Source organism: Lepidochelys kempii, chromosome 1 (assembly GCF_965140285.1).
Source record: "Lepidochelys kempii isolate rLepKem1 chromosome 1, rLepKem1.hap1, whole genome shotgun sequence".
NCBI lineage: Eukaryota > Metazoa > Chordata > Testudines > Cheloniidae > Lepidochelys > Lepidochelys kempii.
The window spans coordinates 178118306-178262484 of NC_136380.1; positions in this window are offsets into that span (position 1 = coordinate 178118306).

Consider the following 144179-nt stretch of genomic DNA (forward strand, 5'->3'; position numbering starts at 1 on the left):
CAGAGTCACACCTGAGTTTCTGGGCTCCATGAAAGCCAGACCCCCTGTGCTGGACAGCTGGCTTCCCAGTCTTGCATAGCTCCCCTAGGGGTTTGGCCTGTCCAGAGAGCTGCCTGCCTGGGGAAGTTGGGCATTCCACAGAGTAAGCCAAAAAATTCTGTTTCCATTCTTTCAAAATGTATTTTTTCAGTCTTTAGCACCTCGGCCATTTAAATTTTTTTGACCTGTTGTCCTTATTAAAAGGCAGGAAGGAAAGACTGTTTCTGACAACTCTAGGTATGAGCTTCGTTCCCTGTTGCAGTTTCTCTAGCACTGCATGTGAGGCAGCCATTTTATCAACTATAGCCTTGCAGGAAAATAATAGACTCTTTGTAACAGTTTATGCAGATTTTCCATCACACTGCAGACAGTGTACATCATCATCTCATTCCATTCTTCTTCTTACAGTTGGAAGTCAGAAGCTCTTTCTTTCTTGTCCCTATGGCTCATTTTATTAATATTCAAACTACGTGAGTCTAATTGTAATCCCTTTCCTTTGAGAGTCAAGGAATAAAACTGATTCTAAATCAGTCATTCTACGAGTTTGTCTTACATTGTTTGGCCACAGGAAAAAAAAAAAAAACACCCGAAAGCTAGGTGCAAGGAGAAACCAATAAATTACTTCCAGTTTCTTAAATTATTCAATGTAATAAAATCTCCAGGCTTAAAAAGGTTAATATAATATTTTATGCAATCTAAAGCCCCTACTAAGGGGCTTTACCAGTTATTTATATGCACCAGAGCAAGAATTTCAGTAATTAGGGTGACTAGAGTTACCTTATGTTTTATCCTTATTTTCTCTTCCATATATAAAGTCCATGTGTGAAGTTCTGGCTCCATTGAAGAAGATGGCAAAGCTCCCGTTGACTTCAGTGGGAACAGGATTTCACTCCATACCTCTAGTACTGCCATAATGAAGGAACGTTGTTTAAGGAGGGGATTTGCAAAAATGCTCAGTGTTGGCCTAACTCTCCTCCTATTGATTTTAGTGGGGAGGAGCAGAGTTAGGCCAACACTGAAGCCTTTTTGAAATATTGTCCTAAGTATATATTATCTGTTCCTGGCCAATGAAAGAATATAGGAATATTTAAATTATACACTCTCTTCTTGCATCTGAATCTAATGAAGGTCATGTTTTCCATTATTTCAGCTGCAGTTCTTAAGTTTGCTCCCTGATCATATTAATTAAAATTTGGGAATCCAATACCTCCCGTTTTTGTGACTATATAGAATAAATACATGTAAAATTTTCCCTTTAATTCACAGTTCTTAACAGATTCATAAGAATCTTTTAGCAGTGTGTTCTTGCTTGTTTGTTTTAAATTATAAAAATCTTAAGCACTGAGGACAGATGAAAAACATAAGGCAGCCAATTCTGATATATAGCTAGAGCATGTTATAGTACCTATAGCACCTCTCCCTAAAAAGGAGAATGAAGACAACCCAGGGAATTGCAGAACAATCAGCTAACTTTAGTACCCAGATTAGATAATGGAGCAAATAATCAATTTGTAAGCACTTAGAAGAAAAGCAGGTAATAAGTAACAGTCAACATGGATTTGTCAAAAACAAATCACGTCAAACCAACCTAATATCCTTCTTTGACAGTATAACAAGCATTGTGGATAGAGGGGAGGCAGTAGAGATAAAGTGATATCTCTAGTTAGTAAGGTTTTTGGTACTGTCTCACATGGCCTTCTCATACGCAAACCTAGAGAAATGTAGCTTAGACAAACCTTCTATAAGATGGATGTACAACTGGCAGGAAAACCATACTCAGAGAATAGTTATCAATGGCCCAGAATTTGAGCTGGAAGAGAATATCAAGTGGGGTGCCACAAGGATCTGTCCTGGGTCTGGTTCTATTCAGTATCTTCATTAAATTATTTGGATAATGGCATAGATAGTACACTTATAAGGTTTGTGGATAATACCAAGCAGGGATGGGTTACAAATGCTTTGGAGGATAGGTTTAAAATTCAAAAATGAACTAGACAAACTGGAGAAATGGTCTTAACTAAATAGAATGAAATTCAGTAAGGACAAATGCAAAGTACGCCACTTAGGGAGGAACAGCCAATTGCACAAATACAAAACAGCAAATGACTGCCTACAAAGGAGTACTGCAGAAAGGATCTGGGGATTACAGTGGATCACAAGCTAAATACGGGTCAACAATGTAGTACTGTTGCAAAAAAAAGCAAACATCGTTTGGGATGTATTAGAACGAGAGTTGTAAGCAAGACACAAGTAGTAATTCTTCCACTCTACTCAGCACTGATAAGGCCTCAACTGGGGTATTGTGTCCAGTTTTGGGCACTACACTTCAGGAAAGTTGTGGACAAACTGGCAAAAGTCCAGAGGAGAGCAAGGTTTAGAAAATGTGACCTATGGAGAAACATGGGAAACATTGGGCTTGATATATAAGCTGATATATTGGTGACAATTTTTGTTCAGTCAAAACCCCATTATTCTCTTGAATAACAGTCTTGATGGAAAATTTTCAACCAGCCCTATGTATATTCCATCATTTACCAAACTAACTTACATGGGCTTTATTTTAGGCTCCAGTTGGGATCGTGAGAGGCAGAGGAGGAGGCAAGGAATTTGGGTGCCTAACTCCCTTTGGTTCCTTTGACAATTCCTGCATCTGGCTTCCTCCTGTATGTTTTGCGTGAGAGAAAGGCAGTTAACCTTGTAAACTGAGTTTGTTGTATCAATTACATATGCACATAAAGAAAAGGAGTACTTGTGGCTCTTTAGAGACTAACAAATTTATTAAGGTGCGACAAGTACTCCTTTTCTTTTTGCGGATACAGACTAACACGGCTGCTACTCTGAAACCTGTCAATATGCACATACGTAACTTATTTTTGTGGGTGCCTTTCAGAAATTATATGAAGTTTTGTGATTCGTAGTTACTTGCCTCTTTAGTGTAAGAAATACCTTTTTTTAATATTTTAATTTGACTGTAAACCTGGCCAAAGCTAGCTTAGCTCCTGATGGGCTGTAACTACCAAAGATAAAGGTTGTATAAAATTTACATACAGTAATATGCCATCCCTATACAGCGAGCACCAACATTAGAATCTTGTTTTAGCACTGCATCTGTAGAAAAGTGGAACTAATAAGACACATATGTTGGTGACTCCAATTATGGATAAAATGTGGATCTTCAGTTTCCCCTTGGTAAGTGCTTCTACCAAGAGGAAGATACATTGGAATCCATTACTATCCTATACTGCACTCTCCTTTTTCCTGTCATAGACCCAACATCTATAGCAGGGGTCGGCAACCTTTGGCACACAGCCCATCAAGGAAATCTGCTGGCAGACCGGGACGGTTTCTTTACTTGCAGCATCCACACGTTCGGCCGATCGCAGCTCCGACTGGCCACAGTTCACCTTCCAGGTCAATGGGGGCCACAGGAAGCGGCATGGGCCAGGGGATGTGCTGGCTGCCATCTCTTGCAGCCCCCATTGGCCTGGAACGGTGAACCGCAGCCAATGGGAGCTGCGACTGGCCGAACCTGCGGATGCTGCAGGTACACAAACTGTCCCGGCCCGCCAGTGAATTTCCCTGACAGGCCGCGTGCCAAAGGTTGCTGATCCCTGATCTATAGTAAAGAGTCCAAAACGAACTAACCATGAGGACTAAAATCATATATTCTGCATGAAAGTGTCACAAATGAAAATATGCTCATATTCTCCAATAGAAAGTTTAATCTACCCATTTGCCCACTATTTCAAGTGGCACAAATTGAGCCCTGTATCACAATCCCAGCAAGGGCAGTCACGGGCAAGAGTCACAGCAGGGGAAAACCTGCGGCTGGGAGTAGCAGAGGAGTTTGTCGTCGGATGCCAAGCCAGGGTTGATATCAAGGGTCAGAATCAGGTTTCAGGGTCCAAGTCAGGAAGTCAAGTTCAGATCAAGCCGAGGTCAGAGCTACCAAGTCAGATAACGGGAATAGTCATGGTAGCTACGGGTTGCTTACTAGGTGCTTGGGTTTATATAGGGCAGGGAGCCAATCAGGAACCGTGATGTTGCAGTGTGTGAAACCCTTGAGGAAGAACTTCCCATGATCTGTGTCCACCGCAGGTCGTGGGAAGTGGAGGATAAGCTGGTGGAAGCCTGGCAACGTCAGCTGCCTGGTAGCTCTGCGGGCTTATGTTCTAGACCTGAGAGGCCTTACATGTTGTATAGCATGATTAATATGTTCAGCATAGTTTTCAGGAGCAAAGAATAAACAATTCTTGCTAGATGCAGTATCACTTTTTTACGATTATAAAATGTTGGACCAGTATTTCTAATGCATTAGAGCAGCTTTGTATTGCTCTGCCAGAAGACATCTGCACTAAAGCTGGCTATCTGGCCAAAATATTATCCTTGGGTAGTGCAAAGAGATTTAGAAAGAAGGTGTCAGATAAAGTGATTTCACAGTAAGTAGTATGGTATAAATAAGTAAGTAGATAATTATATAGACAGAGATAGCAAGCATGGATGGTTGAGGCAGTTGCTTTATCTTAGGCTGGCCTATTAATTCCTTTTCTTGCTGTAACCCCAAGCTTCTGCTCTCTCAAGATATATTTACATTGCAGCTGGAGGTATGTGTTTGTTTAATGAGATTTATACAAGCTACATAAAAAAAAGTCCAACCCAGGTCTGTGCACCCTTGACAAACCCTTAAAAATCCAGTTCAAACATAAGACTCAACAACTGATAAGCTGAGAACATTACCCTGTCACAGTGTGTATAACACTGTTATCTCTTGCTAGGGCTTTTCAGTAAATGCTTGCACCTCTTAAGAACTGGATTATGACTTGATGTCTGGCCAATTCTGTGATCAGAGCAAACATCCATTTTGATAAAAGTGACCCTCAGATTATATGTACAAATAAGAAATCTCGAATCTGGAATTTAGATTACTTTTGTGTCTATTAGTAACCCTTTTAATTTGGGCTTGCCATAGATAAATGTTTAAGGCACAGGCAGATTTAGCATGATCCATACAACTGCAGGACTGAGTTGTCATTAAAGACTTCATTGAAATTGCAGAGCACCGTTGTATACAGCAGACACTGAATGTGCAGGAGAGGCTGCCCATAGCCAAAGTAAACATACATTTGTGTTCTTGCCACAGAATTTATTTACTGTGTCAATCATGGCAAATCTTTCATTCTGTCAAATTAGACCGTCCCTCCGGCAGGTCACAATAGCTTTGGCAGACATTATCAATATTTTTAAAAGGTCATCCATCAGACAGTGCATGTTGTAGGTAATGAGTGAGGAGGGAAAGAAGACTGTTTTGTACGCTGAGAGAAGCAAAAATGCAATAAAGATCTGACGTACCCTAAATACGAGAGTTTGATTTACCACATTCTGCACTCGTCACCATCTGCACAATTCTAATCTTGCAAAATAACACTATCTTTCTGTAATTCAAATCAATGGGAGTTTTGTTACAGACTTCAATGGGACCAGGGTTAGTTTCTTATTCAGGAAGAAGGAAATCCAAAAATTGGAGCATTTTAGAAGAAAATATATTATATATATATATTTAGAAGTGTTTATTCAAATATGTAGCTTTAGTTGAAAGAATACACATTTATTTATCTGGAAGAGATCCAGTTATTTTAGCTTTTGTTTGCTTTAAACTGTTGTGGTGGTGGAAAAACTGTATTGTACATCTGCTAGAAGAGCACATACTTTTATTGTTTATAGAGCAGCAACATGTGCATGGTGCTTTATAGATTAATGACACCAGGTATGGGTCTCAAAGAGCTTACAGTTTAAATTTGAGAATTTGGCTTTACATAATAATCAGCTCTTTTAATTTACCGTATTTTTTAAATGTTATAATTAAACCACTCTTTTGAAGCATACATAATCAAGAATAAAATATAACAAGAATCACTTCTTTATCTTCCATTTAAAGATTATCATTCACTGAATGTAGGAAGTGCATATTCTTATTTTCCTTTCCTGGAAAATGACACACCACTCTGACCTTAACAAAAGGGTTCTCTTCTTTTGGTGTACTGCAGACAAAGACAATTCATAAGTTCTGGGGTATATGAAAAAGTGGAAGCCCTGTTTAGGTCTGACTTTTCTAGCCATTTTAGGAAAGACATGTCTTTTCTATTATGGTGTTGAGCAAACTATATCTGAAATTGGTAACACTGTGAGAAAGGACAAGGTGGGTCCTAGGTTTTGTGAGGATCTAAGGAAAGTATGGAAGACCTTGTCTGGCTAACATCGTATTTACTAACTGAATTCCCACCAAAATTTCCAAGACACTCTCACATATAGGCTCGACAGTCGTGCTCTATTGAAAATGTCTTTAAGATATAATGACCCCTGCTTGTGTTTGGGAGAGTCCATGGTCCCTAGTGACTCTTGATATGAACCAGGAAGCCTGGGGATACAGACAAAGTAAGGTTTTAAGACTGGGGAGGGAAAGGATAATGTGGAAATTCATCAGGGTATGTCTACACTACGAAATTAGGTCGATTTTATAGAAGTCGATTTTTAGTAATCGATTTTATACAGTCAATTGTATATGTCCCCACTAAGTGCATTAAGTCGGCAGAGTGTGTCCTCAATACCATAGCTAGCATCGACTTACGGAGCGGTGCACTGTGGGTAGCTATCCCACAGTTCCCGCAGTCCCCACTGCCCATTGGAATTCTGGGTTAAGCTTGCAATGCCTGACAGGGCAAAAACATTGTCGCGGGTGGTTTTGGGTAGATGTCGTCAGTCGCTCCTCCCTACCTCCCTCTCTCCATGAAAGCAATAGAGACAATCGTTTCACACCTCTTTTCCTGGGTTACCCATGCAGATGTCATACCATGGCAAGCAGGAAGCCCGCTCAGCTCACCACTGCTGTTGTGAGCATTGTAAACACCTCGCACATTATCCTGGGGTATGTGCAGAACCGGGCTAAGAGATGCCAGCACGAGGACGATTGTGATGAGGACATGAACACAGATGTTCCTGAAAGCACGGGCTGTGGAAATTGGGACATTATGGTGGCAGTGGGACTGGTTGATACAGTGGAATGCAGATTCTGGGCCTGGAAAACAAGCACAGATTGGTGGGATCGCATAGTGTTGCAGGGATGATTCACCGTGGCTACGAAACTTCCGCATACATAAGGCCACTTTTCTTGAACTTTGTGAGTTGCTTTCCCCCACCTTGAAGTGCAGGAATACCAAGATGAGAGCTGCCTGACAGTTGAGAAGCGAGTGGCGATAGCCCTATGGAAGCTTGCAACACCTGACTGCTACCGGTCAGTCGGGAATCAATTTACAGTGGGCAACTCTATTGTGGGGACTGCTGTGATCCAAGTAGCTAAAGCAATCACTGACTCTCTGCTATCAAGGGTAGTGACTCTGGGAAATGTTCAGGTCATACTGGATGGCTTTGCTGCAATGGGGTTCCCTAACTGTGGTGGGGAGATAGATGGAACGCATATCCCTATCTTGGCACCAGACCACCTTGCCAACCAGTACGTAAACCACAAGGGGTACTTCTCAATGTTGCTGTGAGCACTGGTGGATCACTAGGGACATTTTACTGACACAAACATGGGATGGCTGGGAAAGGTGCATGACGCTCACATCTTTAGGTTTTCTGGGCTGTTCAAGCAGTTGCAAGAAGGGACTTACTTCCCAGACCAGAAAATTACCATGGGGGATGTTGAAATGCCAATAGTTATCCTTGGGGAATGCAGCCTACCCCTTACTCTCATGGCTCATGAAGCTGTACACAGGCAGCCTGGACAGTAGTAAGGAGCAGTTCAACTATAGGCTGAGCAAGTGTAGAATGTGCCTTTGGTTGTTTAAAAGCTCGCTGGTGCTGTTTGCTGACTAGGTTATACCTCAGTGCAACCAACATTCCCATTGTTATTGCTGCTTGCTGTGTGCTCCATAATATCTGTGAAAGTAAGGGGGAGACATTTATGGCGGGAGGTTGAGGCAAATCACCTGGCGGCTGATTAGAAGAGCACAGCTAGGCATGCTGCACATCAGAGAGGCTTTGAAAACCAGTTTCATGACTGACCAGGCTACCATGTGACAGTTGTATGTGTTTCTCCTTGCTGCAAACCTGCCCCCTTTGTTGATTTTAATTCCCTGTAAGCCAACCACACTCCCCCCTTCAATCACAGCTGGCAAAGGAAATAAAGTATCTATTATTTTGAAACCATGCATTCTTTCTTTATTAATTTTTAAAAAAAGTAAGATAATTGACAAGATAGTCTGGGTGGGGTGGGGTGCGGGAGGAGGCAAGGACAAGGCCACATTGCTTATTGTAGCCACACTACAAATCAAAACTGTTTGAATGACAGCCTTCTGTTGCTTGGGCCATCCTCTGGAATGGAGTGGCTGGGTGACCGGAGCCTCCCCCGCCCCTGCATTCTTGGGCATCTGGGTGATGAGGATGTGGAACTTGGGGAAGAGGGCAGGCAGTTATACAATGGATGCAGCAGGAGGCCTGTGCTCTTGTTGGCTTTCCTGCAGCTCCAACAGACACTTCATCATGTCCTTTTGCTCCTCCATTAGCCTCAGCATTGCCTCCTGCCTCTGCTCTTCGCGATCACTTAATGCTTTCCTGGCCTCTGCCACTGAATGCCTCCATGCATCAAGCTGTGCCCTATCAGTGCATGAGCTTGGAAAACATGTCATTGCGAGTGTGTTTTTTCATCTTCTAGTCTGCGATAACCTCAGTGACGGAGATGATAGGGGAGCATAGAAACATTTACACTTTGGGGGAGATAAAAAGGGAGAGTAAAATTTAAGATGATACATTTCTGAGAACAAAAGGGAGACACTTTCACAGTGAATCAAGCAATTCACAGCAGACAGCACATGTGCCTTAGGTTCAAGGTCACATTTTGCCTTTTATATTGAGCGCCTGCCAGTATGGTGACACATCACAAATGGCTGGGCAACAGAATTTAGTTTTCAGGCAGCCATGGTAAGCCTTTTGGTATGTAGGGTTGGTTTCTTACGCCTTTATAACGTGGGAATGGTTTCAAACTGCAGCGCCATCCTTTCCCGTAGCAAGCAACGGCAGTTGGGTTTCACACTTAAAAGGAGGGGTTGCTGTTTTTGGGTGGGACCTCCCCCACACCACCGCGTGTCTATTCTCTGGGATGATCCCTCCCCCCGCCACTTGGCTATTCTCCAGGATAATCCCTTTTGCCAAACACAAACAACCCATCATGAACGGGGTGCTTTTACTGTTCCCTTACCAAAATTCCCCTATTTCAACCAGGTGACCATGAATGATATCATTCTCCTGAAGCTAACACAGAAAGATATAGACCGAATGTGGCTTGAATGACCAAAACCCAGGACCATTTACTGCCATGCTTTGTGCTGCAATGATTCCAGGCTACTTGCTACTGGCTTGGCATGGTAAAGTGTCCTACCATGGAGGACGAAATAAGGCAACCCTTCCCAGAAACCTTCTGCAAAGGTCTTCAGAGTACCTCCAGGAGAGCTTCATGGAGATGTCCCTGGAGGATTCCCGCTCCATCCCCAGACACGTTAACAGACTTTTCCAGTAGCTGTACTGGCCGCGAATGCATCCCAATTCTTCAGGGCAAATCAAACATTATTGCTTTTAAACCCTGTATTGTAGTTACAAATGTGCACTCACCAGAGCTGCTTTCTCTGGCTTCAGGGTTGGGGATCTGGCCTTGGGAGGGTATTATCTCCAGGGTGATGAAAAGGTCCTGGCTGCTGGGGAGAATGGATTCACTGCTTGCCTGCTGCGCATTCTCCTCCTCCTCCTCTTCCTCATCCACAAAATCCTCCTCTCTGTTGCGTAAGACTCCCCCCTTGCAGGTGTCCACGGACAGTGGTGAGGTAGTGGTAGGGTCCCCCCCTAGAATGCCATGCAGCTGATCATAGAAGCGGCATGTATGGGGCTCTGAACCAGAGCGACCGTTTGCCTCCTTTGTCTTTTGGTAGGCTTGCCTGAGCAACTTAACTTTCACTCTGCACTGCTGTGTGTCCCTGTTGTAGTCCCTCTTCACCATGCCCTGGGCGATTTTGGCATATATATTAGCATTTCTTCTTTTTGATCGGAGTTCAGCCTGCACAGATTCTGATTGCTGTATGGGGAGAAGAATCAGATCCAGTGTCTCCCTTTTGGTCCATGCTGGAGCTCATTTGCGATTCTGGGGGGACTGCATGGTCACCTGTGCTGCTGAGCTCACCACACTAACCAAACAGGAAATGAAATTTAAAATTTCCCAGGGCTTTTCCTGTGTAACTAGCTAGTGTATTGGAGTTCAAATTGCTGTCCAGAGCCATTACATTGGCGCACTCTGGGATAGCTCCCAGAGGCCAATACCGTCAAATTGCATCTGCACTACCCCAAATTCGACCCAGGAAGGTCAATTTTAGTGCTACTCCCCTCGCTGGGGAGAAGTACAGAAGTCGAATTTAAGAGCCCTTTAGATTGACAGAACAGGGTTGGTTGTGTAGACTCATTCATTTTAAAATCGACCTAATGCGGCTAAATTCGACCTGACCCTGTAGTGAAGACCAAGGCTCAATCTCTGCCATGGTCATTGGTGCAAGAGGCAGAATGTATCACTCACAGCAGATCTGGGTATGAACAGACCTTGGAAGAGTGGGCAGACCCATGTGCCAGTGCTAAGGTGGTTACTGACCAAGTATTTTAATGTATAAGTTTGTTTTAAGATACAGTGATGGTTTTCATGAACAAAGAGTAGTCCCCATGGCAGCATGCTGATTGTTCTCATGTAATGGGGATGAAGTGCCTCAGCACAATTTGCTTATGCTTAGATTCTTTACTAACATCCAAAATTCTGTGCTCCCCATTTCCTTTGGTTTTGGCACTGTTTCATACTGGGGGCCTGATCTAAAGCCCCTTGAATATTTCCATTGAACTCAGTAGGCTTTGGGTCAACCTTTGTCAGGGAGGAGAGGATAAACACTGGATCATCATATGCTAACATACAGAAAACCAATTTTAATTCCAAAAAGATGAAATTATTTGAGCAGAAAGTGAAAGTAATTAAATAGCACTAGTTGTTCCCAGGCACTAGAATGCTGAAGAGGAATTTAAAAGACCCATTCAGATTTGGGATTGAAGCAATACCATATTGATCATTCTCATGGATTTACCCTCCATTCTGCCATTAATGGAGAGTGAAATTCAGCTAGCACTGATCAATATATAAGTCTTTGTTCATGAAGAGAGACTATATGGTGTTAGTGTTACATATTAGAGGTAATGCTACCATCACTCTCTCATGAAAATAAGCTAGCATACCAGAAGTCTGGTTAAGGACAGAAAACAAAGAGCAGGAGTAAACTGTCTGTTTTCAACAAGGCAAAACATTGGCTATGGTGTAATATTAGGATTAGTGTTATTCACATTAATGATCAGAAGAAGGGGGTGAACAGTGAGATGCAGATGACACAAAATTATTAAGGCTTGTCAAAAATAGAGAACCCTGTGAGGAACTTCAGTGGGACAGACTAAAGCTAGGTGAATGGGCACCATGATGAAGTGTTTCAGAGTAACAGCCGTGTTAGTCTGTATTCGCAAAAAGAAAAGTAGTACTTGTGGCACCTTAGAGACTAACCAATTTATTTGAGCATAAGCTTTCATGAGCTACAGCTCACTTCATCGGATGTACACTGTGGAAAGTGTAGAAGATCTTTTTATATACACACAAAGCATGAAAAAATACCTCCTCCCACCCCACTCTCCTGCTGGTAATAGCTTATCTAAAGTGATCACTCTCCTTACAGTGTGTATGATAATCAAGTTGGGCCATTTCCAGCACAAATCCAGGTTTTCTCTCTACCCCCCCCCCCCCCCCACACACACACACAAACCCACTCTCCTGCTGGTAATAGCTTATCTAAAGTGACCACATAACAGAACCACACAACAGAACCACTAATCCAGGAACCTATCCTTGCAACAAAGCCCGTTGCCAACTGTGCCCACATATCTATTCAGGGGACGCCATCACAGGGCCTAATAACATCAGCCACACTATCAGAGGCTCGTTCACCTGCACTTCCACCAATGTGATATATGCCATCATGTGCCAGCAATGCCCCTCTGCCATGTACATTGGGCAAACTGGACAGTCTCTACGTAAAAGAATAAATGGACACAAATCATATGTCAAGAATTATAACATTCATAAACTAGTCGGAGAACACTTCAATCTCTCTGGTCACGCGATTACAGACATGAAAGTTGTGATATTACAACAAAAAACTTCAAATCCAGACTCCAGCGAGAAACGGTTGAATTGGAATTCATTTGCAAATTGGGTACAATTAACTTAGGCTTGAATAGAGACTGGGAATGGCTAAGTCATTATGCAAGGTAACCTATTTCCCCTTGTTTTTTCCTACCCCCCTCTCCTCCTCAGACGTTCTTGTTAAACCCTGGATTTGAGCTGGAAATGGCCCACCTTGATTATCATACACATTGTAAGGAGAATGGTCACTTTAGATAAGCTATTACCAGCAGGAGAGTGGGTTTGTGTGTGGGGGGTGGGGGTGGGGGTAGAGAGAAAACCTGGATTTGTGCTGGAAATGGCCCAACTTGATTATCATACACATTGTAAGGAGAGTGATCACTTTAGATAAGCTATTACCAGCAGGAGAGTGGGGTGGGAGGAGGTATTTTTTCATGCTTTGTGTGTATATAAAAAGATCTTCTACACTTTCCACAGTATGCATCCGATGAAGTGAGCTGTAGCTCACGAAAGCTTATGCTCAAATAAAGTGGTTAGTCTCTAAGGTGCCACAAGTACTCCTTATGATGAAGTGTAAAACTCACTGTTGACAAATGTAAGATAATGCGCATTGGAAGGAACAACTTAAATTACATGGTCATGCATTTTACTTGGTTCTAAATTAACTGGTTTCAGAGTAGCAGCTGTGTTAGTCTGTATCCGCAAAAAGAACAGGAGTACTTGTGGCACCTTAGAGACTAACAAATTAATTGATCAGGAAAAATGACCTTGGTGGTGTACTGGAAGAAAGATGCATGTAATAAAGCATTCTAATGGTAAATATCATAACGATCAGATTTTTAATAAAAGTTCACAATCAATTATACATTATAATAAGCATACACAAGAGTAACTTTCTATGCGTTCTGTGTATCAGGTGCAAATATATTTTCTACAGCATTAAAAGGTTTTCCTTCAAGCGATATCATGGTCACTATCTTCAGTCTTGCAGTGTTTAGTAGTGTCATCCAGTCAATCATTCTAGACATGTACTTCATTTCCCCTTTTCAGGGAGTTCTGAAGCAGTGTGGTGTCACTTGTGTTTTACCCCAGAACTTGCTGCATTTCAGTTGACGAATCTGTTTTGCTGAAACCTAATAGGCATGGAGCAGTTCCTGTCTTTGTAACTAAATGTTCCCTAGTGCACTCTCTTTTGAACACTCCTCAAATGACCGCGTGCACCTTTTACTGCAATCACTGTATTCTGCTGCCACAGATGATGATTTCTGAAGAACTTTTGCTTAACGATTAAGTCAACTTTCTCAAATGTAAGCCCTGCCAAAGTCGTTCTGTCACAAATGTGGTTGAAGCTGCAGATGCTAGCTAATTAGAATTGTTCAGGGTACCTTAAATTTAATTTTTTGAAAGGGTCTTGAATTCTGCGTCCAAGGAGGCTTCTTATATTTCCATTATTAATATGGTTTTCAATTATATAGAAGAACCTGAGTCTTGCGTGAATCTTCCAGCTGATCATTTCATAAAATTCCCAGGGTGTTTACTTTTTATTTATGCATATATTTCTATGAGAAGTATATAAGGTATTTATTTATATGGAGATCATTGTATATTAAATTTTGAACAGCTCTCAAAAGCCTTCATATTTAACTCAGGGTGTCATATCTCCTTATTCAACATACTGTTTATGATTTGCTCTTCTATTCAGAGTAGTGTCTTCTTTTAAGACTGTGCTTAAGGCCAAATATTTCTCATGTTAAAGATGGAAGCCTATAATAACTTCCATAATACTGTACTTCCGGATCAAGAAGGTAAGAATTTTATCAAAGGAAACTACTGTACATTTTTGATCTGTGCATACTAGAATTTAATCTGGTTTCAAATGGGAAATTTAAATTAATAAAATGAAAAATACATTTTTGGATGCAGTATCAGCTTTATATATTTGGAACTGCTCAGTTTGGTCATAATGCTATAAATTAACCACAGTGGGTTGTAAAAGGGCTGCAATCAATAAGGCAGCATATTATCTATGATACTTATAATTACCCTGACACTAGTACTAACGCTTTGGTTTAACCAGTGCATATTAACAAAATGTGCTAACAGGACATCTCATTATCATCCTAATTTCTGCTGTGGAATTTTATTGGAAAATCATGCTACTCATCTGAACTGCCACAACAGCAGCATTATCCCTAGGGCGTTTTTTTTTTTCGTATCAAGGTTAATTTAAAGTGATTAGCATAAGCACTACAGATGTTGCTATGGGGATAGGAACCTCACATCTACTATGATGGACATCATATGATTGCTGTTACAGCTCCGGTATGATTGGATTATTTGTTTTAATGCCATGTGAAACAAGTCACGTGGTAAAGATCAGAATCTTCCTAATAGCATTTCATATTCCTGAAATCAATCACCTTTTCTGTTTCTTGGTGATAAAAATGCCTGAACAGTGCACAGGCAGATGTACTTGGTTTTTATTGTTGTTTGTATATGATTATCTCTTGCTTGGTAAACTCTACTGTTATGTGAGTTTGAAAGACATCAAGTTGAAACCAAATTTAAAAAAAAATACTGGACAATTACGATTAAGATTTTAGATAAAATTTGAATTCATCGCAAAATGTTGGAATAAATTAAATGAGACAGGATTTCAGGGAAATAGATTTGAATGAATGTGTACACATGCACTAAGCCCATTAGGTGGGAAATCTGCCACTGAGCTGAATGGGTTTTGGATCAAGTCCTTAAAGCTACTGCCATTGAGTTCCCCATTCTCAGTCTGAACCAAAAGAGTACTTTCTAATCTGGAAGTACTCATAGAGAGAAGGGGAAAAGCTCTTCCTGTAAACACAAGAAGGGCAGTGATTTAAAATATAGAAATACGATGTAGTTTCTCAGCAATGTAAATTTTAATTTACTTCTTAATGACCTCTTACAACCATAACTATTGCCATTAGCAGTGTCACACTGGTGGTGCTTTTAGTGGCTATTTTTTATGGACTTGTGTGTCTGTCTGTCTTCCCCATTCTAATTTTTCAGGTTGAACCACAAACATTTCATTGTGAAAACTACTGTGACTACTCGCTGTATTTTCTGGGAGATCATTTTATTTCATTAATAAAATGACTTAGTTTTGTGCATATCAATATAATTCTACATGTTGTGTGGTTACATTGAGAAAAAATAAATAAAATGACATTATCTGAGCATGTTTGGAATGCCAGAGAATATTTTAAGTTTATAAGGTTGTTTTGTGCTTGAACATTAATTCCCACAACTCCCACTTCTGCTCCTTTCATATAGCTCCTTTCACAGTTAACATATCTCAGAGCACTTAGTAATTAGAATGTGATATTGTTATACTCTAACGATGCATGACTGGCAATTTTGGCAGTTGTTGTGTTCATCCATAGCTTACCAAAGCCGCCTTCCGAGGAAATGGGTTTGTTCAGAATGCCAGTGTTAGCCAATTTGCTGATATTATAACTTTCTCTTTTCATTTGGGTCTTTAACTGCCAGGGCAGGGTAGGAGTTCAGTGTGATGAGTCATTCAAAAGACAGGATTCCCCCCACTGAGCAGTCATATCAGCAATGTGTCCTAGCGCAGATCATTGTACGGATTTTGTCTCTGACTTACCAGCTCACAGGCAAGTGCAGTAATAAATGAGCCAGCCTTCTTTCTTTTTTTAATAGAATATAAGCACACTTTTTAAAAGGCAAAATGCTACCAAATCAGAATTGCCCTCTCCCTCTGGGGTTTTCACTCACTATCTAAGGAGTAAATGACGACACCTAGTGAAAGGGCTGTTGTCATACTCATTAAGGCATGGAGAGCTTCTATTTATCATTTACTTTCTTTTTATTTAAATATTACATAATTCTAACACAACAGCAACCAGAACCTGGTGCTGACTGCAGTTCTCCACGGTCCTGGGACATACCTTCAGAAACATTTACTCTCTGAATCCATATCCTTACATAACAATTGCAGCTGATCCACACACAAGGCAGTGAAGAAACAGATCCATGATCTGTTTTACCTCCTAAGACTCCTAAGAGTTGAAGATCTTGTGTTTCTCACACACATTTGATAAACCTTTAACATAGAGAGTTGCATTCTTTGCATTGCTTTAGGGTTCAGCGTCACCAACAGTAAACACAGAGCACTAACCTCATGTCTTGGTATGGAAGAAAAGAAGGAACCATTTTTCAAAATATTTAATTTTACATTTATTCACTTCTCACTGTTCATGTATAATTTATTATTGATACAGGATCTAAAGCAATTTTTAAGCATTTCAATTAACTTTTAACCATAAACAGGATAATATTCTACCCCTCTTTCAATGAGATGTACTTTGAGCATGATTCATCTTTGTACTAGTCCAGTTTTTACCCCTTTCTCCCCTCCTTCCCCCCCCCCCCCGTGGAATTCCATTTAATGGAGTTATATCAGCAACCTAGTGGTGAATCAGGCCCCTTGTATTGAAACAAAATATGGGTACTAGGGATAGCAGTTTTCATAAGAATACAGTAAACATTTGGGAAGTTTTACATTAAAGGGGCAAAATTCGGAGACCTATTTTTATTAATGAAGTTTTTATTGGTGAACACATTCAGAAATATAAATATGAACCCGATCTTTTCAGCTTTGAAAAGATTTAATTTTGTTTGCACTTTTGAGTCTCTGTGCACTTCTGGTTGTTGCTGGAAGGATAAATACAATAAACTGATTCCACAAGAGAGATTATTTTTTGAATTAGTTCAGACCTAGCCAGATCCAAGATCAAAAGGAGATCTTGTAACAAAATCATTCTTTCTTTCAGTTAAGTTTCCTGTGCCCCGCTTTGCTGCCATATATACATTTTATATTTTAGCACAAACATTTGTAATGAGTAAAAAATGCTTATGTAAATCTTTCTTAGGGCATGTCTACACTTGCCATTTAAAGCTGAAAAGTCCCTTTTTGCATAAAAATCATGGGAGTGTCTATACTTGCCAATGGCTTCTGAGTTTCACCACAAAAAGAAAACCACCTCCACGAGACAGCTCTTACTGGTGAAGCTTTTGCGGTGATGTGCAAGTGAAGACATGTTCTTCCTGTTCACACAGGTTTTAGCCTCCTGAGGATATTCCACAGTGCCTAGATGCGCACTCTCGCCAGCAGGCAGGTAAACAGACATCCACCCCTCCCCCTGTAGAACTTGGAAACTCCCCTTCCTGTTTTCTTGGCAAGTGCTCACTTATCATCTGGCCAGGTGACAATGCCTGCTCCATGCAGCAAAGGATCCCCTGCTTGGAGCAATGCTGAGCTACTGGAGCTGATCAGTGTTTGGGGAGTGTTTGTACAGAGACCCAGGGTGCCCCATGATCACCCCTCCCCCAGGGTGACCAGATGTCCCAATTTTATAGGGACAGTCTCGATATTTGGGGCTTTGTGTTACACAGGCGCCTATTACCCTCCACCCCGTGTCCCAATTTTTCATACTTGCTGTCTGGTCACCCTACCCCCCACCCTCTTCCCATAAGACCCATTGTCAAAATGGAGAGAGCTGCACTGTGGGATAGCTGCCCTAGAGCGCTGCTCTCATCAGCGATGGAAGTGCTGTTAATGTAAATACTCTCTGATGCCTGAGGAATTAAGTGAGTACACAAACCAGCACTTTACTTTCACCGGTTCCCTATCACTAGTGAAATTTACAGCTCAAAAACTTTGCAAGTATAGACATACCCTTAGCTTCCTATATCTTGATTTTTTTGTTTCACTTCTCATTATACTACTTATGAGCCAATATTCTATTGAAATAAGACTTTTGTAACCCCCTTAGGTTTGTAAAAGCAAGGTTTTATGGAATGATTAATAGCTGATTTATGTTTTTAAAAAGCAGCTCTGATCCTATGAAGAACTTAAGGTTGGACAGCTTATTGGTAAACTTCTATTATGATTTATTTAGTCATTTCTTTGTACTGTAGCTGCACTGTGGGGAATTTTAGAAAATATTACGGAACTGGAAAGTCATACCCTGACACATCTTGAAGCAAATTTACAGGATTGTGAACTGCAAATCTAATGTCAGTAGTTTCAGAACTGGCAGGTGGTCTCCATTTAATTTTAGCAGAACTGACAAGACCCAGTTGTCTTCTGTAAAGAGCCCTCTGTTTAACTTTGAATGTATTAAATGCCAAATTCTCAGTGGGTGCCAGCTGAGGATCTGGGCCAAAATATATAGCTTGTTTAATTTCTTCAGCTAAATGGACAAAAGACCAAATTGTGTTCTTCCTACTCCCACAAGGAGACCTGTTGTTTTCAGTTGAACTATTTGCATGAGTGAGGTGAATGCAGTTTGGTCAATGTGGTTTCATGAATATTCAAAAATATTTTCAGGAAACTGGAATTAATCTAAGAACGCGATTTTTAAAAGCATGCAGCATTGTCTCAGTTCTGCTTCCATGAAATCCAATGGAAGTTTGACCTTAACGTCAATGGGAGCAATTAGGCCAGCACTGAGTCCCACTTTAAATACATTATTGCCAGTCAACATGGTTAAAATTTGATTTTATCAAGCATAATGTCTCTCGCTGGAGAGACTGAATTTTTCCTACATTACAGGACTTTTCAACATGTTTTGACATATGTGCATTGCCTTGGGATTTGGGGTTAGCATTAGAATAATCAGATTTTGTGACAACAGCAGATTGATTGCATCTACACTGAGCTTTACAGAGGTATTTACAATAGCAATGGTAAATTGGGCAGGGGCATGTGAGCTTTCAAAGCTGAATTCTGGGAAAAGAGGTATGGATGAGTCACCCTAATAGCACATGCCAAACAGAACTTTTCTATTATTGTGAATAGCCCGAATGAAGACTTTAGAACCTTCTTCAGCTTTTAGGAGTTGACTAGTTTGTCACAGCTCACACTCAACTATGGAAGGAGTGTGATAGGGTGTCCATGCCACACCAGGCAGAGCAAGTTAAATTAGGTTAATGAACCTGATAGGCTGCACCTTGGGGAGAACCAGAGCATGAAAGGCTGACGATGGAGCCCAGCTGAGATGGAACAAGCAGGGCTGGTATAAAGACAGGAGGTTGGCAGCAGAAAGGGGCTGCAGGGGAAGTAGTCTGCATCACTCCCTGGGAGAATGGAGTTTGGGCTGGTAAACTTGGAGAGTGGGGAGCCAGAAGATGTAGGAAGGACTCCAGGGACATAGGAACAGTATCTGGGAGCAAGCAAAGCATAACTGCTAGACATAGGGTTTGTGGACTGGAACATGGAGTAAAGGGAGTGTCCGGATTCCTCTACCAGCCACTGGGCCAGTAGCATAGACTGAGCAGCTAAAGGAAGACTGCCATTTTGGAGAGACTTTTATAATCCCGGAAAGGGAAAACACTTACTCATGCAAACAGTCCTGAAGAAGGACAGCGGGATTAGGGCCACAGTTCTGCTTTTAATATTACAGTCCCAAATGAAGCTGTTAGTGGCTTACCCTATTTCCATTTATGAAGAAGAGAATTTATTAGGATTCTCTCTCCAAATTTCCTATTACTAAATTACACATGAAAGTGTGTGTGTGTATGTGATGATCCCTCCCCCCGCCCCCACTCACACTTTCCTTAGATACCATTTGTTTCCCAAAAGAAATTACATTATCAGCTTGATAAAGGCTCCTGGTAATTTTGTTAAGAAATTTTACGAAAAGAGCAGAGTAGCTTAACAACCTAAGAGAATTGTCTATGAAGTCTACTGCACTCCAGAGAGCAATATTACCCATTAGGAATTCTAACCACTGTAATTAGCAGCAAGTTTCCCTATCTATGTATGTTAAGGGAATTCAGCTTCAGTTTGTTTCCTGCCTGATATATGAAGAAAAGTGTAGGGAAAAAAATCTGCATGACCTTGCATTACTGATTCTGTATGGTTGGAATAAGCAGCATTAGCTGTACTGACAAGAAGCAAAAGCAAAGTGAATAAGTTAAATTCTGCTCTTATTTAGAACCTGTGCTACCTTATTAAATCAATGGAGAGGTTTGAATGGTAATTCAGAGAAGAATTTGGCCCTTAAAATGTGCATATAGACATGTAATATCCTGATGGGTGAATTGTCAGTTTAGGGACAAGGTTGTTTTAAAAACAAATGATACGCAGAGTCCAGGTTCATAGCTACCATGCTAACAAAACTACTATAACTTCAGTGAGTTTTAAGTACCTGCAGTATCAGATCCTGTGTAGCTAAATATTATTATATGCCTGTGATAGATATGGCAATTTCCTGCAATCCTTGAAAACCCTACTGACTTAAGTTTGCATATCTTTGGAGTCCATTTTTGTTAAATGCAGAGGCTATTTACTATTGTGAGCCCTGGGAAGTGTTATGAAATTCAAAGGACCGTATTGAACAATGGGCCAGACAAGAATGGACTTTTGGAAACTCGGGGGGAGGACGGATGAATTCCCATCTACAGTTATGAAAAAGCCCAGCTCTGAAGAGGGGACCATTCCTGTTCCCAGATTCTGAAGATCAAAGGTCCACTCTGTATAAAGGAAAGACTAACTCATTCATCGGTGTGCTTGTTCTGAGCTAAAGCTAGTGTGAACTTGTAACCGTAGAAAAAACCCTTTGTGGGGCTTGAAGCATAGACTTCTACCAGTTCCCTTGCTGGAGTTGGGGGTGATGTCTGGTAAGCGTATTAGCATGTGTATAGATCATTTTATTGTTTTTAATGTTTTCTCAGTAATGTGCTTGCTTAGGAAAAGCTGTCAGGTAATCCATAACTGCTGGCAATTAGATTGTTCATAGCCTCTGAACAGTAAGCAAAGTGCAGATGCTCACCTGCTTAGGCAGGCTGACTTCCACCGGGGAATAATATAGTGTCTAGTGGGAGCTGTGCAGCCTGGAAAAACCCTACGCAGGTAGGAGGTAGAAAGACGCAGGTCTCCACGCAAGAGAAGTGACAGCTCAGAGGCAGAAGGCTAAAGGTGGGTGCCCGTGCTGGACAACGGGTGTGGCGGGAGGGAATACAGATGCAGATTACCTGAACAGTGACAATACCAACAGAAGAGTATTGGGAAATCATGTGAGGGAGATGGTTAGTAATATGCATGTTGATTAAAAATTGACATTATTACATGCCACAATTGTTCCCAATAGCTGTGGGACCAGTTCCTTATTACTGAAAGGAAATCATATAAAGATTGGGCTGAAATAAAATAATATACATGTTCTTAGAATACTAAATCTGAATGCTAACACAATAAATAGTCATAGAGTTTAAGGTCTGAAAAGGACCATTGGTCTGACCTGCACAACACAGCCTATTAAACACCACCAAGTTACCCCGGTATTAAGTCCAATAACCTTGGTTAAACTAAAGCATTACAGCCCTCAGGAGCCTAAGCTATTGTATGCTACAGTTAGAGAATAGGAGGGACTGAAGTGCACCAATGCCTGAGGCTCCTGCAATGCCAGAGAATTGATTTGGGGAGAGATATGCAGATAAATAATTCCTCCTGGTATGTTTACATTTTCTGATTTCTTGTGTCTTTTAAAAAATAAGTTACTAATATTACGAATTCAGTGTCTACATTTTTATGTTGCACCTTCAACATATTTTATTTTACCTTAAATGTTAACTGTACTTCATGTGTTATGTTGTGCTAGTCATTGAAGAATGGAGGGTCACATGTTCACTCTGACTTAAAAGGAAGGTGAAAAGTAAATTTTAAGCTGTTTGTACAGAGATACTTATCTGTTCATTTTTAAAAAAGTATGAGAATATGTCACAATTTCATATGTTTTCTATTACTTTTTTTGTTGAAAAGATGCTATTACGTGTGTGAAATTAATTTATAATAATTAAGCCTATACAAACCACTTTGAATGAAATAAGAATTGATCACAACCTACATGGAAAAATTGGAACTTAACCTTTTCTGAAGTTCCAAAAATATTTAATTAATATTTTCCCCCATATTTTTCATTTTCATGAGCCTTAATGCTTCCAAGTTCAAGACATGCTGTGAAGTAGAAGTGCAGAAATATTGCCAGAGACTGTTCTTATTTTATTTCTAGCCTGAACAGTGGCAGAAAGTACCAGAAATCTCACAAAAAAGTGCATTCTCACAACGTTTTCAACCAGTAGTCAGATGGTTTGTATAATGAAACTTTTGTGTAGTCAGCTGTATAATAATTTATTTGTACTTAAAACATTGGATCCAAAGCCTGTTCAAGTCAATGGAAAGACTTCCTGTCTTTCTGCTGATGATCTCAAAGTACTTTACTGAAGAGGCTTAATTCTATAAAGTAGGAAGCTAGGTGACAAGAACCAGAGTTCTGAACCCTTTAAGTAGAAATGAACCAAAATAAAACTCTGGTTATACATATCTGCACAAATTGAGGAGCAAAAGGCTATTTGTTACTATTTGATTTTTAACCTGAATCTGAATTTTATAACTTTTCCCTATTCTTGTAATGGGCATAACCACAATGCTATATCTTAGCATATTTTATCTTAATTTTGTATTTGAGTGAAATTAAAAACCAGATCCAAATTTGGCAGCTTAGGTTCAGCCTCCACTTTGAGGTTCAGCCACCACTAATTTAACTAACAACTAAGCTAAAGCTACATTTTGAATTATGAAAAAAAATTTACCCTTACCTCCTCCTGCAATCCTTCTTCCTCCTGGGTGGTACCAACAACAGTGGCAGAATGTACAACAGCAATCAACAACTTACCATACAGTCTATCATGCACATATCTTAAACTACCTAATACTTAAAACAGCAAAGCAAAGAGGAATGTTTTAGATTTGGCGTTTCATTTTGCACATTAAAACCAAGCATTTAATTACTTTGGTGTCAAAAGCTTTACTATTACTACAGTAATTTGCATATTTTTTGTTGTGCACCCAAGGTAATTTCAGCCTATATTAAAACACTTCTCTTAAAGGCCTTGGCTCTCCTGAGAAGAAAAATATGATGAAGACCATAATCAGCACTTTTTGATGTGTACACAGAAGAAAAACTAGAGTGTCTGATCTTTGACAAAGTATCCCTTGGATGTTAACGTTCCACCTGACCTTTATTTTCTTCATATTTATGTTGCTTATAAATTTTTAAAGAAGATGGCAGTCATCATGCCATGGGGAAGGCACAAAGATGAAAAATGTAATTCAGAATAACATGCCATAATTAGCAGATAATAAATTACCAATGGCTATGTTGAACCTGCAGCTTCTCTGAAAGAGACTGCAGAATGTAGTGTGCTGAAAAAAGAATATAATGAGCAAAGAAAAAGTATCTTTACCTGATATTCCCCTTCACCCCACTTCTCATGGTGTTATCTCATGGAAACCATCTGTATTAATCCAATCCCATGGTTAAACATATCTCAAATGCTGAAATTCAGGGCATGCTGTAGTGAGCCCCCCTATTTTTTAACGCTCCTGGAAGAAGCTGAGGGCATGGGATTTTGGGTGGAGAGGGACAGAGGTTGCTGCTTTTTCTGTCATCTGTTATTTTGTAGAGGACAGATGGTGTATTTTCATTTATTGTGGAATTTAATTACTTTTAGGGAGCCTAAATTACATGTTTAATATGGGCAATTATTTTTATTATATCAGCTAAAAATGATAGAAGTCGTAAGTAAATAAATGGTTTCTTTTAATTTTCTTTAACCCAGTTTTCCTTATTTCTATTTTTCTTATATATTTTACTAACTAGCACCACTGTGCTACCTTCTGTTTGACTTATGGAACAGATAACTAACTAACATTAATTAGTGCCATTGATTTGAATGTAAGTATTTGCTTTGAAAGAGTAGTGTATATGATAGACTCCTCCACAGGACAGACATGGCCAAACTATTCTATAAGTCTATCCTTTACCTACTGCAGAAAATAGAGTTTATAGGGGCTGCATTGGACTGTACCCAAGCCAGGGCAATCCTCCCAGAGTCAAGATTCCAATCTATTTGATTCATATGATCATGACAGCCCAAAACTGTGTGAGGTGTCAGGGGAATATGGCCTTGTGCACACATGTAGTACAGCACGTTAGGCTGCACCTCAGACTCCTTCAGACATGGCTTGCCTCAGCATATTTGCCAAGCCATCTGCACTTGGACACTGTGCTCATGGTATTTTTGCAGATTTTAATTTCTTGAATTGATGGTTGAATCTTCTCAATGTTTGTGCGGGTATTCCCTTCCTCCTCCCTCAACCATTGATGACTCCGGTTTCGGGTGGGAAGCTCTCGGATGGGAAGCTCACTTGTGGCCCTTCCAAACTCAGGGTCTTTGGTTCTCGACTCAGCTCGCCCTTCATATGAATATCCATGGGTGACTTTTCTTTAGCTACAAAGAGAACTGTAATGAGGCCATTAAAAATGTAGAGTATATTCTTGTTAAATCAAAGGGAAGCAAACTACTCTATATGCAACCCTAATATTTTTTCCTAATATACAAAAATGGAGAGAAATAGGGTGTCTATAACCAAAACCAGAAGTGCTAAATATGGTCTGCAAGAAAACACCTTCTGCATCAACCAATGGAGGAGATTAGCTGTAGAGTGGAGTACTTGTACATTAGTTGTAGAAAGGAGTACAAATTGATTTCAATAGAACTATAATTATTTATCCCAGTCACAGATCTGCCCCTCCCTATCCATTCCACCCTTGGCTTTGGTAGTGTTACTGCCATCATAGATATAATTTGCAATGGTGACTTTTGTGATGTGAATATATGTCTTCTATGAACTAGACCAAGTTCACTAAATGATTTCAGATGGACAACCAAACAGCAATCAGAAATTACTTTTGTTAAGTACTTCCATGGACTGGATTTGAACCAGTGACCTAGAGGGAAAAGGCACCCATTCCAATATGTAAAATCTTGTAAAAAAAAAAAAAAAGACAACAAACATTCTCAACTAAGCAAATATTTTGGCAAAGAAAACTCTTGTTTTGGGCCTATGACTTTATTTTCCATTTGGAATTTGTTCCTAAGTTCTAAGTAGTGTAATATAAATATGTATATCAGTACCAAACATTAAGAAACCCATTTTCAAAAATAAGCATCTAGAGTCTGAAACTCAAATCTCCAGGGCAACAATATACAGATGTGGAAAACATTGATGCTGGCACTTTTAAAAATATTTTAGTAAAGTATATTGGGTTTTCTACAGCAGGTAGCAAATCATGAAAGTACTAAAACCCAACTATCTTAAAACTAATTTATTAAAAGAGTGTTATCTTCAGACGTATCAATGAAAAAATTAAATCAACTACTTTAAAATGTATTAAACTAATTTATTTTACTGCACACAGCAGGAGAAAATCTGTATAAAGCTGCCAGTGATAACAAATAAAAACACACCACAGCAGGGAAGAGAAGAAATAGAGACACAAAAAGATTGAAAGCAGTCCATCATAAAGAGTACTGTGTGGAATGTGACAGCTCCAGTCAAAATAGGTGTTCCCTTAAAATAATATGTGCATGTTTTCATGAAAACTGTTTTCATTTGGATTCAGCAATCATATCACATATTTAAACATGCTAATGCATGAAGATCAGTTTGTTTTTTAACTCCTTGAACATTTTTCAGAGAGTCATTTGTACAGCAGCTTTTATGCAAACAAAAACCACAACAGCATTGGGCAAAACCCTATCCTGAGATACATTCCGTGCAACCCTACTGATTTCTGTGAAGTTACAAGTCAAAGCAAAAAAAAAAAAAAAAAAATCTGGCTTTCTAGGATCAAACTCTGGAGTACTCATTTGAGTGAAATCCCCATTGTTTTCAAAGGGAGTTTTTACCAAGTTAAGACTGCAAGATTTGGCCTGTAAGGCAAACACGTTGGCAGGACTGCTCCCATGCAGCAGGAGGTATTAGAGTGCAGAGTAGCGCATACATTCCTGAAGAATAGTGGTTTTCTACCAGAAAGAACTTTCTCTTAGAGAAAGGGTTTGGCTGCTTAAAAAAGGGGAAGGGAGGGCTTGGGGAAATATGCCTTTCAAATATTTTTCTAAAATGTTGACATGTTTGGTGTGCACATGTGAGTGCGTGCACCCTTTTAGCACAATAAGCAAGCAGTGGAAAAATGAATTAGATCCTTCTGTATTTCAACAGATTCTACTACTTTTTTAACACTAATCATAGAAGTATAGGACTAGAAGGGACCTCAACAGATCATCTGTCCAGTCCTCTGCGCTCAAGGTAGGACTACATAATAACTAGACCATTCCTGACAGGTGTTTTTCTAACCTGTTCTTAAAAACCTCCAATGATAGAGATTCCACAACCTCCCTAGGCAATTTGTTCCAGTGCTTAACCATCTTGATAGGAAGTTTTTCCTAATGTCCAACGTAAACTTCCCTTGCTGCAATTTAAGCCCATTGCTTCTTATCCTAGCCTCAGAGGTTAAGGAGAACAATTTTTCACCTTCCTCCTTATAATCACCATTATGTTCTTGAAAACTGTCTTTCTTCAGTCTTCTCTTCTCCAGACTAAACAAACCTATTTTTTTCAATCTTTCCTCTTAGATCCTGTTTTCTAGACCTTTAATCATTTTTCTTCATTTCCTCTGGACTTTCTCCAATTTGTTCACATCTTTCCTGAAATGTGGCACCCAGAACTGGGCACAATACTCCAGCTGAGGCCTTATCAGCACAGAGTAGATTGGAAGAATTACTTGCTTACAACACTCCTGCTAATACATCCCAGAATGATGTTCGCTTTTTTTTGCAATAGTGTTACACTGTTGACTCATATTTAGCTTGTGATCCACTATAACTCTCAGGTTCCTTTCTGCAATACTCCTTCCTAGGCAGTCATTTACTATTTTGTATTTTTGCAATTGATTATTCCTTCCAAAGTGAAGTACTTTGATTTGTCCTTATTAAATTTCATCCAATTTACTTCAGACCATTTCTCCAGTTTGTCCAGTTCATTTTGAATTTTAATTCTATCCTCCAAAATACTTGCAACCCCTCCCAAGCGTGTCATCCACACATGTTTTAAGCGTAATCTTTATACCATTATCTAAATCATACACAGCCTCCCTGTCCCCTGACAGCCCCCCAGGAACTCCTGCCCCATCCACCACACCCTGCTCCCTGTCCCCTGACCACACCCAGACCCCCCCATCCCTTACTGCCCCTGCCGCCCCAACCAACCCGCCCCCTCGGTCACATTCCTGACTGCCTCCCCTCAACCCCTGCCCCATCCAACCCCCCCCCCCCCTCATTCCTGACTGGCCCCCCGGGAACCCTGCCCCATCCAACTCCCATTCCCTGCCCTCTGACTACCCCAGCCCCTAACTGCTCTCTGGGCATGGTTTTCCAATGAGTTATGCACCTTATAGTAACATCATCTAGCCTGTATTCTGTAGTTTCTTTATGAGGTCATGTGACACATTATTAAAAGCCTTACTAAAAATCATGATATACCACATCTACAGCTTCCTCCCTATCCACAAGGCTTGTTAGCCTGTCAAAGAAATCTCGTAGGTTGGTTTGACACAGTTTGTTCTTGACAAATCCATGGTGACTATTAATTATTATCTTATTATCTTCTAGATGTTCACAATCAGATTGCTTGATTATTTGCTCCATTATCTTTCCAGGTACTGAAGTTAAGCTGGCTGGTCCGTAATTTCCTGGATTGTCCTTATTCCCCTTTTTATAGATTGGCACTATATTTGTCCTCTTACAGACTTCTGGAATCTCTCCTATTTTCCATGAGTTTTTGAAGATAATCGCTAATGGCTCAGATATCACCTTAGTCAGCTCCTTGAGTATTCTAGGAGGTATTTCATCAGTCTCTGCTGACTTGAAGACATCTAACTTGTCTAAGTAATTTTTAACTTGTTCTTTCCCTATTTTAACCTCAGACCCTACCTCATTTTCACTGGCATTCACTATATTAGAGGTCCAATTGTTATTAACTTTTGTGGTGAAAACTGAAACAAAAATGTAATTTACCTCTTCTGTCACTTCCACATTTTGTGTTATTGTCTTCCCCCTTCCCCTTCATTGAGTAATAGGCCTACCCTGTCCTTGGTTTTCCTCTTGCTTCTAATGTATTTTTAGAATGTTTTCTTGTTACCCATTATGTCTCTAGCTAGTTTAATCTCATTTTGTGCCTTGACCTTGCTAATTTTGTCCCTGCATGTGTCTTTTTTTATATTTATCCTTCATAATTTGCTTAGCTTCCACTTTTTGTAGAACTTTTTTTTTTTTTTTGAGTTTCAGATCACTTAAGATGTCCTGGTTAAGCAAGCCGTGCTGCTATTATAGGAAAAATAACAAAGGGAATAAAAAACGCATTGGCAAGAGGAAGCAGAGAGTTACGATTAATGACATAAACTCAAATAAGAAGTCACAAATGGTAATACCACAGGGATTAGTTTTAGGGCCACTAGCGTTTCTTATAAATGACTTAGAAGAGGGGATCAAAAGCAGAATATCAATTTGCTGGTGACATGAAATGAGTTTAAGATCAAACAATCCAAATGACATTGGAAGAATTCAATAGGATTTGTACAGATTAGGGAGCTAGGATATGAGAGAGAGAAATATATGCTACGTATATAACAAATGGGAATACATGACATTGATACATTTTGTCACTTTGGGTCTAAATAATGTAACTTGTAAAATGTCATATTCCCTTCATCTATTTTTCAAATGAACTTTATATTGCTTTATACTGTCTTCATCTCACCTAACTTATATGCATAATAAACTGGTTTGTGTCTGTGAGGTAATTGTTTCATAATGCAACATATTTATTGGTAAATGTACATGGTTGTGAAATTCATGTGACCCTATATGAAATTAATTACCCTGGGGGAAATACAGTTCCCACCCCAAACTATACCTAGGCACCTAACAGCCAAAAGGCTGCTGCCCAGTGAAGATCTGCTGCTGAGGGAGAATGAAATACATGGATTCCACATCTCCTGTTCATATGGGCCTAATCAACCCCAGTGAGCAATGAGTGCTGTGATAGGATGACTAGTGAGTTGCAATTCCATGGACCCCATTTACCCATTATCTCATTTTCCCCTCAACCGCTCCCTGCCATGGATCAGTGTGTGACATTTGTGGGTGCTACTGCAGGCTTTACAAAATATCTGCTGTTACTCTTCTGTAGTCTGGGGAGGACCCTTCCCTTCCCCCCCCCCCCGCCTCCCACCACTTCCTTCAATGCCAAAGCAGAGGGAGAGGGTCAACATTTTGTTCTTTGTTCATTACATGATCATAGGTGTATAATGCTATCAGTTTTTGATCTGTGTAAATGTTATTGTTTAGAATCATTTTATTATTTGCAAGGCAGAAACTATGTAATCATGGTGTTACAACTGTCCATGTAATTGACTGGGATACTTACCAAGTAGTTGCAGAGTAATTATCTGGTGGTTTTATCTTCCAAACCAGAGTGAAACTGGGATCTAATAATTGCAAGCTACATGTGACATGGTGTCCACCAAATCCTTTGATGTCACAGGAAAATAAGGACTTGCAGTTCAGGCCCTGGTCCTGCAAACACACACACACTTAACTTTAAGCATGTGAGTAACCCCAATGAAGTCAGTGGAAGTACTCATATGTTTAGTTAAGCACTTGCATAAGTGTTTACAAGATCAGAATCTTACAAGTTGGGAACCAACCTGATTTGGAAGAATCAATAATGTTCTTTTTGCTGTTGGCTAACAAATTCCATGCTTTTGCTTTTTTTCCATGTTGGCCTGTCTCCTCTCCCAAGCTACCAATTGCAAGACAAGGGCTAATTAATTTTCTATATTTCTTTTAGCAAAGAATAAAAACTTTTTTTCTTTTCTCCTACCCCTCCTTGATCCCTCCTAATTTACTGGTCTGGTGTGAGTGCAGGACTGGAAGAGCTAATGAAGCATAAGCAGAGAATGAGAAGTACATAATGAGAAGTACATTTTATATTTAAAATTCTTGAGTTAGAGGCTTCCCTGAGTTCATGAAAAGCCTTCAAATTAGGATTATTGGAAGATAGTGACCTAGCTACGGGTCTGATGATAAGGAATTAGGGTATGTAATATTTTCTAATGTTTGCAGATACGCATTGAAAAGATAGATTAACCTTGAGTCAGTCACTGTGGAAAATATGATTCCGTGGATAAAAGTTTAAATATCATGGGCTCTAACTTCAGGAGTCATGGGGGGTGGCTGAGAGGAGTTAAATGAGATCTTTTATAAGTGTACAGTCTATTCTGAAATCCTGTGTTTCTTTTAAATGCAGGGCAAGAAATGAGCTGCTATGCAGTTTCAGCAGGGTAGTATTCCCTAGAGCAACAATTCTCAACCAGGGGTCAAAGGCCCCCGCAGGTGTGGGGGCATGAGCAGGTTTCAAGGGTGTGCCAAGCAGGGGCAGCATTAGATTCATTGGGGCCCAGGTCAAAAAGCTAAAGCCCCTCTGCCCTGAGCCCCTCCACCTGGGGCTGAAGCCAAAGCCTAAGAAACTTAGCTTTGCAGGGCCCCAGGCAATTCCCCTGTTTGCTACCCCCTAATGCCAGCCCTGGCTTTTATATGCAGAAAAACAGTTGTTGTGGCACCGGTGGGCTTTGGCATTTTTATAGCATATTGGGAGGGCCTCAGAAAGAAAAGGGTTGAGAACCCCTGCCCTAGATGGCTCCTCATTGTGTAGAATTAGCTAGGGAATATGTCTTCAGGTTGTGTGCCATTTTGTAGAGCTGACTGTGCATCAGGTCCCCAGTCCACACCCTGCTCCCTCTGTGTTTCTTGGCATGGGGTTTTCTGGGAAACTGTTCCTCCTGTATATCACCTGCCAAAGAATCCCTAGAGTCTTCCATACCCCCCCTGACATCTGGAAGGTGGGTTCCCAAGTTCTACTTCTGATTGCTCATCCAACTTTCATGTTTTGGGGAAGTAGGTGGTTGAGACTGCAGCCCACCCAACCTGAATGTCTGTTTTTCCTAGGGAAGGGAGACCTCTAGAACTTTCCTCAAAATCTACTTCCCCTCACACCTAGTATTTGTTTCACTAAGCTACGGGAATCTGACAGTGTGGGGGTTTAATGTGTGTTATTGCTTGTTAGCAAGCTTGAAGGAGGAAAAAGAAAAGACATGGACCTTCTCTGGGTGTTTGGGATTTGGACTGAGGGTAGGAGGTAAATCATGGGGTTGTGATTCAGTCTTGATGAGTGATTCTGAGGCGGTAGTAACTGGAGGAGAGAAACTCGGACTTGCTGTAAAGGAGGTAGGGCTATGGGGATGGAATTTGGACTGGAGTATACAAGAATATGCTGAGAGTCCAAAACAGTGTTTGATGAAGATTGAGGCACTATTTGGACCTGTAGTGTTTGATAACTGAAATGCTGGGTGCCGACTGTGCCAACTGGGAGAGGGCCAGGGTGCATAAGGGAATGGAAAAAACTTGCAGCCAGAGGGAACAGGGGATAGACTGGAGAACAGCACCATCACTAGGAAAAGGCAGGTCTATGTGATTGGGGACTCTTTACTGAGAAGAATAGATAGGCCTGTAACCAGAGCTGATCCAGAAAATAGGAGGGTGTGCTGTCTTCCAGGTGCTAAGATACGGGATGTAGACCTGAGGTTAAAAAGGATTCTAAAGGGAGCGGGAAAGAATCCCCTAATTATCCTTCATGTGGGAACAAATGATACGGCTAGATTCTCGCTGGAAAGTATTAAGGGAGACTATGCTAGGCTGGGGATGACGCTTAAGGAAATTGAGGCTCAGGTGATCTTTAGTGGGATTCTGCCTGTTCCTAGAGAAGGGCAACAAAGGTGTGACAAGATTATGACTATCAATAGATGGCTTAGGCAGTGGTGCTATAAGGAGGGCTTTGGGATGTATGGCCATTGGGAGGCATTCATGGATAGAGGACAGTTCTCTCGGGATGGACTTCATCTGAGTAGGGAAGGAAATAGACTTCTAGGATGGAGGCTGGCACAACTGATTAAGAGAGCTTTAAACTAGGAATTTGGGGGAGATGGTTGGGAGATGTCCAGGTAATCTCCACGCCAGAATTTAGCATAGAGTGGAAAGAAAATGAAGTAAGAGTGGATACAGCTGTAGGTAGGAGGAAGGGCAGTGTAGATACAAGTCTAATAGGTTATACTGGTAGTAAAATAACCGTGCCTAATAGGGTACAGAATGTGAGTGAGGCCAAACAGCAAAAATTAAGATGTTTGTACACTAATGCAAGGAGCCTAGGTAACAAAATGGAGGAACTAGAGTTACTGGTGCAGGAAGTGAAACCAGATATTATAGGTATAACAGAGACCTGGTGGAATAGTAGTCATGACTGGGCTACAGGTATTGAAGGGTATGCGCTGTTTAGGAAAGACTGAAATAAAGGTAAAGGTGGTGGAGTAGCACTGTATATCAATGATGAGATAGAATGTAAAGAAATAAGAAGCGATGAAATGGATATGACTGAGTCTGTCTGGGCAATAATTAAATTGGGGAAGAAAACTATTAGAGCCTCCCCTGGGATAGTGCTTGGGGTGTGCTATAGACCGCCGCGATCTAATTTGGATATGGATAGAGCCCTTTTTAATGTTTTTAATAAAGTAAATACTAATGGAAACTGTGTGATCATGGGAGACTTTAACTTCCCAGATATAGACTGGAGGACGAGTGCTAGTAATAATAATAGGGCTCAGATTTTCCTAGATGCGATAGCTGATGGATTCCTTCAACAAGTAGTTGCTGAACCGACTAGAGGGGATGCCATTTTAGATTTGGTCTTGGCAAGTAATGAGGATCTCATAGAGGAAATGGTTGTAGGGGATAATCTTGGCTCAAGTGATCATGAGCTAATTCAGTTCAAATTGAATGGAAGGATTAACAAAAATAAATCTGCAACTAGGGTTTTTGATTTCAAAAGGGCTGACTTTCAAAAATTAAGGAAATTAGTTAGGGAAGTGGATTGGACTGAAGAATTTATGGGTTTAAAGGTAGAGGAGGCCTGGGATTATTTTAAATTAAAGCTGCAGAAGCTATCGGAAGCCTGCATCCCAAGAAAGGGGAAAAAATTCATAGGCAGGAGTTGTAGACCAAGCTGGATGAGCAAGCATCTTAGAGAGGTAATTAAGAAAAAGCAGAAAGCATATAGGGAGTGGAAGAAGGGAGGGATCAGTAAGGAAAGCTACCTTATTGAGGTCAGAATATGTAGGGCTAAAGTGAGACAGGCTAAAAGTCAAGTAGAGTTGGACCTTGCAAAGGGAATTAAAACCAATAGTAAAAGGTTTTATAGTCATATAAATAGGAAGAAAACAAAGAAAGAAGTGGGACCGCTAAAAACTGAGGATGGAGTGGAGGTCAAGGATAATCTAGGCATGGCCCAATATCTAAACAAATACTTTGCCTCAGTCTTTAATAAGACTAAAGAGGATCTTAGGGATAATGGTAGCATGATAAATGGGAATGAGGATATGGAGGTAGACATCACCATATCTGAGGTAGAAGCGAAACTCAAACAGCTTAATGGGACTAAATCGGGGGGCCCAGATAATCTTCATCCAAGAATATTAAAAGAATTGGCACAAGAAATTGCAAGCCCATTAGCAAGAATTTTTAATGAATCTGTAAACTCAGGGGTTGTACCGTATGATTGGAGAATTGCTAACATAGTTCCTATTTTTAAGAAAGGGAAAAAAAGTGATCCAAGTAATTATAGGCCTGTTAGTTTGACATCTGTAGTATGCAAGGTCTTGGAAAAAATTTTGAAGGAGAAGGTAGTTAAGGACATTGAAGTCAATGGTAAATGGGACAAAATACAACATGGTTTTACAAAAGGTAGATCGTGCCAAACCAACCTGATCTCCTTCTTTGAGAGAGTAACAGATTTTTTAGATAAAGGAAACACAGTGGATCTAATTTACTTAGATTTTAGTAAGGCGTTTGATACTGTGCCACATGGGGAATTATTAGTTAAATTGGATAAGATGGGCATCAATAGGAAAATTGAAAGGTGGATAGGGAATTGGTTAAAGGGGAGACTACAACGGGTCCTACTGAAAGGTGAACTGTCAAGTTGGAGGGAGGTTACCAGTGGAGTTCCTCAAGGATCAGTTTTGGGACCAATCTTATTTAATCTTTTTATTACTGACCTGGGCACAAAAAGTGGGAGTGTGCTAATAAAGTTTGCAGATGATACAAAGCTGGGAGGTATTGCTAATTTAGAGAAGGACAGGGATACCCTACAGGAGGATCTGGATGACCTTGTAAACTGGAGTAATAGTAATAGGATGAAATTTAATAGTGAGAAGTGTAAGGTCATGCATTTAGGGATTAATAACAAGAATTTTAGTTATAAGCTAGGGACGCATCAACTAGAAGTAACGGAGGAGGAAAAGGACCTTGGAGTATTGGTTGATCATAGGATGACTATGAGCTGCCAATGTGATATGGCTGTGAAAAAAGCTAATGTCATCTTGGGATGCATCAGGAGAGGTATTTCCAGTAGGGATAAGGAGGTTTTAGTACCGTTATATAAGGCACTGGTGAGACCTCACCTGGAATACTGTGTGCAGTTCTGGTCTCCCATGTTTAAGAAGGATGAATTCAAACTGGAACAGGTACAGAGAAGGGCTACTAGGATGATCTGAGGAATGGAAAACTTGTCTTATGAAAGGAGACTCAGGGAGCTTGGCTTGTTTAGCCTAACTAAAAGAAGGTTGAGGGGAGATATGATTGCTCTCTATAAATATATCAGAGGGATAAATACCAGAGAGGGAGAGGAATTATTTAAACTCAGTACCAATGTGGACACAAGAACAAATGGATATAAACTGGCCACTAGGAAATTTAGATTAGAAATTAGACGAAGGTTTCTAACCATCAGAGGAGTGAAGTTTTGGAATAGCCTTCCGAGGGAAGTAGTGGGGGCAAAAGATCTATCTTGCTTTAAGATTAAACTCGATAAGTTTATGGAGGAGATGGTATGATGGGATAACATGGTTTTGGTAATTAAATATTCATGGTAAATAGGCCCAATGGCCTGTGATGGGTTTTTAGATGGGGTAAGATCCAAGTTACCCGGGAAAGAATTTTCTGTAGTATCTGGCTGATGAATCTTGCCCATATGCTCAGGGTTTAGCTGATCGCCATATTTGGGGTCGGGAAGGAATTTTCCTCCAGGGCAGATTGGAAGGCCCTGGAGGTTTTTCGCCTTCCTCTGTAGCATGGGGCACGGGTCACTTGCTGGAGGATTCTCTGCTCCTTGAGGTCTTCAAACTACAATTTGAGGACTTCAATAGCACAGATATAGGTGTGAGGTCTTTTTTAGGAGTGGTGGGTGAAATTCTGTGGCCTGCATTGTGCAGGGGGTCGGACTGGATGATCATAATGGTCCCTTCTGACCTAAATATCTATGAATCTATAAGAGTTACAGGGATACCCTGGATCTGGCATGTACATGCTAATCATTAAGAGGGACATATAAGGTCCCTACTGAAAACCTGTGTCACACTGGTCATCATGATCTTTGCTAAATGTGTGTGTAGATAATATGTAAGGAGATGTGTATATGTGGATGCACACACTGGGAATTATGTTCTTAAAGCCTTGCAGTTAAAGGCAGGTCACCCAGAGATGGTATGCCGTAAGACAGGTTCCCCTAGACAGGAATTAGGAGACCATCATCTCACTTGTTGTGTAATGTGTGTCTTACAATATAAGTCCATTTCCATACTGAGTTAAATGCTAATGAAGAGCTTGCAGGGACTTCGGGAGAAGAAATTAACAGGAAGAGATGAACAGAGGGAGCAGGAACCCTTTTACAGGTAATGAACTGATCTAGTATATCTAGGGGTGCAGAAAGATGTCCTGGCATCCTTCATCGGGGGATACAAGCTGCCACAGAGCTTGGTGTTATGAAAAGAGAGTCTCAGCCATCCAGGTTGAAAAACACAGTGAAGAGGATTTGGGGTAAGCAGTACGTTATCAGACAAAAGGGCATCTTGTTAGTTAAATTTAGGTTTTAGAATATGTCCTATGCTTTTATTTTATATGTAATCTTGGGTTTCCAATATTTCTGCTTGTTATTGTTGAATAACAAAATTCCTTGCTAAATAAACTTACACTTGCTTTCTCTATTAACAAATCTATGTGCTGGATCCGATGGTATAACTGATACGCTGTGGTGTACTGTTCCTCTGGGAACAGAGGATCTGGAAATTCGGAGAGTATCTAATGGCCTGGGGGCTGGGCTCTCCAGGGAAATGCTCAGAAGACTCAGGGGGTTGGAGTGTTTCAAATATTTATCTGAAGATGGATAGCAGGGCCTGCATGGGCTGTGAGATGTTTGTGTTGCTTGAGGCTGGTGGAATCAGGGTGCTGACCCCTGGCAAGCACAGACATGGCTTCCTCATGGCAAGATGCATCACAACCGTGATTACCCCCAGGAAGCATCATACCAGAAGGTCTAAAGGGTGGAGTAAAAACAAGACTTGAAGCAAGAAGGTTAACATTTTTGAGGGGGTGAATGTAGATGTGTGTGAGTGGAAGATGCAAGATAATGATCCACCTGGCCCCTGGCGTGAGAGGATCAGGAGCATAACATGATTAGTTATTTGGCATTAGTATGGTACAGGTCTCACATAGCAGTTACAGTGTTACATATATCCTGTTAAATACAGTGTTTCTGGTTCACATCTAGCATACTATAGCTCAGTCTTCCATGTAACGACTGATTTATCAGTGACACAATGTTGTCACCATCATCTATTTGAAGAGACAAGCCTCAAGAATGTGATCACATATATCAGGGGTGGCTGAATGTACTGACCCTCTGAGCTGCATGCAATAATTTTCAGCAGTTCAAGAGCAGGCCTGCATGCTGGGCTTCTGCCCCATGCAGGAGGTGCTTGCTGGGGTCAGGGCTTCTGCCCCATGCAGGAGGCACCTGCCCACTCCTGATGAAGCCCTGAGCCTTGCAGGCCTGCCCTGCTTCTGCTAAAGTCCTGAGCCTTGACAGGTGCTCCCCATGGGACTGAAGCCCTGAGACACCCCCCACCCTGGGCAGAAGCCCCTAGCCCCACCACCCCACTGCAGGGCAAAAGCCCCGAGCTTTCCCCTCCCCTCCCAGTCTGGTAGGTGGAGAATGGGGGGTCAAGGGGAGCTCTGCAAGACACACTTTAACTGTCAAAGAGCTGCATGTGGTTCGTGAGTCGCGGTTTGGCCAAGCCTGACATATAATCTTCAAGTCCAATAAAAGTATTCAGTTTTAATCTAATTTTATTAGCTCTGTAGAACATCCCTGTATATTGCTGAAGCACACACAGTATTAGAATGCATGTATGTTGGCATTATACTGGAACATAGTTTCATGATGCTAGGTAAACTGTAAACAGGAAGAGAGATCAAAGACTGTCAGTTTTACTATGACACTGTATGCAACTCTACTCTGTGAATCTTGTGAAATCCAAAGGCAGATGTTCTGTTGCTGGGTTCTGTCGTAAGTTTTCTGCAGGCTGGAGGAAAAAGGGGAAGATTTATCATTCGTGGAAAGTGAAAGGGTATTTCCCATTTAGGATTGCTTTTCCTCTCAGACAAAAAGGGTACTGAACAAAAGTCATCCCTTGTGTAACTCAGTTGACATTTGGATAATAGAAATGAATTAAGTCTATTCAATCCAAGTGAAGTTATCACACAGATTTCTACAAATAAGATAAACACACACTTTACAAATAAGGAGGAGCAAGGAAACCATTGTTTTTTTTTCCTCTAAGTGTGAGGTAAGCAGTAAAGTGTAAATGTGTAAAGGAAACTTCCACCAAAACCGTGAAGAAGTGCTGGAATTCAGGAATAAACATTACAGTGAATGGTTGTCTGAGAATACATTGCAGAATATAGAAGAAAGTTATAAAATTAAACTGAAAGTAGGGCAAGCAAAAACAAGAACACAGAAACAGCGACTCCAGGAGGAAGTCACAAAGAACAAAGTGCCACAAAGAACAAAGAGGTCAAAGAAAGTGCCAGTGTAACACTGACAAATCCTGGTCGTCATCAGGCAGGATCGAACTGGGGACCTCTGAAGCTTAGTGCATGAGCTTCTGCTGCATGAGCTAAAAACCAGCTGACTGTTAGCTAAGGCTGTAGAGCAGACTTATTTTATCTTTCCCTAAGTGGTCTTAGTGCCACTAGATGGGACAGAACACCACACCCAGGAGGTGTGGGGGTTACACCAGGAAAGACCAATAATATTTCAGAGACAAAATGGCAACAGATGCACAGATTGCTGCAGCACAAATTGACATGAAGACACTGTACAATATCACTAGACAGTGGTCAGGAAAAGGAGTAAACAACATATTATTCCAAAGCACTGAGGGTAATTTAACAACAAAAACATCAGAACAATTAAATATATGGAGGCAATACTTTAGTCAAGTACTGAATGGTGAGCCAATAATCAACCCCTCCAAACCTTATTTATCTAAATGGCAAGTTTTGATAAACACCTGATCCTCAAAGTGAGGCTGACAGAAAAAAAATCACTAAGAGCTTTGGAGGATGACAAAACAGAAACTGATAGGAGAGAAAATTATGGAATGAAAATGGGGATGGCCAGGACACACACAGAGGAAAGAACCAAACAACATAACAAGACCTGTTGTGGACTGAAATCCCCAGGGCAAGAAGTGATGAGGTAGACCAAAAACAATTTGGAAATGCCCAACAGAAGCAAAACTAAAAGCTGTCAAAATGACATGGGAAGAAGCTAAGTCTGCAGCAAGAGACTGCCAAAGAGGCAAGACGATGGTGAAGGCTTTATGTTCTGCATGGACTAAAGAGGCATAAGTCAAACAGTAAAATCCATACTTTATTGTGATTTTAGTGTGAGATTTCATTTGTGCTCAGCTATGAAGAATAGGATGCTACAAATACTGCCTCACCTGCAAAACATCCTTTTTATGGCCAGTTAAAAATCTGGATTTCTTCCACAATGTTGTACCAATCTATGAGGTTGCGAGAGCACTTGGGATATATTCCAGTTTTCTGATGTGTCTCCTTTCTGACCTTTGTGTTTGTTACCCGTGACTTCTATTTTGTCAAAGTAACACTCAGGCCTCTGGTCTCCCATTGTGAGAAGGTCTTAATTTTACAGCTGAGGTTGTTGTAGTAGAGTGGATGCTTTTTAGAAATAGTTATTTTGATTTTTCTATAGGAGTTGTATGAATGATTTATTTATCACTTAGTGTATAAGGAGTCCATTGCCTATAAGATTCGGGACAGGTGGAAAAGTCACTGTGAATGTTTATAACTTGAGGCCCCAATCCTGTCCTGCGTTCCATGCGTGGACAGACCTCTGCACCACCAAGTCAACTGAAGTCAGTGGAGCTCTGCATGGAGTCCATTACAGAAACAGAATTTAACTGAGATAATTCATGAGTGGATAGGTCTTTTATAATCAATGTATTTCAGTGGCCAAATTTCACAACAGGTCATCTGCTTTTTTTCTTGTGCTGGGTCACCCTCCAGAAGAAGGTGTTATATGAATTACATTCATGAGGATTTTAAATACTCTCTTATTACAATTTGTAAAAATCCAGGATGCACAATAACTGGAAAATAGCACTAAGCCTGACTTGTTAGAATTGTTGAGCTTCCACAACTCCATCCAAAACCAATGGCAGTTGTGAGTTCACAACACTACTGAAAATTAGCCCTGAGATTTTCAGTCCTACTCTGAGAATTTTTTTTTTTTTGCTGAGATTAGTAAATGCATTTAAATATTAAAGATTCACCTTTACCATTTCACTTAACCCTGCAAGGTAGTAAAGTTTCAATGGGACTGCTTGCATGTGTCAGACAAGCAGCCTAAGGCATATGTTCTATATTTGGAGAAGCACCACTATTAAATGGCATTACCACAGAGAGTTCTTCCAAGGGGGATCCAGAACTGCTTTACAAACCTCAATGAATTTTCAGCATGCCACTGTGTAGTAAGCTAATATCCCCATTATAAAGATGTGGAAACGGAGGCACAGAAAGATTACGTAACTTGCCCAAGGACACAGGAAGTTTGTAACAGGCTGGAATGGAACCCAGATTTCTAGATATTTTTTCACTGCAGTATCTTAGCCACATGATCATCCATTCTTTCTCTTAGAGAAGATTAGCCTACATGCTGTAGCATGACATTTGAGTAACTTTATATGATTATGTAGCTTGGAAGTATCCTGAAATGATCAAATCATTTTTAGGAATCTACCTGCAGTTAGTTTTGATGACCTTCAAGGTCCCTTCCCAGTTTTCATGAGTATTTACTAATGTTTCAATGTCAGTTCCAAATTATTGCAAAATGTAAGAACTTTAAATTTTCTGTGATGAAATAATATGCCAAAAGCCAGCAGCAACAAACAAACAAACAAACCCCTGTTTCTACTTGATCTTTTATTCAAAACTGTCCATCTCTTTACATTTTCCTGCCATTTTCAGTGTACAACTTTTCAGTGCCACTTATCAGTTAAAATAAGGTAGCATGTTACAACATACAAAGTTGTGCCATAACTTGACATGAGTCCACAAAACCTGCTGCAATGTGTTAGAAAAACAATTTTTTAAAATAGGTTCCTAGGATTTTTAAAGATGATTACATAACAACCCACATGGTTCACCCCTTATTTGTGTCTGCTTTGGGACTGGAGTTCATAAAGGTGCTCAAGGGAATAATTTGCCTGTGAAATCCCTAGTGCTGGCTAGAGTGGAGAAAGGGTGAATAACTTTAGTATAACCTGTTCTGTTACCATAGGGAGCAATCCTGCATTGGGACTAGATGACCCAATAGGTATTTTTCGCTATAATTTCAGTGTAGTTTATATTGATTTTCCAGTCCACTGTTTTCTTACCTTAGTTGCAGGTGGTTTTGCCCCTCAAGTTTGTAAGAGTTGTTCTGTCAAAAAACAAACAGAAATTTACCTTCAGTAAGACAAGTTCAATTTCTATGGACTAAGTGATGTCTACAGTTTGTCTTTGGGGAGTGTTACAGGCTGTTTGGTATGGCAGCTGGATGTACCAAGAAAAAGGAATTTGCGCCACCTGTGTTGATCCTGTTGGAAAAAAGTTTCCTGTCTCCAGAATCCAAATGTATGTCACCTGGGATTTTTTTTTTTTTTTTGTTCAGCAGTTCAGGGTTAGGACCAATATCACCTCAGAAACTAAGTTGCAAAATTCTATCAGATATTTCTAGAAGCCTTTTTTGTTTCCTGTCCCCCCCCCCAACTTCATGGTATCCTTTTGCATTTTATTTTTCCCTGTCGGTGTTTGCACTAAAACATCTGGGTCATGACACAGAGTTGAAAACATGGGCATATGGACATGGGAATATCTGTTTAGTGGAAAAGGAGAAGCACCCTAGCCTTGCTTCTTTCTCCCCAACCCTGGGACATGGGTAAGGGAAGACCCAATGCAAACACTGGTCTCTTGCTAGCCCTGTGGCAGGCTATCATGTCGGCCCCTTTGTTGTCCCTGTTCCTTTCTTAGCCCTATGTTGTGGATGAGGAATGGAGTCCATGTTGTTGATTTGCCAATTCTGGGGAGGGGTTGGGGAGATGGTTCCTACCATTATGTTGCTTCTTGTGCATTCCCTTGGTCTGTTTGCTTAGAGCATAAGAAAACAAGTTGTGAATCTTGTGAAAAAATAAATATGTTTTGCAAAATGTATGTCGGTTGGAGGTGTTTGAAAGTGCTATGGGGAGCAATATTAAAGCAAAATGTTTTTAAAATGTGATATTTTAAATCTGATGCTGAGATTTATTGATCATTATAGTTAGCCTGTGAAATTGCTGTACAAAGATTAACTAAATAACCATCACGATAATAGTGCTGTGAGGTACATTGGTTGGTAAATATTATTCCCATTGTACAAATGAAGGAACCTGAAGCAAAACACTTGTCTTATGCAAGGTTACTGAGGAAGCCAATGGCAGAGCAGAGATTAGAGCTGAGTTCCAGACTACCAGTCCTGTGCTTCACCAATAGTCCATACTGCCTCTGTAAATGAGGTAAGGAAACATATTTGCCTTGCCTCCTCAAACTCCCTGCAGTCTCTCTGCTAGGTTTATATCCCTTTTTTCTAGGGGAATAAGATGCCTGCTGGCTGTTCACCTTGATAAATCAGCCAGAGTTTCCTGCAGGGAGGGAGGAAAACACTGACAAGCTTAAACTCTCAGCAGCTGTGGAGCCTTTGGCTATTGGAGACAGAGTTTTAACTCCTGGCTTGCCTAGTGCCATACAGGATTCGTCTGCTCTGTCACAGGGGACTGGATCAGCTTTTTTTTCTTCTGATTAGAATTCTCTTCTGCACCCTTTTAGCAGATATATATAGGGTCCATCTCCCCTAGGGGTGAGGGAAATAAGAACCTACCCAATGCACCATGCAACACTCACACTGAACCTGAATTTAGCCATTTTTTACTTGAGATAACTTGACCTGAAAATGATGTTTCTTTCTCATGTACTTCTGTGTTCTTCTTCAAGTAGATGTGGATATGTATTACACTTAGGTGTGTACATGCCCAGTGTGCCAGATCCAAAGAGTTTTACCTAGCAATACCCACAAAGGGGTGGCACTCTCTCCTCCTGGCAGTGGTCCCTCCCCGGCTATATGAGGTGCCACCGCCCTGACCGCCCCACCCTCAGTTCCTCATCATTGCCCATGGCTGGAATCAGAGCTCTGTGTGAGTTTAGTCTCACAACCCCACATTTCTGAAAGGGCTTCTCTGTTTGCATTCTCCGGTCCATGAACTGGTTCTCTTTTGGGACTTAAACATGGTTCTAGCTTCTCTAATGGGTCCTACATTCAAGCCCCTGGCGTTCTGTCCACTGCCCCTCCTGTGTCATAAAACTGTATTCCTGATAGCTATCACATCTGCAAAGAGTGACTTGCAGGCCTTCACGGCCCTGTGTGAATTGCAGACTCTTATGGCTGAGCCGCCTTGCACTCAGTTCTCCAAGGACAAGGTGACGCTACAACTACACCCAAAGCTTTTGTCCACCATGGGGGTCTCAGTTTCATGTGAGTCACGCAGAGTATTTACCTGAGCTGCACGCTTCCCCAGAGGAACAGCATCTCCACACCCTTGATGTCAGGTGATGTCTAGCCTTTTATTTAGACAGGACTAAACCATTTTGTGCTTTGCCTTGCCTATTCATGTCATATGAAGATCACGTGAAGAAGCAAGCAGTCTCTGCACAGACCATCTCTAGATAGATAACATCCTGTAGCAAGACTGTGTATGAGATCACTTTAGCTAAGCCTCCTCAGTGGATATGGGTTCACTCCACAAGCGTGCAAGTGACATTGATAGCATTCCTCAACATGACATTTCCATTCTGAACATTGGTAGGGCGGCCATGTGGTCATCCATCCATCCACTTATGGACCATTATGCTATTACAGTTTCAAGAGTGGACACAAGCCTTAGAAGGGCAGTCCTGCAATCCCTATTACAGTAGACTCCAAGCCCCACCTCCGGATTGGAGTACTGCTCATGAGTCACCTAAGTGGAATACCCATCTGTATGTCCTTGAAGAAACAGTTATTTACTTTAACTGTGGTTCTTCGAGATGTGATAGAAATGTGTGTTCCATGACCTGCCGTCCATCCTCTCTGCATCAGAGTCTCCTCTTAAGGGCATTCATTGCGAAAGAAATTAAGGTGATTGGAGCGGCACTGTCTCATGTAGCCAGAAGAGGGGCCATAGCCATGAGTAAAGCTAAGATTTAGTCATGCATATTTTTAGTAAAAGTCATGGACAGGTTACAGGCAATAAACAAAAATTCATGGCCTGTAACCTGTCCATGACTTTTACTATAAATACCCATTACTAAATCTCTGCGCCTGGGCCCTGCTGGTCTTGGGGGACCCTGCTCCAACAGTGGGAGCTGACTGCCCCTGAAGGCCTGCTGCTCCAAGGCCCTGGGGGCCCCTCTCCCAACAGCCTCAGGGGGGCCACCTCTGGGACTGCTGCTGCTTGGATGGTCCCTGGGGCTGCCCTGGCGATCAATGCTGGGACACTCACCGGGGGCCACTGCCCAGGACTGCTGCTGCTTGTGCGGTTCCTGGAACTAGCCACACCAGCTGCTACTTGGGCACGCCCCAGGGACAGCTGGCCGGGACCCATCCAGCAGTGGCTGGAGCAGCTGGCTGCAGGATGCCAGAGCACGAGTGCCGCCCCTCTACAGATCCTGCTAGGCGAAAGTCTCTGGCTCCAATGTGCTGGGCACACCTAAGTGGAATACAGGTATTCATCTCATCTTGAAGAATCACAGTTACAGTAAGTAACCATTTCTTTCTGGGCCTGAGTTACCTCTTGCTTCCTCAGAAATCAATGGACATACAGCATTGCAAAACCAGCGTGAGATCAGAATCAGGCCCTTTGTTTCCATTTGGGAACAGAAATGTCAAAATTTTGAGGAGGGTGGAAATGCCACATGAACAGCCCTGAAAAGGTAATGATCATTATTATTTACTTATGTGTTTATGGTAATTCCCACATTGTGGTAGGTACTTTCCAGATATTAAAGGAAGGATAGTCCCTGCAGCTGCCCTCAGGAGCTTGCAATCTAAGGACAAAAGCTATGGAAGCTCTTTTTTCATGTTTTACAAGCTTACTTGATTTTGAGGATTTGGATAAAGTTTGAATTAGAGATGGACGATAAACACACACCCAATGTCAGGATAATTCTGTACATTTGAGAAAGTTCTGATCAGGATCCTATACAAATCCAAACTTTGTGGCTCGAACCTACCTCTACAACAGGCCAAAGGAGAGCCCTAAATCTGAACAATTTTATGGAAGTTCAGAGCTAGATCAAAGCAGGTGTTTTGGGTTCACCTCCAATACTGATGTTTATCTAAATTTAACTTCAGAACCTTTTGAGATTTGCTCATTACTAGAATCCATGATCTGCACATTCCCATGGAAATCTACATATAGGTCTGTTACTGTTTTGGTATCAGAAACCTGATTGCTTGGATATTTGATCAGGGAAATTCATTTTATTCCCCTCTAACTCAATTATCTTTTCCCCAGGCAGAATGTTTGCTTAATGCATTGACCCATGCAACCCAGGCCATGTCTTCAATACAAACTTAGGTTGACCTAACCTACATAAGCATACAGCCACCACAGTTATTAAATCATTTGTGTGTGAACACACTTGGCTCCTTTTTTCGGCAGTGCGTGTCCTCACCAGGAGCACTTATATCAATTTGTATTGTCAGTGTGGGGCATTGTGGTAAGGCTCATGAAAGCCAGTAACAGTCAACCTAAGCAATGTAGTGTCTACACTGACCCTGCATCAACCTAATTACATTGAGCATGACTCTACACTGCTTAGATACTACATTAGCGCTTACGTCACCGGGAGCCAAATTTAAGTGAAGACAGTTCCACAGCTAGGTTGATGCAAGGCAGCTTGTGTTGAACCAACCCTGTAGCATAGACCATGCCCCAATTTCTGCCTCCCTCCTCCCAGTGCCACCCCTTATCAAAGGTCTCTTAATGGCTGTTGCTTACATAGGTAGCAAATTGCCTTGAACTCCTGTTAAACATTTACTCATGTAAAACAACGGGGGCCACATCCTAAACTAGTTTAACTCAGTGTAGCATCTCTGATGCCAGTGGAGCTGTGCTGATTTACACCAGCTGAAGATTTGGCCCATGCTTTGTAGGAAATTGTGAATATTTGCCACTTTTAAAATGAGGCTGAAGAAAGGAAAATACCATCTTTACTGAACTGGATTTTAATTTAGGACATAATCGAGGAAGTGATTCTCATCAATAATTTAAATTCCAATTTGTTTCCACAAATGAAGCAGAACGTGAATACCAAGTCTTCATCAGGGCTTCATGGTCTCAGTGAGCTAACAGATGAGGAAACCCCCCTCAGTGAAGTGATGTGTGTATGTTTTATCGTAAAGAAAGCTAATCTGTGCTCCTTGTTTACCAAGGCAGCTGCTGACTGAACCTGTGGTTTTGAATCTGCAATTTTTGCACTTGACTTTCTGTTAAAACCAAGCATTTTTATTGTCTGTGCTGACCACCTGCAGTATTTTAAGATGTTTAACATAACACTATTAAGTAATTTTTATAGCTTGAATTTTGTTTTTTTAGTATCTGTATTAAAAGTTTGCAGATATTTCTCTCCCTATCCATTTTGTCCTTTTCTATTTACTAAGCCATTGATTTTAGTTCCCCCTATGTTTCTTAATAAGGGTTTTGCCAGCATTTCTTTCTTTACTTCTTTGTGTACCATTGTGATTGATAGCTGGGAAGAATATTCAAGGTTGTGAAATTTACTATGGAAAAAGCAATCTAATACAAAATAATGAATTCTGGAGTGGAAAAATAATCAGTGATAAAAAATCTAATTCTTTTTAGAATTTGTTTTCCTTCTGAACAGTGTTTGAATTTAGCTATCAGATCAAGGGGTGCCAATTTTCATTTAGCCTGAACTCCCTTTAGCAAAGCTTATCTCCAATATGTGTACATCTGTTTACGTGTAGAGCTCCATCAACGTACATGGCACTTTACAGATAAATACAAAGCTTCCTGATCCTACTTTGAGCCCAGCAGTGTAAGGGAACCACAAGAGCCCTTAGGAGAATTCCCCTGTCATAGGCACAGTTTGCAGTTTTAGGTTACCCTTCCTTGCATCCACTGGCATGACGGCAGTGTGGTTGGGGCAGGAAGGAAGTGGATGAGTTCTAGCAAGGCTCTTAATAGTAATCCATAGGAGCTATGGAGAAGCTACCCAAGAAGCAGCACTGGGGGCCATTCTAACTGCCTGAAAAGGGGATCAGCCATATAACATAATAATTATTTTCCATTTCTAGTATGATTCTGTGCTTTGATTTATTGGATCACAGCCTTGGCAGGCTCTGGCATAATACCAGTAATGGTCATGGTTGTATGTTTCACAATAAGGACTGTAGTCATACAGGTAGAGTTCAATTACTATTCACGTTCAGAAGAGGAATGCTAAGAAAACCAACTGAAAATGATTCCCATTATTTTCTGAAAATGTATGCCTTAACGTAGTCTATAACTTATCAGTCATTGTAATCTGATGGCATTACCCCTGACTACAGAAGTTACTGTCACTTAGTTAATTCCTATGTGAAGTCAGCAGAAGGCACATTAGACAAAGGCTTGTGTTTATGTAGGTATAATATTTTCTATAATAAAGGCCATTATTTTGTGGTTTGAACACTAGTTGGCCATAACAGTGTTACTTGTATCTTTTCGGAGATGCTATACAGAATTTGGGCCTGATTCTCCACTCTTGCACCATGTACAATCACTTACATCTGTGCAAAATCAGTATGAGTAGAGAATTCTGAATCATGGTGTTTTACACCAACTTCCACAGGTATAAATGATGGCACAAAGGGAAAGATCAAGATAAATCAAGTCCATTTGGCTATAAAGCCTTATTCTGGGCACTTCAGTAATAGAGAGATGGAGAGCAGTTGTAAGGAATTCAAGTGCCTGTTGAAATTGACATATGGGGGGAAAATAAAATTACTGCCTAAATGATAACTGCAGGCAAGTTACTGAAGTTTATGAATGCCAAGGAAGGAAAAGAATAGTTTCAAACAAGGGAAAACTAACAAGAGTGTTAGCGAAGTAGTGAAAAATGCATTGCTTGAGACATTTAAAACGGTCTTACACTCAATGTTAAAAATAGACTGGAGGAAAATATTTCTGTAGGGGAGACTACTTAAATCAAAGAGAGATGAAGTAACCTCAGAAATTTCTTCCATCTCTAACAACTAGAGTATGATTATAGGGTTACCTCTTTTTAACTTACTAGAGAGTATATACGCATCCAGTACAGTAGTGTAATGGAGCACAAACTCACCACCGCAGCACCTCCTGCCAGTCGCTCTGGGAATTAGCTCTTTCCTAGCCATGGAGCGCCCTCTATGGGTGGTGTCCCACCCATTGCCTGCTCATTTGTGCCGTCTGGGACCCTCGTTGCTCCCTGGCTTGTGGCGTCCTCTTCTGGACACAGCCCTCCGGCAGTGCGCCTGCTCTATTCCACCTCCTTCCAGGGGTATCAGCTGTCCTCAGTCTGCAACTGCCTTCGTGGCCACCTGTCACCCCAAAGTCTAGTTCCTTGCCTCAGAGACAAGGCACAGTCTATCAGTCACCCTCCTCCATGGTAAGGTGTGGTGTAAGTGGGGAGGGATGGACCCAGGCCCACCCACTACTCTGGGTCCTGATCCAGGGACCCTCTGGCTACAGTCATGTCCTGCCCTCCTTCTCTGCCCTCTACTGCTCATGCCCCTTTGGCCCTTGCACCTTCTCGGCCCTTTCTTTCAGGGGCCTCAGCCTAGCACGTATCAGGCTGGACTTTCCCTCTGCTCCCCTGAGTCTGCCCACTGGTGCTCTATCTAAGGTGCTATCCTTGGGAGCCAGTCCTCCTCCCTCACTTGTCAGGGAGAGACTCCTGTCTCTTCTGCCTTTATATAGGGCCCAGTCTGGCCCTGATTGGCTGGGTTCTGTGCAGCCTCTCCAAGGGCTGCTATTAACCCTTTGTCTGCCAAAGTGGGGCAACTGCCCCACTACAAGTAGTAAATGAGAGAAATACAATTTCTTTCATTCCTGTTGAATGTGTTTTAATTATACTGCATTATTAAGCAGGATATGGAGCTGAAGTCTGCTGACTTTTTCTCCTACAGGTTTCTCCTATTCTTTCCCTCCAATCACTGCTTCCCTTGTAGCCTGAGTTCTTGAAGTAAAACTGGCTGAAAAATGAAAGCAAGTTACAGGAAAAAGTTCAAAATTGTTTTTATTTTGAGTGGCTCAAAGTGGCCCCATTATTCTTTTATTAATATGATTGTTTGAAGTTTTGAGATGAATTGGTCTTGGCCAGAACACATGACATATCATGCTGCTGTTGTTGTATATATGTGTGCCCATTTCAGGGTCAGTAAGCCTTTCTCCAGGTACATGAGGGAATATGACCTGATAATTATAAATTGCTACTCTTACTTGATAATAGTTGGTATCATTTTATCTCTGCAAAGCACTGGTATACAGGCAAATACTATAATCTAGCCAAAAAAAAAAAAAAAAAAGGAGAGAGAGATAATGTTAGAAATTGAATGAAATTACCATGACTAATAGTCACAGCCTTGAATGGGGGCCAGCGCAGAAAGACCATGTACTCAGGGTACTTCAGGGCGGGATTGTGCCTCCCTGAGCTTCCCAGTGAACAGGATGGCTCTGTTAAAGTATTGTGCAGCCAGCTACACCTGGTCCTTTCAAAGTATCGGTGTCAAGGAAGGGAGAGAACTATGGCCCTGACTCTCTTACTGCAATGTGTTTCTCCAGGGACGTGTTAAGGAAACAGTCTTCATGCCTTCCCAAAGGCAATGGTCCCTAGCTCTTGCACAGGATACAAAAAGAGAGGGAAATACTCCTTGTGTGATCCCCCTACCACGCTGGTTTCTGAAACAAAAGCCAGTAAGAATCTAGCCCTATGTAAATTACACAGGAGATTTTGCCACTTAGTCAACATTTTGATGACAAAGCCTTTGTAGCAGTTATGTATTTTCCATTCCCTTAGTAGGTATTATATTAGTTTGGCTTGGTATACACTTAAAATTTACATTGACATAGCTATGGCACTCACCCCTCACCCCACCCACCGAGAGCCATGCTGACCTCACCTACAGTTTAGATGCAGCTGGGTCAATGGCAGAATGCTTTAGTTGGCCTAGCTACAATTATTCAGAGAGAATTTCTGTGCACACTAAAGGGTTATGCTGGCATAGCTATGTCACTATAGTCCCCAGTGGGGATGTGGCCTTTGTGTGCTTAATATTTTATATTCCTAAATTTGAATGGTCCAAACTACCAAAACAGTTCCCTTAACTTTAAATGAGGATAAAACTAAACTGCCAATAGCAATGGCAAATCAAAATGGACCAAATTCAAATTATTTTTAATGGGTAATAGAAACGTAATTCTTTCAGGAAAAAATATTAATAAAATATATTTTAATGCAGGACCAGGATGGTCTCTCAGGTGCAAGTATTTCATGTAAAAAATTTTAAGATGAGTAAAAATATGTAGTCAAGCCTTTTTATGACTCAGCTTTGACTAGTTAAGTCTACATAGTATATGTATTTTAGTTTAGAGATTAAAGGCCAGATCCTCTTTTTGGTTAAATCTGTTTCCCTTTGTTGGCTAATGAATTTACACTGGATGAAGATCTGGCCCTAAACTTAAAATATGTTGTTTAAATTAGTAAATATAATCCCACATTTAGGGCCATAAGCTCATATGCATGAATACAGGTGTAGATTTTATTTTTATAATTTCTGCTTTATACCCAGTAGACCATAAATGCTCAATAGCTCTTATGATAAAGGTTTCAAACTAGGACATCTGATAAGTTGGTACTGCTGACTGGAAAGAAGTGTGAGGACCGCAAAGGGTGCAGGAAGAGGAGAAAGATGGTGGGAAATATGGACAGGGCTTTCTCCATCTCTACCTCCGTTACCAGTTAATAAGAATACCAGACCACAATAGTCTGGAGAGAGGATGGTTTTGCAGTAGAGGCACAGGACTGGAACTTGAGAGATCTCGGTTCAGCTCCCAGCTCTGCCAATATGACCTTGGGTAAATGACCAACAAAAGGGATCATCCACCTCTGAAGTGAGTGTGCTAACTACAAGGCACTAGAGTCATCCTAATTTATTCTCTGTCTCCATTAATACTGAATTATTCAATTATTTAATTGAAGTGGAACAACTTCAGTAGGGGGGAGTGAGGGAAACCCACATCCTATAGCCTAGCATCTAGGACTGTCACATTTAAAGTGGCAGATCAAGCAGGGGGTCTCCCAGTCCCAGGTGAATTGCCTAACCATTAGGTTAAAGGTTTTAAGGAAGCTCCTCTCCCACCCATCCCTGACTGTTTTGGTGGCGTTAGGAAGCCTTTGAGTTTGCGATTTAGGTGTCTGAACACCTGTGTTTACCCTGGTTCATGAATCGCTCGGTGGCTTAGGCTGGAGTTAGGCTCCCAGGTGCTTAGAATGAGGCAGCAGTGTGCATGCTTAGAGGCAGAAACATCAGTGCCTACGTAACTTTTGCCACAAACATTCTGGCTCTAAGTGAGTTTAGGCACCTACAAGGTTAGGCAATGGGAGTTTTGTGGTTTGCAATGTTGGCTAATAGGACTTAGGACCTAAGTACTTCTGTGGATCCCCTTGTTAATCTCCTGTGCTAGGATGACCATACATCCTGGTTTGGCTGAGACGGTCCTTTTTTTAACCCCTATCCCAGCCGTCCCAACGTTTTTTTGCAAAAGTGGGCGTTTGTCCTGTTTGATCGTGCCAACCTGATCAGTTTGTCTGTCTTGTCTATTTAGACTGGAAGTTCTTCAGGGCTGTCTGTCACTGTGTTTGAGAAACTTTTTTTTTCAGCTTGTTGATGTTTGTACACACTGCTGATACCGTATAATGTTTGTTAGAAGTAATCATTTTTTGTCTCTACCCTCCCTTTCTGTAAAAATAAATCATGATCCAGACTGCAAAACAAAACATGAAATGCTTTTCTAAAGCTGTGCAATACTGCATGATTGCAGACAGTTGTCACTGGCTAAGTAGAATAAATGCTATCATTGGTTTCTGAAGGAAGTTAAGTTGGAACCTGTCCAGTCACCAACCTCATGCAAAAGCTCAAACCTTTCAAATCCCTAGTTGATATTACATGCTGACATACTATATAGGTGCAGAATTTGACAGATCTAATAAAGCTATTTAAATGTATAATTATTGAAATTACCCATATTCCCTTGGTTTAATGGTGTTCACTAAATTGGCATGCATAATTTATGCCATTATTGCTGTCAACCATCAATCCAACTGTGAGACAGCAACATATAAACTAAATGACAGAATAAAGCATTTAGGAGTTTATTCAGAAGAAGATCATCATAAACGATGGCATGGAAAATTATCATGTTTTTATCAGTCTCTGCATGATGAACTGTATTATGGTCTATGGAATGCTATTTGTGGCATTATTGTATAAACCTCTTTGATAAACAATTTAGAAGACAATAACTATAGTACTTTGCAAAGAGACACCGGGGCAGGATTTGTAGTACAAGTCAGGGTTTCAGTGTTACTATTCCTTCTCCCCCCACACACACCCTTTTTTTTTGTTATTAGTTAAAATTTCAGTCTCCATTCAAATGTCAGTCATTTTACAGGGAAATTGAATCTTAAAATTTTACATATTCATGTCTTATGTGAATCCAATAAGAAATACACTAAGCAAACAAAATCCCAGCTACTATCCTGTTGATTTAGAATAAAAATTAAGATATTTTATATTATACATATAAGCCAAAAATTGCTTTTTAAAAAAACCCTGTCCTTCACACATCTGAACAGTGATCTGCATCCATTTCCATAGCTTGAAGTTGCTTTAGAATTCACAGTATTAATCAAAATGCCAGAGCACACTATAGAAGGATTAAAATGACCAAATCTCATTACACAGGGCTTGCTACACTGTGATATTTGTTATGTTTACATTTCTAAATTGAGACTCCTCTAAACAAAAACTACCATGTGACGTTGTAAATTTATTTTACAAGGTGATTACAGTGAAATGAGGAAACCTACAAATGGAAACTAAGGAGAAACGTCTGAGTTATTTTTGGTTCATCACAGTGAATCATTGAATCATTTTAAATGTTCTGGGAAGGAAAGGGATCTGCCTTTAGTTTGATATTTCCTATGTAACATTCCAATATTGAAAGCATTTCAGAACAAGGAACTTCTCCAAGGTCTTTTTCCCCCCAGAGCTCCTAGACATATATATATACACAATGTTGAAATACAGTAATTTGTGTACATCTCTTTAGAGGAAAAACTGAAATTAAATATGTATACTAAAGTAAAGAAATATATTTGTACGATCAGTTACAATATACTACCATGGTATTCCCACATCTTTTGTCTTAAGACTAATGTGTTAGAACAGTGATTTCTAGAAGACAATAACTATAAATCTTATTATATATGAGAAACAATGATAACAATAATAAACTAATTGTTGAAATGAAAGTTTTAAATAGGAAGCAAACAACTAATAAAATTAATGTTAATTGGTGAACTCGAAACTAAACTACATCCTTTTCCATTGATATTCTCCTTATTTGTGAAACACACTGGACTGGAAGTGGCCAACACTCCATAAAATCATTTGACCTGGAAGGACAGACAATGTTAACAAGGAGTTGCCTTCATATTATCAGAAAACTCTTACAACTCTTTGAAACGCTATAGGTGGATCTCTTCATGCATAATGATAATTGAACTACAGGGGAAACATAGCCCTGTGACTACTATACAAATCTGTGCACCCACAACAGATGCACAAGACAGTGCCGTAAACCAATTTTACAATGAACATCAAACAAATATTTCACAAACCCCATCTAGAGATCAAGGGGAAAGGAGGAATAGGATTAAAAAGTGAGTGAGGCAATAGATTGATAGTTCAGGGTGAAGCAAGAATTTGTTTATAAAAAACAGCAGTTCAGCAGAGCCAAGTCCATAAAGAAACATGGATTTCTAACAAGGGTACCACAAAATATATGGTCGACTTCATCTTAAGAAGACAATGCTGGAAAACATATGAGACTGCAAGGTCTCTAAACAGTCTAAACAAAAACTCGGGCCATCAGGCAGTGATTGCTACAGTCAGGTCAGAATTAACACTGCAACATTTGCAAAAGAAGACAAGACTTTATAGTGCCAAATCTCAGAGTACAGACACTGCAGTGTCCATTCAGAACACCATCAGTGGCTTCTTTGCCCCATTTTAGATCTAGAGGACACAACAATAGAACAAGTCTGGCAGAGGCAAAAGACATCATTCATGCCATGAACAAGGAGGTTTCAGGGATGCAGTCATATCCAAAAAGGAAAGACTGGGTGACACCAGAGGTTGAAAACCTATTAAGAAGAAAAAAGGAAACATATCAAGAACGTTTGAAAGCTGAAGATTGTATTTGCCCTAGTGGAAAAACAGACGGATCAAAAGGAATAAAAATTCCGCTAAAAAAAGCAAAGAAAAACTGGCTCAAGAGAGAGAAGGTGAACAGCTTGAAAAACATTTTCCAAAAAGTAATGCAAGAGTCCTTTTTCAGAAAGTTACTATCAAAGAAGTTAGCACATGCAACAAATCAGCTATGAGATGTTCAGGGAACCACTGACAATGGGAGCTGGCACCTATGGGTGAGAACAGCACGTAGAGCCTCCTGCCCCCCCCCCACCCCGCCTAGGAGCTGGACCTGTTGCTGCTTCTTGAGTGCAGCGCACTGCCAGAACAGGCAGGGAGCCTGCCATAGCCCCGCTGCACCACTGGCTGGGAACTGCCTGAGGTAAGCCCATGCCCCACGCGGAGCTCCTGCCCCAGCCCCGAGCGCCTGCCCAAACCTGGAGCCTCCTCCTGCACCCCAAACACCTCATCCTAGCCCTGCCCTACCCCAGAGCCCGTACCCCCTCCCGCCCCAAGCCCCTGCCTCAACCTGCAGCCCCCTCTCACATTCTGAATCCTTCAGCCGCACCCCCAGCCTGGAGCCCCCTCCTGCATCACAAACCCCTCTTCCCAAGCAGAGCACTCAGACAGAGCCCTCACCCCCTCCTGCACCCCAAACCCCTGCCCCAGCCCAGTGAAAGTGAGTGAGGGTGGAGGAGAAAAAGCCACTGAGGGAGGGGGAATGTAGTGAGCAGGGGTGAGGCCTCAGAGAAGGGGTGGGGCCTCAGTGAATGGGCGGGGCTAGGGTTTTTGGTTTTGTGCTATTAGAAAGTTGTCAACCCTAGCTAAGTCACCATCTGAGACTGCTATAACATGAAATATATGGCAAAATGTGGCTAAAATAGAGCAGGGGACATATAATTCTCCCCCAAGGAGTTGAGTCACAGATTTAATTAACGCATTTTTTAATAAGCATCATTATCATGGAAGCATGTCCTCTGGAATGGTGGCCAAAGCATGAAGTGGCATACGAATGTTTAGCATATCTGGCACATAAATACCTTGTGATGACAGCTAAAAAAGTGCTATGCAAGTGTCTGTTCTCACTTTCAGGTGACATTGTAAACAAGAAGCAGGCAGCATTATCTCCTGTAAATGTAAACAAACTTGTTTGTCTGAGCAATTGGCTGAACAAGAAATAGGACTGAGTGGACTTGTAGGCTCTGAAGTTTTACATTGTACTCAAAAACAAAACAGTTATGTAACGAAAAAAATCTATATTTGTAAGTTGCACTTTCACGGCAAAGAGATTGCACTACAGTACTTGTTTGAGGTGTATTGAAAAATACTGTTTCTTTTGTTTATCATTTTTACAGTGCAGATAGTTGTAATCAAAAATAATATCCACTCTGATTTCAGTTACAACACAGAATATATATGAAAACGTAGAAAAAAGCATCCAAAATATTTAATAAATTTCAATTAATATTCTATTGTTTAATAGTGCGATTAAAACTGATTAATCACGATTAATTTATTTAATCATGATTAATTTTTGAGTTAATTGCATGAGTTAACTGCTATTAACTGACAGCCCTAATTCTACTCAATTAACAGAGAAGCTCTATGGAAAGTACTCAAGTGGTATGGTTTTAGCTGTAAACTGATTCAAATATTGCTGAGTCTGTACAACATATCTTGGCATGCCGTAAGAATCAATGGTGAGCTGACAGTGGTTTGGTTTGAAGTGAAAACTGATGTCAAACAGGGCTGTTTACTCAGTCTAATACTTTTTCTCTATGCTTAGAAAACATCTCACCCAACTCCCTTGACAACATTGATGGAGGCTGCATGATTACTTTGACTTTGCACATTATATTGTAATAATGCCTACAGAGCAGTACAGCCAAGAAGCAGCAACCAGTTAGTACACAACAGCCAGAGAATGGGGATTAAGAATCAATGAACAAATGACCAGGCTAATGGTAATATAAAAAAAAATCAAGAAACTGGCTAAACTAGTCGTTAATGGTGTAGATGTTGAACAAGTACAGAGCTTCCACTTCTTGGTTCCATCATAATATCTTCTATGAAGATGTCATCGAAAAGCAGATAGCTACTGCCATCATAAAGTTTACATGCCTGACTAAAAACGTTTGGAACTTTAAATCAGTGTCCGTAACAGCTAAAATCAGATTTGGGTACAATACAACACTTATTGTACCCAAATTTCTTTACAGTTTTGAAACATGGGTACTGACAAAGCATCTGGAGCAAAAGCTGCAAACATCTGAAATGAGGTGGCTGCACCATATTTTAGGCATGACATAGAAAGGATAGACTAAGAAACAATGACATCCATACAAGATCGAAAGTGCAGCGTGTGACTACAGTCATCAAAAAGAGCTATATACAATGGTTTGGCCATGTTGCTAGAACAACCTCAGAGTGACTGCCTAAATTGTTCTCTATGGAAAAGTGCATGGTGATAGACACTGTCAGTGTCCGAGGAGAGAGTGGTATAGCAAAATATATAAAACTATTCAGAGTCCCCTACTAGGCTTACATGGCAGCGTAAAACAAATGTAGATGGAATCTGCTCATAACGTCAGCCCTACCCAACCTTGGAAAAAGGAGGACGACTATGATGATGATAAAATTGATTCAGATGAACAGGCATTCATTAAAAATATACTTTGACCTTATCTGTACATTTCTACAGCTGAACAGTTGCTCACATCTAGTCACTACCCATCAAACTGAGCAATGGCAGTACCTTTTCAAGACATTAAAATTGTTCTTTTGGCTACATGTAATAGGAGCAAAATAGCTTTCCTTTTGCAGCTTTTGGCTTTAGTCATAGATAGATTACGTAGATTGGCCAATGACCTGAAGAAGGACACAGACATATTCAAAACATGTCTAAGAACCAAAGGCATCAATCCACATGTGAGAGCAATCATAGAATAAATGCATTTAAGGTGCCAGGATCCTGATTGCACCTTAAATGAGGAGAGGATAATGCTTACATACTAAGTAATCTGAATAGGTAATTGGATATGCAGTTAGTAACCTTGAAATGTATAAACACCTAACCTATGAGTTATAAGTGGCAATAGCTAATGATCAGCACATGAAATTGCTAATGTTTTCCAGAAATTAACTGTTTTTAGTTTCTAAGATTTTGCCAGTCTCAGTGATAAAATGAATGTTTCAAGACTTATTTGAATTTCAAAAAGGCTAAAACAGCATTGTATTTGAATACTGCTTTGAACAGGTAGGGCTTACAGCACCATATTCATCCAGTCCTGAAAAATAAAAGAAATATATTAAAAGTATAAATACTGCAGAGCAATAGATTAGTGCCTTTATGCACAACCCTGAGTAAGAAATGGTGTGAAGGTGCACTTTCTCCAGAGGGAAAGCCAAGAGAGTAGGTAGCGTCTAAAAATAGCATTGTGGCTGCAACAGCATGGGCTAGCTACCAGGGCCGGATTTCCAATTAGGCACAGTAGGCACGTGCCTAGGGGCACCTAAAAGTGGGTTAAATGTTAAAAAAGGTAATACATCTCCCCTGTGGGCAGCCAAGGTCCTGGTGTGGATTGGTGGCCACCCAGCTTGTGGAGCTGGAGCAGTGTGAGCGTCCGAGTCAGCCTGCCTGAGGGCGCTGTGAGCTGGGACTGGGCAGGGCGGCTGCTGAAGGTGCTGGGAGCATCCCAGCCCCTACTCAGTCTCGACCGGTCCACAGCCTCCACCCCATGCTGGAGAGGGTGAAGGAGGGGCATGTCCAGCATACCATTCACTTGCACAGGCAGCGCTGGCACATGGCTGGCGTGCCAGGCTGTGGGAGGGATGGAAGACACCGGGGGACTGCGCGCTACAGGGAGAGGTTCAGTCCCCCATCCTTGCACCTAGCCTAGGGTGGGTGGGCTGCACCCTGGATTGGGCTGGAAGCACCATGTGTGGAGGAGGGTCTTGTGCTTTCCAGGGAGGCTGTGTTTATATTTTTCATCCTTTAGTTTTTTTTACGGAAAACAGGGGGGCGCTGAAGATGCTGTGCCTAGGGACATATAAGGTGTAAATCTGGCCCTGCTAGCCACCTAAGTAGAATTCCACCCTACCTTCTGGATACATATTTGGGTGGTTACCCCAATCCACTGCCCATGCCATCACAACCACACTGTTATTTTTGGGTGCTAGCTTGACCAGAGCTAGTGTGTGTGTCTGCCTCTGCTGGAAATTACACCTCCCAGCTGCTTTGTAGACATACCATAAGACAATGGTTCTCAACCTTTCCAGACTGCTGGACCTCTTTCAGGAGTCTGATTTGTCTTACGTACCCCCAAGTTTCACCTCACTTAAAATGTACTTGCTTACCAAATCAGACATAAAAATACAAGTGTCACAGCACACTATTACTGAAAAATTGCTGACTTTCTCATTTTTACCATATAATTATAAAATAAATTGACTAGAATATAAATATTGTCCTTACATTTCAGTGTATAGACCAGTGTTGTAAAACGAGGCAAATATCTAGGTAAGTTGATGTATCCCCTGGAAGACCTCTGCATACCCCCGGTTGAGAACAACGGGCATAAGAGACACCCTTCTGAGACAAAATTCTTCTAGTCCTCCCTTCTTTCCAGCCTTACATCTTCCTTGCTACTGCTCTTAAATGGGTCCAATATACACCCACCCTGTGCATGTGCCCAGGTCCACTGGCCAGAATAAGGTAGAAATTCTGTTGCTCTTGCATTCTGAGAACGCCTATTGCACTCTAAACTAAACTTCCATTGGTATGTTCAACCTTACATCCAGGGATACTATTTGGGGGAACTGTGGGGGAGAGGACATATGCACCATCCCCATTTTCCCCCCGGCCCCAGGTTTTTGAACTTGCTTCAAGTTACATAGGCCACAGAGCCAGGGGAGGCCAGGGCCTGGCTGCTTTTAAACTGTGGTTCTATACTAAGTCAGTATGGCTGTGGCTGGAGTGGTCCAGAGCATTGCTCCAGCTGCATGGTCACAAGACCACTGATATTTGAATAGACACCCCCCCGTATAGCTGGAGGGGCAGAAAGGTCAAGTTGCAGTGTGTCACTTTGAGACCTGGTGGATAGGGTCTGAACTCCCCTCAAATTTGGCTTGGCTGTTCCATATGTCGAAATGGAATGGCAGCCAGGCCAAATGGTGTGGCATGCAGGGATTCTGTTCCTGTATGAAGGAGCACAAGGGAGTCCATGGAAAACTTGATTCCTGGTGGTACCAGCTCATGCACTGTGTGAGTAAGAGATGAGAGAGACAAGGTCACCGAAGAGAGGTGGGGAGGGAGGGTATGAGTGAACACCAAAAAGGTATCCCAGCGGTGGAAGGCAGGGACCAGAATTTTTAGATACACCCCACACAAGAAATATCTGAATTGACACCACAGCTTATCTCTGCCTCTTGAACATATGTAATCAGTTACTATTTTTAAAATTATATAATGGAACAGATTGGTTCAAACAGATTGGTTACATTGGTGGAAAATGAGATATGCAGGTAGATGTCAGCATATTTTTGTCTACAATCTCTGGCATCTCATTTCTCTCTAAGGGATTTCATGTAGACAGTAAAGAAGTTAGGAGACAGATATTGGTGGCATTCTGCAGGTAGAGGCTTTTGGGAAAGAGGAGCCATTGCCTATTTCTAGTCTCTGTATCCTGTTGAAAAGGCTTAATTAAAATCACTGTAGTGCTGTGTTTCAGAGTAACAGCCGTGTTAGTCTGTATTCGCAAAAAGAAAAGGAGTACTTGTGGCACCTTAGAGACTAACCAATTTATTTGAGCATGAGCTTTCGTGAGCTACAGCTCACTTCATCAGATGTATGCCGTGGAAACTGCAGCAGACTTTATATATACACAGAGAATATGAAAAAATACCTCCTCCCACCCCATTGTCCAGCTGGTAATAGCTTATCTAAAGTGATCATCAGGTGGGCCATTTCCAGCACAAATCCAGGTTTTCTCACCCTCCACCCCCCCACACAAATTCACTCTCCTGCTGGTGATAGCCCATCCAAAGTGACAACTCTTTACACAATGTGCATGATAATAAAGTTGGGCCATTTCCTGCACAAATCCAGGTAGTGCTGTGCTGTCTACTCCAGTTATGTCATGTAAGCAGAATGAGTATTGTGCTATGACCTTTGTCAGTGCCCAAGAGGAAGTTATCCAGGGTTTTTTAATGGGTATGTCTACATTGCAATGTAAGTCCAGGGTTAGTGAGACTTAAGTCTGCAGACCCTGGGTTTGCAAGCCCAAGGGGTGAGTGTTGTCCCTGCATCTTAAACCTATGCTGAGAATTTCTGCATGGGCCCCAGCCTGGGGCTCCATCATCCACATTGCAGTACTCAGACCCACGTCAACACCATATTCCAGGCTTCCTAGCACCCCATCACCCAAAGCTGTGGCTTCTCTAGCCCCAGTTTTTAGTGCAGTTTTGAAAAACTTGACGGTCTACCCTGTATATTACAGAAAGCTGTCACAGCCTGCAAAGTTCCAAATGTCCTGCTGAGCTGTCTTTTGGGTCTGTACATTCTGGCATCCGGAGCTAGCAACATGGAGGAATCACCATTTGAAGAGCTTCTTTTACTTGCACTTCCACTTCTGTTTCTGTAAACAGGCAGAACATCTATGAGATGCTGGTGGACATTCCATTGGTGGCTTCTGACCCATGAAAGGACCTGATGGAAGAGGAGGGAGGACACAGGTGTGGAAGAATCAAATGGATGCTGCTGCTTGTGACTCCTGGTGTAGCTGCTGATGACCCCTATGTAGATTGGCACTTCTGGAGTGTGTTTGTAGGGGTCACATCAACATGCAGACCTAGCATCAGAAAATTTGCAGGAAGAAAGCTACATTTCTAGAGCTTTGTGAGCAGCTTGCCCCATCATGACACACACAAGGGCAACCATAACAATCCAGAAGCGGGTTGCTATAAACCATCTAGATGCTGGCTACCCCAGTTTGCTACAGGTCCATTCTTAAGAAGCTTGGCATCAGAAAGTCAACCATGGGTAAAGTGGTTGCAAAGGTTTCTGAGGCAATCAGGCATGTGATTTACCCAGAGGTGCTGGGCATAAACAATATCCCTGAAGTAATTGCTGGCTTTGAGAGAATAGGGTTTCCAAACTCTGCTAGGGCCATTGATGGGACTTCTCCTCAAGGAGTACAGGAGTGCTTATACCATAAAGCTACTATTCCATTATCATGTAGGCACTTATGTACCACAGAGTCTGATTTATGGAAGTCAGCAAGGGCTGTATTGGAAAAGTTCATGATGCTAGGACAGGCAACACTACTCCAACCAAATGACATTGTTATAAATGGAGTTAGTGTCCCCACTGTTATCTTGGGAGACTCCATGTATACTCCCTTTTGCCTTGGTTTATGAAACCGTACCCTGTTCTCAGAGGGCTTAGCAAAAGAAGATTTAATTACATGCTCAGTAGGTGTAGAATGGTGGCTGAATGTGCATTTGGCAGTCTGAAATACCACTGGCACAGTTTACAGACACGTTTGCATGCCTGTGTCTTCAGTACTGTTTTCATTATTGTGGCTTGCTGTGCTCTTCTCTGTGAAGCCAAAGGTAAGCCATTTGCACCCAAATGGAGCTATAACAATAATGGATTGCTGAACCAGTACCTACAGCCAGAAAAAACATCGAGGAGTCCTTGTGGCATCTTAGAGACTAACAAATTTATTTGGGCTTAAGCTATCATGGGCTAAAACCCACGTAATCAAATGCATGGAGTGAAAAATACAGTAAGCAGACTCCTTTTTTATGTTTTTACGTTTTATGTACTCGCCGGCTTGGTGCTCCGGTGCCAAGATAGGGATATGGGTTCGTCTATGGCTCCATGACAGTTAGGGAATCCCATATGACAGCCCATGAAAAGATAGGAGTTGCCTTACTAAGTGCGGGGGTCAGTGCTAATGAGGCCAATTCAATGAAGGTGGAAGTGGCCTATTCTTAACAGTTGACAAGAAGGGGTGAATATCAACAGAGGGAAAATTACTTTTGTAGTGCTAACAAGGCCAATGCAATCAAAGTGGATGTCGCCCATTTCCAACAGTTGACAAGAAGGTGTGAGTACCAGCAGAAGGAAAATTACTTTTTGTTGTGACCCATCTCCTCCCAGTCTTTATTCAGGCCTAATTTGATGGTGTCCAGTTTGTAAATTAATTCCAGTTCTACAGTTTCTTGTTGAAGTCTGTTTTTGAAGATTTTTTGTTGAAGAATTGTCACTTTTAAGTCTGTTACTGAGTGTCCAGAGAGATTGAAGTGCTCTCCTACTTGTTTTTTGAATGTTGCAATTCTTGAAGCCTGATTTGTGTTCATTTATTCTTTTGCATAGAGACGGTCTGGTTTGGCCAATGTACATGGCAGAGGGGCTTTGCTGGCATATGATGGCATAGATCACGTTGGTAGATATGCAGGTGAATGAGCCCCTGATAGTGTGGCTGATGTGATTAGGTCCTATGATGGTGTCCCCTGAATAAATATGTGGACACAGTTGGCAACGGGCTTTGTTGCAAGGATAGGTTCTTGGGTTAGTGTTTCTGTTGTGTGGTGTGTAGTTGCTGGTAAGTATTTGCTTCAGGTTGGGGGGCTGTCTGTAAGTGAGGACTGGCCTGTCTCCCAGGGTCTGTGAGAGTGAGGGATCATCCTTCGGGATAGGTTGTAGATCCTTGATGATGCACTGGAGAGGTTTTAGTTGGGGGCTGTGGGTGACGGCTAGTGGCATTGTCTTACTTTCTTTGTTGGGCCTGTCCTGTAGTAGGTGACTTCTGGGTACCCTTCTGGCTCTGTCAATCTATTTCTTCACTTCACCAAGTGGGTATTGTAGTTTTAAGAATGCTTGATAGAGAACTTGTAGGTGTTTGTGTCTGTCTGAGGGATTGGAGCAAATGCGGCTGTATCTTAGAGCTTGGTTGTAGACCAAGGATCATGTGCTGTGGTCTGGATGAAAGCTGGAGGCATGTAGGTAAGTATAGCAGTCAGTAGGTTTCTGGTATAGGGTGAGGTTTATGTGACCATCACTTATTTGGGCTTTAGTGTCCAGGGAGTGGATCTTGTCTGGACTGGTCCAGGCTGAGGTTGATCGTGTGGTGGAAACTGTTGAAATCCTGGTGGAATTCCTCAAGGGCCTCCTTACCATGGGTCCAGATGATGAAGATGTCTTCAATGTAGCACAAGTAGAGTATGGGTGCTAGGGGATGAGAGCTGAGGAAGCGTTGTTCGCTTATGCCCAAATAAATCTGTTAGTCTCTAAGGTGCCACAAGAACTCCTCATTGTTTTTGCTGATACAGATTAACACGGCTTCCATTCTGAAACCTACAGCCAGAAAGTGCACCTATCACAATTGGAGCAGCATGTACCCAGTCAACACAAATCAGGGGTGGACTTGCATGGGCCAATGGAAGAGAGAGAATAGTATGTTTATTTACTGTACAAAAATATTTATAAAGTAATGTCACAACAGGCACTGAAATGTGAGGGTGGATTGTGATGCATTATAATTATGAATGACATGACTGCTTACAAAGTGTGGGTGGAGAATTGATGTCCATGCTGTGACAAAGTGGCATAGACAGAAAGGTCTAGAGAGAAGTTTGGAGTGGCAAGATGTTCAGAGGGGATATGACATAGGGCCTTTCCCAAAAAATTGTCAGACTTGGCCAGTAGGTGGCTGAGGCCAGATGACAAAGGAATTGGGGATATCATGGACTCTTCTTGGGGAGACTCTATAGCAATCACTCAAAAGTCGCTAAGGTTTGGGTGCAGAGACACCAACCTGCTACATTAGAAGCTACCATGAAACTCACTGAAAAATATGTGGAGGTGGACATCCCTAATAAGCCAGCTTGTCCATTTAGAGGACCTACTGGTGATAAAGATTCCAGAGAAGGAGAAAAAGCAAGGAGACCCCACCCATGTGTTCATTGATCAGGAGAGACTGGGTAAAGCCCTACTGGATGGTACCAGGGGAGAGTTTAAAACTATTGCATATTCATGGGAAGGAGAAAATCTGCCCAATGGCCAGAGTACCTCTGGAGATTCAGGGAACATTTATATTAAAGCAGGTTGGGGTGATCAGGACCTTGCCCCAACCATTATTATGCACAACAGATTAGAGCCTTTTTCCTTTGGAGAAGGGAAGAATTGTCCAGAGACTGAAATGGCCAGCAGAAGCAGGGCCAGAGCGAGCATATACGGTGTCAAGGAATAGGTCTAGATGCTAAAGCGGTCCTAGGGAAAGAAGAAATGGGACTTGCTGGATGGGACACAAGCCAAGAACCCAAGGACTTGGGAGAAGACCTGAAGATAGAGGAGAATAAAAAGGGGGGAAAATAGAACATGATTTAGTGGAGAAAGAAGGCATAAGGGGATGTAAACAGGATGACAACCAGAAGGGTCCTGAGCAAGAACAATTGGGGTAGAAGTCTGAAGTAACCTGGATGAGATAGGAGAAAGGGAGACCTTACAAGCAGTATAGGAGTCCAATGGGGTAAAGGGTTGCCACTGCCAAGAGGATAGGTGGGCAGAAACAGAAGTTTAGGGGTTACACCCTCCTTCAGAGTACACCTTTTGTGGGTGGAGGATGGAAGTGACCTCCACAGAAGTGCCAGCGAGCCAGCTGAAAGAAATTCTGTCCGTGAGAGGGGATGGTAGCCTCCAGAGAAGTCAATCTCGAGGAGGAGAAGCACCCCAGTAGGAAAACAAAAGGTGGGGAGATATGTGACAGTGTTAATAGTCTAAGGCTGACTCACCACTGAGTGCAATTAGCAAGTGTCCCCAAATGGAGGGAATAATTGTTTAAGGACTGGATAATTAACCAATTAACAAGGTGAGTCATCTTGTCAGGTGAGAACAGTCACCAGAGATAGAAAGAGGAAGGAGGGGAAAAGCAAGAGAAGCCCAAGCTCTCAGGGAAGTGAGATCTCTTCCTCCTCTCACCCTGTGCCTAAGGAGAAGGTAAAAACCTTATGTTGTGGAGGGATAAGAACTTGTATAGCACAAGAGAAAAAAAACACACTCACTGTTGAACTTCTCACTGGTGTGCATGAGGACTTTTGCAGCAAGGACTCCAGCGTGAGGGAGCCCCACCTGTGATACGTGTTGTTGTTATGAATAATAGGACGGATTATGAAATGGGAGTTGGTGATGAGTGGCAAAAACTGTGGATTTACGATAGGACTTAGTGTAGAGAAATGTATTGAGAAATAGTGTTTGCATAGAACTTCCCAGTTGTCCCTTCTGTGTTTACCTTTATTATTTGAAATACACTTTATATGATGTGATGCAATGATAGTAATGCAATTTCTTAATAAAATAAGAACCTTATATATTAGAAAAGCACAATATTAAACCATTTTCAGGCAGGCCAGCCACCGGTAGCATGTCAAAACACCAGTAATAAACCAACACCAAAACATTTAACAAAAACAAAGTGTGTGAGCAATGAAACCACTTCCAAACAGTATGCCCCCTACAGTTGCGCATCCCATGGCCATCCTCCCATCCTCATTCTCCTTTCTGTTCCCTCCATATTTAGCATGCACTGGGCACTCCTGCAAGAGGTCTACAGGGAAGAGTGGGTCAGCATGGGGGTGCAGGTATGCAGGGGGGAGGGGCCTCCAGGAGGGTGGAGGACTGCATGGGGGGTAGACTTGTCCTCTCCAGATGTTAAGTCACAATTACACGAAACACCCAACCATGGAATTGGGAGGGAAATCAGAACATGATGTGGGTGCAACACAAGCCTGTACGCTGGTGGCCATAAGCATAAGCAGCCTCTTAACTAGGTTTTTCTGATAGGTCCTATCTTCCTCTCTCAGCCAATGTTCCTGCTCTAGAAACTGCACTGCAAGCCTGTCCTTGGAGCTGAAAATTGGTCCTCTTGCTCTGCAGCCTGTCTGTGCCTTTCTATTTGCTGTGAATCCTTCTCCCTCTGGTACTGCACTTGCCTTTTGGCTCTATCCAGAATGTCCACCATGTGTTCATCACAGAAATGCTTCCATTTGGATGAGTCCATGATCCCAGGGACCTGCCAGAGTGGGCCTATGCTGCCAAGGTGGAAGGACCAGGAAAGCTTGAAGGACCATCAGAGCACGAAAGGCATAAAAGCAGACATCAAACAGGGCATTATTGTTTCAGTGCTTCATAACTGGTTCAGTGCATCCCTAGGCCTCGTGAAATCTAAGACCAAAAAATGATACTTTGTAAAACTGAGCTTCAATATATTCCAAGAGGGATGCCTGAGCTCCCAGATGCTCCTTGGACAAATCTCAGTTAATTACAATGAAAAGACTACACAGATAATGGTAAGTTACAATTTAATTATTTTCTGGTTTGTTTGCTTAAAAATTGCAGAGCTCTTTGGCCTTTATTTGGCTCCCCCGACCATATTTTATTACATATGTCTTGCCTATACTTTCAGGCAGTCCGCATTCTTGAGAAAATAACAATCCTAGTGGCTCCAGAATGGGAGATATTATTCCAAGCTGCTGCTGGCTAGCTGGCTATGTACACCACAAAGATTTTCAAATTTATTGTGACAGAGCAGCACACCTACAAGTGGAGTGGGCTGGTGACCTACAGATGTGGGCCTGGAAAATACCTCCTTCGAAATTTGACTACCAATGGGGAGTTCCTACTACAGGAAAAGTTTGCAGCTGTCAGTACCCAAGATTGGGTCAAAATTAATTGGTGAATCAACCAGATGCTGCATTAGTATCCACATGAATGACTACCATATGGCTCCTGATGTAGGCTGCTCTGAACACATCTACCCAGGGACTACATGCAAACACACATGATAATACAGGCTTTCAAAGAACTAAACAGCCAGCCCATCCCTCCCCTGGAACCTTTCTGGACTGCATACAACCCCTGGCCATACTCCAGACATGGATTTGATCACCCAGGGACTATATTTAGGCTTCCACCACCACATCACACAGTTTTCTATTTTCAGGTTGTTATGTTGTGGTATACCCAATTTGTACTGCATGGTCTACTAAAAGGGAAGGCAATATAAGTTTCTTACATTAAACAGCCTGACACATCCCTGCAAAAATATGCGAGTTTCTAGTAAAAAGTTAATTGTAAAAGCTTGTTTCACTGTTGTTTACGCTTCCTATTCTCTAGTTTGAATATCATTTTGTGGGGGACAGGTGATGTCTGGATGCTGGCATGCAATCTGCCACTAGCAGATAAATGCTGCTGCTCATGGCTTGTAATAAACTCTGCATTGGATTGTAAACCAGAAATTCCTCCCATCCCTGTATTTATAACAACAAACATGGAACCAGAAACTTACCAGCTCAGGGACTACTTCTACATCTTGTTTTGGATTTTGGCTCAATAGTGGGCAGCTCTTCCAAGTAGGGACCTAGAATGTGCTGTAGCTGCTGTGGTAGAAAAGCCTTCTCAGGAATCAATTTGAGTACAAGTCACTTTGGCAGCCTGATCCTAGCACCTGCTAGTTCCTCTCCAGTCCTATACTGGATTCATGGGAGAGACGGTCACCATCCCAGATGACCAGACTGTTGTGAAGAATTGCTGGCTCTGTGCTCAATACAGTACCCAAACACAAGAAAGGGTTCACTCTGCATGCAGCTCAGTGGTTAGAACAAAATAGAAGGGTTAAACGCAGAACATCTGTACTTGAACCAGGGAGGGGTGCTTCCATTTCCTGGGAGTTGATTGAGCAGTCTTGGGATCAAAAGGACAAATTCCCACGGATTGTGGTATACTGTTGGTGCACTCTCAGAACCCCAGTATTGGGGTCCTGGGCCCAAGCTGTGTCCACACTGCAAAATTATGAGAGTTTGAACCCAAGTCCCTGTGGGGCCTGGGCCCGAGCCTAAATTAGACTGAATTGTGTGTGGACAGAAGGGGACGTGGGCTTGAGTCTGAGCCAGGATTTATGCTGCAGTGTAGACATACCCTTCAGAGCTATCTCCATGACAGGAGCTAATCTGAAGCCTGAGTATATGGCATCGTGACCCAGATGTCATGAGTTACTAGAACATGCTTTGTGATGGGGTGTGTACCCTGTGCAATGCAGAGCATAAATTAGGTTAATTAACCTGATAATCTGCAGCTGGAGGACAGTCACGGAATGAAAGGTTGATTGATGATGGAGCCCAGCTGAGAAGAAACAGGTGGGCCTGGTATAAAGCCAGTTGGATGAAAGGATGTGTGTTTGGTGCTATGGACTTAAGTAGTGTGTAGGTGCTCCCTAGGAGGAGGGAGTTTGGACTGATAAACTGTGATGGGGGAGAGCCAGCAGATGTAGGAAGGAGTCTTGATAAAAGGCAACAAGCTCTAGGTGAAAGCAGACTACGGTTGCTAGACGTAGTGTTCTGGGACCAAAATCCAGAGCAGAGGGCAGGCCCAGGTTCCCCTACCAGCCACTGGGGAAGTGGCACACACTGGGTAGTGGAGCAGAAGACTGCCTGGGACAATTGTATGATAGGACTTTGCTATTCTGGAAGGGGAGGGCTATAGTGACTTGGCCGGAGATCCAAAACTCAGAGATAGAGAGCACCTCGAATCAGAGAGAGACTGAGATGGGGGGCAGGCAGCAGGACATGTGAACAAGCTGGAAGGGGACATTGGAAAGAGTTAATCCCCTGAACAGATAGGAGGAAGCACCCTAGTGGTGAGTGGGCTCTGTGACAGATTGTCACTACTTTCTCAATCATTTTACCTAGGAATAGGATGTTAGGGGAATAGTTGGAGAGGTGTGTGTTTTCTGCAACAAGTGTGTTTGGGGGGGGGGGGGGGGCAGGCAGATCAGGTGCACTTACTGCACTTTTCTGGAAGGTTCTAGGGTTGGCAGGTTTAGCTTCTCTGGAGGAGGTATGGATTATTTCTGTAATCATTCTGCATAGTTCTTCACCAGCCAGAAGAGCATAGATCTGTTTTGCAGATGATGGCTCAAATAGTCAGGCTTTCTTAAGCTTCATTGTGCTGTGGGGCATTGGTGGGAGGTACCAATGACATCTGGTCCAGTATAGCTGCCTTTTGCTTCTGAAAAATAGTGAATATATTAATACTATTGAAAATTGCCTTGGGTCCACAATAGTTAAATATTAGTATGAAGCACCATAACATGTAGAAGAGAGGATTCAGGAATTCCATTATGTGAACTTTGACCTACCCTGAAGTGTCTCCTCAGGGTAGTAGCCTTTAGTGGGCCATGGAGAAAGTAAGTATTGTAGTACATGGGCAATGTCATCTGTGACAGAAAGAAGCTCCAGCCTGTGGGGGTACTGTCTCTCTAAGGTGTGCTTTGGGCCCATTAGCAACCAAACTACCGTGGTCACTGTCTAGATACAGGTGAAGCTGAACTAGTTAGAGCTATATCTCTGTGCTTTTATAGCTCCTTTCCTCTGAGGATCTCAAATCACTTCCTGTAATATTAATTTCCTATGCACTCTGTTAGAAATTTTGTTCATTTTAGCATGCAATGTAGAGTAACTGCTCTTACATCAACACACTCTTCTACCCACTCCAAATGGACCCCTCCCCCCCCAATGGCACTGTGCTAGCTCAGAAGATTATCTGCGGCTTGGAGGGGAAGGGGGAGCATGCTGCATTGGGTCCTCTCTCTTTTGCCTAGTTCAGGGGCTGTTTTGCTCTTTAAAACTTTTTTACTCTGGTCTACTAGTAACCGATAAGGGTCACATAGGGCCCAAAGACACACTATGACAGGAGTGGGCAAACTACGGCCTGTGGGCTGCGTCCGGCCCTTCAGACATTTTAATCTGGCCCTTGAGCTCCTGCCAGGGAACGGGGTCCGGGGCTTGCCCTGATCTGTGCAGCTCTCAGAAGCAGTGGTCTGTCCCCCCTCCAGCTCCTAAGCATAGGAGCAGCCGGGTGGCTTTGATGCACACTGCCTCATCCACAGGCACCATCCCTGCAGCTCCTATTGGCCAGGAACCGTGGCCAATGGGAGCAGCAGAGCGGTATTCGCGGATGGAACAGGGCGCAGAGCCGCCTGGCTGTGCCTCCATGTAGGAGCTGGAGGGAGGACATGCTGTTGCTTCCAAGAGCTGCTTGAAGTAAGTGCTGCCCGGAGCCTGCACCCAACCCCCTGCCAGAGCCCTGATCCCCCTCAGTCCTGGTCCAAACCACTCTCCTGCACCTCCAACCCCTCATCCCAAGCCCCACCCCAGAGCCTGCACCCCCCAGCCAGAGCCCTCATCTCCTCCTGCCCTCCAACCCCCCATTTCATGAGCATTCATGGCCCACCATACAATTTCCATACCCAGATGTGGCCCTATGGCCAAAAAGTTTGCCCACCCCTGCACTATGATCTTGCTTGAATAACCAAGAGAAAACAGTGTCCCCTAAAGTTTGAAGGTGAGATAGAAAAGAACATGTATATCTTAATGTGCATATTCAAAATTATCCTTAAGGGGATTACAATTTTATCATGAGCTCCAATGGAGTCTAATTATCTTCTACCAATGTGGCACAGAAACAATACCAATCAGTTTAAGACCAAACTGAGTAAACTGAGAAAGGATCTGTAACTAAAATATTCAGATAAGCTAGAGCTTCCAGTGACTTAGGCTGGATTGTGAAAGGTATTTGGGGAACTAAAGATGTAGTTAGGCACCAAACTTGCAAAGGGGTTTTATCTATTAGGTGACTAACTCCCATTGAAATTAGTGCCTATCTGTACCTTTAGGCACCTAAATATCTTTGAAAATCTGGCTCCTTGTTACCACTAGTAACTCCAGGGATATGAAAGGGAAGAAGTATCAGTAAGAGACCTAGAGTTTAGGAAGTGTGAAAGGAGTAATAAAATGCTGAGATCCTGAAATGTGAACCACTATATTTTTAATGTATCCATGGTGAACAGTGAAACATATGCATGCATAATGAAACAGGCAAGTCCTCAAGGCTTTACAACAGTTCTATAATGTATCATGGACTGGAAAGCTTTATTTTAGTAATCCAGTTAAAGATGAAATATTAATCTCTCTAACTTTTGGTACCAAATCTTTTTGTTTCCCAACAATGGGATAAAATCTTGAATTTACCCCAGCCTCAAAGAATTTGGGTCCAATTCAGGATTATTGTGGGGGGTTGATTTTGCAAAACAAAATTTGAGCAATTAGATCTGGCAAAACCAGGACCCCACTTGTCATATACATAAATACATCCTGCTTACTTTACTCATGCTACAAGGTATGCAATGGGCTGCTCACTTGAATAAAGCAAGCAGAATGTGATTTCTATACAGGGTCACACCTTCAGCTAATGCTTAGCCATGGTGAGGGCAGCTGAAGAAAGGTGTGTGTGTGTGTGTGTGCACAAAGATGTCCTTTGCACCCACCCACGGCCATCTGGCTACTGGGTGGATCTGAGGCATGAAGGCTTCTCTAATTTACACTAGCTGTCAAAGGTCCCAGCAGCTATTCCAGCATCTGGGGATCCCCAAGAAACAGGGACATATTGCCCATGTCTCCTTCCTCCTGGCCACTGTAGGAGCTATTATGGTGGCTGGATATCACTTGCTCCCCCCGACCCCCCATAGGGGAATTCTGCAGTGGCAGGTTAGGCCAGCTTAGGGCAGATTTGTGCTGCCAGAGTAGCACAAAGACATCTTAACACTGAGAAGGATCTGGCTCTCATTATCTCATTCTCCTCTCATATTGCTGGTGCAAATCCAGAGTAATGCCATTCAAGTCAGTGGGTCTACACCACTGTAAATCCAGCCTAAGTGAGAAAAGAATCAGGCCTGCTGTATAAGAAAAACAAACGGATATCAGCTGAAGAATTTACCAAAGTCAGACTCATCTGTACTGAATTTCTCACACTAGCTCTTAAGATGACTGTGAGTGTAGCAGAGCTGGGATTCTCTCCTCTCTGCGCACCCCACAGTGAAGTTTCCTAGAATGCTGACTCTTAAAGTCACATCCACATAATTTCAATATGTAAATAATTACCCCCATGTTTTCCCTCACTCAGGGAAGCTTTAAAATCCATATTTAAAATGAACGTGCAGCTTGTTAACATCCCAAACATACCTGTGCTGCCCTGCCTCTTTAAATGGCCAGCTGTCAAGTTGGGCCAGTGCCTTAGGAAACAGCATGCCATTGCAGCTGTTATGGACAAGTGGGGAAAATATTACACAGATACTCTTATTTCTTTTGAAAAAGGAAAATACATGGCTTATGAGAGGCTCTGAGGTGAAAAGGGAAGACAATCTCTAGGGAAATTAATGAAGTTAGAGGCTGTTTGGCCATTAGAAAGAAGTGAAAGGCATTTTTGCTCTTTACACGAGTCAGATTTTCTATTGATCAGATTATGTTGCTGACTCTTATTTTGCCCTGTTTCCTCAGAGCTATGGGGCTCCCTATGGTACTATTTCTCCCCTCGCCCCCCCAAACTCAATTGGGAACAAATGGCCATTCTATGGTATCATGTAAAGGAAAATCTATCTTCAGACTAAACCTAAAGATTCCTAAAATTAATTTGGAGCCAAGGAAAATATTAGTGTTTACTTATTTTGCTGTCTGGATTACTACCTGTCGTCATAATGAACTGTGGCACTGAAATATGTTTGTCTTCATGAGCTTTTTTGAAACACAAAAGGGAGTCCAAATTTGATCTGTTTTTAAAATCTGAGGTAGAAAAGTGTTGTCCTTGGGAAGTTTGAGATGTTGCATGTGGAATACCTTCTTAAAAGTAAAGTAAACTCTCTCTTCCTCCTTCCACTTTGCACCCCCTCCCCAAAAAAAAAAGAGATGCACTTACTCCTTTCTTTGCTGTGCTAAGCAACAACTCCTGTCTACATTTCATGGTCATGGAGAGAAACATCTCTGAATTTTCACAGAATTTGAGAAGCCTGCTTAGATGTTTACTCCCTGCAATACAGGGAGACTGATCTGTGTGTGGAGCAATGGAGGGGGGTGAGTGGAGCAGGAGAATTGGCCTACCTTGATCTACTGGTCATTATCCCCAGGGAAGCAGGATTAAAGGAACACTGGGAAGTGGCTCAATAACCCAGATTTTGCTAGGGTTCCCCATCTTCTCTCTCCCTCCCCCCCTCCCCCCCCCGCAGTCTCAGATCCTTAGTGGTGACTGCAGGGTAGCTCTTCTGCTGCTTTGTGATCTGTGGACGAGAAGATTCCTTCCCCGCTAAGCTTCATCAAATGCCATTTGCCATGGGCATTAGTGGGATAACTAACCTCAAATGTTTGCCCTGGCCTCTGCCTGAAAAAGCATGGCTTCAATATGGGCCTGATCCTCAGCTAGTGTAAATTGGTATAGCTCAACTGAAGTCAGAGCTGTGCTGATTTAAATCAACTAAGGGTTTGATCCAAAGTTTTCAAACACCCATTCATCCTCTGTAAGGTCTTATTTAGTGATCTTTGGGGTTAGCACTGGGCAAGTGACTTTGCTCTGTGTAAGGTGATTTTACAATGATTTTGTTATACTCCATATGCAATGATTTTTAGCTGTCTCCCTGCAGCTAATGTTAATGAAAACTGTGTGGCTAAATCAATGGGCTCTGTTTTTAATACCCATCCATAAAGTCTCAGTGAGCTCTGGGATTTTGGCATGGCATTGTATCATTATTAATTACTCACCAATGAAGTGTGGCATAGGATAAGTGCCAAATAATCAAAGGCACTTATGTTTTCAAAGTAGAAACCAATTATTTCATCTAAAGACCAACACAATATCTGGTAATTGGTCTACCAAATCTTCTATAGACCAGATATCTTGGAATCTGAAATAGTGAACGTTACATATTTATCTGTTATTTATCATGTCTCGAAGTATTTCTAATACATAATTTTACATCCCTTATAATATTATAGAGGATTAGATAAATTTTAAGAAAAATGTGGTTTTGGAATTGCTTGTAAAATTACTGAGATTGCGTATGAATTTCTGCAAGCAGCTACTGTGATTAAATGTGCAATTGTGCAAATATTTGTTCTGAAAATGTAAATCACTGTTTTTCAGATAATGTTGAATCAATTTTTTGCTAGTCAGCAAAAAAATTTGGAACTTTTGACAGCTGCTATAGAAACCATAGTTACAAATATGCACTTTCTACTGTTCAAACACTCTTTGAATATGTAGATGATAATAGTGACTCAGTACCCCAGTATTGGTCTATTACTTTGTTTAAAACTAGCACATTTCTAGGTCATCTGCCAATGCAATATTTCCTCCTTTTGTTAAGACTAATAATAAATTAATTTATACCATAACTATATTTAAAGTATGCTTCTACTCTAAAAGTAACTAGGAAAAATGGCATAGTTTTACTCCAGAAATCTGCTCTCTGCATTTATTCAGTATAACTTCAGTTTATATGACATTTTTACAACTTTTACACCTTCAGAGAAAACAGAGATCTGTGAGAAAGAACTGTCTGTTCTGGTTTGGGCATTGTACATCTACCTATTAGTCTATTCTACATTTTTTTTAAAATAGACAATATAATACCACTAACACAGGATTTAGGTGACCCTTATGTAACTTCCGTTGACCTGTGCTGCTTATAGATTTGCAATAGTCTTTATTAGTTATTTCTATTTTATTTTAGTGCCTCCAGTATGCTCAGAATTTTATGAAAAAAGCCCCCAAAACAAAACATTGACCATCTTGAGTAGACAAAGTGTAGGGTCCTGATTCAGGAGAACATTTGTATTCGACAGCACTTAAGCCCACATTGATTTTTTTTTCCTGACTAGGGTTGGATTTTAGCACATGTGCTGAAGTTAAACATATGCCTAAGTGATTTACTGATTTGCGGGGGGGGGGGGGGGAACACGCTTATGTAGGAAATCTGGTGTTATCTCTAAGTCTTGAGCAACTCAGTAGGGATGCTAATGGTCTTCATATCCCATTGACTTCAGTGGAAGCTGAGGATGTTCTGCACATTGCGGAATTGAGCTCTTAGTGATTAGGTATTTAGGAGCCCTTCTCCAGCATTCACTGAAATCAATGGCAATATTCCAAGTGACAAGCCGTGCAGGATCAGAACCTAAGATCTCATTCCATTAATGAACCATAGTTCTCAAGAAAAAAAATTATCCTACCAACAAATGAATACTTAAAATAGGCAAAATTAAGAATTCCAAGTGGAAAAAAAGACTCTTGTATCACAGCTTCTCCAGATTTCATTCATGATTCTTCTTACTATACAGTGTCTGCCTTGCATTAGAACACAGCATAATCTCTGATCTGCTATGTTCTCTTTGCTACTTTATGGTGAGAGGTTTTTTAAAAATATATATAATTATCTTATTGGGTTTTTTTTTAAGTCACAACGTGGTTTGCCCACTTTCTCTGCACAGAAGGTTTGTTAGGAACATTTATTTGTTTCACCAGATAGCATTCTGTGCAACATTTGGATCATTTCAGTAACTAACGTTTTTGTTTTATCAACAATGGTTTAATTTGACATGCTGCATAATGCATGTGCAATAACAGTGCCATGTTTGATGGATAAATGCCTAAGAGAAATTCAAATTGGCTAATAAATAAAATTGAATTTAGGTATCCCATTCAATTTAAGCAAACTTGTCATGGATCATTAACTGTACTAACTAATGCCTTGTTTATATCGATGCATATATAATTTGAAACCTTTTTGAGGGATTATAGTTTGAAATTGCCAAGTATTTGAGCCCATTATTGACAAGGATTATTAATGCTTCTTTGTGGGTGGGCAAGTTGCCAGCACCACTTAAGCAGCAGTTAGAACATGTCTTTGGACACTGGTAACCTTTATGTCCTATCTTGAGACTGAGAATATTTATGTCCTGTCTTCCTTTGCTGGTGAAGGTTATTGAAGAGGAGGGGATGGAGCAGGTCCAGTTACACCTTGTATAATCAGGGTGTTACACACAGAGATGTATACCTGTAAAGACTGTGACTTTGAGATGATGCAAATGATATCATGTCCTTGTCACAGTTCCCTGGATAACTGCACCTTTGAACTCCTCCTGGTCTCTTCGGCCTTACTGAATTCCAGGAGGTAGATGTGTGCAATGCCTCCTACACCTAAAGGCCCCTCCCTGAACCTTAGGAGAAAAGCTACTGGACCAGGGGTTCAGCTGAGTATGGGGGACAACTAAAGAATAACAGAGTCAAGAGTGGGGCACATAGGTTCAAAATTAGGGATCCAGCTGGTCTCTTTGGAGTCCACAACCACTTCAGGTGTCAGGCCTCCAGCCATCAGCTCCATTGTGGTAGAATCATGTGATTCTCCCACTCAGACCAGATTTTAGGCTGTGCAATCCCTTGTTGCTAACCATGACTTACCTCAGCAGGCCTTACTTATGTTCAGCACCTGCAGTTCTGTTTGCTCTAGGTTAATACAGTGAACAGACAGCCTACTTAAAAGCATTTCAGAGCAGAAAGGTCTTAAAACAATAAACGGACAATATAGGGGTCTAGCTCACCAAGTATCTATCCATCTTCCACATCGGGATCCTGGTAGGTCTAAGCCTCCTATAGATTCTCCAGGACTGCCACTAAGTCTTTCAATTGCTTGCTTCTCTTCCCTGTTTAAAAAAACACACATTCTCCCTACCCAAGCTAGATTTTCCTCTTTGAGGTTTTCCCCCGATCTGGCTCCCTCTTATGTTCCCCTCCCCTTATCTCTAATTTCCTACTATGCCCCTGTGATGGGACAGAGTGGCCCCGCACTGGTACTGCAGGGGTTAACCTTTCCTTCCTTCCTGGCAGAGGAGGCCCCGCCACGGAAGCCCTGCTGGGCATGCTCCAACTGGAGACTAGGTATAAAAGCCTGCAAAGGTGCTCCGTCTGGGCTGACCACTGGAGGAAGAGGCGGCACACCGCCAGCTCCTGAGGAGGGCCAGCCAAGCCGGGACGCACCTGGACTCCCAGACGGAGGTCTGGACAGGAGGGGACGGACCGGAGGACTCCCCCACCCCGGAGTGGAGAACACGATGTTGAGGGTAGGAAGTGACCCAGGGGAACTTTAGAGACAAGCAGCCTTAAATCTGCACCGACACTTGGCGTGTTGTGGGCAGATCCCCGCCGAGCTAAGCGCAAGTGGGAACCTCGCCAGTAGGTGAGTCCTGGGTTGGGACCCGGTGGAGAGGGCGGGCCTGGATCCCCCGACCACTCCGACCATGGGATACACTTCCCTGCCTGAGAGGGGGAGGGCTATGGACTCTGGCCAGTGGGCCACACTGCCTGATATGCAGGGTGAGCTATATGGACTCTGGCCATTGAGCCATGCTGCCCTGATACTCAGGATAAGCTATATGGGCTTTGGCCATTGGGCCATGCTGCCCTGATACTTGGGGCACGACACATGGACGTGAATCATTAGGTCCCGCTACCCCGACCAAGGGGTGAGCACGGGGAAACCGGCCATTGGGATGCCCTTAAAGGGACGGGCATGGGAACTTAAGAGTGGCGAGGCCCCGATACCCCATGCACCCCTGCCACAGCCCCCTTCAAATTTTCATCTGATCCTGCTCTTCCCAATACCCTCCCCTGCTACTTCTGGTTCCCTACATCATCCCCTTTAAGTAATCCCCTGTCCCCCCCCCCCCTTTTAAATTTTCCCAATCCCGTTGGCTTGGCTATCTCCTAGACCTCCCTCATCTGTCCTTCCACATCCTCCTTCTGATTTTATCCCTTTCCCCCTCTCCTTTCATTCCCCCATTTAGTTTTCCCCCTCTTCTATATCTAGTGCATGGTCCCCAGTATAGCAACAGTCATAGAGACATGGCTAAAGCAAAGCCCCGTATCACTCTGCTTAGTGCTGCTCTTTATATGCATAGCCACCAACCTGCTATAATCAAGGAGGAGTCAGTGGTGATATTCTTACGGTGGGAGAGGGGGGAGGGCACGTTGTCTTCTCTAGGTCTCTAATCATATAAACCCTTCCTAGGGGCTGTCTACCAGGTATCTGCAGCTGTCCCAGTGAAGAAAATGCGGCAACTGCTTAAGCACTTCAGGGGTCCCCCAGAATTCAGATTCTCCCAGCCATATTGGGTGACTTAACTGCTCTGCGGCACGTAGGAGTGCTGGAAAGAGAGAGCCCTTGATTGTCTAGCTCAGTTGCATAACATGGGCCAGGGTTACAAAAGATGGATAATTCTATCACTGGGTGAAATGTCTACTATCACATCTTGTCTCTCCTTCCCACCCACTCACAAACATACACACCTTTTTTTTTTTGGGGGGGGGGGCGCGGAGGAGGAGGAAAATGAAAGTAAAACATTATCAACCAAAGCCAATATCTGTAGACTGAATTGGACCTTGTGTATAGTCTTGGTTTTTGCTCTTTTTTTTTATATTACAGCTTATAGCTGTGGCAGCAAAACTTATATGGCCCATAACATGTAGTTCCGTATACTGAATGTCTGTGCAGTACAGTATATTTACAGCTTGATTGTTTTTAATAATGCATTTGATTACAGTTGTCAGTTGATATTTTTCATGATGGAACCATAATGTTTGGCTGCTAATGATATTAAATTGTTTGATTTTTTTCTAATTTTAATGTCTTTCTCTGCAAAATGGGTGTTAATATTTGTGATAGTGAAAATGGAAATTAAGGATCTTGTTGTGATGCAATAGTACTATTATGAATATTTCTTAGTCTGTTTGAGAGTTATGAAGGATTTTTATTTATAAGACACTACAAAGATTACAGTAAGATACTTAAGCTACTCTGAAAAGTGGGGGAAAGGAAAAATACTTTACTGACTTGAACTCTCTGGATATTGAGAGTCATACCCCCTGACTTTACTGACAAAAGTAAGTTTTGATTCTTATTCATCCTGCAGAGCTAGCGTACCTATGTAAGAGTGAACTAGATTCAGTATGTTCTTGTGTATAAGAAGTTTTTTACAAAGTTCCAATTACAGTACCTTGCTGACTTGGTATAACCCCAGTGATGGAATTGGGAGTTGCACAGGTGTGGCTAAGGGAAAAAATTGGCTTGCAGAATTTAATTCCTAGGCTCAGTTTGCAGGGCTGGCAGTAAGAAAATATTTATAAGTAAAGATTTTTTTTTCCTATGGAGGTTACTGAGAGACAATAAAAACGGAGCCCTCCACTCCTACAGAGCAGAATTGTACTGGGGAAGGGGAGAAGAACACACACACACCACCACCGAAGTTCAAGCTATAGTGTCCTGATTCTGCTCCCATGGCAGTCACTCAATTAGAACTGGTTGGGAATTTTCTGATAAAATGTTTTGCCATCTGAAAGTGCCAATTTGTCAAAACCAGAACTTTTGACAGAAGCATACTGGTTTTGATGAAGATTTAGTCAGGAAAGTTTCTCAGGTCCAGAATAGAATTTCTGGTCAAAACCAGAGAGAGGGGGCCCCATCTCCAAATTGCTAACAGCCCAATGCTTTAAATCAAGCATAGTGGGGACTTGAATGTGGGGCATGATTCTGTGCAGCTTTGTGAGTGCCAGTTTTATGTTAGTGCCACTCCATTGATTTCAACAGAGGTACATCCATTTTACACCAGTGTAAGACAGTGTAGAATCATGGTCATGATATGGAATAGGAAGGTCATGAGTGAAGTTGGGTAAAAGCAAGAATAAAAACAACCCTTCGCTTTCAGCCAAGGGTCATTTACTTTGAATGTCAGCACTTTTTGGATTAGATAGCATATCTGTTTGTATTTGTATAATGGATTCCTTATCCGGATTGAGGCCTTTGGGTGCTAATGTAATATAAAAAATGAAAATAATGAAGCCAAAATAATGAAGTTGCCTGAAATTTGGCAGGCACTTCATGCATAGGTGCAGTAGAGGCTTTCAGGGGAAAAAAAGCAGTAAGATATCACATCTAATTTGATATGTAATGGAACAAAAAAGGTATAGTCAAAACTCATATTTCAGAGTAAATGCATTCTGAAGTTAAAAAAACTAAAACACAGCTTAATTTTACATGAATAACAAAGGTATAATACTATGGAGATGTCAACACAAGCAGATCGGTGCTTCCACAAATGTTAACTATTGCAGTGCCATATGGATGTTTTCTTTGCCTTCAGAGAAGTCATTTCTTCATGAAAATGCACCATAGTATGTAAACCCTAAGCATGCATCAAGTCTAATGAACCTTTGCCCTCAAAAGAAGTAGCAAGCACTAGTCAGTACAGCAGAATAGTCTTCTTTGTCATTCTGTAACACAGGTGTTTTGTGAACTATAGCTGCTCCCCCGGTGTTGTGTACACAATGGGCAGCAGAATGGATTGGGTAATTCAATCTCTGCCTTCCTCAATTCTAAAGGCTTCTCTTATAGTAAAAAAGGCTCATTTCACAGTGTGAGAACTGTGCCTTATTTTATTCTGAACAAATTAGAATATATTGAAAGTCTTCTCTGAAATTTGTCAAAATTAGGTAGCATTCAGTCACAGCAACAGTAGTTTTTCAAAATTAGCTTGCAGTTTAGAAGCTAGATATTTCATCCACCGATTACGGTGTCTTGTTAGATTTTAGAAAACCAGCTGTGAAGATAATGAAATTCTCTTTAATCTGTCCATCACAGAACATCTTTGTTATGATTAGGCATTTGGTTTTGCTGCTAATGGCAGACCAAGGTCATACACCCCACAATGTTAAAATAAGGCTGAGATAGAGACCCACAGAAGTGAAGAAATTCTAAGCTTCTCCCTCACAGCAACACTTATAGAACTGAACCTGTAGATTAATACTCAGCTAATTTTTTCATAGATGCTTGGATGTGCAAGGTGAAACAGTTTAGTCCATGTCATGATATGACTTCAATTGCAACTAAAACTCTGAAAAGCGAATCTGTAAAATTCACAAGAGTTTATGGCTGTTATGCATCAATAATGCCAGATCAAATTTGCTTCGTTTATAAATATTGTATTTTCTAACTCCCAGGTCTACAAATTCAGTCTGGGATCTTAGTTCAGGTGAGGTTCTTTCTGGTTGGACCATCATCCCCCCGGCTCTGGTTGGAACCTAAGCTGATACTGAAGAAGGAACACAATGCATTTCTCATTCCATGACTTTATTGACTCTTCAAGGTGAACAGCGTTAAAAAGCAGGGCATTTATTTTTTGTCAGTAAAGTTGGTTATGTATCGGGTAATGTTTTTTTAAATGCCACCTTTTACTTAGTCACTTTCTGACCACAATGACACATTTAAATTTGTTAGAATCAGCTGTTCATGACATTTATCGCATGGCACCTTCCCTGCCTACTTCAGAGGATTAAAATGTGGCCTCAAGAAAAAAGCAATTTGGAGGTGGAGTGAGAATATCTAGATTGATAGTGGTGGAGTATGAAAGAGAAGTCATTCTAAATCTAAAGGACAAGGAAGTCCAATAGAAGAAAAATGGACAGCATGGAAAAAGGGGATCTAGAAACTTTCAGGAAAATACAGCAGAAAGAGCCTGGGAGCCATCAGAGAGGAATAGATAAAGCTAAAAATTCCTTCTTCTAAAACTGGTTGGCAAACTATGACAGTTGTGACCTTCCTCTTGATACAGGTGGAGCCTAGCACGGGATATAGTCTCGTTGAAGTTAGGGCTCTGCACAGGTATGGGGTTCTGTCTCCTGAATTCTGCTGCAGGCGCTGACCTTAGTGAAGACTAATTAGCTAATGTTCATAATGAACTTTGAAGATGAAAATTGCAAAGCATTAATGGTACGATTTCCAAAGATACTGAAGTCTGTGTTTGCCTAGGTGGGTACTTATATGGCCATCATCATCACTGTATCTGAATATCTGGAACCTGTGGATGCTCAACACCTCTGAAAATCAGTCCAAAAGTTTGTGAGGGACATTAGTCTTATTGTATTCATGAAGTGTGAGCAAATATACAGCTGCTTGTGTCAGCGATGGAGATTAAATATCTTAATCCAAGCGCTAAAACTGGGACTTGGGTGAGAGAATCCCTTGATTTCTAACGGTGGATCATGGTAATAAAGTCATCCCAGGAATGGTGGGAGTAGAGTTGTGTAAAGAATAGATTCTATTGTTTGTTATCAATTCCAAAAAAATAAAATCAATTTTGGTCAAACTAACAAAAAGAACCAAACACTTGGTGCATTGAACAGCTGACCCCCTTCCCCCTCCCACCCCAATTTTGGGTCAAATTAATCTTTTTGTTTTGACAAAAATCAGAATATTTTGGTTTTCACCATTTTAAAAACAAATCAAAACATTTAATAAAACTAAAGGAAATTTTGAGTTATTTTGAACTGAAACACTATTTTCAGATTTTTTTTACTAAAGTAATTTGATGTAACTGACATGAATTCGTGAAATGTTTGTGTCACTGAATCTGCTTATTTCACAAAAAAGTGCTTCTGCCATGAAAAGTGTGTGTGTGTGTGTGTGTGTGTATGTGTGTGTGTGTGTGTGTGTGTATATATATATATATATATATATATATAATATCCCCCAGCTCTCGGTGGGAATGAAACAGTTAGTTAATTGTGGAAGTATGGAACTTTCCTTCAGAGGAATTGGCTCTAAATGAATCAGAACTAGTATCCAGATGAAAAAACTTATAAATATTAGCTGAGTACAGTCTGATGACAAAACTCCTTTGGATTTAGGGCAAAAGGCTTTAATGAACAGAGATGTTCATTAGGAGTGCTGCTTCCAAGGATGGGAGCATTTTCTTCCTCTTCTGGGACAATGACTATTTGATTTTTTTTTGGGGGGGGGGGGGGGGGTTGGGGGAGATATATGCTGCCACTGGTTGATTCAGCGGGCTGCCAACTATGCAGCTGCAGGAGGTCTGTCATTGGTGGTCCCAGCAATATTAGTGTGGTGTTTACTGCTTTTGCTCCCATGCCACATGGAGAAGCATGAGTGAACTGCTTCATGCCAATTGATAGCTGTATATTGCTGTCTCCATTTCAGCCATTGCTGAGAGAGAGTGCCATCCTACTGCTTACCTGCAACCTACAATCTCCATATATTATTCCCCTAAGACTAGCCACACCAGTGTTGGAGAGACAATCTGTTTCCTGCCCAGCATTGCCTTTGTCACTAAGCATCTCCACATACACTGTGTCATATCATAACAATGTGTTGTTTGTGTTGGACAATGAAGAGAGTCCCACTCTGTACCTTGGGGAGTGCAGCTGGGGGTCCAACTGAATGACTTTGCAGAAGAACCCTGCTTTGTTGGCGCTGATACTTCCAGTAACTGCTGCTTCCTACATATCTCTTAGCTTCCAGAACCTGTCTTCTATATTTCTGGCAGTAAAACACTACAATTTAGTATCTACTTTAAGGAAAGCAAATGTAAGGTATTTTTTTCTTTTATTACTACCCTATTTCTTGGTACCTTGTTGCATATAATGAGGCTGGATTAAATTATCTAATTTTAAGAAAATAAATTCAGTTAACTTTCCATAAGCAGCCAAGAATTTCAAAGAATGAAAACCTGTCCAGACTTTGTCTCATGAATCAACAAAATTGGACTGGAAACTTGTTCATGAAATTAGGTTAGCAGGGACCTATCTGGTTACCCAGATATGTGCTATCGGTATAGTAAGTGGACCTCACAAACACTAATTGATGGCTCCTAACAATATTTCTGTCTCACAGATCTGTCATCTCCTCCATTCTACAGAAGGGGAACTGAGGCGGGATACACAATGGGGAATGAGGTGCCTAACTGCTACTTTAGGTGCTACAGCCAATATTTAGGCACCAGTGGCATTCAAATACTCCTGCTCAGCTTCTGCCTAACCCCGTGGAAGCCTGCCTTATTCCACCATTAACATACCCAAGGACCCTAAAGTCAAGTGGCTCAGCATAGGTATAGCCAGCTACATCCTGACACAGCTTGATACTGACCTGTCTTACATCAAACCTTCAGTAGGATTAATAATCTGGCTGTTCCTCCTCAGCTATCTTCCTTGGGGAGTGATTTGGAAGGCGTGCACAGACCATGTTTATAGCCACACACAAAACACCAGCCGGAGGAGGAGGAGGTGCCCCCTTTATAACCATTGTCCCATTTTTGCAGCACTTACACAGGATGTGGGAGACCTGGTCCAAATACTTACTCTGCCAGGCTTGAACCCACATTTCCCTTGTGCGTTCCCCAACCATTGGGCTATACAGCCATATATTTCTCTCACAATATTTAATTATTTATACAAAGTGGAGCCGGAGAGATTGAAACACCCACCCCAGCTAACCCCAGAACCCTCTAGTTAGGGCCCTACCCCAGGAGCTGGGAGACCCATTTCAAAATTCTATTTGAGGGAGACAGGATTTAAGCCTGGGTCTTTGGTATCCCAGTGGTCAGGGTACTCACCTGTGCTAAAAGGTACAATAGGACAGCAGCAATGACATTATGACCACTATTTTTCAAGAAAAACAGCTGACCTGGTTTAGGCACCTAATGTCAGGAGAGGGTTCTCTGCTATGAACATGGAGTGGAGCTTAGTACCTAAACCCTGTGAGGCTTTGTCCACACCCCTCTCCTCAGCAATTCTTATTGGCTAGATTAGGCAGCTCCTTTCTCAAGGTGCTGGCTTTTGTTAATCCAACTCTTAGTCACCTTAACTCTGCCCAGGCATTGCACAGGGACCCTAAGCACCTATTCAGGCTTTGTTAATTTGCTAAAAGTTAGGCATTGCAACAATAAGAATGGCAGCAGCTGAGAAATTGTCTTGCCCAAGTTCTTATGAGAAGATTGTGGCAAAGACAGGAATTGATTCCATTTCTTCAGTCCCAGTCCAATGTGTTGACTACAAGAACATTTACAGGCCTTTCTGCTTACAGTTGGGATGGAAATACCAGAGGAAAAAAATATCCTGTATTATTACAGCACTTTAGTTTCTGGCCAGACCATGACATATATAGACATGTGAAAATGAAAACTGAAGGAGGTGGGATCTGGAGTGTTTTTAACTTCAAGGTTGAGGGTGAATTTTTAGCAAAGATCCAGGATAGTTGTATCAATTTGCTCTCATCTCACAGGTGCAAACCCTGATGTGTTGCCATTGCAAAAACAAACTGGAAAAATTCTCAAGTGTTATAAAGGAAGAGAAAGTAAGCCTAGAAGAGTCAGCATAATGTTAGAACAAACAGGTTATAAACAATATATATAATATATCTTCCTTGTACAGAAGACTTTTATCCCATTGTTTTGGAGGCCTTTGACCTTCATTTTATTTTTTTCTTTTGGATGATCTTTCTAACTTCAGATGAGTACCCCACTGACTGACATGGCTGCTAATTGAGGTAATGGAGGAGAACTGTGAAGTTCTGAGTATAGTCTCCTCCATGGGGTTGTAATATTAAAGTTATCGTCTAGCTCCAAGAAGAACATTATCATTATAAAGTAACACATCATTAAAGAAAGCTCCATGAAGAACATTATCATTATGTGATAACACACATCATTAGACAGTATCTGTAACTGCACAGCCCATTGAAGAGAGTATATTCATAATGTTACAGCTCTCTAGGTCTCTCTAAGTCACCATGGCCATATCAGTTGGGGATAGTCTGTTTATGTCTTTGGGAGTCCTCTCGGCACCACTTTTTGATCACCAGTTGATCTATATGAGGAGCTGCACTGAGAAAAGCCACTGGGCTGACTTTTGATCTCACTTACTTTTGGTTTTACACTAATGTAACACCACTGCTTTTTCTAGCATTACTACTTATTTACACTGATATTAGAATAGCACTATCTGTGCTGTGATAGCAGAACACAGGGATTGATATGGTAGACACCAGCTATTTGTATATGGATTCCAAATTAGTCATATACTCCATAGCTATAAAGCAAAACAGGCCCACGGTGGATACATAGTACTGAAGTCACAGAACTAATCCATGATTGACTGGAATAGATACAGTACACCTGATTCTTTTTTCACTTATATAGTGTAATGAGAGAAACTCCACTGAAGTCAATGGAGTCACTCAGATGTAAAACAGGTATGGGGAGAAAATCAGACCCAGTATTTTAAAAGATTGCATAGTTGTATTACAATATGAAAGTACAGGGGAACATAATATTGTAAATGTTTATATTAGTCACTGATTTAGTATTGCAGGCATGGTTTCGATATGCTACATTATTTAGCAGTTTTTTTACTGCTTTTTCTTTGTTACATTAAAATACTATTTCTATTCTGTGGGCTGATAGAACGAACTATTCTTTAATACACGGTGGGAGTACACCTTTGTATAACTTATAAAAGTATAAATTTTTGCTCTTGGAAAAGGAGACAAATACCTTAATATTTTCTACATTGGATATATGTTAATCAGTCAAGACATGTATTCTTTGCACCTGCTTGGATGCTGAACAAAATTCTTAGAAGAAGATGAGAGAAATGTTTTCCTATAATAGACTTGTGAGGGGAACTAAGCTCCTATTCTGTAACATACTTGTCATAGCCAGTAGAGGGTGCATTTTCCATAGTTCAGGACAATTCAAATGAATTCTAATTAAGTATGCAAGTACAACTAAATTACAGTAAATATATAATAACTAAAGTAACAGTTAGGAAAGCAGGGCTGAAACTACTAATAATTATTCCAGGCACCGAGTTTTAAATTATTCACTATTAACATTTTGATAACCAGATACTGACTGACATCTGTCCTGGTTTCTCCAATGGCTTAAAAATGTCACACATTCATAGCATGCTTTGAATAACTGAATATAATATTCATAGACTAGTTAGTGAATTTTGCAGTGTGACAGTAATGACCTATGGCTATTCTGGCATTTTCTGATTCTTCAATTCAAATGAGATACTAAAATAATTTAGCACTGTCCTGCATCTTCTTTAACAAACTTGCACTATATAAATTGCACTATACAAATATTGATTGATTTGGGTTGGATATATAGAAAAGAAATTCATTAAAAAAACAAGAATATCTTGATGAGTAGATCCAAAAAGTTCCTGTTAACAGGAAACACAGCATGTACAAACCTAGTGTGAAATTTGTTTGAGGTTGCAAAATTGAGAAATCTTTCAAACTCAGGATGACTGAAATAAAGAACATACTGCTACATAACTCCTTCCATCACACTGTCTTAAGTGTGACCTATTATTGGAGTGTCCATGAAAAGCTCTAAACTCTATAGAATCCCCACCGTGATACACCCTATATGTATTTGGAGGGGACAAGTGAGAGTGAGTTGGGTACTGAGGGTGCACAGGCTTCAGGACACCTACAAATACTTTAGAGTGGAAAGGAACGTTAATGGTGCTTGCACAGCCCAGAGTTCTTAAGCAGCGACCTATTCACCCCTCCCTGCTTTTTGGGAGTGACACTACAGAATCCTTGAATATGTGGCGGCAGGAATCCAAAGAAGGCTGTTCTGGGGAAGTGGATGTCTGAAGTATGGTACCATTCTCATGCTACAGAACACTTACAGATCAAGTCCAAAGCCTCTTCTGCACTGGATAAACAGGCTACACATGTGTGTCCCTTAAGAAACCCACTCACCTTCTAAGGACAAGAACTATGGACTTAATACTTGGCCCTGTGTGTGTGTTGTCATTTACTTTGTTGCAATTAGGGCATGTGATACTCTTGTAAGGGTTTATTTGGGAAAGGTGGCTTTCTGAAATAACTAGTGTCACATCCTTTAGGAAATAAGCCAATGAGGGTTTGTTCTGATGATGTAATTCTAATATTGCATTTTAATAACTGAGTTTGCTTTTACTTGTTATCCTAAAGTTGTGGAAATGGAGAGTCTTTTGGAAATGGAAAGTTTTGGAAATGGAATCTTTTGAAAGCCCCTTGCCCTAAGCTTTCTCCCTGTAACTTTTTTGAGAACATAGATGAATGATTGGATTTGTGGGCACTGCACCGAAGAAATTTACTTCTCTGTTGCATTAATCTCTAAACCACAACTAGAACAATGTTTCTTCTAAGATCTAACTGCCTAGGCATGCAATTTAACATAATGTGCAAGCTTAACTGTATTTGTGCCATCTGTTGACTCCCAATAGCATTATATTCTTCTACCAGCATGGTTCTTTTAAGCACCAATTAAACTGATATTTTTTTTTCATTTCTGCCAGATGTCTAAACAATTAACAGAGTTGCCAACTCTCATGATATCATATGTCTTACAGATTTGGTCTTTTCCTCAAAGCCCCAGCTCCTGGAGTCATGTGACCACAGGAGAATCTCAGCTTTCATTTATAAGAAAAGTGAGTTTCTACCTCGCACAGTTGCAGAGAAAACTTGAAAATGTGAATCCCAAAGGTTCTCAAACAGAAAACTAAAATAAAAAAACATGATTTTTAAGCTAATCATGACTATTTTAGGCCTGACTTATTATATTTGAATTCTTGGGGTCGGAAATCCTGAATTAAGCTCACAATTTGGACTCTAAATCTTTATTTACTAAACATGAACGTGTTAACTTTGAAGCCCCTTCAGATTTCATTTCCCACAAATCTTAGTTTCACTGTGTCAGGGCTTCATTAATTTTTTTGTATTCCTTAGTCAAACTCACCTTGCTCAATCTTACCAACACTACCCATCCCTCAGAAGGGCAATCTATCTCTGGGCAGAAGGTCTTTGTACTTTGCCTCTGATGCTCAAAACACTTGCACCCATGCTTACCTTAGATTAGTTTCATTTATTTCAACAAAGCTACTTACAATAGTATCATTAAGTACATGTGTAACTGATTGCAGGATCATAGCCCTAATTAGGTGACTTAAGGGACGCAGTTGAAACACAGACTTTGGGGATGACCCTCTACACAGGGTTGGAATCCATCCAGAGAAAGTGCAGCAGGCTAGTGATTGTCTTTCCCAAAATTGGAAATAGTAGTCCTCTGTAGTTGAATATGCTGTGAAATACTTTTCTACAGTTCATAAGATGTGTTCTTGGCTTTCTGTATGGGAAGTGCTTAGCTCCAATTCATTCTGAAGCTCCATAAGTGATATGCAATGGCACCATATTGAAATGCAATTTAAAAATCAGATCAAAATAATTGATTTTTCATAGACAGAACTCAGTTTGTCAATGAGTTACGTTCCTTTCAAAGCCAGCAGAAATGTAATGTGCCAATAAAATACACAGAAAGCTCATAAAAAACTTTACCAGTTTTAATTTTTTACATTTGTTTTGGCCTCCTCTTATGTTCAAATGTTTTATTTCCTTCCAAGAAACAATGCCAAAAGGGAATGTTGTCTAAAGCAAGGCTTCCAATCAACCCTCCAAAAATTTATGGACAAAATACCAGACTTTTTTTTCTTCATATACCCAGATTTTAATGACTGTCTCATTGAAAAATAATAATACTTCAAACTATAATTTTAAGCAGATGTATTATAACATAGAAGATTTATTTTCCTATGACTATAACTTTTTATTAAATCACTAGTAGCATATTATGGACAAGAATATAGATACATACACACACTCTGATAGCCCAGTTTTCCCTCTTATTTTATTTTTTAATAGCCTCTGTCAATTCACAGCTTGGCAACCACAGTCAACTATAAAAGAGACAGGTCTTTTATTAAATAACTATGACTGTAATAATGTAACTGTGGCCTGGCCTGACATGAGTGAATATGGAGGGAGGCCCCATTTATTGTAAGATAGAATTTGGGAGGTAAACAGATCATTAGGTTAAAAAGACAGAACATCTGGATCAGCTAAGATAAGAGGGAGGACACCCAGGGAACCATTTACTACAAACAAGATAACAATGAACAAGATAAGGTATAGAGAAATGGTAAAGAGGAGGTCGAGCATGGACAGTGGATGCTGCATAGCAATTGGTCCTTGGAAAGTAACCAAGCCAGCCAAAAATGTCTGGTGTGTAATGTGTATATAAAGGGCTGTGTGACTTGGGGCTATGATGTACCCTGCATCTATCCTCCCTGACTTTGAGCCTGATGAACTCATTGTAGCATTGCTATATGCCAAATAAAGATACCTGAATGACAAAGTCTAGAGTTGAACTGAGTTCTTGGGAAGCCGAGTAGAAAGAGATCTCAGAGGGAATCCCAACAAATAAAGGTGACCACTGGGATATGACCTCAGACAGCTAGAATCTTAAATCCTGATCCTGTAAGTACTAAGCCCCCAGACTTGCAAATGACTCTGCTCAGAGCCCCATTGACTTCAGCTGGTCTCCACATGTGTGCAGGATGTGTGTGGGGGGATATGTGTGTGTGTTCAATTACAGGATTGTGGTCCAAAAACTCCTGCATAAAATTAAACATGTGACTAGCATTTGCAGAATCATGGCCACAGTCCCCGTGTTATTCACCTGACATATCAGTCTGATTATCCAATTAGGGATAGAAATTGCATGCTTATCCATAATGAGATACTGGATCTGTGAACAGTGGTCTAATGAGCATGCTTTATTGTACCAGTGTGTTATTTCCACTGAAGAAGCAAGATAAGCTAATGTTTAGAATTAGTTTCCAAATATTTTAATCAGAAAGATGAGAGCTAAATCCTTTTTTGGTTTACCATTTTTTTTTGGTTGATTGGTTGTTCATTTGCTTGTTTACTAGTTGGTGGGTGTATTTTAGGATTTGTTGTTGTTGTTGTTTAATTTGATAGTTTTGATTTCTTGCTCTTGATTCTGTTTCTAAAAAGAAACAAAAACCCAAAGGATTGGATTAAATGAATATGTTATAATAAACTCTAACAAGTCACAATGAATGTTTTTTAACACTGTTTTGAAATCTTACTGTGTAAGTTACATAAATCTAAAAGATTTGTATATTTTGGATAATTTTGTACTCTAAATACAGGTTGTGATCATGTATCTGGAACATTACGTTAATGGGCCAAGAAAAATAGACTGGCTAAGGACAGAAACAGTGGTTGCCAAGAGATGTTTTTAAATAAGTATCTCAACAAAGGTGCATCTAAGCACAAATTCTAAACCCAATGACCAGCTTTGACACATGATTGAAACCCAAGAGGATAGGTAGCCTGTGAGGATCTGGCTCCATGATCCATCATTCTTCCAAAACTTCCATCTAGACTACAAGAGAGGATGTCCCAAGGTTTTCTCAGGCTTTCACTCCTGTGCCGCAGAACCACATAGTTTTGTTCCTTTCAGACTCCATGGATTTGTCTACAGGGGGACACTCAGGAAAGTTAAGGCAAATCACTGTTTGAAGAAGACTATGAACTAGAGAACTATTGTTTTTAATTTAAAGTCCCACATATGCATGGTTCTGACATGTGTTGCCACTGCAGCTGCTACAGTATTTTCACACCAGCTCATCCTTTCCCATGGTAATTCTGAGAAATAATGCAAACTGGAGGTGACAGTTTTTGCTAGTCTGCCATCTATGTAACATCATATGCAGATATGTACGATCATCTGTATTCGTTGCCAGTGTAGCTTATTCATTCGTACTGGAGAGAGCCACTCATTTGGATTGATAATACGAGCCCTGTGTAAGATAGTGTTAATTCTCTGAGAGCCATATCACCTAGCTCACTGGACTCAGAAAGCTGGAATGGGTGCAATTAAGGGCAGAATTTAACCTGTAAAATAAAGTGCCACAAACAAAAAAAAAAATAGAATTTGTATTTACAAAAGAAACCCCCAAAGCACTCAAGTTCCAGTTTTATAGTATTCAAACACAAAAAAGGCATCTATTTGTAAAGGACTTTACAATACTATTGTTCTGTGACTTGGCAGCCAGCTACCGCAAGGCACTGCCGTTATTGTTGATGCTGCTGAAAATCCAGGATAGAGTGATGTTGAAAAGACCAAATCCATTGTACTTAAGCTTCAGAAAAAACAGCCATTAAGAAATTACCTTTGGATTAAAGTACTCAAAAGTGACCTTTTTAATACTGATATTTAAAAATGTGCATCCCATTATGATCTCATAACAGGGTCTATAGACCCCTATTGAAAGCCCAAGATTAAAGCTAGTCCGGAATTTTCAGACTAAATAATTTTTCATCTGAAAATGTCAATTTGTCAGACCCAAAACATTTTGAGAGAACATATCAGTTTTGATTAGATTTTCATTGGGAAAAGTTTCTAAGGTCCAGGATGGAAATTCTGGTAAAAAATTAGAGAGCCACCAACCCCTCTCGGAATAGTTAATAGACCAGGGTTTAGGGCACTCACCTGGGAAGTGGAAGACTCAGTTTCAAGTCCCTTTTCTACCTGATTAAGAGCAGGGACTTGATCCTATATCTCTTACTCCCCAGGTGAGTGCCCTGACCACTGAGCTGGTGCCGATTCTGGGATGGGGAATTTGAGGGTTCTAGCTCTCATTTTTCAAGATACTCAATCAAAAGCTCTCAATTTTGTCCCAGTGCAGAACAGGAAATTGTGTTTTAGAAATCACTATTTTTTGTGGGATGGGTAAACTTTCTTGTCCTGTTGTATCCAAGACCCAAGTCAAGTAGCAATGCTGAGAATTGGGCAAATAAGGGGAAGACAAACATTAAAGCAGCTCTGCATTAGCCACTCCAGCCCCATAGAATAACCTTGACAGTCCTTTCTGTGATAGCCCCACAGGTAGGAAGAATGGAGGATCTATGCAACAGCTCTGTTCCCAAACCACCCACAACAACTATACCAGGGAGGTGGCAGCAATCAGCCCCTCTCCCATCTACTTTCCTCTTACACAAACACGCTAGTTTAGTTGTTAATTTCCATTCCTAGATATAGAAAGGGCTGAGGAAGGGGCTGGATTTGCCTTAGTGAATGAACAAACTAACTGCTATATGTAAATTCTCAATAAAGGCACTAATGACCTAATATTCAGCAGTACTAAGCATCCATAAATCATACTGAGATCAATGGGAGCACCACATGCTTACACCCTTTGAAAATAAATGATCAAATATTTAATCCTTCAATGTTGCATTAACAGTATGTTCTAGAAATACAAGTGAAACATGCCACACAGGGGTTAAAAAAGAGCTTGGAAACAACCCATCTTTGGGTAAATGGGAGATGAGTTGCAAACAACAGATTTATACCCAGAAGCAGGTAACAGATGTTCCTTGGATGGCATATACAGGAATTTCTACACAGTCTTCTTGTTTGGGTTGGGAGAGAGGTTGTTTTTAAATTTTATTTTATTACTTTTGTCTTTAAAAATAAAGTTTGCAACTGTGTCATTCCAGTTTTCTGCTAGAGTCACTGCACTGAAACCCACTGTGTGACACTGGAGTGATGGACAATGGAGAATCAAGCCCACACTACTAAAAGGAGTATGAGCCGCTTTGGATATATACCATTATGCCCTCTAGCTGAAATATCAGAAGTTATCTGAAGTGTTGCTACATTCTTAAGTACAATCTTTAAGCTGTGAAAGGCACAGCATGACTAGGAACTACTGAAACTGGTGAGAGAAGCCAATGGGTCTGTTCAATGCCATACAGACTATTCCACAAAGAAATAAGGTGACCATATTTCCCTGTGCTGAATACAGGACACCTGGTAAAATTACTCTTATTCAAGCGAGTTCAATGGCAATCAATCAGAACTATGCAGTACAAATGTTCAAATTAACATCAAGTTGGCTGAGCCCCTGTTAAAAACAAATGCTGCGTAATTAGATTCTTCTTATCGTTAAGGTTTAGGGCTCACATGGGGAGAGGTGACACGCACACTCCTGTCCACCTCTCTCACATGGGAGAGTGACAAACCAACAAACCTGACCCTCCCTGCCCATCACTCTCTGCCCTCCATGCCTGGCTGGGCCCCTGGGACGGTGCCATCTCTCCTGCTAATTGACGCTGTCTCTTCCCGAGGCAACACCTGTGTGTGTGTGTTGGGGTGGGGAGGGGAAACATGCAGGGTCACATGCCCCTCCTCGCCAGATTTCTGCCAGAATTCACACCAGAACGTGGCCAGCAGCAGCCTTTTGGCACTATGCAGGAGTGCGGGAAGGGATGACCTGGCCCATGTCTTTGTAGAGCTCATCTCTTCTAACTCTCCCCCACACACCCATGGCTGGAGGAAGCTTGTCCCTTCCTGCCCGTACAGTGTCAAAAGGCAGCTAACACCTCCAGGGTGCTGCTGGCCACTGACATAGTCCAGCCGCCTCCTGTCCCCCGGCTAAAGTGCAGACAGGAAGGGGTTAAGCCTAACAGTGCATTGTGCACCAGGGCCCAGGGAACCTGACTGCAGGTTCTTCAGCAAACCCTACCTGACAGGTGGCTCAGCAGGGGAGGGTGCCTAGGGGACAGAGCAGCCCCATGCTCCCTGGGAGAAGGACCCAGTGCAGTGGGGAGCAGGTGTGAAGAGGGTACTGTGGAGCCTGCAGGGTCAGGGTGGGAACAGGCCCCTGCCACTCCAGAGCTTAGCTGAGGGGCAGAGAAGCTTCCCCGTGCCAGCACTGTGCAAAGCTTTAGCACATGTAGGGCTTGGCTCCTACTGGCCAGAGGGTCTTGGGTTTTCCTGGGTTGCTGGCCCAGCCAGAGGCAGTGGAGGAAGGAAGGAGCCTGCCGGCCAGGCTGTTGGTGAACTGAGCCTTCTGACCAGAGGCTGCTTCTCCGCACAGTGCTGGGAGCTGGAAGCAGCCTGATGGTGGAGATAGGGAGGAGCAGCAGGGTTGGGGGATGGGGCAAAGCAGGGAGAGGACAGTGAGAGAGGGAGCCAATGGGTGGGCAGCAATGGTGACACATAACCAGCTGCTGCCTGGTGCTTGCCCACACACACCAGCCACCGCAGCCTGCAGCACGTAGCCAATGCTGGCTGGAAACAGGATGTGGGGCGGAGCCCTGCTCGGCCAAGAGCAGGCATGCAGCGGTGCTGCACTAACAGACCAGCAGGGGGAGCAGCCGGCCCTGTGCAGTGCATCTTTCCCTTGCCACCAGCCTTGTACACCCACCCCCATCGTCAGCCACTGGAGCCTCACCTACTGCTGGTAGGCAGGTGGTTGCCAATCAGGGATCCGGCCAGCAACAGGACTTGCCAGTATTGTGTGGGGGAGACAGAAAATATGGGACAATTTGCCCGTTTTTGAGAAAAGGTCAGGACACCTGCAGGAGAGCTTAAATACGAGACTGTCTCTTTAAAAACAGGATGTCTGGTCATCCTACAGAGAAAGAGACTAAACGCTGTGGTCTTCTGTGCTGTCAGGGGTATGCTGAGTGTGAGATGGTCCTATTTGCTCTAGAGCTCAGCTCACAAAGGAGCAGTTTCCTTCTAATATACTGTGTGCTTATTTTTTAGTCGGCAGGAGACTTGATATGCCTTGTGTCTTTTCTGTACTTAAATATTAAATACTCACCTGGGAGGATCTGCCTAATAAGCCAGAGCCAGGATGTACTATGGTCACAGAAGGGTAAGCGTCTAGTCAGACATGGCAAATTACCTTGCAGAATCAGAAACAAAGTAAGTGATTAAGAGCCATATGCTGCTCCCATCTACCCCCAAGTCCATATGGGAAACTCCTGCTGTCAACGAATGTGGATGAAAAGCAGTTTACCACTGCATGTGGCTGAAGAGCAGTATATGGGATTCAATCTTTGTTCCTAGTACTCTCTAGCTCCATGCCCAGTAAGTTAGGGGCTGAGTAGGCTTTAAAGATGTATATTAAGAAGTTTGGAGGTGTCTATTTCACCTTCCATCTGACTCCAGGACTTTTCAAATAACTGCCTATTAGTTTGAGATATAGAACAAAGGGGCCAGATATTCCACATATATACAAGACACTGCCTGTCCCATTAGAAAAAGCCAAGTTGAAAATAATATAGAAGACATGACTATGAATAAAAATATTGAATAGGGTAAGCAATGTCTTTGTGACTAAAGTAACAGGCCTTTTGGTGCTCCTTCGACAGGACACTGAAACCCTGCTCTCCTCCTCTCCCCTCAGGTCACCAGTTAGAGGCTGCTTTGGCAGGGATCAAATGACAATATTATACCTAGTTCCACAATTTCCTTTTTTGTGGGGGTGAATATTTTTTTAGTCTTGGAAGAAATCCTGTGGTGTTTGTTATTCTGATGATGCAGCTTATTTTGGGGGAGCTGTGGAAAGTAGTTCAGTACTTTGCTCTAAGCCTAGAATCAGTTCTGGGGACAGAGTTGCCCCCTGGAAACTGGTCATTGGTGTTTGGGGGATTGCTCATATGCTGTTCATGATAACTTTTGTTCCAAGACTTATTACTCCTGGCGAAATTCTGTGCCACTGCATATCCCGCAGAATTTTTATGTTTGTTACCGAAAATATATTCCACCCAAGAAGTGCTGCAGTTCTGCCTTTTGTCCACCAGAAGTTGCTGTGGCATCAGAACAGCCAGAAGCATGAACCCAGCCTGCTGTTCTGGTGCCACAGAGGCCTCTGGTGGACAAAAGGCAGAACTGAATCACTTCTGGGGCAGAATGTATTTGCTGTTGCGGGAGGGGGGAATTCTGTGCTTGCACAGTGATGCAGAATTCTCCCAGAAGTAGAAGTTCATCACAGTACCCTGCCCACAGAGCCAGGTTAGGACAGACAGAGTGAAGCACATGGGGCTGCTGGGAGAGGTGACAGATGGGGTTCAGAATAGGTAGTGTGGGGGGACAGACTGGGGCATGGAGTCAGGAGCTTGTGGGGTAACAGCATTGAGACAGGGACTGAATGGGAGTGGGGGTGCAAGGCCACATCGGGGGAAGGGGAAAGGGAGCTGCAGGGACCTATGGGAATGGGGGGTGTGGGGACAGGGGTACATATGTCTGACTGAATGGGAGAGGCTTGGAGTCAGCATAGGGGAGGCTTCTCAAGTCCCTCACAATCCCACCCCTCACTTTCCCCCAAAAAACCTGTTCCATACTTCTCCCACCCACACCTAGCAACCCTCCAGGTTCACTCCAGGCTTTTTCCCTGTCCTGGCTCCCCCAGGCCTTTGTACTGCTTCTGACAGGTGCAGAAAATAGTTATATATTGTAATTTAAGGGAATTACTAAAAGTTCTGTATTAATATGCCCAGTAAGGAATCTATTTGTCAAAAAAAATTACCAGAATACTTTTGTCTGTATTGTTACAGACATACTTGCTGACAGATATTTTGAAATAAATTGCCAAAATAATTGAAACTGGCATGATGATATTCTGTTATTTTGACAAATAAAATATGTAGAATTTTAAAATATTGTGCACATAATTTTTAATTGTTTGGAGCAGAATTTCCCCAGGAGTAAATACGTACGTTTGTAAGTAAAATAAGTTGCACTAACAATATATTCAGTTTCTACATCACCAATTTTTGCCTCTAACAAGAAGCAACCTGGAAGGTGCTGGTATTTGCTATTGCTTGGCAGAGTGTTTGAGAGAGTTCAGAAGTAGCTGAGGGACTGACTTAGTTGGGAGTTAATTAGGCATGTTCAGAGGAGAGAGAAAAGAGATGGGTGCTGAGCAGACTACAGGCCTGGAAACTGGGAAAATACAGGGGCTACCTTTTCTGAGTTTATTACTGGTAAAACTGCATGTCAGGAATGCAGCTGGAGACTTTTGCCAAGTTGCTTTCAATTTGGGTATAAGAAGAACTCTTATAATAAACCATCAGTAGAGAGGATTTGTATTCACACCTGATTGTCTAGTGAGTTTCTTTCTCCCACCATTCTGCTCTGGTCCTGCAAGAGTCTTATTTTATAGTATATTTTACAAGTAATGTTCTTAAGATTACATAGCAGTTATCACCGACTCCAAGTCAGATACCAAGTCTTATTTGCCAAGAAGAGGAAAGTAAGTATGGGACTGTACTAGGGCCAATGCTCACACAGCTGGACAGAGACTGAACAGGAGTGTCATCTGAACTAGGTTCAGGTACTTGTGATTACTTCAGGTCCTGAGAGGAATCTGGGAGTTATCCACAGAATCTCTGCCCCACTGTCTGGCGTAGACAATATTTCACCTCAGGGCAGAGCTGAGGAAACAGTAGAGGATCTTGAAACACTTGCATGGAAGGGTACAGATACGTTCTGACAAAGCTTTATCGCAGTTTGAATTCCACCAGTGTTATGACAACATACTCCGGCTTCATCAGTTAAGTGCAGCCTTATTACTGTGGCACTATGTGATTAAATCACCAGAAATTTTACTTTACTCCCCCCTCTAACCCCCCTCCGAGTTTATTTTCAGTTCATTATGGTTGTACGAGCTACAGTAGTTACAAGCTTCCTCTTATTAATGCTTCTTACCTATTTTTTTAAAAAAGCAAGATTGTCAGGAATCTTTTTTTTTTTTTGCACCTGGCTCAGACTGAAAGTTTTCTTTCCGTGAATAGTAATTCATATCTGCATCAGTTACCTACTGACTTGCTAACCAATTATGATGTTCCCATGTAAAAGCATCAAATGAAAAGTACTGAGATGAATTTTGCTCTTAACTCATAATTTCCCAGTGACTTTAGCATGCACATGTATAGTTACTTGTTCTCTATTATGACATCAGTGGCTGATGATTCAGGAAGGAGAAGCCTAATATGTTGTCAGTCCACACCCTGTATCTTTAAATAAAACAAAGTAAAACAAAAATGACCACTCCTAGTATTCTTACTAGCACAGTTATAGGAAATCACTGAGGAGCAAGTTTAAAGAATGTACAAAATATGATCTATAGTACAGGTGGCTGAATTATTTGTTGTGAATACTTTTAATTGCACATTTTAGCCCTTTCTGTTCACGATATTAGGGACTTACAACCCTCATCACCACAGTATCTGAGCCTCTCACAATTTTTAATATATTTGTTCTTACAACACTCCTGGGTGAGACAGTACTATTTTCCCCCTTGTACAGAAAGGGAACTCAGACAGAGATTAAGCGACTTGCCCAAGGTCACTCAGGAAGCTTGTGGCAGAGCTTTGTTTTCAGAAAGGGGCATTTGAAAGAACAAGGATTTTGCAACTGTTCATGTGAACAAAATCATTCCCACAAATATTCAAGGACAGCAACCGATGAGGGTCACTGACATTAGCCATTCAGAAATCAAATGAATGTTCAGCATGCTGAGCATAGTGTGATTTTCACCAAACGACTTCCCTAACCTAACCTAACATGCATAATTGTCCTGTGACTGATCAGCTAGTAAATTCTGAATTCAGGTCCTGCCCTTTCATTCTGTGTAGGAGCAGACTGTGGATGCTCATGGTAAATAGTGCCTTTTACATACATAAGGACACATTTTCAAAGGCTCCTCAACCCACCTTCTCTGTGTGTTTTGTGTGTTTTCTCCTCCTCCCCCCTCCTTTCATTTAATTTCATTTCCTTTTTTTTTCTGGTTTATTTTTGCAAGAGCATGTTTAAATCAGATAGTTGTATTCTAATTGAATGATGTGATGCACAAAAATAGCAGCTGCAATTCAAAAATTTGGACCATGCTACATAGTAGTTACTATGACATAATTTGAGTGGAAGAAGGTCAAGATCCACCTCTTAATGAAGCACTTGGAGATCCTTATATAAAAAAGAACTATAAAAGTGCAATGCATGATTATTACTATCTTTTAAAATAAAAACATATATGGATTTCTATTAAGGTGGCTATCCAGATTTATTGACCGGAGAGGTAAATATTGACTGAAACTAATCAAAGGTCAATAGTTGTCTTGCAGGACAAATAAATCTGTATGTTCCTTGAAACATGAAGTCATTGGACCAGATTCACCAATGCATGGTCTGGTTCTAAACCTGCTGTAGCTGACCTAGGGCACAGATCCAACAAAGGGGTTTCTACATCCCCTTCCCCAGAACAAGCATGGCCAAGCCAATCCTCAGCAGAAGCTCTTCTTATCTGGGTATGTTTGCAACCAGCAAAACTGAAATCACTCTCAGGGTATTCTAACCCCATAAATGGCAGCATGATCAGCAGAGTGCAAAGTTAAGATTCACTTATGTATACACAGACACACATAGTCCTGATTTGTACTCCGTTCAGATCAGGCAACCCTCTGACCTGGCCCAGTACATGTGGTGTTATCCATTGAAAGCTTTTAGCAAACACATGAGGAAAACAAAATAGGGCCCTGAATTTCTTTAGTGTAAAAGTTGTTCCCAGCAAACAAATATTTTATAAAAGAGAGATTTTGTGCAGAGGGAAAAATGTCCTGCACTGGAGGCAAGTAGGTTGATTCATATTGCCATGGACATTAATGGGAAGAGGAGTTTAGCCCTTAGTGTCTCATGTCCCTCTCTTTCTTTCACATGTATTTCAATGGGATCAGAATTAGGCCCCAACTCATCCTAGAAGTGTGCAAATAAAAAGAACCAATATAGTAACTCAGTGCTCTCAAATTAGTAAATGTTTTCTGAATTGAGAGTATTGATTGAATGGTGAGATTTATGTGGGGGGATTAATTTGTCCCACAGAGATTTCAGAATTTAGCTTACCTTCCGTTTCCCAGGAGATTTGATTGTGTGTGTGTAAGTGTAAGTGTAATTAATGTTTGCCTTTGTCCCATTTCTTACCTCTTCTTACTGAGCCCTCAGTTCCAGGCTTACTTATATTCATTCATTTTGATGCCTAATGTTGTGTGAGTACACAGTGACCGAAAGGGCAGAAGGAGCCAGTCCAACCACTTTGTATTCCCGTTTGACTTCAGACATAAGTTCAGTCCTTGCACTCCCACTCAGGTAGAAGGTCCAGTGCCAGGTTGCCAGCAGCAATGCCAGGCAGCCCACAGAGCAGGAAGGAGTGAGGAGATGATAGGGTCATTATCCTGTTCCTTGTTGCACCAGCCATCAGATTTTGGGTTGGCCTGGGAGCAGCACACACATTGCTTCTTGTTAAAGGTTGTAGCAGTATCAATCCCCCTGACAGCTGATACAGCATGATGCATCCTCTCACTCTTCCATAGCATGGGAAATGGCTTAAAGCCATGATATAGTCAGCAGTATTTACTCAGGTTATTTTAAAAATGATTTTAAAGTCATAGTACACTGCAGAGAATTAGCATTAAAAGGTATACTGATAACTTGCTTGTTACCTTTTCAACAACCATTGATATTTGCGAGGCATAACTAATATGAAGAATGTATGAGGGGGCCCAGATCCTACCAGCAAACAAATTACATTATAAAAGATACAGGGGAAAATAATCATTAAAAAATGAATAGTCCTAAATATATATACATGGTTTACAATATATTTCTCAGCGTTTCTCAAAATAATCTCTTCCACAGCTGGCTGAATATTGCAGCATAGCACTCAGGCTTTTTTGTTTGGTTGGTTGGTTTTGGCTTTTGCACAAACATCCACACAGTGTTTTTGTTTGGATGACTGGAAAATGGCTCTTCTTTATGCAATATTCATAGGCCGTGCCAATAAGTGTATTTGTGTGCAAATATGAGTGCTCACTAATTGTGCTGGAAGTGCTTGTCCTTTATGAAATGTGTCATCGAATCAGGAAGCAGAAACATGGGTGATCAAACATGGGTAGCTGATAAACAAAGACAAAACCAAAGCAATTTGTTCACAAACATTTCAGAGGCCAAAAAATGGAAGTATTGAGGTCTGATTTCAGGCTCTCCTAAACCACTTCAACAACATATTTGAGCTTTAAAATGATCACAACAGGCTGGAGAATTGCCCACATTCAGTAGTTGCATAACACCAATGTAAATGAGTTGAGCATTGCCCAACTCATATCTCCAAGCATAGAGGAGTGCTAAGGATAGGGCAGAGTAGAAAGGGACAGTAGTGGGGGTTGAGGCAGCAGCTGGGAGTAAGCACGCAGGGCAGCAGAATCGGGGAGGGCAAAAGGGGCTAGTGTCCCATAATGGAAATTTTGTGAGGGCTCCGCCCCTGCATAACTCAAGTATACTAGGTGTGGAGGTGAGAGTAGAATCCAGAGGGGTTGGAATGGGCCGGAGAGCAGGTAGGAACACCTGGGACCCTCCTTCTCAGCCTGTAGCTGGTTGCCTTCTGCCAGTTCTCCGTACTTCCCCTCACTCCGCCTCCACCTGGCTCCTCCCCGCTTCACATGGAGCTGCCTTTGCCCCATGCAGAGCTATACTGCTTAGCACTATAGAGAATTCTGGGCAGCAGACTAACCAATAGACAGTCCAGGTAAGGCTGTAATAAGAGAGCAGGGCAGCAGTAGGCTCTACAGCAGCCCGGAATCTGGACAATGTTAAGGTGTGTCCCACTTCAGCTGGACTACTCCAGGGCTTAAAGTTAAGCATGTGTTTAAGTGCTTTGCTAGATCAGGACCTAAGTTACTTAAAAAGCAAGTATGATTGTAAATAATTCAGAATAAAAAAAGGACTTAATCAGAACATTAAATGAGCCAGAAAGAATATAATTTATTCTCAACAAATTTTTTTTTAAAATAGTGGTACTCTCTGCACATTTCAGAAAAGTAACAAAACAAGAAATCAGCGCAATCGTATTTCTAGTGCTCCATGAAGTTACTCACATAGTCGGACTGACTGGACACTATTAGATGCTTCTTGTATGAGACTGTGAGCTGACCGTTTTTGACTATATATACATATATATATAAAGATAAAACCTGAATGTAAGTAATTTCACAGCCTCATCTGAAAATCCTGATTTTATAAAGATCACCCAAATCTCTCAGCAAATGATTTCCAAAAATTAAAAGAAAAAATGTCACTAATGAGCCCTGCAGAAGATCGAAAACATAATCACGTAAGTTCAAAAGGGGGAAATTAAGTCCTAGACTTATGTGCCATGTTAGCAAGTTTATCTGCAGAAATCATTAATAATAAAATACATCATGATAGACAGGCACTAATGTGATAAAGTTGCTGAAAACACAGTGAAAACCCACTAATGTTATGTTGTTCTACATCAGTAGAGGCTTTAGGCTGCTGAGCTCTGTTCTGAATTTATTTGACAGAATTAGTAGCTTGGGCATCTGTAAGAAAGAGGTCATTTTCATCATTTACAGTGTGCTAAAGCGGTAATTTTGCTGAAAATATCAGGAATGAAACTCAAAAACATGCATCCACATCTGGCCAGCAAATAGAGAAATGTACTAATTTTTAAGGTCTAGGAACAATTCTAAAAATTACTATAACCTTTTATTCAACTAAAATTAAATGTCTAAATTTTCCATAGCCTGAAAGTATTACTGCCTAATCAGTCATGTCATTTTGTAATAAGCAGGTCACAGCATGTCAGTTACAGAACAACATACCCATAGGATGCAAATAAAAGATTAGAAACAAATAAACACACAGACAAAAAATACAGACAAATTAACAAAAAACTTAACTCCACTCTCAATAGGCTATTTAAAGTTATGCCCACCTTTTCAAATGAGAAAAACACTAGCAGTTAGTTAGCAATACCCAGCTTTTTAAAAAATGGTAAATTAATAGAGAAAGATAGCTGAAGCTGATAGTTTGGCAGCATTCAAACAAACAATGAACATCTTCTGGTCAGTGTATCTGAGACTTTGGGGTGGGGGATTTCTCTGCTGCCATTCCTATCAACAGAAAGTTTATCAGTAACCTAAATGAGAGCAGAGTTAGCCCACAATGAAACATATTTGAAAATGCTACCATTTGATTATAGCAAGTTCATAATTCAAGGCCCATTTTATGTCTTTTCCTCAGATAACACAGGGCTTGATTATCATCTCTCCTATTGTGTGGAGAGAGGAGCCAGTTTAGGAACATCTAGGATCAGGGTGGGAAGCACAAAAGAGGGGAAGAAAACTGGCTCTCTGGCATTATCTCCCTTTCCCTCATCCAACAGAACTCCACTGTGGGGTTGGAGCTTTAAAAGGTGTCAAGGAGCTGGGTAAGGGAAGGGTCATCCTGAGGCATCTTTCCCCCACCCCCACCCTTACCCTAAAGGGGATTGTGATGCATAAGATAATGTAATGCATAAGATAATGTGGAGCCAATCAGCATTTGCTTATGTCTTATTTATTGCTCCTCTACTCATGGAAAACTTCTCTGCAAATAGGGTTTGAAAGTAGCAGCCAGTAATGAGAGCATGATGTGGGGGGAAAGGGGCCCAGAAAGCTGATTAGATGCACTGGAACTAGGCACTGATATCCCCATTCTCCACAACTATTCTAAAAGCTGCACAGATCTTGGGACCTCCACAGGTTTTGGAGAACCCAAATTCCTAGCTTGTTTGTAACTGGAGGCAAATCTTCTCCAACCGGATAATTCTGAGGAGTTTTAGTCAAATTTGTGGAGCTTCCAGTAGGATTTATCCTCTTCATGGAGCTATCCACAGAGAGAGATAATATGGTAATTGCTCCCAGTTTTTATCTATAGCCCTGCTCTGTCCCCTTCATAAATATCTCCCAGTCCTCACCATGCTGCCTCTGCTGACCAACTGGCTCCTGAATTTTAGCCTCTTCTCTCATGTTATCCCCTCTCTCCTTCCTCATATACCTTACATTTATCAGCAAGGTGTGTATGCCGAAGGAATCAATCCTATACTCAAAAAGAAAAGGAGTACTTGTGGCACCTTAGAGACTAACCAATTTATTTGAGCATGAGCTTTCGTGAGCTACAGCTCACTTCATCAGATGTTTACCGTGAAAACTGCAGCAGACTTTATATACACACAGAAATCATGAAACAATACCTCCTCCCACCCCACTGTCCTGCTGGTAATAGCTTATCTAAAGTGATCAACAGGTGGGCCATTTCCAGCACAAATCCAGGTTTTCTCACCCTCCACCCCCCCACACAAATTCACTCTCCTGCTGGTGCTAGCCCATCCAAAGTGACAACTTGTCACTTTGGATGGGCTAGCACCAGCAGGAGAGTGAATTTGTGTGGGGGGGTGGAGGGTGAGAAAACCTGGATTTGTGCTGGAAATGGCCCACCTGTTGATCACTTTAGATAAGCTATTACCAGCAGGACAGTGGGGTGGGAGGAGGTATTGTTTCATGATTTCTGTGTGTATATAAAGTCTGCTGCAGTTTTCACGGTAAACATCTGATGAAGTGAGCTGTAGCTCACGAAAGCTCATGCTCAAATAAATTGGTTAGTCTCTAAGGTGCCACAAGTACTCCTTTTCTTTTTGCGAATACAGACTAACACGGCTGTTCCTCTGAATCCTATACTCTTAATCCTAAACTTGATTCTTCCTTCAACTGGTCTGTTCTTTCATAGAATCATAGAATATCAGGCTTGGAAGGGACCTCAGGAGGTCATCTAGTCCAAACCCTGCTCAAAGCAGGACCAGTCCCCAATTTCTGCCCCAGATCCCTAAATGGCCCCCTCAAGGATTGAACTCACAACCCAGGGTTTAGCAGGCCAATGCTCAAACCACTGAGTTATCCCTCCCCCCTTTTTATTATTTACGCCTTGATCCTGAAAACATTTATTCCCCTGCCTACATTTATTCACTTCAGTAATACCAGTGACTTGCATGGTAGTTTTACACAATTAAGAATATCAGAAGTTGACTCTCTATCTCAGTCTTTTAAAAATAAAAAATAGAGTCCAATATGAGGCAGGTTGTTCAGTAAGCAATCTGAGAAAAGGAAGCTAGCAACAACCACTGCTGATCTTTCAAGAGTTAAAAAAAAAAAAAAGGTAAATAGAATTTATGCCTGTCTAGGGCCTGATTAAACTTCAATTCAAACTTGTCCTGACCAGAAAATAAATTGCCTATGGATCCTGAACAAGGTTTTTCACAAACTACAAAAATGTGTATGTGTACAGAAGTATGATTTATGAAAGTATTGATTTCTTTGTTAAATAATGAATTACATGTCCTACCACTATATTATTTATCAAATTTTTTGTCACATAATTAAATTGTCACATAATGGATTGCAACTATATAGATTCATTAAATATTAAAACCTACATGTGATGCTGCTCACCTTTTCTTTGGCTAACTACATATTTCCTCTGTTCTTTTCCATTAAGGTCAATAATAGCTGCTCTCTACCCTTATCATAAAAGCTGTGGTAACTGCTTGCCAAGGTTGGAAATCTTATAGCAAGCAAGCCCCTAAATCTTGTAAGATTATGTATTTTTAGCCTGTGAGTTGGCTTTTCAGCATGATCTTGAGCCTGCCTAATCAGCATTTAATCTTACTGGCTCAGGAAACTTTTTGCCACCGAATCAGTTATTCCATCAAGTGTTTCCAGGTGCCAAAGTGAGCAAGGCTGCTGATGAGTAAGGGAATGATCAGAATGAGATCAGTGTTTCTCATTCTGTAGAGGATTAGTCTTCTTCGAGTAGTGTCTCTCTGGATGCTCCACTGTAGGGGCACTTGCATCCCTGTGCTGCTGATTGGAGAACTTTAGTAGCAGTGTTGGTACGCACATGCGCTGTGCCTCCTCATGCTCTGCCACCAGGCTTACCAGCATTGCGCAGGTGAAGCTTCCTCAGTTCCTTCTCAACCATCCCTAGCTAGAGCTATTAGCTATGGGTTTGTTGGATCATTAACTCTATCATTCAAACTTAACGAGTCACTAATCTTTCTTTATGTGTTAGTTTAGCATTTCCTTTGATTTCCTTAAAAAAGCTATCTACTTCTTCCCTTCTCTGGTGACTACCCCAGTGTGGGGTATGCCCAGTTCAACGGGATTTTTTTGTGACGGGTATAACTCCACTTCTGGGGTGCCACCTGATGTACTGGGGTTTCACTGAGTCCCTCCTGTTCCACCAGTCTGGATTCCCTCTCCGTGTTTTGCTGAATTAGATTTTCCAGCCTCTTGCCACACACATACAGAGGTAGGGCCATACCCAGCGACAGACACAGACTGAAGTCAGCTCTGTGTGAGAGGATGCACCCAACACTGACGTGCACACACCTTTTGTGTGCCAGAATAATACTGTCTTGCACTGTATAAAAAGATCTACACAGCACAAGCTCATAAAGAGTACCCTCTCCCTCAATGTTAAGAGAGATACGCACAACTTCTTGCCCCCCCCCCGAGTTAGAAATTGCACAAACTGAGTTTAATAATAAACAAAACAAATTTATTAACTATAAAAGGCAGATTTTAAGTGATTATTAGTGATAGCAAAACAGAAGAAAGCAGATTACTGAGCAAATAAAACAAAACATGCGTACTAAGATCTTAAAGAGATAAGCATAAGATCTTAAAGAGACTGGTTTCAAGAAGTAATTTCTCACCCTAAATGTTATTTTAGGTAAGTTTCAGTAGCTTAGAATTCCAGTTATTTCTTCTTACAGATTGGACCCCTGTGTCAGTCTGGACTAACCTCTGCCTTTCCCTTCAGGTTAGTTCCTTTCTCCCTTCAGGTTTTTTCAGCAGTCCTTCTTCTTGGGTAGGCATGGAGGAGAGTTCAGATTAACCTCCTCCCCAGCATTAAAAAGGATTTACCTAAGGCAGGAAATTTTGGTTTGATCCCCATCCCCCTACAAAGGAAAAGTACCAGCAGTGTCCAAGATGGTATTTTGTGTCAGGTGACAGGATCACCTGACCAGTTAGTGTCACAGCTACATCCCAGGATGCCTCTCAGGAATGAGAGAGATTAGTATCTTCACTGTCTTATTGGTTCTTCCTAATGGCCCATCAAGGCTGTGATGGCCAGTTGTCTGATGGGTATCTCCCAAATATACATACGGTTATAATTGTAACATAGTCAATATTCCTAACTTTAGACACAGAAATGATACATGCATACACATTGGGTAATCACATTCAGTAAATCATAACCTTTCCAAAGATACCTTACAAGACCCATCTTGCATAAAATATATATTTGGCCATATTCATATCATAACCATATTTCTATGAAGAATATGGGGTGTAACGTCACAAAGTGCCTCCCATCTAAAGAGGCCACCCCTGTAAGGTACGAACATTCTGATTATGTCCATTGCCTCGGGGAAAACCACATGCCCCAGAAGTGTATTGTTTTTGTTAGCAGCTGAAGCCGTGATCTCGAAAGGACAAAGAGCTCAGACTTAAACTTCTTATAATGGAGGCAACTCTCCAGCCTCCTTGAGATCCATGTCAGGATTCACCGAGAAGATGGGAATCTTCACCAGAGCCCTCCATATCCAAAGGCGATGAACCTAAAGTCATGAGGCACTCATATAAAGCTTCAAAAGAGAGCTGTGAGTCCCCAGAGCAAGCCCTGAACCAGCCAGAAAAGGTCCCCAGCACATTCAATATCATTGGTACAGATAGCACTGAAACCACCCAAATGTGGTACCCAGAGCTCACACGGTACTGTCCCAATGGAACATGTTGATACACCTAAAGACCCAATGGGCGCAGGCACCAAAGCAATGGTACCCACTGGGAGAGATAAGGACAAAGACAATGCTTTGGGGAAGGCCTCCCTGCTACGGGCAACAACCTTGGTACTATTAACAATACGCCACACAATGTTGCAGTATTTAACCTGTCCTACAACACTGATCCTATCGGTACCATCATCTCTGCACCGGCAGCCACCACTGGTACCAACTTCCATGGCACAAAAGGATTTTAGATACTCGGAAGACCTTACAGTGCATGGTGTACCAGAGTCTCTGTTACTTGGTACCAGGGCTTCGATACCCACTTTACCCTGAACTCGAGAATCTCTGCTGGCATCATGCCATGCACCTTCTGACAGTGGCCAATGCCAGATGCTTCAGAAGGAATGAACACATGATCCATCCCTTGTCTCCCATTCCCAGCATCCGGCAAACTGAGGATAGGGACACTTCAGAGCATGGTTTTTCATCCCTGCCCATCCTGGGTAATAGCCATTGATGGACATATCCTCCATTAACTTACCCATTTCTTTTTTTAATCCTGTTATAGTCTTGGCCTTCACATCCTCTGACAAAGAGTTCCACAGGTTTACTGTGTGTTCTGTGAAGAAATACTTCCTTTTGTTTGTTTTAAACCTGCTGCCTATTAATTTCATTTGGTGATCCCTAGTTCTTGTGTTATGAGAAGGAGAAAATAACACTTACCTATTTACTTTCTCCACCCCAGTCATGATTTTATAGACCTCTATCATATCCCCCTTTACTCGTCTCTTTTCCAAGCTGAAAAGTCCCAGTCTTTTTAATTTATCCTCATATGGAAGCTGTTCCATACGTCTTCCATACAACCTTCCTATGAAAGGACACATTAGTTCCTGCAGCCTCTCACCTGGCCCTAGCTTCTGCTAATATAAAATCTTTCAGGATTTGGAGCACATGGTGCACTCTGGGAAGCATATCTCTAATGAGAGGGGGATTTGAATTTATTGGTGACAGTGGCCCAGCAAGAGGCCTGTTCATTGGAGATTAGGCAGGACCAGAAACCTATTTTGGATAGAAGAAAGGAAAGGACTAGGGAGCAGCTCAGGAATTTATTGGGAATTTGCAAAAAGAAACTGAACTCCTGATGTTTAATCAACCTGAATCACTTAACCTTTTGAGATTTGCCCTTTACTAACATTTGTACCTACTCTGCTGTAGAACAAAATTAAAGGTCCTTTGTGTTAAAGACTGGAAGATTAAATGAATGATGTGACTCTCTAAATGTTCTGCAGCTGGTTTTACTCCCAATAGTTCCCTTGGAACACAAATTGTGAGTAGTGCTAACCTGCAATTGCTATTCAATTCAGTTGGAGTTGCCAGACTCTCAGGATTTCATCCGAAATTCTTCCACTTTAATGAGCTTAATAGTCTCTGTGTAATCTGTTTAGAGTGAAAAGAAAAGGAGTACTTGTGGCACCTTAGAGACTAACCAATTTATTTGAGCATGAGCTTTCGTGAGCTACAGCTCACTTCATCGGATGCATCACGAAAGCTCATGCTCAAATAAATTGGTTAGTCTCTAAGGTGCCACAAGTACTCCTTTTCTTTTCACTCTAAACAGATTACACAGAGACTATTAAACTCATTAAAGTGGAAGAATTTTGGATGAAATCCTGAATTTCGGATGAAATCGGATGAAATCCACATCATTCATTTAATCTCCTTTTCTTTTTGCGAATACAGACTAACACGGCTGTTACTCTGAAACCTGTTTAGAGTGGTTAGGTACTGCAGTGGTGGAAATATCATCCTAACACATTTCCTCATGGCTTTTTGAACAAGCCTATGAAAACCATTTCTTGTGGCCTCATGGAAATCAACCAAGCTGTTGCACCGTGAACTGCAGTGAACAAGGGTTGCTTCTATGAACACAAGGTGAGTAATGAGATGAAAAAGCACTGTAATCTGTTTCAAGGGCTCTTAAGAACAAATATGTTTTTCCCTAATTATTTAACATATATAGCTCACATCCTCTACCTGTATTTTACTGTTTCAGCTTTGTTTTATTCCTGTTTAAAAATGGAAGCAATTCTCATGCTACAGTACTGATTTAGTTAGTGTTCTTTGAGTGCTTGCTCATGACGATTCCATTCTAGATATGTGCAGGCCCACATGCATAGTCATCAGAGATTTTTGCCTTAGTGTTGTTTGTAGCGTTGGCGGCGACACCCTCTGGAGTACCATGCTCATGCGTTGGTATATTAGGTGCCGCCAGCCCTATGCCCTCTCAGTTCCTTCTTACCTCCCAGGATGGTTGGTCCCAGCATCTTTCCCCTTGCCTCCCAAGTGGATATAGGTTTTCTCTCTACTCCTCATGATTGTTCTTTTGTATATAGTTGTTTATATTAGTTAATTAATAAGTAGGTGTTAAGTACTGACAGTTAGGAAGTTAAAGTCCCAGCAGGGGATTTAGCCCTGGGATGTGGCATGGCCTGGTCCCTGGGTTAATCCTTGTTCTGTCTGTGACAGTCCTATGTCTGTTAGGGACCCCCCACAGCAGCTGCCCCAACTGCTTGGGAGAGTCACGCATCAAGGACAAGTGTCATATCTGCAAAAACTTTTGTTCCAGAACTTAAAAAGGGTGCAGTATTTGTCTAAGGGCCCTCCTCATAGAGGCTGCACTTCGTCGGGGGCCAGAGCCTTCCCGCTCCAACTCTATGCCCAGTACCTCAGCGTTGGTAAGAAATGCACCACTGGGACTGGGGCCTGCCTGGCACCGCTCCCTTTCGCTGGTGTCGAAGAAGCACCTTAAGAAACAAGGCTCCCCAGCACTGAGCAAGGCAGCATAAAGGGCGCTGGGCAAAGGACTCAGTTAGAGCTGCTCTCCCATTCCAGATCCCAAGGGGGTGCCTCTCCTGCTACACCCCTCAGCCTGCCCACGGATCCTCCTCTGACACCTGGGAGTGGTGGGGCACCCGGGCATTTGGTAGGACCGTTGACCTCCGAGGCAGCCAGGGACCAAAGAGCCCTCCTGGTGCCAAGTACGGCATCAGACTCAGCTAAGGCTCCCCACTCAAAGGGCAAGCCAGCCATCAGACACCCCTGCCCCCTTAGGGGGTAGCCAAGCACCATCGGTCTCTGGAGTTGAGGCAGCGATCCTCATCTCTGTAGCTGAGATTGCCAACCGCTTGACTCATGTCTCCCGCTAGATGGCCCAGGTCACTGGCACTACACTCATGGTTTGCCAGCGGCAAGCATCAGTCTCCGTACACCCATCACTGATCATTTTCCCTCCAGCCAACGCCTCAGCACAGATCTCCCTCAGTACATCTTTCTCCGGTTCAGGACAGAACCCATTCATGGCACTGATCTCCCTGCCCCTGGCACCAGTATTCAGAGAGGCAGCGGTGCCCCTATTTGAGGCATCACTCTCCTATGGCTATTGTCAGCTGCCAGACTAAATCCTCCACAGCCCCACCCTGGTCACTGGAAAGGGACTCATGTGGGTCAGAGCTGGACTTCAGCACCTTGCCAAGACATCAGCAGACCATATGGGCACTCGAGGATGCCTTGACTCCGTTGGTGCCCTTCTCACACCATCCCTCCCTCACCGCCTCCAAGAAACAAACCCCAGCACTGATGGCACCGGGCTTGGTGTGCAGAGTGGAATTGGAGATTGGGATAGAGGAGCAGGTGCCCACCCCGAAAGAACCCTCCCACCCAGGGGACAGTGCCCCAGGACCTCCCCAGGTGGTCCAATAGTCCTCATTGCCAGATGAGGCAGTAGCGGGGCCCTCGCAGGCCAGTTCACCAATGACTTTAAGGAGCCTCAAGCCTTACTTAGAAGGGTGGCTTCAAACTTGGGTGTAGAAGTGGAGGAAATGGCAGAGCAACCTGACTCTCTGTTCAATGTGCTTATGGCGGCATCCCCCCCGTGGGTCATGCTGCTGGTACATGAAGGGGTTCTCAAGATCACCAAGGCCCTCTTGCAAACCCTGTGCTCCATCCCTCCCACGTCCAAGTGGGCTGAAAAGAAGTAATTTGTCCCTGCCAAAGGGTTTGAATACCTCTCTACCCCGAGTCGCTGGTCGTAACTGGGGCCAACAAAAGGGACAGGCAGGCGCAAACCAATTCTACCCTAAAAAATAAAGACACCAAGAGGCTGGGCCTTTTCAGGAGGAAAGTTTATTTGACGGCCAGCATCCCATTTTGGGTGTCTAACCACCAGGCTTTATTAGGGAGATGCAGTTTAATCTGTGGGTCTGCCTCAAAAACTGTAAGGACTCTCTTCCCCAAGACTTGGCCCAAGAGTTCTCCACCATTGTGGACGAGGGTACCACTATGGTGAGAAACTCCCTCCAGATGGCCTGAGATGCGGCCAATTTGGCAGCCACGGTCATCGCATTGGCCGTGGTGATGAGGCACAATTCCTGGCTCCAGACTGGGCCTATCTCAGGCAATGCAGTCCTCCATCCAAGACCTCCCATTTGATGGGAGTGGGCTTTTCTCTGAGCAAACAGATGCGAGGCTGCTAAGGCTCAAAGACACTCAAGCTACCTTCTGCTTGCTGGGTCTACATACGCCACAGATGGCAAGGAAACAGTTTATGCCACATCTACTTCCTAGGCCTTGGCCTTCTCGACTGGGCTTCTCTAGAAGGGACAGAGACACGAGTTTTAGTCATTGCCACCCCTCCACTTCCCATTCACCTGCTCAGCCTGGCCTGGCAAAACACGATGGGGGTCAGAAGCACTCGTTTTGAGGATGCGTTTGAGATCAACACACAAGTCAACTTCCTGGATCCATCTTGCTCTTTTCTCAACTGCCTATGGCCCTACCATTCAGGCTGGTCATGAGTGACCTTGGACTGCTGGTGCTCAGCATTATATCTACACCCTGCAATTCTTGGCCACCCCCCCTCATCCCTCTTCAAGGAGGTTTCTCATGAGCAACTCCTTGTTCAGGAGGTCGAGAATCTCCTGCACCTGGGGGCAGTGGAGGAGGTTGCTCAGGAAATGAGGGGGAAAGGGTTTTACTCCCATTATTTCCTAATGCCAAAAGCAAAAGGGGGCCTAAGACCCATTCTGGACCTGCAGCACCTCAACAAATATCTCAAGAAGTTAAAGTTTCGCATGGCCTCCCTGGCCTCCATCATTCCCTCCCTGGATCCTGGAGACTAATACACCATCCTCAACTTGAAGAATGCTTATTTTCATAGCTACATCATCAGAGGGTGCAGATGGTTCCTCTGTTTTTATGGTGGGTTGGCATCATTTCCAATTAACAGCGCTGCCCTTTGGATTCTCATCAGCCCCATGGGTGTTCATAAAATGCATGGCACCAGTGGCCACTTATCTGAGCCTTCGAGGTATTCAGGTCTATCCATATCTCGATGATTGGGTCATCAAAGGCAGATCTAAGGATCAGGTACAAAGGATCCTCGATCTGGTACCTGCCACCTGCCACGACCTGGGTCTGTTAATAAACTAAAAGAAATTGACCCTAATACCGATGCAACAGATAGAGTTCATAGGGGTGGCCCTCAAATCCACGTGAGAAGAGCCTTCCTTCTGGAGGCCCGTTTCCAAGCCATGTCAGACCTGATTTCTCATGTAAGGGGTCACCTGCTCACCATCACTGGCACTTGCTGAGGTTGTAGGCCACATGACAACATGTACTTACATGGTCTGTCATGCCTGGCTCCATCTCCAGCCCCTGCAAACATGGTTGGTGTTGGTCTACATCCCCAACAGGTATAACCTAGACCGGATAGTCAGGGTGCCAGATCACATACAGCCATCCCTGGAATGGTGATTGGGCCCTGGATCAGTGTTGGCAGGTGTTCCCTTTGTGGCTCCATCCCCATCGCTGACTCTGGTCTCCAATGCCTTGGACCTGGGCTGGGGAGCCCACATGGGCAAGCTCAGTATGCAAGATCACTGCTCATGGGACAATTGCTCCCTCCACATAAACATCAGAGAGCTCAAAAGCAGTTTGCTTGGCCTGGCAAGCTTTACTGCCCCCACCTGGAGGGCAAGGTGGTACAGGTCCTGATGATGGACAATACCGCCTCGATGTTTTACAGCAGCAAGCAGGGCGGATCCAGGTTGTCAGCCTTTGGTGAGAAGCACTCCATCTCTGGGACTTCTGTGTGCAGCATGCCATTCATCTGGTGGCTGTGTACCTTCCTGGGGCCAGGAATGCGTTAGCAGATCACCTCAGCAGGGCTTTCTCTTCTCGTCCTGAGTTGTCACTCCATCTGGAGGCAGTCAGTGTGATCTTTGAAAGGTAGGGAACTCCCCAGGTAGACTTGTTTGCATCACACCAGAACAGGAAGAGCCATGTGTTTTGCTCGATTTGGGAGATAGATGGGCTCCCTGTCAGACGCCTTTTTGCTCCCATAGTTGGGGGGCTCTGATGTACGCCTTCCCACTGGTGCCGCTAATCCACAAGGACCTTATGAAAATTAAACAGGACAAGGCGAAGGTAATCCTGATAGTCCCAGCTTGGCCTTGTCAGCACTGGTTTGGCATGCTGTCGGATCTCTTGGTGGCCATCCTGCTGCAGCTGCCTTTCTGACCGGATCTGCTGTCCCAAAACTACGGCAGTCTTCTGCACCCAAACTTGGCGGCACTGCACCACACTGCCTATATGTGTCATGGTTGAATGCGGAAGAACAGGAGTGCTTGGCCTGTGTCCAACAAGTCTTGTTGGGCAACAGAAAGCCCTCCACCAGGGCGATCTACAAGGCCAAATGGAAAAGGTTTACATGCTGGGCCTCAGATCAGGGTATCTGGCCTCAACAGGCTCCGAGCCCAGCTCCATAGATACTGCTTGTGAGTCATCTAGAATAGATGAGCAAGCACTTGGAAAAGAAAAACTATTATCTACCCTTCGTAACTGTTCTTTGAGATGTGTTGCTCATGTCCATTCATTACCCGACCTCCTGCCTCTCTGTTGGAGTTGCTGGCAAGAAGGACCTGAGAAGGTGTAGGGCCAGTGGCACCTAATATAGTGATGCATGAGTTGTGGCAATCCAGAGGGCACCTTGCCAACCTTACAGAAACCACTAAGGTAAAAATTTCCAATGATCGTGCACGTGGGCATGCACACACCTAGAACGGAATGGGCATGAGTAACATATTACAAAGAACAACAGTTACAAATGGTAGGTAACCATTTAATGGTCTTGATCCATCAGTTACTTTGCTGCTAAATGAACATTAGAGTTGAGTTTATTGTGCATTTAGGGCCAAATCCTCATGTGCAGCATCCAACCCAAGTATCTAAGCTTGGTGCTGGGCAGATGTGAAGGGAGGGGGACATTTTCCTTCTGTCACAAGATCTAAAGCCATTCTGTGGAGGCTGCTTGACTGAAGTAGACCTCTGGGGGAGGGGGGGAGGGGAAGGAGCCTCTGATTCTGGACCCTCCCCATCTGTGGGCAGCTCCCATTCTGTCCCCACACATGCCCTTTGCCCCCGATAAACTTTCCTGGAGCGGAGCTCTGTACCATACAGGGGATGCATACCCCTTAACACCTCTACAGCCCTGTCTTCATTTTGAGTTGAGGTGTGATTGATTCCCCGTTCACGAGACGTATTCAGGCTAGATCTCATCGAGCTAGTATGACAAAGATAATAGTATAGCTGTGGGAGCACTGGCAGCGGTGAGCAGTGACACAGGCTAGCAATGCTGAATACAAACTCTCCTGAACTCCATGGATATGTGCTGTGGGTGGCTAGCCCGTGTCACTGCTGCCTGCACAGCTGTGGCTACACTACTGTTTTTAGCACACTAGCTTATTGTGTTTTTAGCACACCCCAGTTCATAGTGTAGACATAGCCTCCCTTGCACAGTCAGACTGTCAACTGCTCAGAAGCAAAAGCAAGATTAGTCCCTTGATTGGAAGTGAAAAATGCCAGGATATATGTGCTACCCTAACAGCCTTGTGAACAGTGTGCCCTTTATTGAGATGAGCATATCTAATTTGTACATTCTGGCATAATTTTTATTCTATGGGTGAGAATGTAACTAGAAAGACAAGTAATGTGTGCAATAGAAAACTCTTAGCACATATTCCCCCCCCCAAGTTAATCTAGGAAATTTCCTTGACTATAAATTTTCCCCTTGTCTCATCGTTTGAAAAATTATGGAATAGTATATGGTCATAGATAATTTAGAGTGTTGCCTCACACTTCCTACGTGTGAATCAACCTGTTATGCAAAATCTGACACTTTTGATTAGCCCAGAGATGCCAATGTGAGACTAGTGATATTTTATTAATCATTGTGTTTTCAAATTTCTCTTATTATAAAATGCTACAAGAAAACTTGCAAAAAAACATTGGGTATGAAATAACACTTGTGTAGATGTGTCTCAAATGCATAAAAGGTACATCCTGATCAGTTTGTGCTATTTTATTTTTAAAGCAGTTTCCAAAGTAGATTCATGTTGCGAGTCCAAAAATCTGCCTGCAGAAATACAGTTTAAACAGCAGTATCCTGTATGCTATGCATGAATTATTTTGCTGAATGAAGAACTGGTAAAGGAGCCTATAACTAATTATAATAAAGATCACAAGCAAAATGCACTTTTTTATCATCTGGGAATTTTTATTTTAACTTAACTAGGATGCTTGTGAAATGTGTTGGATAAACAGCCTTAGGCGAACATTTTCAAAAGCATCCACGCATTTTGGATGCCTCAGTTTTCAGTTGTCAAACTTGACACTCAAGGGACTGATTTTCATAATTGCTGAATCCTACAACTGCAACTGAAGTCAATGGCAGCTACAAAATACTCAGAGCTCGAGCTGGTCGAGAAACTTTTTGATGAAACTTTTTGTTTTGTTTGAAAATGCAAATTCATTGAAACCAAAACTTTTTGTGGAAAAGTATTGGTTTCAATTAAACTTGTAACAGGAAGGTTTCTCAGGCCTAGGGTGGAATTTCTGGTCAGTGAGAGAGATGAGAAAAGCTAGTCACCTGGTGATTGATTACAGTGGTCACATGGGATGGAGGAGACCTAGGTTTAAGTCCCTTCTCTGAATCAGGTAGAGCAGGGGCCTCCCCCCACATGCCATGTGAGTGCCCTAACCACTGTGTATTAGCTATTCTGGGGTGGGTAATGTCTCTCACTGTCTTTTCTCTCTTCCTCTTCTCCCCCTAACATCTCCTGCCCGCCAAAAAAATAATCAGAAGTTCTTAGTTTTATTCCAATGCAGAGTGACAATAAATATCAAAACCTCAATATTTTTTCCTGCTAGCTCTACTCTACCTCTAAACCTTACCTTAGACCTTAGTCCATCCCATGCTTTGCTGCACATTGGGCTACAGGACCTCTAAAATACAGGCCTAATTGTATGGTAGGGAGCCAAAAATCAAGGTATCTAAAATTAGTGAGCACTTTTAATAAGATTAGCCACAGAGACAAATATCTTTGATTCATCAGTACAGCAGGGGCAGCTGTATGAAAGCTTCCCCATGTGCTAGTATCAATGTGCTTCCTTCTGTGTCAAGGAAACAACTTCTGGGAATGAAAGATAGTTCAGTTTCCATGCCTTTGGACTCTTTACCAATTTCGGTGATGATTTTTGTGATATGGAAATCAGTCCATTATCAAGTTAATTGAAACCATGAAGTCTGTCATAAATATAAAGGGAAGGGTAAACCCCTTTGAAATCCCTCCTGGCCAGGGGAAAGCTCCTCTCACCTGTAAAGGGTTAAGAAGCTAAAGGTAACCTCGCTGGCACCTGACCAAAATGACCAATGAGGAGACAAGATACTTTCAAAAGCTGGGAGGAGGGAGAGAAACAAAGGGTCTGTGTCTGTCTGTAGTCGTCTTGGCCGGGGATAGACCAGGAATGGAGTCTTAGAACTTTTAGTAAGTAATCTAGCTAGGTATGTGTTAGATTATGATTTCTTTAAATGGCTGAGAAAAGAATTGTGCTGAATAGAATAACTATTTCTGTCTGTGTATCTTTTTTGTAACTTAAGGTTTTGCCTAGAGGGGTTCTCTATGTTTTTGAATCTAATTACCCTGTAAGATATCTACCATCCTGATTTTACAGGGGGGATTTCTTTATTTCTATTTACTTCTATTTTTTATTAAAAGTCTTCTTGTAAAACACTGAATGCTTTTTCATTGTTCTCAGATCCAAGGGTTTGGGTCTGTGGTCACCTATGCAAATTGGTGAGGCTTTTTATCCAACATTTCCCAGGAAAGGGGGGGTACAAGTGTTGGGAGGATTGTTCATTGTTCTTAAGATCCAAGGGTCTGGGTCTGTAGTCACCTAGGCAAATTGGTGAGGCTTTTTACCAAACCTTGTCCAGGAAGTGGGGTGGAAGGTTTTGGGAAGTATTTTGGGGGGAAAGACGTGTCCAAACAGCTCTTCCCCAGTAACCAGTATTAGTTTGGTAGTGGTAGCGGCCAATCCAAGGACAACGGGTGGAATATTTTGTACCTTGGGGAAGTTTTGACCTAAGCTGGTAAAGATAAGCTTAGGAGGTTTTTCATGCAGGTCCCCACATCTGTACCCTAGAGTTCAGAGTGGGGGAGGAACCTTGACAAAGTCCATGAAGACATTATGGCTGTTTGGTGACTTAAGATAACTAATGATTTGTCACTACCACCAGGAGCTACAGTGATGGCCTTAAATCTGTGAATCCTATGTATCTGCAGCACAAATACCCAACCCACTACACATAATGTGATCCAGGATTCCTTGCCCGATATCACATCTGACTTCAGTAATATCAGTTTGAGGCAGCTATTCCCTAGTTGCCATCCCTGACCTTTCATTTGGAATATCCTGCTTTGGTCCCACAACCTGGCATCATAGTCCATTCAAGGAAAGCATCACCAGATACAGTGAAGTCTAACTTGTGAAGGAGAACAGCCAACCGTAATTGGTGAGGGAGACAGTAAGTAGGTGGTTGAAGCAGGAGGGAGGGAAGTGGATACATGAGGGTGAAAGAATCAGATTATGGGTAGGGAAAATAATTGGGCCCCATGCATGTCTGCATATAAGTCAATAAGTCTAAATATGAACAAAAACTGTTTTGGTTTTCTTATCTTCTCTCTGACTTTTTTTCTTTCCCGTCTTGTGATATCAATGTGCCCCAGAATAGCAGAATATATAACTATAGAGTTTGCACTGCAATTTGTGTTTCCAGGTTTTTCATAGTCAGGGAGGATAGCTCAGTGGTTTGAGCATTGGCCTCCTAAATCCAGCGTTGTGAGTTCAATCCTTGAGGGGGCCATTTCAGGATCTGGGGCAAAAATTGGGGATTGGTCCTGCTTTGAGCAGGGGGTTGGAGTAGATGACCTCCTGAGGTCCCTTCCAACTCTGATATTCTATGAATACCTTTTCCCTGGTTTCTTTTTTAGCAATCTTGGTGAAAACGGACCCTATTAGGTAATGTAATGAATCCTTGGCTGGTAATTAGTAGGACAAGAGTGCCTGACAAAATCTTGTTCATTCAGGTAAAAACGGTAGCAGTTGTTTCCAGCCCATCATGTCTTACTGACAAGCATGGGATTTAGAGTCTTGGCTTCAGATTAGCTTTCTGATTTAAAAGTCTACCAAAATAATAGATTGTCAAGATATAACTATGGGCTAGATTTTGCTTTTAGTCCAGTGTAGGAGACAGTGCATTGGTGAACCAAGCTCAGAGCAGCACAGGGAAGGAAGCATGATTCTCCAAGAAGCATGATTCTCTCCTCATGCTTTCACTTTGCTGTTCTAGCTCCAGAGAGGTAGTAATTTGTTGCTGGTCCATACCAGCAACAAATGACTTCCCATTCGTCACCAGCTCAGCTCTGCTGGCAGATGCTTCAGGAATGGAGGACAATGTGTAGAGTGTATGGCATTTTGTCTTGTCATAGTCAATTTAGCTCATTAAATACAAAAAAAGTCTTAAACTTATATAGCATCTTTCCTCCTGAAGGTTCCCAAAATACTTCACAGATTATGGAACCGATCCAATGCCCACTGAAGTCAGTGAAAAGACTCTCATTGACTTCACTGGGTTTTGGATCAGACTTTATGAGCTATATTCTTTTCTCAGATTTTGCACAAGGTTTCTAAAGATTCCATCATTTGTGGGGCCAGCTGGTCCCAAGTATCTCTCTCTGGGCCCCAGGAAATTTACAGATTTTGAATTTTTGTAATCAATCATGCTCTGGAATTTCTTTGTTGAAGCCCCATATTCAAAAGGCGTTGTTCTCCCACAAAGTGGAGAACATTTGTCAGTTTGTGTGACATTAACTCTGGATTTTCATTATGGATTGATCCAAATAGATGTATTCTGAGCCTGCGTTGGGTACAACTTCGCAGTTGTTCCTTATCATGTCTTTTTCTTTATTCTTCAAAGGGCACATTTTATGTTGTGATGCACTGATGGTAATAAACTTTTTAAAATAAAAATAAAAGCATTTGTTTGACCATGGCTGCTAATGCAAAAAAACATATTGAAGCATGGGGAGGGGGGGGGAGAGGGATAGCTCAGTGGTTTGAGCATTGGCCTGTGAGTTATGAGTTCAGTGAGTTTGGGTTGTGAGTTCAGTCCTTGAGGGGGCCATTTAGGAACCTGGGGCAAAAATTGGGGATTGGTCCTGCTTTGAGCAGGGGGTTGGGCTAGATGACCTCTTGAGGTCCCTTCCAACCCTGATATTCTATGATTGTCAGGCAGGTCAGCTGCCATTACAACACTAAAACACCAGTGATAAATCAACACCAAAAGCAGTAATAAAATAAGAGTGCATGACAAAAACAGTGCAATATAGGGAAGCCAGTGCAAACTCAAACACATTCCCTATTTTTGCATGTCCCCTCTCCAACACGCACTACACATTTTTTTGGTCTTCTAACTCAGCTGTGGAATAACCGTTTTTAAATTAAGAATGATGTAGAAGGAAAACACACACACACACACACATCATGTTCCTTAAGAATTGTATGGATTTCCAGCCTACCACATATAGAGCTGATGTGTGGAAATAATGGTTTTCAGTAATTAAATTCAGTATTTCAAGGGTTCACATAGATATGCTAATAATGCCATTAATCTTCTCTTTATATATGTAAATCTGCAGCCCAGATGTTGCATCATTTGCAAATCTTGCAATTAAAACATTTTATAACTTGCAGTTATGCAAAGGGGCAGCAGACTGTAAAATGGGTAAAATCACTTGGCTACATTACCATGGCAACACACTGATCTTCATTCAATTAGTTACAACTGAAAATCCAGCTATTAATTATAATGGTCAAAAATGGATGTAATCTGAATCTCCCTTTACCTTCTTAATATGGACATTTCTCACTCATCGTAAGTCTTTGACTGCAAGAGGAAAGGATCCAAACCTGAAACACTGAAAGTGATAGTGCTTAAATGCTGATGGAGGGTGGGGAAGGGGAGGGGAGATAGTTAAGTAATCTCATTTATCAGCTGCATTCAAGATATTTTTTAACTTGTAGTCTAAAGCACTCTGTCAGGCAAGCTTCAAAGTGAATATTCATTATTGCTCATTTTAGCTATTGAACTCTCTACATTATGTGTGTCAGCAATTATCTCTCACTTTAGAAAGCCACTGTTAATTAGGGCCAAACTAATCTCCATGGGACCCTTGAAACACATAGATGCCTTCCTTTGCCAGAGTTCTACATTTTGCAGCAACAAAGTTATCATTTTCTTGGCAGGGCATCAAAGAAAAGTTGTCTGTTAATTACAGAAGACACTTGCATACTGACCCAAGAACAGTCCTAGTACAGTAAACTCCAGAAGTATAGTAAATAGAGGTGGATCAAGATTTTATTAAATTAGGTTAAAGATCAACAGTCTCACCAGAATTTATTTTGCTTACGCTAATAAATGTAATGTTTGACACTGTGACATATTAAAATGTTGTTCATAGAGTCATAGATTCATAGACACTAAGGTCAGAAAGGACCATTATGATCATCTAGTCTGACCTCCTGCACAATGCAGGCCACAGAATCTCACCTACCCACTCCTGCGAAAAACCTCACCTATACCTGAGATATTGAAGTCCTCAAATCGTGGTTTAAAGACTTCAAGGAGCAGAGAATCCTCCAGCAAGCGACCCGTGCCCCATGCTACAGAGGAGGGTGAAAAACCTCCAGGGCCTCTTCCAATCTGCCCTGGAGGAAAATTCCTTCCCAACCCCAAATATGGCGATCAGCTAAACCCTGATTATTGTTGATTATCTGAAATTTCCTAACTAAGTATTTCAGCTAATTAGTGATTATAAAAGAGAGAGGAATTCCATTCAGCACTTTTTTTTATTCAGATAAAACAGGTTGAAAAACCATATTCAGTATTTGTCTAATCTATGTTGATTGACATTTCAGAGATATCTGTTTATACCTTGGAATTTATTTACTGGATATTTCCTGTTTGTAATTAGCACAATAATTAATTCATGATTGAAGAGGGAGAGTGAACAGGACTGCCTGGTGCAGGGAAAGGAGTTTGGAAGTTTTCTGACAGGACACAATATTGTGTGTTAGCTGGCTTTAAAGCCCATTGAAACAAATGGGAATATTGCAAGCAGCTTCAATGGGCTTTGGTGTCAGCCAAACTCTCACCTGTGGAAGGTATATGTGTGGCTATATAATACAGATATTATGGTGCCCAGTACCCGCACAGATGTATCAAGGCGGGGAAAGTATAAATTTGTATCTAGGGCCGGTTTAATGCAACAATTTAGTGCACATATTGGTGTGGTATAAAATCTTCATTTACATGAGTCCATTTCAAGTAGCAAAATTACAAGTCAGTTGAGCCAATGAAACTTTTAAATGTCCAGTCACTATCATATATTTAATTTATGCAACATATTTTAGAGAGAAGCCATTTTAAAAAATGTACCTTACAGATCTGAAGGGCTTTTATTGATATTATTTTACTATCCTTTCACCTCTAAACCATGCTTTCGTATCAAGTTAAATTTTATAATAACCTTTAGAGAGTTTAAATGTCTTAATCACATCCCATCTTAACCAACTGCTCAAGTTTAAGTAAACCAGTTTTATCAATTTCTCCTGATGTAAACCTTCCTTGGTGTTCATCATCTTAATTTTCTACTTGCTTAAATAAAAATATGACCTCTGTTGGAAGTTCAGAGGTCTGAGATGTCCCTGTAGAGCAGAGTGCAATTGAGGAGATTTAAGGTACAAAATAATGGCCAGATCTTGCACCTGTTACTCACATGAAAAATGCTTTTATATTACTTTCTTCTTCTTCCTCTTATCCTAACATCGGGGTTGGATAATCATACAAGCATCCACCATCATCACCTGTCTGAGGTGGCTCTAAGGTCCACATTCTTACCATCTTATTTGATGCAATGTATCCACTGATTCTTTGGCTTTCCTCAGGGTTTCTTTCCTACCACCTTCTGCTGCCATGCTCTCTTCACCAGGTCCTCTTCATTCATGCTCAGTATGTGTTTGAACCAGGAAAGTCAGGCTTCCTGGATTTTGTCAGCCACATCACAGATTTTGACTTCCATATTAATGCTTTCATTTCAAAATCTGTCCCTTCATGTAACTGTTTTCATTGTGTGAAGATGTCTCATTTCAAACATCTGTAGGCACTGAACCTGCCATCTCTTTAGTGCCCAGGCACCATACACCATTGCAGGGTGCAGCATTGTTCTATGCAGTTGGGCTTTCAGTCTCAGTGGCATACACTTATCATACACAACACCTGAGATGTTATTCCACACTCTTTCAACACTCCCCAGTCTGCACTGTATCTCATGTTCAAGCTTGTCATCGCCGGAGACCCAGCTCCCCAGGTGAGGATTTGAGCTGCAGTGGGACTCTGAGGCTTGGGATGAGTTTCCCTAACCAAAGGAATTACGTAACCATCCTTACACAAACAGCATGCAAGCATTTCCCCCGCCTTGGGTTTTACAACCAAATACATTTGTCAAGGGTATGGTGAGGGCTAGATTGTACCATTTGCACAAAACACTAGGTAGGGAGCAGGGCAGAGCCACTCTCCCTGTCGGGAGCACTAAGAGAGGGAGCTTCAGGAGGCACAATATTTCCTATTGCACATTTGGTATGTTTACACTGGAAAATAAAAAAAGGTTTGTTCTTCACTTGGGTTAAAACAGCAGTGAAGACATGCCAACTCATCTTTTAACTGAGTTCAACTCCAGACTCCACTACATGCTTTAATTTGAGTTGCTAACCTGAGTTAGAAGCCAAGTGGTAGCTAACCCCAGTTAAGAACACACCCTTTGGAAACGTAGACATATCCATAGTGGCTATAAAGATGGTGTAGATCTCTCCCTATGGTGCACAGGCTGCTTTCTGTTAGCTGCTGGGAAGGCATATCCATGATCTTACGTTATCCTTTCTCAATGATTCACATCCTAGAGGGAGCAAAAACTGAGCAGTTTCTGGTCCCCTATTGTGATTGACCCTTATGTGGGCAGTGCCAGAGAGGATATGGGGATCTCCTTGCACGGCCTCCCCTCTTGTATAACCACCCAAGGGCAGACCACAGTCTACCCCTTACATATTCTGTAATTTACAGTGGTTTTTAGAAGAATTTTTGCATAGGTGCAGCCTGCCTGCAAATAGAATCAGATCTACATAACTAGAAATGTTTAAGTACAATCTGTTCCTAAATAATGCAGAATATTATATTATGATGCTGCATACACACACAATGGTCCTTTTTTTATAAATTAATTATGATCTAAAACCTAAATTATAACATAGCTAAAATGGGACTAAGAAAGTCCAACCTTGTTAGGAAAGGTTGGCTCACAGTGACCCAAATGTCTGACCCGATATTGCTCTCATGGCTAGTAGTCACCCTACAGGCATTATCAAAGAAATTTAAAGTGCTACACATTTAATTCATAGTGACAGAATTAGAACATTAGTAAACTTGGCTATCTGGGCACTGCAGTAAAGTATGTGGAGCATTAAGGCTCTGAAAGTTTAAGAAGCAATAAATTGCAGGTTAATTTTGGGGTACATTATAAGCACATGGAAAATGCTTTTTTTAAAAAAGTTGCTACTATGTTATGATACCAGGTTTTCTGAAGCTTTGACATTGAAGCATCTAAAGAGAATCTTGAAAACAAACATGGGGAATAAAAATGGTGCCTGGCGTACCTAATGCTCCCTGCTAGATCAAACTGCCATGATATTACTTTGATCATCAGTAGACAGAGTTTAGTCCCATCAATAGTTTGCTGACCTGTGCTGTGATAACATTTCCATCTCCCAAGTACACAGTATGTGACATTTTGCAAATACATTTAACAGGGAAAAACTGACACTTATCCTGCTTGTTGGTGCATGCTGGACAGTGCCAAGCATATTGATTGAGCAGCAAACTCTCTTCTACTGAGTGATTGCCATCGTTGACATCAGCGGTCTTTGAACTGCACGGTATCTCAGTCTAGTGAGATCAATCAAGTCTCAGCAATACAAACACAGACCAATAAAATGGAACAATAAAAAGGCTTTTGAGATTGCCTTGGCACAAGTAGATCTCCACAAAAGGGCAAAATTCTGCTGTGGGCTCAGTGACGAATTTAGTTGTCTTCTTTGTAGAGTAGCATTTCATTGTATGAGATAATAAAAGCTTTGAGAGCAGGTAGCATAATAATTTCTCTAACCATCATTTGCCTAAGGTCAGGCCTAAAGGCCAAAGTTCAAATTACTAATTTTTTTGGTCATGCAGAATAAATGTATTAATTTCTTGAGCAGAGCCTAAGGCTCAGTGAACTAGTCATCCTAAATAATATTTCATTACAAATTTAGCTCCCATTTTGATTTACAAATCATTTGAGAGCTGATTCCAATTTTCTCTGAATTTATTAATTATTCCTGTCATTAGTAATCACCAAAAAGTTTGGATTAATGATACTGAGACTGTGATTTAATTACCAGCTCTTCACGTAAGCTATCTACTAGCTATCATTTGGACTATGTGGTTGTTGATTTAAGTTGTAGTCTGCTCCCTGATTTGATGATTGACACTTACTAGTCATTAGCATGAAGTCTTAAGTAGTAACTAGTAATGTACTCCTGGTATGTGTATGCAGATGAATAATTATAATGATTTGTGCTAGAATTCAAAATGATGGCTGTCTGAATTATCACAAACAATGAGTAGTATGACACTAAACTCAGAACTTTTGTTCAAAAATATTTCTTGCCTATTTGTTCATGATTTGATGAGCTCCAACAGTTTCTTTTATATATACAATATACATATTTAACTCCTGAAAAGTGCTTATCTTCTAATTCAGCCGCAATTAGCACTTTACATGCATCTTCATTTGTGTCTTCTCTTCCAAAATCCAGTCTTCCATACCAGACTCTTACTGGGCATAGCCCTTCCTCTTGGGGTCTGTATTCTTGATTATCTTTAGCCTTTCTCTTGAGCCCAGTGTCCATCCCTCCCAGCCCCTAATCTGCCCCTTCTAGTCCCTTGTCGATGGGGTGTCTGTTTCATCTCCCACGTTAGCAGCACAGCATGAACCCACACTCACCTTCCAACATGCATTCTAGTCCTGACACCCTAAACAACTGGGCTATCTGCCTTCCCTGTAACCCTACAGTGTCTTTCCTTTCCAGGACCTCTTTTTATATATTCAGCCTAGCCCTAGATCTCCACACTGGCCTATTACTGGCTGTTCTCCCAATCTTTAATTGAGCATTCATTCCTAGGCCTGCTTTCCCTGCAGTTTCTCTCCTGAATACCCACAGTTTGCCTTCCTATATCCAAGATGGCCTTATTCTTAGTCACATGCTACTGTTCCATGATCCTTGTACTGTCATTATTTCTATCTGGAAGGCAGGGTACTGCTCTCACAGATGAGACTGAGGCCACTGTCGCTAGGCCTGTTATCCCTCAGTGGCAAGGTTGTTGCTTTTATTTAATTTGGGGTGGGGGGAAGGGAGGGGGTATGACAGAGGACCATGTTAAAGAGAATCAGCAGCTTGAATTTTGTACCAGTTGTGTCAAAGCAAAGCAACAGACAACATGGCCCTACAGGAAGTAGGATTCAAACGCACACAGTCTCACACCCATTGGAACTTGAGTTCAAAGCCATAACCATTCAGCCATTCTGATGAGCATCCAAGGCAAACTCCCTGAAAGGGCCAGTTCACCATTATAATACATAATGGAACCCTTAAAAAGAAATGGCATTCAAAAGCAAGATGGAGACATGTCCCCAATTTGGCACAGATGGCTTAATCAATGCTACCAAATTTACAAGTGCAGTGGACTCCCTTATAGCTAATGCACCATATCAGAAATGTAGAGGGAGAGGAGGAAAGGAAATGCAAAATTATTTCATGAACTTATGTTCCCATTTTTAGATAGGAAAAAAAAAAAGTAAATATAAATGATATTTCAATCTCTCACTTACTCCTCTACGGACAGACTGAAATGGTAGAAATTTCTTTAGCACTTATGCTAGTAGTGTGAGGTACAAACTGCTTTGTGTAGTACCTTGGGCAAAAACATGCAGCAACTTCTGGACATGGTGCCTACTGGCCCCCCCACTGAATGAAACTACAGCTTTCCCATGTTTGGCATGGTGCAACTCTTTGAGGTAGTTTGTGGGAATGAAAGTCACACACTTTAATCTTGGGCCTAGAAGATGGTAGTCTAACTGAGTGGCTTCACAAGGGTCCCAGATCTATTTGAACCAGACCAGAAAAGGGTTGGATGGTTAGGCTTAAAATAGTACATCAGATACAACATGTACACACACTCACACATATACACAGAGACAGTGGTGCCAACTTTCCAATGTGCCGGGGGGTCCTTGCCCCCTGCTCTGCCCCAGGCTCTGCCCCTACTCCACCCAACCCTGCCTCTTCTTGTCCTGTTCTGCCCCCACCCCCGAGTGCCCCTTGCCCTCTGTCAAGGTTCCTCCCCCACTCTGAACTCTAGGGTACAGATGTGGGGACCTGCATGAAAAACCTCCTAAGCTTATCTTTACCAGCTTAGGTCAAAACTTCCCCAAGGTACAAAATATTCCACCCGTTGTCCTTGGATTGGCCGCTACCACTACCAAACTAATACTGGTTACTGGGGAAGAGCTGTTTGGACACGTCTTTCCCCCCAAAATACTTCCCAAAACCTTCCACCCCACTTCCTGGACAAGGTTTGGTAAAAAGCCTCACCAATTTGCCTAGGTGACTACAGACCCAGACCCTTGGATCTTAAGAACAATGAACAATCCTCCCAACACTTGTACCCCCCCTTTCCTGGGAAATGTTGGATAAAAAGCCTCACCAATTTGCATAGGTGACCACAGACCCAAACCCTTGGATCTGAGAACAATGAAAAAGCATTCAGTTTTCTTACAAGAAGACTTTTAATAAAAAAGAGAAGTAAGTAGAAATAAAGAAATCCCCCCTGTAAAATCAGGATGGTAGATATCTTACAGGGTAATTAGATTCAAAAACATAGAGAACCCCTCTAGGCAAAACCTTAAGTTACAAATAAGATATTCTATTCAGCACAGTTCTTTTCTCAGCCATTTAAAGAAATCATAATCTAACACATACCTAGCTAGATTACTTACTAAAAGTTCTAAGACTCCATTCCTGGTCTATCCCCAGCAAAGACCCAGCATACAGACAGACACAGACCCTTTGTTTCTCTCCCTCCTCCCAGCTTTTGAAAGTATCTTGTCTCCTCATTGGTCATTTTGGTCAGGTGCCAGCAAGGTTACCTTTAGCTTCTTAACCCTTTACAGGTGAGAGGAGCTTTCCCCTGGCCAGGAGGCATTTCAAAGGGGTTTACCCTTCCCTTTATATTTATGACACCCTCACTCCTCCTCTTATCCTTCAGTGCCTCCTGCATGCTGCAGAACAGCTGATTGCAGTGGGCAGGAGGTGCTAGGGGAGAAGGAGGGACTGATAAGGGGGTCTGCCGGTGGGTGCTTAGCCTATGATCTGAACTTCACAGCTTGGCCTGTGTGAACCAAACTGGATCTCTGAATCCAACCATCCACCAAATGAAAGGGAACACTAAATTTGGATCCCAATTTTCATTTAATGACTCTGGTTTTCACTAATGTAAACAAGCTACCCTGGCTCGAAAATGTTGGTCTGAACTTGTGAAATTCCATCATGTAGCAACCACATACCCAAGAGCTATTTAAGACACTTAGAGCCCTGTTTGAGACTTAAGGATTGTGTTAAAATATCAAGGAGAGTTCAACTTTGATTAACAGAAACATACATATTTAATCAAATTCACAGATTGCTAGAAGTGTATAGGTATTAAACTTTCGAAAATATTCTTACTGTAGGGAGTAACCTAACAGGAACCTTCTGCAAATTCTTCTCTCTAATATATATTGTCCTTCTCTGTCTCAGAGTTTATGCAACTTCTGTGAAAATTATCTTTTTAACCATGGTATTAGAAAGTATCCTTTATCAAACAGATTTTATAGGAGAGGTAAAGTCAAATAATGTGTATGTTAAGATGAATGTACAAAAATCACTGCTTAGATATTGTGGTGTTGGATGCTATAGAAAAATGTTAGCAAATATTTCTTTCAAGTATAGTCAGTTACTATTATATTACCAGTAAAAGCTGCTGCTTTTTAATCAAACAATGACATTTCTTTAATAGCAAGGTCAACTTCAGCTCTCCAGGAATCTGATTAATGGCAAAGTTACATATCATCCCCTGTACAAAGTACCGTATAAGTTCTCAGTACTGGATCAGATGCCTTACTGGCCAAGTGATGGGTTCATCTTACAAAAAATAGATTCACTCACAAAGACAAAACTGTATGCAAATATATTTAAAATATAAATCAATTAAAAAAAATTCTCAATGAGGGTCACTGTACCAAGACTTCAGCAAGTGACATTGGATTTTACTACATTAATTAAAGTTCAGGAATAAAGTACAATTGACATCTTAACCCATCTCTCATAAATTTCACCAAAGGTAAAAGGAGGATAAATGCACTTCCATCAGCATTAATTCTATAAGGCAAAAAAGAGAGAGATCCATATAGAAACACTTTACATTCTTTACTTCCACTAGAAATTTACAACACTAATTGCTGGCATCAGACATTTCCTTATTGTCAGTGACGAGAACTTTCCCCCTTGGCACATTCAGACAGTCTTTAAAAAAAAAAGAGAGAGAGAGAGAGAGAGAGAGAGAATGTTATTGAACACTGGCCTTGCAGTTATTGCTCCGAGATATCATAGATATGAGAAAGTCAGGAACAGGTTTTTGATCCACTGGCTAAGAACACTGTGAAGGCAGCATACTCCACCTCTAAAGCATGATGTCACTCTACAGTTCATGTAGCACTTAAATACCATAGAGGCAGCGGCAACTAAGATTCACAAATACAGGTAGAAAAAAGCAGAATTTCTTTGATTTGTTTGTTGAGTCATGGATTCGGAAATACGTGTGCAATATATTTTCTCGTTAACCTCCAGGGTCTGTCTGCACAGCAATGAGACACCCGCGGCCGGCGCCAGCCAACTGAAGCTCAAGCTGCAGGGCTGTTTCATTGCTGTATACGTTTCCAGGCTAGCGCTGGAGGTGGTGCCCGGTGCCAGCTGTGGGTTTTACTTTGCTGTGTAGACAGACCCTTCGTCATTCTAAAAAAAATGTAATGGCCAACTTCTGCCCTTACACAGGTTTGGTGCTTCCATTAAAGTTGTGCCTGTTTATCTGAGGGCAGAATTTGGCTCTAAAGTTGCTGGTAAGGCATCCAGCATAGAAATGAGTCTGTGGAAAGTGTAGGGCCAGCATGACTAGCCCTATGACCCCTCCAAAGGAGCTACCTGATGCAAGATTGTGCTGGTTTCATTGTTGGGGGAGGGAAGTTTGGCTAGGCCATTGCTATGCCCTGACTGTTCTCAAGTACTAGAATGGACCGTTGGGATATTGGCAGCTGGGTGCAAAGTGTACATTCCTTGGCATCTGAATGAAATATCATTGCTCTGAAAGGAGACAGCAGCTTTCAATTCTTCCTGGGAATCCACAGTCCATATTTCCTGTGCTTTAGCCTGGGCTTCTTTCTGACTGCCACCCACGCTCTCTCAGGTCCAGGGTGGGAATAATAGAAGTTTTATACTATTGCACATCCCAACCCATGGCAGGCTTCAATTGCCAGGGGCTGTAGCCTTCGTCCTGCTGGTGGAAATCAGCAAGTAGCTCCCTGGCCCAGCTGGAATAGTTTTAGTATAAGGTATCTTCTGAAAAATGCAGCGGATTTATAAATTAGATAATGTCATATAAATCCAGCAACAGATTTATACAATTCTATCATTTTTGTTTTCATTTAAAGATTATGCCAATTAGTCCTAAACAAAATGTTTCACTTTCCACAGGACATTCATTTTGCTCTTTTAAAATATTGGTTGCTCAACAAAAGCTAATATTAGATGCAGCAGCATCTGTTTTTTCAGTTTTGCTTTCATCTAATTTTACAGCTGGATTGTCTGAGCCACAAGAAGGTCAAGTGATTTGCCCCTGTTCTGCCTATGAATTTATGCCATATGTCTGACAAAACAGAGCCTGTATGTTTGCCAGAAGTATGGTGCACATTTAAACCTATAGTTAAAGTAATGTCACTTGTTTTTTTTTCTTGGAAAATATAATTATTTAAATGATTTCATATTGTGCTAAGTTAAGGATATAAATGAATATCACTAATTTCTCACTACACTCTTAACCAGGGCTTTTGGAAATAAAGGTGTTTTTTCCTCTGCTCTTTCACAGGAAAAAAATTGATTCAATTTCCCCTAGGACATTTTGAAATAAAATGAAATAAAACAAATAATTTAATTTCAAATTTCCCATGGAAAATTGAATTGAAACCAAGTGTCAAAATGGCATGACCATTTTCAGTTCATTTCAACTTGAAATAATGTTTTGGTTTTGGGTTCTTTTACACTTTCATGTGCCTTTCCCCCCCCTTTTAACTTTTTCCTTTGAAAAAAGTAAAAATAAAGTGTGAGAAAGAAGGGAAACCCCCATTTTCACACCTCTTTTCTGTTTTACAACTGGGAAAAAGTTGGAAAACAGAAAGAAATTGTGGGAAAGAGCTTGGAAAAGCTGTTTGCAGAGAAAGAACATATCCAAACCTCTCTGTTCCTCAGTTTACTTATCTATAAAATAAGTTTAATACTGAGCTACCTCTCAGGTTTATTGTGAGGCTTTAATGTTAGGATAACACTTCAAAATCCAAAGCCTACTGAGGTTAATGGTAATCTTTCTGTTTATTTCAGTGGGTAGAAGATCAGGCCCTTTGTACATGCAAACTATGAAATATTATTATGTGGGCAAGTGCAAAGCATCTCAGTTGTGTAGACATCATTGTGTGACTTGAGTGTAGATTACATTTGTTTATGCATTTCATTTGTGGCTAGAAGCAGATGCACTGTTTGGTGAAACTATTTATTCAACCATTTCCTCTGTTTTTCTGTTATGAATTGTTTGCCAACAGATTTCAATTTTTAAAATGTGTTTTGTGTTCAAAATGACTTGACTGTTTATATTTAAGCACTTGGAATGTTTGCTAAATGTTATAGTGGGCACAATGGAAAAGTTTGCTTTGGTTCTATAGACATGATCAGTTCCAGCAATACTCTTTATAATTAAAATGTGGAATACTGCTAAAGCCAATAATATTTCTGGAACCAGAATGATATTAAGTGCACCCAGAGTGTTTGTTACTATTGCTGGGTGATGTTTCACCTTATCAACTGTGGAACAAAATCAATGCCATGTAACTAAGTGCAACTTAAGTAATAAGATGTTTGTGTGTGGTGGTAATGGGATGGGGGTGTTGATCAACTCATACAGTATGTTTTTCTCAGTAAGAACCTGAAGGAAGTTTGTGTACTTAATTGGAGGATAAGGTGTGCCCAAGCTGGGGTCATACATAGTGTCACTAGGTTGATTTTGTTAATTCTTCTCAGGAAGTTTCAATGTGTGTTGTTGGGAAGAAATTCAACTAGTCTGAGGAACTTGCTTCCTTGAGTCCTGAAAGGTTTAGCAAAGGCAGCTCTGTGGCTCAACCTGTATATCACATCTTGATTGCTTTGATGATCAACTCTAAAGTTTCATCAAGCTGTTGACATCTACATTGATATTACTGTTTCTACAGAACATATTAATTCTATCTCTGCTCTGAAATTTCATCTGGCTCCTATTGTAAAATGAATTTTCCAGTTAGTTAAGGTTAACTCAGAAGATATGGGGTCAGTTTGCTGGGTCAAGGAAATATCTTGTAGATTCCATGTATATGGGAGCAGAGCGTGGGCTAATACTTGGAAGGGTCTCTGTTTTAGTCATTTTAGACCATGTAAGCACATTTTTGAACAGTACTCATAATGGTCTTTCCTCATCTCCAAAATATTTGTAAGTTATGACCACCCAAGAGTGCAGCTAGTGCTGAATGTAAGCTCCAAGGTTTATGCACATGAAAGCTGGTGATGTTTTTGTGCCACAAGTTTCACTTGCCACTGTTCAGTCAGTCAGTAAAATTTCCATCCTTCTAGAAGTGGCTAAGATCTGTATTTTATTCCTTCTAAACGCATTTCACTAAAGCAACGTTAGAGCAGAAGACTGCATATAACTAGCTGGTACAGGCACCTCATACTGTGGCATCGGCTGAGTCAGTCTCAGGAACTCAGGCACAAACTGAAATGTGTCTTGTCAAAATCTGCTGCAGGATTCTTACCATCATAATGGTAACATATATCCATATGTCTAAGGTCAGAATCAGGCTTATCGTTGCCAACTGGAAGTGGATGGCAGCTCAGCAGGAAAGTGCATAATGGCAGAGACTCAGCTTAGTGGGGACAACTGGGCATGATATGCAAATTTGCGGAGTAAATTGGTACTTGAAAGCTGCACCTTTATAGTAAAGAGGTCAGGAAATTTCACAACTTAAAGGGAGAAAGAGTGGAAACCACAATGTGTATTTAATATATATGTGATAGGGTGTTCAGCTAACATCAGCCCTGAAGGGGTTAAGGTGGCCCAAAAGGGGTCAGTTAACCTTCACAGTTGCATCTGTTCCCGTGAATTTGTAAATACTAATTGCTGATGAAGTCCAGCTGAGAAAGGACACAATGGCAGGAAGTTTGTAGCTGCTGGGAAAGAGACTGGGAACAGAGAAGCGGAAACCTGGGGTGGGGTGAGGGTGGAAATAAGCCCTCAAATCCTAGTCCTGAAAGAAAGGTCAACCACAGAGAAGCTGTAAGGAAAGAAAGCCTGAGAAGACAGAGTAGGAAGAAGCCCAGGGAAATAGTAGCAAGGAAGGGACAACTCTACAGTTCTTGACTGCTGTTTATAGAGTGTCTGGGTTGGAACCTAATGTAGAGGGAGGATCTGGGTTCAGATTCCCTAAAGCCACTGGGAAGTAGTCCAGGACTGTTGGAGGTGCCACCTGGACAGCTGGTCCAGTGAGACTTTGATAACCTGAAAGGAAGGACTATATAGTGACCTAGTTGGACGGCTGAGTCACGAGAGGGAGTGCTGTGAATTATGGGCAGGTCGATCACTACAGTAATGGAGTTCCCATCAGCAAGGGGTGCCATATGGGGAAAGAGCCACGTGCCATGTCTGGCCAGAAGGAGGTGCTCTTGCAGTGAGTGAACCCTGTTAAAATAATTTTTTATAACCTGTGGTTCCTTGCTAAAAACTTGCAATAGTAATATGTTTTATATTAATATGGGCACAGCGGCCCAAATGCAACATATTCTGTCTGCTATGTGAAAGATATACCATGTGGACACTTTAAGGATTTCCTTATGTTGCTAAAATATTTTAGAACTTTTGTGATGAGGCACAGCTTGTCTGGGAGGTTGTTTTCTGTGGTCATGGGAAGTCACAGAGTATTGATGAATAGTACTGCTCATTTAGGCTGTAACTCAATACAAAATTTATTTAGCATGTTGGGGCCTAGCACAAAAGGGTGCTGGTCCATGGCTGGGGCTCCTGGGTGCTACCAGGATACAAATACATAAATTAATAATATTTAACTTTGGGGAAAATATTGAGTAGGTCACTGTCATGGAAATCAGAACCCAACCTATGATGAAACCTGATTTGTGATGACTAAACTACTCTTCTAATCCAATCTTCTAAATGAAAACGAATAAGGATTTTTGGGTTGGGTTTTTTTCCTGCGGGCAGAGGGAGTTGGTGTGCTTCAGACTCTTTGACTGCCCTTGCTATTGCTATTTTTTTCTTTTCCTGGGTACCCTAGGCTATCCTGTTATGTGTGACATTACAACCATCATCAAATCCATTTTCAAGTCCTTGCATCATTGCCAGAGTCTAAATTCCTTGATTGTGACAAAATAATCCAACGCAGAATGAAGTTTCAAGGAAAATAAAATCCTTCATAACCTTTAGTGGTCTTCATTTTATTGGCATGGCCCTGAGACCAGTGATATCTCCTTTTTGTGACAGCTAAGTCTGCATTGGCACTTGTCAGAAGCCCTAGGAGTTAGACACACATCTCTTTATATTTACTTTTTAAAATAGATTTTTGTATCTAAAATACATGCAAGAAGAGAGTTAATATTCCATCACCAGTATAGTTCATTCACCGTAACATTGTCTTTAACGTGTTTTACTCACTCTCTGAAGATTTGCAAAGGGGTTGGATGTCGCTGGGAAGGATGGAGAAGGATTACATGAGGTTTTTCAATTGTGGGGTTAGGAGAGCAGACTGGTAGTGTTTGTTATTCATGCGGGGGATGTAGAAAGTTCTGGAACCTGAAAAAAGGAAACCTGAGTCAGTGCAATCTCTAAGTCATCTCCAGCACCATATCCAAGTACCACTGAGGAGTCTACAGGTTTTTCCCATTGGGAAATGGTTAGACTGTAACATGGGTGATGTATAATAATGGTGCATTTTAGAACACATAATCTGAAAAAAAATACTATCTGTTAAGTACTTCATGAAAATAACTTGTTTATAGAAAATGTATGAGTGCCTATCTTGCCATGGAATGGGGGGCTTGGTATGGTCTGATCTTGCTTTCATCTTTGTACAGCTATAAATTAAGGGCACTTCTAAACATGCCCTTTAGTCTTTTGATGTGATAAAGTCACTGCTGCTTTAGCGTTTCATACTGGAGCATGAATTATGCAGTCTGGGCACTAGAAATGCCGCAAACAGGCTACATCTGAAAGTGCTAATTTAACAGCTGTGATCTGGAATGAAAGTCTATCTATTTTGATCATTTTTTCCTGGTAGGAGTGGGGAACAGAGAGGTTCAGTGCTCTGATAGGAAAATAACCACAATCAGACTTCTTGTCACTGGAGGGTGTGGAAGCATTTAGCTACTACTGAGAGGGGTCAGGCTGAGAACTGGTCAAAAAGAGATTTCTGGGGTGGGTGGACTGTTCCCTCATTATCAGGGGTGTGTTAGTTAGTAATCCGTATTCTAGAAGACAGTCTTTTACAGCAGACATCCTGGAGTTTTCAGAGAGTCCAGTGAAATAGCACATGTTCTGATTTCAGTCACTTTCGTATGTATCGCTGCAGACATGGATTCTATTGTTTGGTCACGTTACTCTCCTGTGAGACAACATATTTTATTGAATGCAATAAGTTAATTAACCCTGATATCACTGACCTGCCTCTGTCAATGAGAAAGCCGGAAGTCTGACACTGTTTTATATTTTATAGGGCTCTTATGAGAACTGCAATGGCATCCTACTTAACAATCCTTATTATCTACTGGAACAAATGCTGAAAATGGGACCATTTTCTATCCCCTTTAGCCCTAGATTTAACATAGATTTTTCAGAACTGCTACGACATTTAGAAATGGGAATTCATGGTTCATTTGTAGATTTGCATATTATGTGAAGTGTATATTACATTCTCCCCCTTTGCCCCCACCCCGCATTTTCTAGCTCTGCAGATTAAAACTGTGCTTTATATTACTGTATTTCAAAGATGCATATGAAAGCAAGCTGCCAAAATGTTAAAAGCTCCGACCTAAATTTGGAAAGAATTAGCTTTTGTTGCTATGGAAACCTACTGTACTTCCCTCACTCTTAAAGTATACAAATTACAAAGTGATTAAAAAAAAAATAGCACTATTAGTCCACTTGGTGGGGCAGGAGGCACTAGAAATAACTATGTAATCTTGGTATGCGATATTGCTGTGTTTACAACATAATTACATGGAAAAAGCTTCTTGTCAGTTTCTTATTTCATCCTAATCTTTTCCCCCATAGGTTCACATTTGTTTGCATTGTAAAAATCAGCAATTCCACATAAATAAGTTGTTTAGTAATTATTTTCCTTTTCTTAGCCGTCAGTAAGGCTGTGCATTAATCTAGAGAACTTTATTTTTATTTCTTTGCCTTTCTAAAGTTTGAAATGAAACCCACATCTCAGCACGTTTTCAGTCACATAGATTAGAGAGGTGGAGTTTTATGTTGCATTAGATGGTATTCTGAGCTTCTGTCAATGTCTGAACATCAGCTTTTCTAGGGTGTCCCCTTTTTACTTCATGGTAAAGTGCTTTGTTTATTGTAACACTTGTAATTGTAAAAGTAATTGCAACATGCTTGACAATTAGGCTTTCCTCACTTGAGGAGCTGAGGGGCTTGGGAAGGAGAGAGGGTGTTCCATATTCTTTACTTCCTTCATAAACCTTCTTACTAATCCTTTAATATGCTGTTGGCAGCTTGAGTGTGAGAATTTGTTTTAGGTTATTAGGTGGGAAAATACATGGTTACTTAAGTCTTTGAATTGATGTTCTAAAAGTATGCAAAAATACTGGCCTTGGATCTTTACATATGATGATTTAATTATGGCTACCATGCTGCCCTCCAAGTGCAACGCAGGTAAAGATAGGCAGAACTGTGCTGTCATTTTTCAGGGGTTTGTGCCGACATTTTTGTCAGTTTCAGTGTGTGCAGATTTCCACATAAGATCTGTTTTGAGTTTCAAGCTGAAATGAATATAAATTTAAACTGGAAACTGCAGTTTCACTTAGTTTGCCAGTGAAACCATACACACTTCAGATCATTTTGAAGTAAACCCATGAGTCAGTCCACCAGGCTAGCTTGAAAACTTCTGAAACATTTATTATTAAATTATTAATTATTATTATTATTCAAATGCTGATACTCTTTTTTTATTAGCAATGAGAGCTTCCCTGCCCCATACAGAGAATAAGAGAGAACTTGCTAAGACACCCAGGCAAGCATCTTAACATAAAATGTTGGGGGTGGATGTTCTATCACTTCACCAAAATAGCATTGAGAGGGAGAGGGCATCTCACTGATGTGGGTTAGTGCTCATCATCTTTTTGAAAAACCTACTCTGCCTTCTGAGTTTTTGAGGAAACCTGAAAGCAGCCTGGTTTCCAGTTGGTTTCTAGCTTCATTGTAAAGGTTTAGCACAGCTCATGCTGCATCAATGGTCTCATCATGTTCTTTCACAGAGCACCTTTTTCAACAGCCAAACAAGGAAGATAGTATGGTCATGACTAACTTCAGAGCCATATCAAATACTATGGTAAAGTAGTAGTAATGTCCTAAGCTCAGTGCTTAATTTGTGCCAGGGTTTGCCAGGGCTGAGCCCCGGTATCTCTAGGCGTGGCAGTTCATAGCCTCAGCATCTCAGAGCTTGCTGCATCAGTTATGAGGATTAAAAAATTGCTTGAGCCCTGGCACCATTTGCATTACAAATTAAGCACTGCCTTAAGGTGATTCTGATGTATTCCCCTCCTGTTGCCTTTTTAAAGGTTCACATTTTACCTGGTTTGCACCTGTTTCGCTTAACTCTCCACTAAAGAAATACCAGATTGTCTGGATAGCACAATGGGGCTCACCTCCTAAATTAGGGTTCCTAAATATCACAGTTATATAATTAATAATAAGATTGGTGCTCAGATTCTACAGTAATGATACTCTAGAAATCCTAAAACAGATCCTGCTTCTCACCATTCTGCAACACCACTGTCAACATACCAGCCGTGCCCTCCTGAATGTTCCTCGGTGCCCCTTTGGTGGGGGGCATATCCTACAGATTTGGGACCTCTGCTCTAGGTGTAATTAATTTTGGTCTGGAAGAGGATATGTCTATTTAATTACTTAAAGAACAAGGATTTATTTTTAAATTCTTTGCATAAAGTTACTTTCTGTTCAAAAGGTCATAGTTTTAAAGGAATAACTCATCCCTTCTCTTCACAATATGAAACGTCAAAGGCCTCACAAAATTATCTATGTGCAGTTGCCCACAAAAGTAACTCTTGGAAGAAATGCTACTTTCATAAATTCTTAGTGGAAATGTGCTCAGAGACTGAAGAGTAAACAAGTAGTAAAATTACTCTTGAGGATGTGCGTGATTCGAATGGCTAAATAATCTGCCCTACGCATGGTGAGCTTTTTCTGTGTTTATGATGTCTCACAGCCCTGGAAAAGCTCCCTCTGCTGGCCCCTTGCTTGATTGCTGTTTTGGTTGCACCTCACTGAGCCCTGGGTGCTTTCAATTTCCAGAGTCCATGTACTGCCTTTGGCTGGGTATTTCTGTGTGTATTCTCGGGGGGACAGGGCCTCTGTTTAGCACCCCCTTTTGAGAGTTTAGACTCCACAGTCCACCTGCCTCGCCCCTGGGATTAGTGCCGATCCCCAGTAGCTCAAGAATGTGCTCTGGGGTTTACAGTTTGCATCATTAGACAGATAGTCGTAGCACATAACAGACACAAGTAGATTCAGACAAAAATAATAGAGTATGTGTATGCATTTCCTTGTCTCTGTTTCCTTGCCACTCTGGAACATTCTTTGGGCTTTGGTCAGAGTGTTCTGGAGTGTCCTGAATCCCTCTTCGAGCAGCTCCATTAATCACAGATTTCAGAGTAACAGCCGTGTTAGTCTGTATTCGCAAAAAGAAAAGGAGGACTTGTGGCACCTTAGAGACTAACCAATTTATTTGAGCATGAGCTTTCGTGAGCTACAGCTCACTTCATCGGATGCATACCATGAGCTGTAGCTCACGAAAGCTCATGCTCAAATAAACTGGTTAGTCTCTAAGGTGCCACAAGTACTCCTTTTCTTTTTATTAATCACAGAGTCTCTCTTAACACTGCAGTCAGTGCCCTTCTGCTTGCTCCCCAACAAAGACCGGTGAGAGATGGTCTTTTATAGCTTCCCATCCTCAATTGTCAGGTGACCCGCTGATCAATCTCATCAGGTCAACAGAGTCCCTTACCAGGTGATCCGTTGCTTAGTTAACTGTCTCCTGGAGTTCCGATCTGTGACTGCCAACGGTACACCATTTCAGTGGACAAAGTTTAAAGACCCTGTATTGTCAGCTCGGAGATGCAAGAATTTCTCCTCTTAATTCCTGTGGGCTTCAGTTCAATATGGAGGCAAAAGACAGTGAAGAAGGCAAAAAAGCTCCATGTTCAAAATATTTGCACAGATACATAGAAAGTTCCCAATATCAACCAGAATTCACTAACTACATAGACAGATTCCCCCAAATTATTAGTTATTAATCTGTCTCTATCTATACAATATATGCACTCCATCTATGTTGGTGTTGTGTGGGAAATTACTGTTGACCTGACCCCATTCCATTCTGCGTCAAGATCTATGCACTATACGCAACATATGCAAGAGCGGTAATGCAAGAGGCTTACAGGTCTGCATCCTGTAAGACCTGGCTTAAGCTAAGAGAATTTATGTATGCAGGGCTGTGGCATTTGACCCAGATAATGGACTAGGCCAATCTCTAGCTAGAAAAAGAGCCAAAGGGCCTAAAGCCCCTAACTGTCCATTATATGCACCCTCCACCCTGCAAAAGTCCCTAGACAAAACACTGCCACAAGCAAACCACAGATCTTGATAATAACAAAGTGCGTCAGCACAATACTAATTATGAAACTGTTCTATTTTATCTCCTTATAAGGTTTTATTAAAAATGCTTGAGTGGTAAAAATAAGGAAATGTATCATTTACCTTGGATTTGAAACCTATATAAGACTGGTATTATAGGAGCAGGAGGGCGAGAGAGAGACCAGGGTGGCACCTGTGTGTGACCATCTCTGTCTCCCAGTCCCTGCATGCTTGTATTCAATAAAAGACCTCAGGCTGTTTGAACCAAACAGATGGTGTGACTCGTTTTCCACAACAGTGTGGTAGCCATGTGGTAATTGCAAAGCCATTTCATAAAAGCCATGTGCCTTAGATAAATAGGTGAGATGGTCAATCTGCCTATGTCTTATTCTGACACTGACATTACATGCCAATAAAAGGATTCCATAATACTGATGATGAATACGTTACAAGTTTACAAGAAGCGAGGGTGGGGTGACTAGTGAATTTCTGGGGGCAGTCTTCAGATGTGTTGAGCACCTCTAGCTGTTAAAGTGCCCCCCCAAATTGCCATAGAAAATTGAGCCACCCCAAATCACTAGACACTTCTGAAAAGCTTGGCCCTTGGAAATACATTCATTATTAATAATAATATTAATATATTATGGTAGCTTCTAGGAGATCCAGTCATGAAGCAGAACCCCATTATGCTGGACACTATACAAACACAGAACAAAGACAGCCACTACCCCAAAGTGTTTACAATTAAGGTTATCCCTGCAATGTTACCTGTGGGATTTCCTGTCTTTTGAGCGCTTCACTTAAGTCTTAATAGTCTCTAACTCAGATGTTTTGATAGAATAAAATGTACATACTTAATAAGTCAAATACCATTGCTAATATTACTAGTAGCACCTACAAATATAATGTGCTACCTCTACTAGTGAAGAAAGGAGAGTGACTGGAGCACCTGTATAGTGACAGATGCGCCATCTTCCCACCCTCAAAACCAGGCTATGCCCAGAGTACCCTTGTAGATTTCTGTTCTGTGGTGCATGGTTCCTCACAGCCCAGGCAGGTTCCTGGGTTGCCAGACCCTGTCAAACAGAACCACACATCTTAGGGGATATCTGTGCGGTATTTTCTCCAGTGTTAATGAAATCAAGCACAGTTGGATTTTTGTGTTTGTTTGTTTGTTATACAAACAAGAATATGTAGCATCTAGGCTTTCTTAGATGCTGTGTCTTCTCTCCACTCTTTTAGTACCTTCTTTAAAAAATAAGGAAGAAACTGAATTTCAGCCTGTAGAAAAACTGAAATTTTACCCTGGCTGCATCTGTGTTAGATTTTATTGAAGCAGATCTTCCAATAACAAAATCACTTCCGCCTTGTCCTACTCAACAGCTACCAAATTATTATGGCCTATTATTTTGACAACCAAAACCATTTATGATTATTGTACTGTCACAAGAAAATACAGAAGCAATTATATTATCAAAAAATTCAGTGTCTGCAAAATAAGTCAGGTAAGTAGATGAAGGAAAAACTAAGATAATTTCCATTTTAATTAATGTGGTAAAGGCTTACATCTACAGAATGGATATCTTCTATAGTGTCATTTGTAACTACTTGAAAAGATAATTGTTAATTTCATGTTTACATAACTATCCTTTCCTGAGCAGACCTGGGTGAATTATTCACAGCAAACAAGTTATTTGATAATTTAACCTTTTCTTTCTCTTTAAGAATATCTATTAAAGAGACCTTGATTTTTGCTATTTTGTTTGAAATTATTTGGTTAAAAACATATTTCTGGCTGTAGATTGCTCTCAAACTATTTTTCATGACATCTTTTATGGAAATGGGACTATATAAATGCCTAGATTCTTAATAACACAACACAAATAGTAAACCATAGGTCACCTATGTCAAACAGGAACATTTCTTCTCCCAAAGAGATGCAAACCACTGGCTTCAAGACATATGCCAACATCTAACTTACAGCAGTTAGGCAGAAGCTGGCAGGCTATTCCATTAAACTGCTTAAACTGCATAGTTATGCCTAACTAGATGGATCATTTGTCTGATCCAATATGCCAATTCCTGTGACCTCTTCAAAGAAATAACAAACTGAGTTAAATTTTTGTCATTGCTGGGTTCATCTACTGTACCATATATATTTATGGATACAAGATTTTAATGTAGTGCTGTATTAGCTTGTCTATAATAGGAGCTAGTTCACTTTAAAATGACAACAGATATCCGAATAATGAGGATACAGAAATTTTAAAAAAGGGGTCAGGTGGCAAAATCTGAAAAAAACCATGAAGCAGTATGTCCATCTTCACTTTTCTCCATTAACGTGAGAATATTATTCCCATCCAACCTCTGTGATATAAAATTCCTACATCTTTCTTATGCTTTGTGTTGCAGTAACTAATGCTCTCTTCACAATACTAGGCCGGATCCTCAGCTTGTTTAAATCAACATGACTCCATAGAGTTCAATGAAACTAAGTTGATTTACATTTTTTGAATCAGATATTTTCAGAGGGAATACCTGGACAACTCAAAATAGCTCAGTGAAATTTAGAACACTCCCAGATCATCAATTTCAGACCAGTTATTTTTGGTGGAGAAAATTTCTGTACCCTAACTTGCAATAAAATATGTCTAATTATAAAGGTGTTCCCTTCCCACCCCTCACCCTCAGCCTCCCCCACCCCAAATGGCAAGAAAGAGTTGACAACAAAATACTGGGCTCAGAACAGTTTCTGGTAATATTTTAGTCCTATTACATACAACAGGTTAGTGTT